The sequence below is a fragment of the Pyrgilauda ruficollis genome, unplaced genomic scaffold, assembly GCF_017590135.1.
Source record: "Pyrgilauda ruficollis isolate IOZ18807 unplaced genomic scaffold, ASM1759013v1 scaffold20, whole genome shotgun sequence".
In the NCBI taxonomy this organism is placed as follows: domain Eukaryota; kingdom Metazoa; phylum Chordata; class Aves; order Passeriformes; family Passeridae; genus Pyrgilauda; species Pyrgilauda ruficollis.
The window spans coordinates 4783800-4927978 of record NW_024519207.1 but is presented as its reverse complement, the minus strand read 5'-3'; the positions used below and the strand labels follow the sequence as shown (position 1 = coordinate 4927978).

At 41.5% G+C, this 144179-nt stretch overlaps 1 protein-coding gene and 1 long non-coding RNA gene across 12 annotated transcripts; one reads left to right on the top strand and one right to left on the bottom strand.

Moving 5' to 3' along the window:
- The first annotated feature begins 23338 nt into the window (after nucleotides 1–23338).
- On the top strand, nucleotides 23339–36354 carry LOC121353267. Of its 5 annotated transcripts, none has more exons than XR_005955078.1 (5): nucleotides 23339–23755; nucleotides 26997–27116; nucleotides 27767–27897; nucleotides 30124–30324; nucleotides 32019–36354. It is a non-coding gene; the product is annotated as an uncharacterized LOC121353267 (long non-coding RNA). The 5 variants fall into 5 exon arrangements; XR_005955076.1 differs by having other exon boundaries at nucleotides 30088–30324; XR_005955077.1 differs by lacking the exon at nucleotides 30124–30324 and adding an exon at nucleotides 28626–30052.
- Nucleotides 36355–42170: 5816 nt separating this feature from the next.
- TSC22D1 (TSC22 domain family member 1) lies at nucleotides 42171–133607 on the bottom strand. Of its 7 annotated transcripts, XM_041466893.1 has the most exons (4): nucleotides 133165–133607; nucleotides 129688–132542; nucleotides 44582–44633; nucleotides 42171–43578 (listed from the first exon to the last, which is right to left on the bottom strand). In XM_041466893.1, the coding sequence occupies exons 2-4, from the start codon at nucleotides 132507–132509 to the stop codon at nucleotides 43321–43323; spliced, it is 3132 nt and encodes a 1043-aa protein (XP_041322827.1). In that variant the 5' UTR covers nucleotides 132510–132542; nucleotides 133165–133607; the 3' UTR covers nucleotides 42171–43320. The 7 variants fall into 7 exon arrangements, with proteins under 7 accessions (XP_041322827.1, XP_041322826.1, XP_041322833.1 ...); XM_041466892.1 differs by lacking the exon at nucleotides 133165–133607 and having other exon boundaries at nucleotides 129688–132551; XM_041466899.1 differs by lacking the exons at nucleotides 129688–132542; nucleotides 133165–133607 and adding an exon at nucleotides 77953–77972.
- Nucleotides 133608–144179: the final 10572 nt, after the last annotated feature.

Here is a 144179-nt window from a genome sequence, read left to right as displayed (position 1 = left end):
CACTGTGAGGACAAAGTATATACAGTGTGAATTTCTGGACTTATTCAATTAATGCCTTGCCTAAACAGGCTCCAGAGCTATGTTTTCCTGCATATTTGAGGGTTTCAGTCAAGCAGCTGAATTGTGTAATCCACCATCTCAGACATGACATATAACTTGCCAGTTCTGACTGTCCCTGACAAGTTGGTTCATCTTATAAATCATTTGGGGCTTCCATATGAAATATAGATTGATTTTATTTTGCTTACTTCATTTTAGGAGCAAGCAGCCCAGAGGTGGGTGTGTCAAAGTTCCTTCGCAATACTGCTCCTAGGAGCAATAAAGTCCTTGCACAAACATTAGTGGAAAGTAAAAGGCAAGTTGTGCAATTGCAATTGAAATCAGACTGCCCTGAGAAGCTGTTAAAATATCTATGAATGCATCATCCCCATTAGCAGTGTTATACTAGCTGCTGAATTTTGTGGGAAACACATATACGTATCTCCTTCTAGCTTAGAGCACCCACTTTCCCACCTTAGAACATCCCATTGTGACTTTTGTTCAATATTAAACATCACCAGGGACAATGTGAGCACGATGGCAAGGACCACGGATCTTCTCCTCAGAGGCTTCATTTAGTTCATGCTGATGTTAAGGTGATGAAAAAGAGGTACCAGATGTGGTGTTTGACAGTGCAAGGGGCACTGCAAGACTGGCATGGGGCAGCTTACTGTGGCCCAGGTCCTTGAGAAGATGGCCAAGCTTTGAAGACACTGTGTCTTCATCCTGAGGACTCCACAGAATCCCAGTGTGAAAAAGATGGACGCCATGGAGTGGCCCTGTCCTGGTCTGACTAGAGAGAGAACATAAATTTTCTAACATGGTTTTGACTCCAGAGAGGAGTCAACCAGCCCAGCGTGGCAAAGACAAGGTTTCAACACCTTGAAGCAATTAATTGTAGCATTCCCAAGGGGCAGGAGACTGCCTTCAACTTACTTCTAATTAATTTACAAATTAGCCTGCTGGCCCATAAAGAGCATCATGCACTAATTAAGCCCAGCTGCTTTATGGGAAGAGCTACAAGGAAATCTGTAGATTTCGGGTACCTAAAATAAATGTCCTATCTGCAATTTATTCAACTAGCACTCATTGCTCCTGGAGGCTGTAAAAGCTGACAACACGTTCAGTCACAAAGAGTTAAGCATTTGTATTAAATCCTGGGGATGTCCACAGTTATAAGCAAAAGGAGAAAGAGATAGCACCATTAGTGCCAGTGGCTACCTAGGATTTGCATCTCACGTTGATGGAGAGCCATGGTTGAAACTTTTCCCACAGAGGGAACACTTACAAGATGCTCTCCTGTGTGCTTTCTCTGGTTTCTAATGAGGCGTAAGCTCACCTTGAGCTGGCACGATTACCTGTCTCTGCTCGCTAGGGAGCAGGTTATATTCATGAAACCTGAAGGAAATTAACTGTTTGTGAGACCTGCTCCTCTCTGCTCCGTGTGGCAGAGTTTGGACGTGTTCAGAGGTTGCTGGAGATGGGGGAGTAGACAGAGAGGGAGGGAGTCGGAGATTTGCACAGCCAGGCAGCTCACTGGTTGCATAAGCCCTGTGTCTGTGGGAAATCAGACTAAACCTTTTCAGAAGCAATACAAACATGTAGCCTTTTAGGTCTAAAGTCATTTATGCAGAAATTTCCCCTATGGCCAGACTATTTCATAATTATCCACACTGGGATGTCTTGCATTTTGCTTTGAAGCATCTGGTTCTCAGCATGTCACCATTAGTTTGATCTAGCAGTTCCTATCCTTATATAATAGCAAACCACTTCATGGCTATTTCACACAAAATGTCTCTCTTTTTGCCCACTAAATGACCTGGAACTAGAACACAAACATTCTGTTTGCACAGTTTTACATAACATTCACCAGAGTTTTCACACAACACTATTAAAGACTAATTTGTTTCTGTTCCCAGGCTGATGGAAAGCAGTTCTTTTGGTAGCTTGATTGCGTCAGTGTTCTTTGAATATGTAAATAAAGATACTGAGATAAGACCTGTCCAACTGCAGAGCTCTTTTTCTCTTTATGTTTACCAGAAACTTCAAGCTAAATAAAATTACTCTTTGCATTTGTTCTGCCTAAGAACATGCTCAACAAATAGGTAATCAAATTTTCTTGGCTCTCACAAGCCCTCCCCAACATATTGTGGTCACAAGTAGCATCTAAGAGGATTTACAATCCCACTTTTCAAAAAGGCATTCTGAAAAATGACTCAGAGTCCCAAATACACCATTTTGAAAAGCAACTTAACTCCCAAGAAATGGGGTTTTCAGGGAGATTTAGATTCTTGAGCATTGAATGGCCAGTTTAGAAAGAGAAGCTTCTACTTCACAGACTGTGAAAAGTGTTACCTTGCCAACTCCTATTGATCTTGACAGAAATGCATTACTGGCTGGCATCTGACAATGCCACTGAGCATCCACCCTCGTCTTCATCGGTACAAAACACCCCTGCAAAGTGATTGAAAGATGCTTTTCTAACTGTCTTCAAATATCATCTGCTGGGAAAAGGGCAGAAATGTTTTCACTGCCTGGTTTCTTTAGCTGTAGTGACTTGGAGGTCCATTTCCTTGGCAAGACTTCCTGAACTGCCTGAATTGTCAATATAGACAGATGATTTTGGAGCAATATTTTGCAAAACTGGCCTTAGTCTATTTTAAAAAGATGCTGATATGTCCCACCCAACATGTGAACCACTCTCTAGAAATGCCCAGTTTTGAAAGACATGGGAGATCAGTCAGCTGCATCTCTACTTCTGATGCTCCAGGTATAGGATGAATGCAGCCCTAGACCTCAGACATGTAACCTCAAAACATGAGAACACGCCTAACAGTACAGGTTCATCAAATCAGCTCATCACATGTTGGGGATGTGGAGCAGGTGTGCTGGTAGAAGGTGCCAACAGTTAAAAGGAAAGACACTGGCTCTCTCTGTCTTCATCTGTGTCCCTGCCTTCTTTGCCAGCTTCTTCCCTCCTGTACTTTAATTCACCAGATGCTTTGCATGGATATTCTGGTGTCTGAAGCAGGGAAATCACCTCCTATTAGAATAATATGATGATATTACATTCATTTGCAGAGTTAATTTTAAACAACTGCTACAGGTTAAAGTCTTTTATGTAACATCCCCAAGAAAAAGCAATGCCAAGAATATCTTAGGGCAAAAACAAGTGAAAAGAAAACTAAGAAATTCAGAAGCAGAAAATTATTCAGATCACATTTTAGTGTTTGGGGTTTTTTAATAATAGCTGAACAGAAGGCATGTACCAGACAGTTATGGGAGTGAAGTAGAAGGGCTCATTTGCCCTTCAGAAGGGCACATGAGCTACCTCCTCTTTATGGTATGATATAAAACTGCAAACCCACATTGCAAAGAGAATATTATATAAAGCAATAGAACTTTACTTGCCCAGTCAGTCCTTCTTCTGATGTTTCTTGGGATTGTTTTTGTTTGTGTATTTTGATAAGTCAAAAGAAATGTTGTCTATTTGTAATTTCTACCTTACACCACACCCCAAGAGTTATTATTTTTAAAACAGATCAGTCAGAAAAGAAAGATTATTAATCACTGGTATTAGTCATTGATAGAGGAACAAGGTCACTTTAAAGGTCAGAATATTCATTAGCTACAGGAAGTCTGCCTAAACTACTCAGCATCCCATCCAACAGTGCATCACAAGAGGTTCTGGAGGCAGAATGGCCCAGAGAAGCATTTTGCTACCACCAGGTTTATGATGCTGCTTGAAGCAACGCAGAGCCTGATGCTATTCCATGGCATCAGCTGTTGATAGAAATGTGTTTAGAGGAGCTGAGAGCCCACCAGAGCTTTCCCAAAGTACTGCCACTACAGTATGCAAAAAACCCTCAAGCTCTTAAAAACATTTTGATGCAAAACTGCCTCTAAAATCAGTGGCCTTTATGAGGAGCTCAACACTGCCCAAGGCTGCCCAAGAGATGCTTTGCCCTCCTCCTGCTTGGGAGAGGGAAAACCCACATGTCCTATAGAGGCATGGATAGTTCAAGGAGGCAACAAAGGCTGTTCCCTTTCCACCTGTTTCCCTCCTGGGACAGCCTGGAAACGCCACCAAAGATCCAGCAGCAGAAGTTGTGCCTTGCTTAAGAAATCCCCACACCTTTTCCTCTTCTTTTCCTGCAAAGCAGCAGGAGGGAGCTGAGCCAGGATGTTCCCACCACCCTCTGGGTCTCAGGCACCTTTTCCTGAGCCCTTCTGCAGGCATCATTCCTCTTGCTGGGGAGGAAAGCACAGCGCCAGGGTCTGCAGCATCTCCTGCTGGCACAGTGCCCCAGGAAGGCTGCGTAGGCCAGTGACAGTCCCCACCACAGCCAGCTCAGCTTTATCTCCATACTGAATAAACAACCAAACATCTGCTTTAGGATATCAGCTGGAACAAAAGCACTGGACATTTTGAGTGCAATTTAACAATGTCTGTGACCTCAGACGATTTGTTGTTTCTCTAGCGCGTGCGGAGCCTGACCCCATTCACATCCTCTAAATCCTTTTGCTGTCTTCTTCTTTTCCTGCCCTCAAAAAGGCCACAGGATGAAAACAAAAGAAAAAAAAATCCTAGGGGAACCAGTATTAAACCTTAAGTAGTAACAACCGAGCACTTCATCAGTGTGAACACGGTATTCATAAATCTTTATCACCAACAATTTTTTTATATCTGGAATCTGCTCTCCTGCAAATTAGCCCCATTTGTCCACTCAGTGCTAATGTCATTAAAATCGACCTCATTTGTCAAAGCATATGAATCCAGAATTCTGTGGACTTGTTAATTTTTCAGTTTGAAAACGTAATCTTGATTCATAAGCTAAATTTTATGGAAAGAAATCTTGTTGTATTTGGAAACTACACCCTTGTTACTCCAAGGAAAATTAAGCACAGACCACCCTTTGTTTGGGTTGGCACTGGAGGACACTTTAACACCTGTGTTATTTTCTTATAGCCCAAGAGCAGCCACTCATTCCTTTCCATTTCAACCCAATATTTTTCACCTCTGTCTCTGGCTGTGGTCACCACAGATATTTCAGAATGGTTGAGGTGAGGTGACAATAAACATGATTTATCACAGCTTTCCAGAGACTATTCTGAAAAAATTGGATCCTTTTCTTTTTCACAGAAGGGTAACTTTGGGTGTGGGCAAAATATTCTGAAAAAAAACACCACCGAAAACAATACCAACATTTCCCTGAAGCTCATTATTTTTATTGTTTATAATTTTTATTCCATATTTCTTTACTAATTCCACCGCCTCTTAATGCAACCAGTTCTTTTGCAATGAAATCTAATTTCTAATTTCACTTTCCATTTCTGAAGTAACATCAAAATTGGTCTTAGCTGATTGCTAAAATATTCGGGTCTTCACTAATGGGCTGCTACAAGAAGAGATGGATACAAATCCTACTTTGGCATGAAGAGAGAATGTGAGTGAGTATCAGGAGTAGTGCATAAGTATGAATGTGTATTTGTTTTTTGAATTTGATATAAAAACAGGGAAAGCAAAAGCAGAGAATCATAGACTCATTCACCTGCCAGGCCCACCACTAAACCACGTCCCTAACCACATCTTTTGTCTATACACACTGGAACTAAAGGATAAAAAAACCAAAACAATGCACCAATTTCCTATCTACTCTGTGTCCTGTTTGGTGAAGAAGACTCTGCAGTGTCATGCAAGAAGCCTTAAAATGGGTACTGATGACAGGTGTAGTACAGCCAAAAGACAGAGCTTTGATAACAAAGTATTTCAGAGCCTGCTGTTGAGTTTAAAGAGTGTGTGCAGCCCTCACAGATTGCTGAGGATGCAGCCAGGTGGGTGAGATGCATACAGTGCATGAGAACAGGCACAGACAGTGCAGGACGAAAACAACTCTTGACAAACAAGCTCTTTTTCCCAGAGGCTTTGGCAAGAACCCCCAGAAAGGGTGAGGACCCCACTGACCTTGGTAAGGCCAAACTTTCTTCCATCTTTTGGGCATCTCTGAAACAGTGACTTAGGTTTAGGTGGTCACCAGCACTGTCCTGTTGCAGATTCATGCTGTAAACAGTGCTGTCCTCCTACAGCTTCAAGCCAAATGCCTACAAAAGTATTAGGCATCCCACTGAAGTGCTATTTGTCTTGATCAGAAATAGATTTTGACTTGCTGGTTGGAGACTACCAGGTGCTGTGGAAGAGGGGAGGAAGACCCCAAGGACCATAGCTCGCAGGTACGGCTCCAAAAATCTGCAAAATGCTGCATGGGTGGCACATCACCCATTCCCGCTGCGGGCAGCTCACCATCCCACCAAACCTGAGCCTCAGCATCGCTCCTGTTCCGCCTCCCGCCCATGCTGCCTGTGTGGGCAGCTGCAGCATGGAGAGCAGCTGGCAGGCAGACAGGGCAGGAGGCTTCAAAGGAGCTGCCAGCCACTTCCTGGTACAGCAGCACAGCCACAGCCCCCCACAAGCGTCAAAAACCGATGGGCTTTCCTGGCCTCACCAGCGTGTCCTCCTCCAGGTCCTGGCTTCTCTTCCTGCTCCCCACCGGCATGTATTCCTCTGGGCAATGTCATGCAAAATGCAGAACAGCAGCAGAACCAGCTGGCCCCAGACTGGGACATGGTGGTGGGATGCAGAAGGCATCTTCCTATGTGGAATTGCTCTTTGATGCACACATGCTAGGGAGCATGGAAATGAGGCCAGGACTGTGGGGATGTGAAGAGGAGAGAGACAGGTCCCGTGTGAAAGCAGTCTGTTGGAGCTGGAGATATGTGCCCACTAATGTCCAGGCGAGATGGAGGAGAGTTGCCCATCTGGAGAGCAAAATATGATGGATGGATGGATGGATGGATGGATGGATGGATGGATGGATGGATGGATGAAGGCTCAGCATGGTCCCATCCCCTGAGCTGTGATCCAGGGCAGCCTGAACCATGCATCATTGGTGTTTTCCCCATAAGAACCCTGGCCCATGTACTGCTCAGCCCACCTACAAGCAGCTCCCATGCTGCTGAGCCCCTGGCAGCCAGGTCAGCAGGGCTGGGAGTCTCTGGGACAGCCTTGATCTGGCTGCTGTGCTCAGCCCCTGTGCCTGTCACTCCGAAGCTGCCTGCTTCACGTCATGTTTCCCTGCTGTGCTCCAAGGGCCATGTCTTTGGGAAGTATTTTTGCAGCAATAAAGCAGCATTTTCACTGAGCAAAGCTGCATTTTAATAGTAAGAGGAGAGGAATGTTAAAGGCTGCAGCAGGCCCTGTTTGGCGCCAGGCACTGCATTTTTTTCTCTCTTCCATATGTACCCCATATGCAAGTACAGCTGAGAAGCTGACATGGAATTATTTTGAAAAGGAGACAAATATCTGAAACTGCCCTGGAAGGAGGTTCGGGCCTTCTGAACTCTGCTTTTCCAAGAGCTGTGAAGACCCCAGAGATCTCTTACCTCTGTACTTTTTAATTCCCTCCTTGCAGGAATTAATGACACAGGTAACTGTGATGTGGGTGTAGGGGTGAAAACTTTTCACTCTTTATGCCCTCCCCGCAGCGCAGCTGCTATTCAGTGTTTTGGTTCTGTGCCGTAAGAACACCTCTATGGCTGACACGGCACAGACAGGGGCTGTTTTAGTAATGGTAGCCCACTACTTTGCCCACATTTGGATGGCTGTGATGGGTCTCAGAGAGCAGGGGTAGGTCTGTGATGGATGTTCTATCCCAGCCTCTCCTACTGGCCCTCCACGGTCACGAATCTAGGCTATCCAGCACTGCCTAATGCATCCATTTACTCTCACCTCTAGAGTTCCTCCTAGCACAGACCACCAGGTCAACCAGAACCAAAGCCCTCTCCAGGCTGTGTTTTCAGCCACAGAAGAGGCATGGCAGTGCCCTGCTGTCAACCAGGAAGCCATGCTCACAAGCTCTTTCTTCATTTCAGCTGAGAAATTCACTGCCCATAGATTCATGTGGATGGGTTTGCCTGTGTCCCTTGCTCCCATGTGAGAGACAGAACTGTTAAGGGATAACGACTCAAAACATTCCCCCTTTTGTGGAGATGCCGGGGTGCTTTGTTGAAATGGAGGAGGTGTGCTTTTGGGTGTGTAATGGCCAGCCTCTGATCTGGTAAGATTTCAGAGAGTAAGTGATGGGCTGTGAGTGAGACAGGAGGCAGGTCCTGTGGAGACATTGTGGTGCCTCTCCTCAAGCTGAGCTGTCCTCTCATGAACCCGGTTGCACAAACCTCTGGGTTGTGGGGATCCCCCTCCTCCCACCGGGAACATACCGGGACATTGGCACGTGGCTGATGGGCCATAATGGGCCATAGTGGACTCAGCTGCGCTGGTGTCACGGGCAGCTGTGTGATTTAGAAGGTGTCAAGAACCCGCGAAGTGTACCGTGATCCACAACATTGCATCATCCAGTGTGATGCTCGTGCCTCAGGGGCGGTATGTGGGCTCCAACCTGAACCTGAGTGACTATAAACCCAATAGATGTTGTGTTCTGTGGGTTTTCCCAAGGCTTTTCCCCCATCACTACGTTGGATATCCCCCAGCACCTGATGGATCAGGTCTTCAACCACCACTTCAATGGAGACTGCACGGCAGCCCAGTCTCATCGCAGGGCCTACAGGTGGTGGGACCTTCACACTCTTGTCCTTTCTCTTTCTTTCTTTTCCCTCCTGCATGTCCTGGGGTGATGTTGTTGCGCATTCATATTGCAAACATTTTGTAGTTTTATATTGCAATAAACAATAATAACCAAGATGGTTACATACCTGTTTTCTTCTGCAACCAAAGTGTTCTGTAATAACCCCTACATGTATGTATTTACAAACCCTGATCATCCAGTGTTGTTTCATTCTGATCCACCTCAAGGATTTAACAAGAACCTGGTTACCCTTGTCTTCTGCAGTATTGTAACACCCTGCTGCTCACTGCAACATTCAATAGCTGTCCCGTTCATATAAACCTGTGAAATGTATCTTTTTTTTTTTTTTTTTTTTTTTTTAATGGCATAATCTCTCCACTAGAACATACATTCCTTGGACTTCTTTCTTTCAGACCTTGAAGCACTCCCAGGATTCACTTTGGTGTCTAAGCAAAAATATGATCTTTAATCAGGTAGCATGAGAAATACATAGATCTGGGGTTGGGGGGGAATAAAACCAACATCATTACATTTCTTTGTTGTGCTTTTCTCATCGCCCTGGAGAACACTTTGGCATTAGATGAGCATTCCTCCAAGTATCCAGAACTCTACTTTTGAAGCATCTGGCTTATTCATCACATCTCCAAATCTGACTCAGCCTAAGACATCCTCATACTTGCTGTAAAAGGGGTTCCTCCCTTCATGCCTCCTCTCCCTTAGTTTCTAAATTTCATTGTGCATCCTCCACTGAGCAGACACATCAATGTCATGTGGTGGCTGGCCGTGGACTCAACGACCTTTTGCTCCCCAAAGGCTGCCCTGTGTCAAAGCTTCTGATCAAATGTCCTTCCATGAAAGCAGTTGGAGATTGGTTCTTGCATGCATTTGAAGAAATGGAGGTTACATCCCAAAACTAAATATATCAAGCTTGTCAGGAGCATTTAACATGTGGACAGATTCTATGATGCCATCAAAAAATTTTTTTAAATATTTGTCAAATGTATGTTAGCATAGAGGTCTGCAGATAAGGCAGTCACAGTATTTCCCTGCCCCATGTCCTAGACCCAGATTCCCACCCTTGTTTGCTGCATCCTTGAGCTTCTACAACTCCTCTAGGAAGTTATTTGGTATTGCTTGTATTTCAGCTGTGTTCATCACAGCCCTATCATCATGCCAGACAGACACTGTCGAACTAGGCAAATCAGATAAAGCAAGGGCAGACATACAATTTCTACCTCCCATTTTATACCTAGGTCAAGAGACATTATGGGGAGATCTTAGCATGCCACTTAAAAGGACCCAAACTGCAGTATGGAAAGTTCTTTGTAAGTTGCTCAGGCTCCTGGGTGGCCACAGTGCCTCTGTTTCCCCCAGCAAACATCTGCTTTTTTGAAGTTCTGGTCCTTGTTCTCACAAGGACCGCAGGGTTTGTGGCCCTTTCAACACCATGCACATGAAGAAGCAGGCATCCCCAGACTCCCTGCCACCCCTCTCAGCTCGTTCCTAAGCAGGAAGGATGTCTGCTTCCCCAGGCTCCCATTTCCAATGCTCTGTGTCAGCAGCTCCCAACAACGTCCTTGATGGGGCCACCTGAGGAACCCTTTCCCTCCTCACAACAGCCATGCAGAACAACAACCACTGCTGCCTGCTCTCTCCTGCAGTGCATTTTAAAACATTTAAAACATCCCTTTTCATGGACCATCAGGTCCCCTAAATCCCTCCCTCCTTGTTAAAATGTACCAGGAGGATGGAGATGAAGATGTGAGTCCTCTTGGCTTGCTTCTCAGATAAGAGAAACTGGAGGCTGCTGCTCCCATGCTTCTCAGCCCATGGGAAGAGGAGGAGGGCTGCCAGGGACAGGCAAGAAGACCTTTTCTAGGAGCAGCTCACTGGGGAGCATCACCCTCTCTCTGCAGTAAGATGGCGAAGAGGAGCAGACAAGAAAGGAATGGCATGACAGGGAGCCAAGCTGATGAGTAATGGACTTGGGAAGTGGACTGTGGCAAGGAAAGGTACTTTTTACAGGTTTCTGTATTACCTCCTGCAATATTACCTACTGAAAAAGATCATTTTGCTCCTACTTTAACTGGTTTTTACACTTCAGTAGAGCAGACAATGATGCAGTATATGATTCTCTTACAAAGACTGAGTTTTCTGCACTGTAATAAACACTACATTGATGGTACTTGGGTCACTTTTCTATATGGAAAATCAGAAAAAAATATCAAAAAACCTACGGCAATATCTTTTCTGTAGCTTTGGGGAATCAGCCTTGAACAGAGACACAATTCAGTGGAATATCCTGCAGGGTAGAAATGGTAAAAATTGTTATTTTCCATTAAAATCTTTAGGGTATTTTCTGTAAAAACTCTATAAAGCTATTAGTCTTTGGGAGATCTGAATGACTCTGAGTTTTGTTCTACCACTTGAAGTGTTGTTTTAGAACTACTTCAGCCCTTTAAATGTGTGTCTGCCAGACAATACAGCTGATAAGAATTTGCCATTAATTGGAGAGTGGGGCATGTACCAGACTAAGTGATTTACTTTCCAAGTGCTGTTATTATGGTTGTAGACTGCATTTGGTTGCTTAGAAACCATCCTTATCGATGATTCAAGTTTTCTCCTGATAGCGTGGTGAACAGATAGCACTTTTCTTTTTCACTCAGCGGTTGTCAGGGGGAACAATTTTATAAAAACCTCTGCAAAAGGCAGTATCCCTCCATGGACAGGCAACAGATAGCTGGTGTGTTGCTTTTGGCCAATTTGATCCTTATTCCAAAGGATCAAATAAGATTTTTAGAAAACAGCATTTGGCAACACAGTGCTTAGAGACCTATTGTTCAACTGGGGGGAGAGGGAGAAAAAACTTGCACATCAAGTGGGAAGACTTATCTGACAAACTGCATATCTAACAAGCAAAAGATACTGAGAAAAAGGTCTCTGTAATGTTTCATTAAAACCACAGACACATTACCAATGTGGACTTTTAGGCTGGAACTCATTAGTAAATGAATTCTCTCTGTGACAGCCTTGTCAAACCCAAGCTTTAGTGATTACATTTGGCTTTCAGGGAGTAATCCCCAGGGAAAATGATTTATTTCAGCACTTGATGAGTTACTTCATCGATGGCAGTGATAATGACATTATCTTGACTTAGGTTAGCATTTATAGGCCTCTTGGAAGGACTGAGTGTTCAAGGGGGATTTGAATGAAGACAGGTGGGAAGTCAAGCATGATGGTGCACGAATAGTTAGAAATGTTTGGAAAGCGCAGCCCACCCGTAATAGCAAAGGCATTCACCAAACTGGGCTGAAGCAGGGAATGCTAAGAGGAAATGACCCCCAGCTTAGGCAGCAAGGCCACAGTGGAGAGGGAGTTCAGGCTGCCTGCCTCCCTTGCCCAGCCCAGTGCCCTGCTGGCATGCACGGGCTGAGCAATGCTGGCCTTGACTCCTGTCAGCTCACAGCTAAACCTGGAGCTGCAGCAGGGAATGGAACCCCTCTGACAGCAAAGATGTCAGATTTCCCAGAGGTAATGAGAAAATGAAGCTGCATGGGTGATGACCAGCAGGTAATGATGTGCAAAATCGGAGAGGTAACAGACACAGGCAGAGCTGAGCTGGGAGGCTGTGAGGAGGAGAAATAGCCTGTTAATGGATCAGGGCAATACGGACAGTGCTTTCTCAGCAGTCAAAAAAGAGAGAAAGGGAAAAGGGATGGATCAGAGCAGCAGCAACTCTGACTCCTCTTTAGACAATCCTTTTTTCCTTCCCCTGCCCTTGGGTCAATAGAGATACACTGGGATCCTTAAGGGAATATCTCCTTGAACTCCAGGCATTAATGCTACCAAAGGAATTAATGTTTTACCTTCACACATCTGCCATGACAATTCATACAATACAGATCTGGTGGCCCAAAACACCTGTCTTAACAGGCCAGACATGGAACAGGAGCTCCAGGAGAAATCAGAGCTACCTTTGAGATATGTCTGATGCAGATACCACAGGTGAGATTGCACCACAAGATCCCAAGCTTTGCCAGTTGGAGCTATGAAGATATTTTCTGAAATGCAGGGACAAAACCTGAACCCAAGAACCAAGGCTATTCCAACAACAGCTGTTTGGAAACTCCTTCCTGTGGGAAATATTTTCCAGTTTAGAGAACATCAAACAGGTATCTAAGGTTGCTTGACAGTCCTTTAGCATGTCCAAAAGATGCCTGTTAAGGGTTCTGTTGTCATCCAGCTGGCCTAGGAAGGCTCCTTCTCCATGAGGAAATGCACAGCAAACTGCCCTGGGTGTGCAAGGGACATGAAATGAAAGCAGGAACACATTTGAGGACTCATAACTTCTAAGAGAACATCACTGCTCTCCTGATCTGTCTGTATGGAAACTTATTCTGTGGCAGGAGCATCTGTGGGCCTTGTGCAAATTCAGGAGGTTTTATGTCTGCTGAAATTGTTCTGTCAATTCTCACTGGAGAATATGTCTTTCAAAGTGCAATGAGCATGTACCAAGTCATTTTGATCCAGTATCACCCCAGCTGTAACAATGAAAGAAAGAGCAGCTTATCTTTCCCAGTAATTAACTCTAATCTGACAAGACATAGGTGAATAATTGCAAGAATAAAGGCTATTACATCTCCAAGAAATGAAATTTGATCTGCTTTTTTTTTCAGCTCCAGTCTTCAGCTGGACCACAAAATTATTTCTGTTGCAAATCAGAAGTGTGATATGATCAAACAGCAAATCTACTATTACTGCTTTTAAGGCAATACTAACTTTTAATAGCCTAAGCAAGTAAGCTTGAGAGAGAGGCTGCAATTCAATTACAATTTCTGGCACAGACTCTAAGCCATAGGGAGCAAATGGCTCGACTTTAGAAAAACTTACTTTCTTATTTAGGGAAAAGGGGGCTGGGTGTTAGGCTAGTACATAGTCCTAAGATGCTGCTTCAAAACAAAAAATCTGCATATTAAGTCTTTCACTCAGTATCATGCATGTATTTGAAGGGAAAGGAGTGGACTTCAATTTGCTAGATGACCATGACCATCATAAATTGTAATTAAACTTTCTCTCAGGGAGTTTGTCAGTGAAGAGGAATTCTGCAAAAACTGCAGGAGGAGAACAAAAAATGAAGAGATGTTTCCTCTGGCACACCTGGTTCTAACTGGTATCGAGGACACTCTATGAATAAAACCCTGAGGGGCACCACCTCCTAAATTCCCAGAAAAATAGTCTAGAGAACAGCTGAGCTTATAAAGTACTTGGAAGTGCTGTGTGCAATTTAAAATAAAAACTATAAGGCTAAATGAAATTAATTGTTTAGCCATAAGCCTAAATTAACAAATAATGCAGAGGATAATACTTTTCACCATGTACCCATATTAATTTCTATACACAACAGTATATTTTGAAAGCACCATGGTTCAGAGCCACCAATAATACGTGGCTGCTGTGCTATTTCAAATGGCCTGTCTGTGCTGAGGACAATGCAAAATATGATTTTATTAATCTTTCATTCTAATTTCATGGCACTCAGCAGTGTTTGTTACTGTGCACAATGGCAGGCACCAGTCCAGAGGCTGTACTGGCACAAGCTGGGCTTGTTCCATTGACCCCAGCAGAGCCATGCTGATTTACACCAGCTGAAATCTGGCCCATGATTTCTGCCTCAGAAGGAATAAACTTAATTAGTTCTTTATGTTTGACCCCCAGTGTGGGGATATCCCAGCATCACAGACCAAGGGTGTCCATCTCTGCCCTCGGCTGTAGTAAACATTCCCATTTAAACCAACATCATGACAGCTGCCTGGCAAGAAGCAGACACTGCTGGGGCACCAGGCCCACTGACTGGTTGGGATGGCCATGAGGGGGTCACACAACAGGTTTTCCAGAGGTGGGAGGGTTCTGTGGGGATCCCAATTCCTGCCGTGACAGAGGCAGCTTTCAAGACCAGCCTACAGGACAGCAGCCCCTGAAACCCATCTCCTGAGACTTTCTCCACAAGGAAGAGGGGTTTGACCCTTCCAAGGGATCCTCCTTATGCTTGGTCTGGATGTGCTCTTGGTCTGGTGGTGCTGGAGAAAGGTGAGTGTGGGGTCCTTGTCTGCCTCACACCACGGCACGTGTTGTGGCACTCCATCACATCACCCTCCTGCTGGCTGACTCTGCCTCCTTGTTTTTCTACTGCTAAATTGCCCTCCTTGAAAGCTAATATGGGGTGGGCAGACTCGCACAACTGCTAGCTTTGCAGTATGCTCTGAAGGTTTCCAAATCTCTGACCAACAGGGAAGCAGAGAGCACTTTGCAGGGGACGATTTAACACCCAGGTCCTGCCACCCAGACAGTGTCCCTGCTGCTTTCACCAAGACACTCACTGCCAACTCTCTGAGGATATCAGAAGCCAAATAATTTGGGATTTGAGAGGTTAAAACACAAGCACCTTATCTTGCTGTGCCAGAACCCAGCAGCAGTCTGCTTGGTTCCCAGCATGATCCATGGCCCATGGGAACCACTGCTGAATGAGGACACATTGCCACACTGTCCTGTGCCCACTGCAGTTTGACAAACGCTTCTAAGGAGCAGCTTACATAGAAACCATTGTAATGATCATGCCTTGGGGCTGTGTCCTTTCTTTCCAAGAAGAAGGAGCTGAAAGCATGTATGGAAACTATTTCTCACTGGGCACACTGGTGCAGAGAAATCCAAAGGCCTTTTTCCCTGTGCTTCTCAGCCTGCACACCCTCACTCTCACTCCTCACAGCCTTGTGGTTTATCAATCACAGAATCATTAAGGTTGGAGAAGATGTCTGAGATCATCAAATCCAACCATTAACCAGCACCACTGTGCTCAATATGCAACTATTATGCATAGGACATCTTAGGGCACCTGCTGCTGAGCAATTTGCAGTTGAGGGATTATTTTCTGGTCCCCAGTTGAACAGGTTCCCTGTGATGGGGCTACAGAGTGAACCGGAAGAATAATAAATGCAAAACTCATGGCATTCACACTGTGCAACCCAAGATGAGGCAACACACAAGGGACATCCTAACTCTGACAAAGTCAATGGTCACCTTCTCCTACTGCATTAGGATTTAGCCTTTTTTTTTTTTTTTTTTTTTTTTTTTTTTTTTTTTTTTTTTCTCCTGTTTGGAACTGAGCAGTCTGTTACACCAGGAATGGTGCCTGGGTTCCTTTTGCAAAACATAGCTAGGAATGTCACAATGCCTGCCTTCCATGTAGGCACAAACAGCTTCAGTGTAATCATGTAAAAATCCCCTGCTGCTAAACTGTACCTATATGGAGTTGATTTCACTGTGTCCCTTCACTTGAAGACTTGCTGAAATGCAGCTGTTAACCCTAAGGTATATCTCCTTACAGATCTGAAGAGTATACACTGGTTCAGTAATTTTGTCATTTCATCTGGGAAAGATCAAGTCTGGAAACTTTTTTTTTTCCCTCTGTTCTCTTTAGCTTGGTAATTACACTGTCTGTGAGAAAACAGAGCAGAAAGGAAATTGCTTCTAAAGGACATGGTAATAAACGTGTCACGTATATCACTTAGCTGGGTTGTGTTTATTATTAACTCAGAATGGAAGAAGACTCGAGCTGTGGTGCGGGAGCATGATGGAAAAATAAAAAGTTTTATTTTTTAATAAATAAATTAAAATTTATTTATTAAATAAGACTGGTTCTCCCGAGAGTGCAATTCCAGACTGCGCTGATTATCCCACATTTGCACCAAGGGGACCCAGCCCATGCCGTACACCTCATTAGCTGAGTGAGGGACATGGGAATCCTATTTCTGTATACATTTCTCCACAGTTCAGCAGCAGAGAATTCCCTAACATTTCCCTCTTTGATAATTTCCACTGACTGAGGATACGACTAATTTTAATTAAACCAATATGTACTGAGGATTACTGCTCTGACTTCACACTAATGCCAGCCAACAGAGGTGAAAATCCTCCTTGTGGGGACTCCTCCTTGGGAGTTGTCAGCTCAGTGAACTTCAGCTGTGAGGTTCATCTGTAGAGATGAACCTAAAGATGTTGGCTTGATGGTGAATCTCAGACAGAACTCACAGGGTAGTGAATACAAATGCTCATAAATTTCCCTGTAACCAAGATTTCCCCTTTATGTCTTATAATGTATGTTCTCAGGATAGGTATGATTTGCTACTGCTTTAGATCAATCCCAAGCTGTAAAATAAAGATAAATGTGTTGAACAAGTAACTGCTTTACTTGTGTTTCCTGCTACTTTGCATAAATGAAATAGCAAAAAGCAGCTTGGACGTGTAGTTGAATCTGGCCAAAGGTTGTCTGGAATTTCCCGTTGGAATATATATGTTCCTATATAGACAGACCATGGATGGGCAACCAAGCAGCTGGGCTTTTGGCTAACACTGGAGCTAGAGAATTGTATTGTGGACATCCTTAATTTTTAGCAAAACCTGAAGTAGTCCTGCTCAGAGGTGTAAAAGTCAGCCAGCTGCACCAGGGCATGCAGATATGCCTGGGCTTTGAAAATGGGGGGACCCATCCCAAGACACTGAAATATCTCTCAGATTTAGGGAGGACTTTCAGGTCAGCTGGGTTTGGGTCACTTCGGGGGGTTGAGTGCAGACCCACTGCTAAGTGAGGAAACATGCAAGACACACATATATCTGTAGCTCCTCCCTGGTCACATGAAGCACATCTCTCAGGACACATCTTTTGAAAGCTGTATATTGGCCTTTTTATTTTTCCAGGAAATTACAAAGGTGGCATCCATTCACAAAATCTCTTTCTGCCTGATTTAAGTCAATAAGCTCCACCAAGACAGCAATTATTGTCCTGTTTGGCTGCTGCCTGTATCCATTATATGTGTGCATATTATTGTTATTTATCAGCAATCTCCTTGGAGCTATACAGTGACACAGGATTATTATATTCGCTGCTCCCAGAGCTGCTATACCAATTACAAACAAATGATTAGCAACAACCATAACTACAGACCCTCTGATACAAGTCAGCCAATTTTTGAGCTGTGGTTGGGATTCAAAGAATCAAACTGTGGCTTGTCAGATTATCAGGACCTTGAGTTTTTATAAGATCCATCAGAAAAAGCCAGTGCTTTGGCTAGAGCACATTTGATGCACATTCCTTTGAGGATGGTAGGACTTTTTCCTTGTTTGGTTGGAGCTTTTTTTCCCCACACATGGCATTGGTTTTAAAGCATTTAAGTGGTGATTATCCCTTATTTTCCTACTTTATTGGCAACAATGAATTGTGGGGATAAACAGACTATATGAAATGGTTAAAAAAAAAAAATAAAAGCCCATTTCTGAGCTAAGAAAATGAACTGTGGAGCAAAGACCACGCCGCAATTACACAATCTTATTCACTGATAGAAGTAAGTGCTGTGGCAGACAATTATTTCCAGATTCTACCATACAAGAAAGGCAAACTGTTTGCTGGAGAGCATTCATGAGGGTCAGATGATGGAGGGAAAGGCCAGGAAGACAAGAAGGAAAGCTTTCACATCCCTTTTTAAAGCTGTCACATGAAAGAAATGCCTGTAGTAACATTCAGTGAATGTGAACAGGGGGATGTTTGCAAACTGCCAAAATGTCCCTCAGTGGGGCAGAGAAAGGAGGGAGAATAAAATGATCATGAAATAAAACAATAGGAGAATTGTCACCATTTTGTGCTATTTTTGTCTGGAGCTGTGGGAAGAGAAGCAAGCTGTGACTACCCAGCATGTTCTACCCTCGTGCTGCAGCTACTGCACAGACTCCTCAGGTGCTGCTGGGGAAGGACATCCCAGTGCTGGTGATAAACCTTGAGTGCTTGATGGCAACAAGGAGAAATGGAAAGAGCAGAGTTAACAAAGGTCTTAGACCTGACTCACCACCACGTGAGCTAAACAGCAGTGTTAAAAACATGTGCCCTGAGCCCCATCCCAGCTGCAAAATCACCTGGCCTTGTTCAGAAACCACAATGGTTTTGATAGCACGTCTGCATACACCAAGTTAGCCACACGTTCTTCCAGACTTCTGCTGAGCTGAGACTGTTGCTGGTTTCTGTTCAGCCCTGAGCTGGTGGCTGCAGGACCCCCAGATGACAGCATCTGCCCTGGATGATGGGCAGCAACCAGCCCCTGGGAGAGTCTGGAGTTGTTGCCCCCCAGTGACTGCAGGGGGGACCCAAAACACTCACGTTTCTACCAAAGACACCAAGACAGTGGGGTGGCTCCTAACCTGCTGGCACATATGCCACCATCCCAAGGCTCAGGCAAGCTGGGACCAGTGCACCACTCCTGTGGGCACAACAGCTCCATTAGCCCAGGAAGCTGCTCAGGATTAAATGAGGCTGCAGAGAAAGCTCCTCAGGAAATGCAGCCACTCAAGCATAAGAAAGCAAGTCCTGCTATCTACAAATAACGGGCTGAAAAACAGGAAATGGAGGTCAGGAGAAGACAGCCAGTTCTCATATGGCAGCATGATAGCAGTGACCTTCCACCAGGGTCTGGCTCTGTGCAGTGACCTCAGCTGCTCAGTCCTTCATAAACGGCCTGGAAAAGGGGTGAGGAGGGAGGGAGAGAGCTGGCCACTGATAAGGAGCTGTCTGAGGACGAGGACAGGCTGTGAGAACTGCAGACAGTGAGGGGTAAAAGGGCAGAATGAATTCAACACATACAACTGCAAAACTAGATATTTTGAGGGGGAAAAAAGGGTCCTGGACTCACATGGGCTCTGCACAGACCACTGCTGGTCCAGAGCCGGATTCTGTGTTTAGTGTCCACCAAACCACGAGCTCAGCCCTTGGCAGCAGTGAAGAAAGCAGGTCAAGCACTAAGAACTTGCAGAAAGTGAACAAAGATCTCAGAGCCTGGCAGGGAAAGAATTACAAACCCTGCCCTCCCTCCTCCCAAAACAACTGGCCACATCTGGAGATGGATGCTGGGCTGGATGTGAAACCAGTCTAACCCACACAACATGGCCTTCTCCATCAGCCATGCTGTCACCTCAGTGCCCATCCAGGGTGGGAGGTCTGTGCACCACACAGCATGATGGACACAGCCTTTCTCTTTCCACACCCAGTAAATGAGAAGGCATGCAAACAATATGAAAAGGAGGCCTCTACGCCTTTCCACAAAGATAGCTCTGTCCCAATCAATAACTGACTTTTTTTTCCCAGCCTTTAACAATGGGATATAAAATGTCAATACCCTAAGCAAACACCAGAATACCAGCCTTGGGAAGGTCCATCACATTCCTTGTTTGCCAGCCAAAAGTTGGCCTAAAAAGCAGGTTGCAATAGGTTTATTGCTTTTCGGTTGTCAATACCAATCTACATTATTTACAGTAGAAGTCACCTGGCCATGGAGCTATGCCAGGGGGCACCCTCTCTCTCCTGCCATCTTTAGTCATACTTTCACAATACAGATCTTGTTGCAGGGCTACTGCAAGCAGCTGGACAGAGTTTGCCAAGTGTTTTCTTGCTACAGCTTGAAATAATTCCTGGGGACGTGTTATATCCTGAAAGCTGAGACAGCCCCAGACCAAAGCAGCCAGTGAGCCCGCTGCACTCTTTCAGGAACTGGTTTGTGTGTCACAAGCAGGCAATTTGCACCAAAACACTCAAGACTCTGCTCACATGGGCTTGAAACAAGTAGTGCTTGTCGTGAGAGGAAAGGGGTTTTTGCTTTCATCTTAGATGGTAACTTTGCTTCTCCCAAAATCAGAAACTGACACCGCAGGGTTTGGTAGCACAGTGTGCCAAGATGTCAGCAGACTCTACTGCCCAGGGACAGTAAGGAATGGGTCAGCTGGGAGAGCTGGTAGGGAACACACAAGGAGGGTGCAAGGGACTGGCATGGAGCCATAGTGGGACAAGCTTTGGGGACCACTGGGGACATGCAGGGGGTTTGGTGAGATGTGGGAAGGGTGTGGGAAGCATGCGTGGCACACAGAGACACTTAAGAAGGTGCAAAGGGACAAGGGGATGCAGGGGAGATGTATGTGGGGCACAGGGGATCATGGCAAGACATGTAGGCAAACATGGAAGGGCAGGTGTGGAAAGACAGCAGGACACGTGGAGAAGTAGTGAGACACATGGGAGAGCATGTGGAAACATGGGGGAGACATAGGGATTTGGGGTCCAGGCACAGCATGACACAGGTGGCAGCAGGAATGGGGGTCACAGAGTGGGGACACACTAGGCATTGAGGGGACCCGCTAGGCTTCTCTAGACAAGTGTTCTCAGCTCCCATGGGGCCCCCCTTGTGTTCCAGTGCCACAGCCTGTGGTGGGCAAGGGGACCCGGGGAGATGTGCACACTTCAAGGGCCAGAGAAATGAGCACCAGCGGCCCCTTCTGCACCAGCCCTCCATGGAAAAGAGAGAACTGTGTGACAGAATTATACCCAACACACAGAGGTAACACAAATATATGTATGTATTTGTGTATACGTACTTACAATTAATTAATATAGACATGAAATAAGAAAGCAATGATGGCCAAACCGTGGATCTGGAAGGCAAGCGTGAAGCAGAGTGAAACCCCCACGCACCAGGGAGGAAAGGTAGCCCAGCCCTGATAAGGAGAAGCTGAGGTGGTGTGGGGGTGGTGGGGGGCATTAGGGGGCTCTCTGAGGGTCACTCAAGTATGCTTCCCTGGGGCCTGGAGAAGGCAGGGCTTCTTTTTCCCAGACTTCCTCTTCAAAAGGGAGGAAAACCTCCTGCCTGTTCATTGCAAAGTGTATCTCTGACCCAGTGAAACCAGTAGAGGAAGTGTCAAGCCACACCCTGCAAGAAAAACAAACCCGTGTGAATGTGTGCGTCTGTCTCTATACACAGATGGCTCAGGAGAAGGGAGGCTTTGTGGCCCAAGGGATCCAAAATCTCCCCTGTGGCTGTGGCAGCTGTGCCCAGGCTCAGCTCTGGCCCTGCTCCTTGGGCTGAGAGCCCATCCAGCCACAAAGGCCCACCAGCTCACCGGCACTTGGGCTGCCAATAGCCAAAACCTGGCTTATGGAGGAGAGCTTTTAATTCCAGCCTTGTGTGCCTCGACTCAAAACTAATTTACTGTTCTTCCTTGGTCTAAACCCATCAAGAAAAGGAGATAGGTGGAAAGTGCACGGATGTGCTCCTTTCCCTTCCCTGCATCCCAGTGGTGAAGTTTTTTCCCAGGAAGGCAGGAAGGAGATTTTCTGGTGTCCCAAGGGGGTGGAGGGAGACCCACAGCCAGAATTTTTGTGTGGCCAGGCAGAATGACCCACTGCACCATGGTAAATGGGACTCTTCCTCAGATATGTCTGGCCACAATCCAGCTTTACTGTTGAATTGTCCTCACATCTCTGAAGACAAATTTTAAAAGAAGTATGTTACAGCTCTTGGCATTTTTCAGTCCTTATGAAAAATTTGTTGATTTGCTTTTCTTACAAAAAAATGCAACTCAAAATCAGCTATTACAAGCTAATTTAACCCACAGCATTCCTGCAGCCTGGTACCTTTCTGATAACACGGCGTGAGGGTTTGGGTGGATTTGTTTTTCTCATGTTTACTTTAAATCAAGTCAGTCTGTTTTTCTCTTTCGCTTCTGCTGCTCGTTGATGTGTGAGGCAGCATTTTAGCTCAAAGTGGCCACGACTAACAGCAGGAGCTACCACTCACAGCATAAACAGCGTGGGATTCTCCTTTGCTGCCCCTGTGTCTCCTCTGCTCACAGCCCCTCGCAGCCCCAGGTCTCACCCCTTGGGGTTAAGGTGATGTTCCTGCTGAGTTGCCTTGTGCTGGTTAGTGGGACTTTACATTTCCTGCACCAAGATTGTGTTTGAAGCTCAATTTCCGTGCTTGGCATCAGCCAGACACGTTGCCCTCAGTGGGAGAGGGATCAGTGTGGGTGACACCCCTCAGGTTGATCGCTCTCAACCTCCTTCCCTGCTCTGCCTTGGGGACGGGGTGGCTTTGGCAGCTGCCAGCAGGGACCTGCCGCAGGACCTGCATCCGTGGGATGGGTACCCAGGGCGGGGGGACAGGAAACAGAGGCCCTTGGAAGGCTGAAATTGAAAGGCAAGGAAAAGGAAGAAAGGGAAGCCAAAGTAGAAATTCAGATACTCTCTGGAGCTGGGGAAAGGAGTCAGTCTGTTACTCTGCCTTTACTCTGTCACTGTTAAGCTCTACTGACTGGATGAGTCCAATTAGTAATTATCAGTATATGCCAGCTGTTATTTCAGAACTGGCAACATCTGCATTTAGAGAACATCTGTTTTTTCTGTGAAGCGGCAAGTGCTATAGTTAACATATTGGTATTTAATGTTTTTTGGTTTGGTTTTTTTCTTTTAAATCTTCAACCTGTTCTGTAGTGCCATGCTAGCAGTACACATGAAAACGAAACTCAGCAGTTCAAAATTACTATAAATTAATGAACTTCTCCTTTCCACATTTGTCCCCAGCCTCAGAGCCCTGCCTTATGCCTCTTCATCGTACTCACTCAAAATAAACCAAATAGAAAATAAACCAAATAGAAGTTGCAACATCTTAGCATATTTCACATAAGGCTATTCCTGGCACATGCTGAAAAGCATCTATTTTAATGGGACTTGGGGGGGTGGGGGGGTGGATAAACTATTTAGCCAGTTTTTGGGAGGAGGTGCCTGTATCAATAGCAACTGAAGCTTCTCTCTACAAGAGAAAAAGAAGAAGAAACCTTCTGAGAGAGAGATGCTATTGAGCTGTTGAGGCTTTCAAATCTCAGGGCATGTTCTATTTTATTTATAGCTTTATTTTTCAATTACTATATTGTGTTTTTTTCAGTTGGGCTTCTTATCCTTTCTTCGAAGCAATGTGACCACATAGTAAACTGTTTTTGAGGAGTGTTTGCTGTTTGAGGTTACAAGATGAAACCACAGAGTTCCTTATCTTGTCTTTCTGCATCTGTTTTCACATGAGCTAGCAGAGCAAAAGAGCAAAGAAGTAACAACCGAAAACTCCTTTTTCTCCTCTCCCCACCCATGTTTTTGAAGCCACAGGAGAAGTCCCTGTAGGATCCAGCTGCTGGCTCTCTCTGGCTTTTTTTTGTCTCCAGACCAGGTAGGAACATACTTCCAAAGGGTGGGCAGTGAGGGAAAGCAGGAAAATGGAAAGTAGTCACCAGTCTGACATGGTTCCCCCTGAAACTTGTGTTTGTGCCTTAGGAAGCAGCTCTGGAAATAGCAATAAAGTTTGATTTGCTACCTTTCCTCCCCAAACTTTCAGCGTTCAGTATTTAATGGCTACTAAGTCTTGACAGAAAACATGTCTGGACATGAAAGCTGGTGGGAGTTTGCTCGGTACTTGGGATCCTGGGCAGCAGTGCAGGGGGTTTGTTGGGCTGTTCTCCTGAGGGTTCTTATCTGGTGTTGGGAGGGCAGCGAATGTCACTGCTGCCATCTGCAATAGCTTTAATCATTCTCAAGGGAAGACTTTTGGGTTGAACTCTGGTGACAAAATCTGCTCCTATATTTATAGTTTTAGGTTATAAGCTCGTTAGAGACTTCTAATAGGGATGAACTGGGCCACCTTTTCAGGCAGGGATGTGGGATACAGGGGACTGGAACATCTGGTCCCTGCGCTGTGCTGTGCTCTGCTGGTACCTAGAGACCTTTCCAACCCACTCAAGCTTCCACAAACCTTGAATTGCTTTCAAAGGCATGTTTTACATGTTCCAGTGATCACGCTGGATGTATCTCGACATGTTTATACACAAGTGTGCTGGTACAAATCACTGTGTAAGGCTATCTCATTGCAAGGGCTCAGCAAAGTCTGGCCAAGCTGGGATTGGTGCTTAAGAACAGCCATACCTGGACTGCTGTGGCTTTTTGACCTTGTGACCTTTCACTAAGAGGGAAATTATTTAAGAAAACATTATGAACAGCTTCTTAGATGTATGTCTTAAGTTATCATTATTTCCAAACTATTGCTCCATGTCACAACGAGGTGCCCAGCCATTTCAAGGATCCTTGGGCAGACAGCACAAAGCTGCCTCTTGTGCTCTCTTCCCGCATTATCACCACACTGAACCAGCCCTGTAGGAAAACAAAGTCTGCCACGGAGCACCTGGAGCACCTGGGATGCCAAGGAGGAGGAGGAGGCAGTGGAGGAGGCAGTGGAGAAAGCAGAGCACAGGAGCTCAAGCATGTTCTGGTGGAGACCAAGTCAACAGCTCACATCTGACTAGGTAGCCTCCTCTCCCTAAGCTCATGCCTGGATTTCAGAGACAACACAATTTTTCTAGCATGAAATTACCTCCTCAATCAACAGATTGATTTCTGAGCAAAAATATTTGTAGTATCAGACTCTGAGGGACATTCATTTTTTGTGCACAGCCTCCATCAAATCACATGGAAATTTTGCCTGAGAAACAGAATTAGTGTCATTATCTAGAGACCCAACTTGAAAAGACAGCACTAATAATGACATAGGTTTAGTGCAGTCTCTCGGAAACTCCAACTTTAATAAGGTGGCCAGGGGAGCTGTGTTTAGGCAAACATTTCCTGCTGGCAGAAGCCATTTCACAATCACTTGCCAAGATCTATGTAAGTCCAGGAAGCTTCATCCCAGTGGGTGATTTCTCACTGCTCAGCCCTTATCCCAAAGTCTAACCTGAACCCTGCTCCTCCTTCAGCTTCAGGCCATTGCTACTAACCTGCCACCTTCAAGAGCAGAGCAACAGCTTGCTTTTGTTTCTGTTGGTATATGCCACTGAAAGCTCTTTCCATCCTCTTCCTGCTCACTTCTTCCCAGGCTGAACCCTAAGTGACCCCAGAGGTTATATGCACAGGCCTGTATCTTTTATGTATTAGCATGGTTCTTATAGGCCTTTTCTAAATACCAAAGGTGAAAAGCACACACTGCATCTCAGGTTGGCTGCTACAGATTAATGAACCTCGTGGCTTTTACCCATAAACCCTTTTTCATAGAATGTTAGTGTGGTTGGGGTTGGAAGGGGCTTTTAAAGATCACCTCCTTCTAAACTCCCTGCCGTAGGCAGGGACACCTTTCACTAGATCAGGCTGCTCAGAGCTCCATCCAGCCTGGCCTTGAACACTTTCAGGGATGGGGCATCCACAGTTTCTCTGAGCAACCTGTGTCAGTGCCTCACCACCCTCAAAGAAGATAATTTCTTCCTAATACCTAAAATAAACCCACCCTCTTTCAGTTTGAAGCCTCCGCCCTTTGTCCTATCACTACCTTTCCTTGTGAAACATTCCTCTCCAACTTTCTCGTATCTTTCTTTTCCTGTGGGACCAGAAATCAATTCTCTTTCCAGTGCTTCTTTCCACATCACCATAGCATGTCATCTAACATCCTCTTCACTGGTAACTGCTCCCCATCCCATTCCATTCCATCCCATCCCCCCGGAGCTGGGCTCACAGCCCCAGGGTCCCATCCAAGCAGGGGTTTGTCACGCCCAGCCCCAAATGTGAGGGCAACTCAGGTTCTTGTTAACAGATCCCTTGGGGTGGATTAGAGTGAAAGGACATTGGATGATCAGTGTTTGTAAAGATATGTATATACGTAGGGTTTATTTTAGAACAATTTGGTTGCAAAGGAAAGCAGGCATGTAGCCGTTTTGCTTACTGTTATCTACAGCAATATGTCAACATGAAAACATAAAAATATCACTCAAAAATGTGCAAGGGAAAAGAAACAGAAAGAAACGGTAAGAGTAGAAACATATCATCACCCATGGATCTCACGGCAAGACTTGATTGTTGCCATTTAGTGTCCCTGGGTCAAAGTGATGATCACAGTCTTGATCTGTTCAGGGTGGGAAAAAAAGCCCGTCAAACACCAAGTCCGAAGGGTTCAAATACATTCGGACTCCAAGCACCTCACCTGGGCGTGAGTTTTCAGTCCTCGGGTGGAAAGCCTCAGAAATGGGTCTGGGGGCACTTTGGGGGTCTTTGATGGTTTGTGACACCTTCTGAGACATGACAGCTGCCTCTCACATCAGCGCAGTTGAGCCAGGAATGCCCCATCAGGAGGGATGAAAACCCTCAGGACCTTTCCCAGGAGAAGGTGTGGGGGGAGTTTTACAGCTGATTTATGTCAGGGAGGGCAGCTGGCATGATGAAAAGCACCATTCCACCTCACAGGATCAGCCTCTTATCGGCCTCAAAGCCCGTTTGTAGCCCACGGTGGTGATTGTTCAGCCCCTCTGGCTAATGCAGCCCGGAGGTTTGCCATCGCACACCCAAAAACTCACCTCCTCCCCCTCTGGGGGTGCAAAGCACCCTGCCGCCTCCACAAATGGGCCATTGTTTTGAGTCATTAACCATTAACATTTCAGTCTCTCGCAGGGCTGGCTGATTGCAGGACCTGATGCCTTCTCACCAGGCATGAGTGGTAACCTTCCCCCGTGGACACTGTTGACACACCACGTCACACCTGAAAGGCATCTTCTTCATAAGTACTTCATCTCCTACACTGAGTGGCTTCTCGCTTTCCCTTTTTTTTTTTTTTTTTTTTTAAGTGTGTTCCCCTGGTTCACCTGTTGCATGAAGGGAGGGATGACAGGCCTTGCAGGAGGCAGACCGAGCAGCCAGTGCTCGCTCTTCTCCCTGGCTGGCTGGGGACACAGCTGACACAGTTGCTTTTGCCAGTCCCAGGGGACATTTCCCCATCTAGCCCCATCCACATCTCTGCTGTGCCTCTCCAAGGGCACCAAAAATCCGGTGCCGGTCACAGGCCCACAAGCAGAGGTGAGCTCAGTGCTCTGGCCTTACCAGAGGTAGAAAGCATCCCTCCGTGTGCCCTCTTTGCCTTGACCCATTTCACTCCCTTTCTCTGCTTTACTTCCTGTGACAAATTTGCTGTGCCGGGTCTGTGGAAAGCAGCTGGAAGAGTTTCATGCCGGCACTGTTTTTCTCCTTTATACCGCACAGCAGGCTTGGATCCATTCAAATCTCCCTTTCTTTGCTTTATTTTTTTTCATCTTTTCAGTGCAGCTTCCTACAATTTCAGCTTTTTGGCTGACTCAAGGCTTGAAATCTGTCTTTCCTCTACCCTGAGTTTCCTCCTGCAGTAACCCTTCATGTGCCATGGCCTTGCTTTCCACAGGCATGTGGAGGTCTGATATGAATACCAGAGTGGAAAGCTGCTGACACCCGACAGAGCCACATATAAGGACTGCCACGGTGAAGAGTTTTCAGGACACTCTGCGAGCTGGGCTGGCTCCGTCCTGCAGACAGGTACGGCAGGTAGATGCCCAGCATCTTAGCACTCAGGAGGACTGCAGGCTCAGGCAGGCCCTCAGGGACAGGCAGGAAACAGAGCCATTCCAAAACCCCACTGCCACATCTCCTGACGACACAGCTGTGCCTCGGGCTTGGACACTCCCAGTTCTGATGGCACATTTCTGGCCACCTCATGTCTTCTGAGGGCTTGCCACAGCCTGATGCAGGAAGGCCAGCAGTCAGCTGCTCTTCCATTTGGCAGATGCCTGTGCAGCTGGGAGCCTGTGGTGGACACCAGTGGGATGTCCCAGCACCAGCCAGCCATGCTGCTGGCAGCTGCAAGCTCAGCTGTCGCTCTACGGTTGGACTAGATGAGCTTTACCAACCCAAATGATCCTACAATGCAGTGAAGGTTTCACATTATTGGGTAACAGTTAAAGCAGGGCAGGATGAGTTATCAGAGGGGAATAGGAACCCTCACTGGGCTTATACCAACCTACCTAACTGCAAGGACCTGCAACAGAAAAGGACATTTGTCCTTTGGACATTTGCTTTGTCCTGATTTAAACCATGTTAGTAAGCCAGCCTGAAGCTGGTCTAACCTCCCTCTGCTCTCACCGGGAAGCATTTTGTGTGTCTATTTATTTCTGGATGCTATAATATGATTCTGTTTGATGCTGGACTAATAATAATAATAATAATAATAATAATAATAATGGCTATTGTTATATGTTTACACATAGAGTGTGACACTGGCACCCTGTTCCCAAATAGCTGGAGTCAGACATGGAGCTCAGCACACTGTTTCCTGGAACAGATCCCCAAGTACCACAGATAACTGTCTCAAGTTAATGCTCCAGATTGGGCAGCTCTTTAGGGTTTTATTTTTAAGAAATGTATTTGCCAAGCATAGGCATATTTGCTGATCTGGAATTTTCCTTGGACATTAAACGAGCCAATGGCAACAACGCAGGAGTCATCCTTGTCATATGGGTCAACCACATCTCTCTTTTTAAACAAGTCAGGCATTTCCAGCCTCACAGCCCTGCCAGCTCCATGCACACATCCCAGCAGCGAGTGCAGGGCAGACTCAATGCCTGGCAAACCCAGCCTGGTCAAAAGCAAATGACAAAGGAAAATACCCTTACCAAAAAAAGGTTATTTTCTCTTAAGAAATGCTCTTTCCTGCTTTTTATCTCTGGTTTAAGGTTTTTTCATATGATTTCATGGCATTTCATCAGTCCTGCATATTATATGGGAAAACCTTATTTTTTTTTATTCTGTTTCATTTAAAAACTATTAAAACCATCTGCCACTTAGTAAACACTAACATACTTTCTTTTCTAGATCAAAGTGTCTCCTGTCTGTGTTGTAATGGAAGTTTGACGTTATTTTTTTTACAAGACAGGCAGGAGACACTTTGATCAGGTGCCAAACTGTTTCACTACAACAAACAGGCAACACTCTGAGCTAGAAATGATAAGATGTTATTATGCGCCGTGATGATTTCATGACATGTCAGCCATGATGTTAAAAAACCCTACACAACATATAACTTTAAAAATATCACTGTGAAATTCCAGATTTTTTTTTAAATGAACAACCTATGAATTGAAAGCATTCCTATTATATTTTTCGCCTACAGATTTATGACCTTTTTGTAGCATAATTGGCCACTTTTTTGATTTATTTTAATTTGATCACTATCTCCTGTCAAAAACATTTAATTGAAAAAATTCTGGTGGATTCAACTTAAAAAGCATTTTTAAAAAGCCTATTTATAGACGGAATATTATTGTCCCTGTCAGAGAACAAAGAAATCACCTGCTAGCTCTTTTGTCATTTCTAAATAAGTTAATTGCTTCAGGGTTATTTCATCCATATTTCTCAAATGCACTGCTCCGACCAGCCCCCCATACATGTTTGCCTTTTGTCCTGGGATGCAGGATATGAGAGCCCATGGCTTTCCAATAACATAAATACTGCAGCTACACAGTGTGGAAAAAACAAACAAGCAAACAAAACCATGCACATTGTAATTTCTATCTTAATTTGCATTCTGAAGAGAAGATGAGCTCTTCCATAGTCACCTATGCCAAGCACATGGACACCGCAGACAGGCTGGGTGTGAGTGTGCAGCCCCTGACCACGGGAGCTGCAGGTGGAGCAGGTAAAGTCAACCAGCCTCTCATCCTCTCCCTAAAGGTTTTCAAAGCAGGTTTTCTCCTGCTTTGTCAGCAGCAGTTATTCCAGCTTTCCATGTGGACAGTCACAGCTGAGGAAGGGTTGGTTATCTCTGATGGACACGGCAGCTGGAGGAGGTGTCTGCAACCCGGGATAACTGGTAGCAGAAGCAAAGCAGCATGCACAATGTCTTGCCAGTGGGAAAAGACGGGCACTCCTCCTCATCTGCAATTTGCAAATTATTTTACCCCAAATGAGGTGAGAAACTTCATGGGCCAAGACAAAAGTTGCATCAAAGAAAAGTCTGATTGGGTATTAGGAAAAAAAAAACCAAAAAACATTGAAAGAGGTTTCCCAGAAGGGGTGAATTTTTTGTCCTTGGAGGTTTCCAAACTCAGGTGGATACATCCTGAGTGATCTGCCCTCATGCTGAGATTAGCCCTGCTCTGAGTGAGAAGTTGGAGCACATGACCTCCCCAGGTCCCTTAAAGGTTCAGTCATTCTACATCTATGCTGTTTTGTCCTTGCAATCATGTGATGAATCCCAGGCCAGTAGATAACAAGTCTCAGGTTTTCCCAAGCGTGATCTTGTATCCTCACCCACAGCAGCAATGGCATCTGCTGTGCTGGTGATCCCAGTCATCAACTCCCATTCCAGGCACGTGCCATCGGAGGCACAGCACCCAACCCTGCTAGGAAAAAGTCTTTGGCTTCTCAAATAACTGCATTTCAAGCATGCATTTGAACCAGTCTGGGGTTGAAGGACTCGTATCACACCATCCAGGGTCAGGCAGAGACCCAAGGCAGCACCAGTCCAGGGACACCGCGAGTTGTTTGTCCAACACAACCACATTCTGGTGCGGCATCAGCACACGGAGCATGTCTGAGCACAGCCCAGGCTGCTGCACACCGGGGTTCTGTGTCAGTATGTGCAGCACAAACAGCACCAAGCACAGATCACTTCATGTTTGGTTCTGCTTTCATTCCCTGATACTTTGGGTCAGCAGGTGTCACAGCCTGGAAAATGACTTTCCAGCATCAGTGGAACAGAGGCTGCTCAAGAAACAGTTAAGCCTTAGATCAGCCTCTCATCTTTTAAAAGCAAGTTGTTCAAAACCAAAAGCAATAGGATTGTGTACATTTGTCATTTTAACCCAGCAGTAAGTATTGTAATGTGCAATAAATCATTATTCACAGAATATGCTGATTTGGAAGGGACCTCCAGGGATCATTGAGTCCAACTCCTGGCCCTGCACAGCACCATCCCTGACAGAACCCAGGACATCCCTCTGGGTGCTCTGGATGGCTCAAAATCCTGGCAGGGGCTCGGAGACCCTGGAAGCCAAAGACACTTGGCAATTCTATCTCAACCCATGGAGCAAATTACCAACTTTATATGAAGAATTGCAAGTCACAAAAGTTTAAGTAGCATAATAGTAGTAGTTATAGGGTGAAAAGAAAAATTTTGGGGGTTTTACTATAGGGGTCTAGGAGGCAAGATGGAGGGGTTTGGGCATTGTCCTGTTCTTCCTTCTTCTTCCTAGCCTCCATCTTCTTGGTGATGGTGGCACTGTGGGATTGGTGTAAAGTAGAAAGTCACTGTCTAACATAGGTGATAGGTATGGAACATAACTGTAAGTATCGAATACGTAGGTTATAGTATAAAAGACAATGCTGGCCCTGTGGGAGGGCAGTGTGTCTCGGACTGACCTGCTGAACAGAGCTGAACAGACCTCGGCAGGCCAGACAGAAAACGTTTTAGATAATAAATAATAAACAACCTTGAGAACATGAGCCAAAGACTTCTGACTCCTTCTTCAACAGCTGGGTTGGGGAAAAGAGACTTTAAATACATCTCAGGGTCATCTTGACCAGAGGAGATCCTGAGACATCCCCAAGAACCACACCATGTGCCTGACAGCATTGTCCAAATGCTTCTTGGTCTCTTTCAGGCTGGTGATGTGACCACTTCCCTGCGGAGCTGTTCCAGTGCCCAACCATCCTCTGGGTGAAGAACCTTTTCCTGATATCCAACCTGAACCTCCCCTGACACAGCTCCAGGCTATTCCCTCAGATCCTGTCACCGGTCACCACAGAGCACAGATCAGTGCCTGCCCCTGCTCTTCCCCTCACAAGGAACTTGAAGACTGCAAGGTCTCATCCCCTCAGTCTCCTACACGAAGAACAGACCAAGAGATTTCAGCCGCTCTCATATGGCTTCCCCTCCAGGCCCTTAAATCCAGGGCCTGGGAGGCTAGAGGTTTGGGTTGGGCATTGCCAACCAACCAGAAGCAATGCTATTATTCTATGATTCCAGTTTTTCAAACAACTCTCCTGTCCTTTGCTGTGCTCCTGATGAAGTTCTGATGCAGTAGACTGGAGATGGGACCATTACTGCCACTGGTTATTTTTGCTGGAAATGGCTGTTGCTGTTTTTCATTCTCATTAACTTAGCCAGCAGTTTCTGGGAAACAGAAAAGTCAGTACTCTCTGCTGACCCTTCAAAACACAACCTAAGCTTTAGGAAACCTGTTGTTGGAGAGTTCTGGATCCACAGACCTGCTCCCACTGTTGGGGCCACTGAGAAAGCACCGCTGGCTGTAGGGTGGCCGTGCCCCTGGGCACTGAAGGGCATTAGCCCTGGTGCCTGGGCACAGTCTGCAAGAGCCCCAGGGAAGCAAGCTTCTGCAAAGCAGCTGGTGCCAAACACTGCCCAGGCTTGCAGAGCTATAATACAATAATAAAATCCCTCCAGATTCTTTTGGGGTGAGTGAATGAAGACCGCTGCCTCTGAACTAAATGCTACTTTTAAGAGGCTCAGTGGAGCTGGAGCATTCTATAACCCCAGTCTGAACACTGAAATCCTCACCCATCTGCACAGCTGAAAGAGAGCAGCCCCTTGCCTTCCCCATTTTTGTAAACAAGGCTGCAACCTTTATTCCTGCCTTGAGGAACAGATTGAATTGCTTTTGATGATGCAGAACAATGTCATCCTTTATTCCCTCTTCAAAAGCAATTAGTATTTCAGCTTGATTATTTGCAGATAATATGAGTCACCAGATAAAACACACTGAATACAAAATGCTCCTTGGGAGGGAAAGAGATAAATGGTATTTAAGGTTAAAAATTCAGCATATGCTTAAATATCACAAAACTGTCACACATCAAGGAAAAAAATTCAGTCCTACTTCATGAAACAGAAAGATTGGCCCTGTGTTTGTTCAACCCCAAACCCTTAATTAATTTGTTGCAGGATCAGGGCACCATGACACCAAAGGCAGATTGTGTCACTGTCACAGCACAAGAACAAATTTGGTTCAACACGATTTCAGAGTTGTCAAACTATCCAAAATTTCAGGTGAAATATGTAATTTAATCTTAAAAAACAATTTCGGAATATTTTTTTTCTGTTATTTCTTTTCTGATTTCTAGCTTGGTGTATTGCAGCTCGTTGATATTTTCAGCTCTTTTACCCAGAAACCCAAGGCTAGAAGCTGACTCATTCTTAATAGAAGGTACAAATCTCACAGGAGCAGCGTAATTTCAGGAACTCACATTTTAATGGGAACATCAAATCTATCTGGCATTATGATAAGGTCATCAGAAATTAGCAATACTGAAGGTTTCTCCTGGGTTTGCTTCTAACATAGATGATAGCTGATAAATCCTTTCTCCGTACTGATGTTGCCAAGTAGCTTCATTGGCAAACTTTGAAGTATATATAGAAATGGAGTTTTGTGAAAATTTAGACCAAAAATAAAGTTTGCTTTTCTCTTTTTCTGAAAAGAAAATTAATGTCTGAGAGTTTTCATATGCAACATCTCAAAAGGGTGTATGTGTTTTCATTTCAACCTTTCCCTAGATTAGAAATGAAATTCCCTAGATTCCATGGCTGGAACAGCCATGAACTGCCAGGCTTTGCTGGAAGGATTCTTCCTTCCCCCTGGGATGTACATCACTGCATGCAAAACTGCTGTGGCCTTCTACAGAGTGTTTCACATTTATTTACATTAGATTTTAAGCATTGATACAAGAATTTTTTCCTCTCTAAATTACTAACAACTGATACCTGTACTTTCCCATCCCCAGAAGGAAAATTTTTTAAATAAAGGGGTGCTTGCCACTGAAGCAGTATGGTGAAATGTAAAACGAATTGTGGTACAAGTTAATTTTACCTCCAGATTGCCTATGAATAGCCATGCTGAGACAAAATTAGAAAATCCATGGAAAGTGGAAGTGTTTTCCTCCGGGCTATAGGGTGCAGAGGGGCAGCCCTCTCCTTGCCCTACATGCCTCACCAGGGACATAGCCCCCACAAGGAGCTCCTCGAGGGAAGGGTGGGTGGGCAGTGGCCAGCTGAAAGCTCCTGTATCACCTGTCTTACAGGCCTTCCACCTCCTGGTCCCGCAGGCTCAGTATGCATGGCCTGGGGGGTCTAGGCACACGCATGTGCTCTGCCAAAACCCAGATTGTCCAGGAGCAAGTTAAAACACTGCAGGCTTTGAGGATGCTCCAGTAGAAAAGCAGCCCCAAACCTCCTCACTGTCAACTCTTTAAAACAGAAAGGGACCCCTGCTAGACTAATTCCTTCCCCTGTAAGATTTCACTTGATTTATTACAAGCAAATTAAGAGCAGCAATATTGTGAAAGGCAGATGGAGAAAGCCCACGGCTGCAGGCTTCTCAGCAAGGCTTTGCTAAGCCCTGTACTCAGGGGCACAGACAGGTACAGTGCTCCAACCCATCTGCTACACTCAGCTGCGTTATTCTGATCCCCATTCGGTTTTCTCCCATCCCAGGTAAGTATTTGGTTTTCCCCTCTGTCAACTGGGGGCCACTTCTTCCTGAAGACAGAGCAGCTTGCAGTGAGCTGCAAACCAAATCCACTCTTCAGATCTGGGGTTTTCATCAACTATATCTTCTGGCTTCTTTCACTTGTGATTTTGCAAGTCTTTATAATCAGTTCTTACAAATGCTTTAAGCAAGACCACTGAAGCACTTTGCAACATCCTTCGGGAGCATTTATAAACAAGGTTGTGGTTCATGTCAGGGACCAGCCTAACATCACTTAGAGACAAACATTTACCTCTAGGGTCATGGAAATATTTCCAAATAACTGTTCCTTACAGGGGTTCAGTGCTGTGGCCTGTCCAGATGTTTGGTGCTCACCTCAGTCACCTCATAGGGTCAGTGCAAGCAGGAATGGTGGCCCTGGAGTAGCTGGCACCAGGGAAAATGCCACTTACAGCACCAGAGACTGAATTAAGTCAGCAAAAAAGCCCAGCTTCTTTTAGTATGGACATTCCTATAAATTCATCATGCTTTCATGTCTATGCAAAAGATGCAATAAGTTACCCCTGGAGCACCTTTGGAACTCCTTAACATCTTACCTCCCGTGGCAGAAAGATTCTACTCTGCAAAGTAGAGAAGTAACCACTTTCAGTACATTATAAAGCAGGTTTCACAGCTCCTCAGTGGTGCCAAGTTTCCAGCTTCTCTCGGGCTATGCAAGGAAGAGAAAATGAGCTCCCACAGGCCGCCTGTGAGGAATGGATCCTCATTTCAAGCACCTGTAAGCGGGGTGGCAGGGCAGGAGGGGGATGAAGCGCAAAGCAGGGCAGGCTGCAGCCCCAGGTGAGCCCACGGAGGGCACTCTGTTCTGGCAGCGGCCGGTTTCACAGAGATCATGAGTTTAAGCACAGATCTAATTGAATTGCAGATGTCTTTTCTGATGGCTATCTGCTAGCAAAGCTTCAATTAAAGCAGGAGCAAAGGCAGAACGGGGAGGTTCTCGGTAATAAAACTAATGGAAGGAAGAGTGGCCATTTACAGCAGCCTCCACAGAGAGCATAATGCAGGTAGTTTCTTTTAGCAAGATTTTTTTTTGTTTTTGGGGTATGGAGTGAGAGATCTGAAACCTCAACATAAATACCCAGCTTCCAAATCCTAGAGATACTGAGTGTATGGTGGACTGGAAAGCAGCTAACAGTAATTTAAATAATACACAAATAAACTCATCTCCATTGCTTCCAGTACTCCCTGATGAACAACTTCATCTGCTTTCCATTCTGAAGGCCATTGAGGTTTGTTCTTGACTTTGGTTTTAAAGGCTGAAAGGTTTTATTCACTCCCCTTTTGTTGCTTCCAAGATTAAGGTGGATTTGCCCTGAGCTTGCACTTGCCAGATCAGAACCTCTCATCATTTTACAGTGCCTTTAGAGCTCCAAAGAGGGAGAACTTTAACAGAGCTCTCAGTGCACCCAAACTACAAGACTGTAAATTGGAGCATTATGACTTTTCTTTTTTTTTTTTTTTTTTTTTTTTTTTGCCTGTAGCTACTTTCTCATGGTGGCTTGAGCTGCATCCCGTGTGTACCACATACACATCACTGAAAAGCCACCCCCACCCAACGCAGCTGAAGAATCAAAATTAAGCTTCAAGATGGCCTGAGAACCTGGTTTAGCTCAGGAATAAGGTTTTTGAGAACTGTTTTCCCTTTCCTCAGCCGATTGTTACGCTGTACCCAAATTCCTGTTGTGCAACAGTTTGGAGGCCTCTTGGCCATGTCCTACCCAAACCCTCTTGCTTCTTGGCGCAGCACAACTCTCCTGGGGGCATCTCAATGGACAATCACCCCCTGGGATTCAGTTTCAAGGAAAATAATCAGAGTTTGGCTCATTTTCTCTTTTGAACTGCTGCCCTTTTCCGATGTATTTACAATGTAAGGAAGTCAGTTTATTCATGGTTTGGCTTTTAACTTTGTTGTTGAGCTTGGCTTTGCTCCTGTTGGAAATTGGACCCCAGTTGAGGAGGGCAGTTGCCAGTGTCTGCTGGAAGCTCCTTGCCTGGGATTCTCAAGCAGGCCGTTTGTTGACCTAGCTCAGCACATACTAAATAAATGCAGTCAGAAGAGTCTGCTTACTCATCGCAGGAAAAGGACTGGCCCAGTGGCAGGAGTTTTTCAGAATATCCCCAAACATTTCAAATGCCTAAGTTCACTCCAGACTTCTCAGGAGGTCCCTCCAGCAACCATTCTCGGTTTAATTTCAAACATCTGAAGTAAACACTGAACAGCAAAGGTTGGAATTGGTTGATTTCCTTGAATTTCTAACTTATTTTAGGTTTACTCCAGCAGAAAATTCACCAGGAAGTTAAAAAACATAATCCTAAAGAGAGAGGAGAAAAGTGACAAATAATGCATCATCTGTAAGATGTGACCTGTTACTAACATGCTCAGGATGCTTATCGGGAGGTTTTTCAAATGGCACGTATTAAATAAACAAGTATGCCTTCAGCCAGCAAGCTGCTATTTCTCCCTGCAAGGAATAAACAATACTTAAAATTTGTATTCTTTGTATTGAGATTTGTAGCTACAAAAAATCATGGGTGGTAATTCCCAAATAGCCTTATGGAGTTCTTTCTGCAGCTGAACCACAGGCAGCTGCCTCCCAGGCATTGATTTATGCCGTAAGAATTAGGGAGAGGCATCTCTAAGGCACTGCATTTACTCCCCTCTGCTGAGAGGTTTTGTCTGGGTGCTCTCTGGACAGTTTCCAGGCATGCGATTGAAGAGTATTTCTCTTTCCTTCCACAACAGTCACTTGCTCACTCCCCCTGACCGGGATGGGGGAGAGATTTGGAGAAGTGAGAAGGCTTATGGGTTGATATCAAGACTGTTTAACAGGCAAAGCAAAAGCCATGCACACAAGCAAAGCCCAACAGGAAACCCATTCATCACCTCCCATGGGCAGGCAGGTGTTCAGCCATCCCCACGAAAGCAGGGCTCACATGTAATGGTGACTTGGGAAGACAAACCCCATAATTCCAAACATTCCTTCTTCTTCCCCCAGCTTTATATGCTGAACATGATGCCATATGGTCTGGGATATCCCTTTGGGGTCAGCTGTCCCAGCTGTGTCCCCTCCCAGCGCTCTCACTGGTGGGGTGAGAGGCAGAAAGGGCCCTGACTGCATCAGCCCTGCTCAGCTGTAACAAACACATCCCTGTGTTACCAACACTCTTCTCTGCACAAAACCAAACTGTAGCCCCACACTAGCTCCTATGATGAATCCTAGCTCTATCCCAGCCCAAACCAGCATATTCTCCGTTCCTGATTCCATACCATTTGCATCGTGCTCAAGTTCCACACTATCCAGTACATCCTCATTACCCACCACCACTGTCACCATCCTTTGATATAATCAAACACAGGTTCACCCGTGTGAAATGTCTGTCAAGCATCCACAAACATCCACAAACTGTCCTTTTAGTTCATTTAGTCCATGACTTTGGTCAGGACAGGAGATGTGGTGTGCTGTGTGGAGTTACTGGACACCAAAGGCAGGTCATGTCAGGTCACTGCTGCACTTGCACTGCTTCCTGTAAGGCTTGTCCTCCACTGGTTTGGGTAATTCCTGCTGCAGTAATTCCTACAACACGCAAGCCAAATTCCACATTACAACAATTTCAAGATGTTTCCATTACAATCTCCACCTCTGGTTCATTTGGAGCAGACCATGGGGTATAAAATTGCAGTTAACTCTTCTGCTTGCCCTGCTCTGGCTTGGACTTTTCCACGGTCCTGTAGGAGTGTGCCTGCTCCAAGTGAAGCCTTATCTACTAACCACAGACTCTTCAGGGGTCTACCTGCTGTGGCATGGACTTACCCACAGCCACAGTTGCTTTGAGGTAGACCAGTTTTAGCATGGTCTTTTCCATGGGCCACAATGCCTTCAGAGATGTTCCTGCTCCAGCATGGCCTCACCCACAGGCAGTCCCTTGGAAAGTAAACCTGCTCCAGTATGGCTTTACCTATGACTGTAGCTCCTCCAGGGCTGTATTTGCTCTCTCCTGGGCTTATCCACAGCCACACACTTTGGGGTAGTCTTGCATGACCTCAAGCACAGCCACCGATGTTTCAAGGTGTGCCTTCTCCAGCAACCATTCTCATGGACTTACCCTTGGGCCACAATTCCTTCGGAGGTCCAGCTGCTGTGGCACAGACATGACCATGGCCACAGATGCTGTGAGATGTACCTGCTCTGGCATGGCTTATCCAGGGCCACAGATGCCTCAGGGTGTCCAGCTCCCACATGGACTCACCCACAGATCACAGGCCCTTCCACTCAAGTTCACGCTGGAGTTCCAGCCTGCCCAGCAGTGCAGCACAGCAGCAGCAGCAGCTCTGGCTATCTGCCAGCCCGACACATTGCCATGGCTGTTATCGAAATGTTCCCAGGCACCGCACAGTAAGGTGATAAGCAGCACAGCAGTGCAGTGAGCAGCCACTAATGAGCACTAGACTCAGGCAAGCAAGCCCTGTGACAAACAGGAGCCTGTCAATTAATAGCAAAACAGCAATAATAGTGATAGAATTGATCCAGCACATTCCAGTCACATCTGGTGGTACTTCGAGCCCCACAGCAGGCAGCAGAAAGGACTGTTGTGGTTTAACCTGGCAGCTGCTAAGTGCCACAACAGCCACTTGCTCTTATTTCTCTTTCCTTCCACAACAGTCACTTCCTTACTCGCCCACAGTGGGATAGGGGAGAGAATCAGAAAAGTGAGAAAACTCGTGTGTTAAGATAAAGGCAGTTTAACAGAGAGGCAACAGGGAATCCATTCACCACTCCCCATGGGCAGGCAGGTGTTCAGCCATCTCCAGGAAAGCAGGGTTCCACCACATGTAACAGTGATTTGGGAAGACAAACACCATCATTCTGAACTTCCTCCCCTTCTTCCCCCAGCTCTATACACTGCACACAACACCATATATTATAGGACACCCCCATGGTCAGTTGGGGTCAGCTGTCCAGGCTGTGTCCCCTCCCAGCGCCTTGTGCACCCCCAGCCCTCTCTCTGGTGGGGTGGGAGGCAGAAGAGGCCGTGACTCAGTGTCAGCCCTGCCCAGCTGTAACAAACACATCCCCGAGTTATCTGTTTTGGTCACAAATCCAACCCATGACCCCGTAGCCAGATACTCTGAGGAAAAGTAGCTCTACCCCAGCTACAGCCAGCACTTTCAAGTGTTTATGGAGATCCCAGAATCTGAACCACCTAGACTTGCCTCAGAATTATTTGCCAAAAAAGTTTTGGATTAAAAAAAAAAAAGCCATAAGAAGAAAAAAGACCAGCAACCTGGTTTCGGTGATAATTTGCTTTGATCAGTTTATGATATTGCTGTAAAAAATAAAGCCACTGTGCAGCTAATTGACAGCAAGAAATTAAATGACAACCAGCTTGGATACAGCCTGAAGAGTTACTGAAGCAGAAAATAAAAAGCTTGACATAAAAAAGATAAGTTACATTTCATATGACTCTCAATGTGGGTGAAAACATGAGCATCTCAGAGTCTGTAAAAAGAAGAATTTTGATGGAAAAAGACAACACTCTTGACCACTGATAACATTTGATTTAAAGTTCTCTGAAAAATTATTTGTTCTAGAACAAAAGGAAAAATCAAAACAATTCATTCCAGAAGTATTACAACATAACTGACAAACATCTACTCTTTGTCTGGGTTTCAAGCACAATTTTAGTCAATTTGAACCCGTTTCATGAAGAGACTGCAGCTTTGACAGAGCTATTGCTAAAATCATCTTGGCAACAAAATATTGCTTGGCCTCATGTTAGTAATTAATAAACAGCTCCAAGAACCAGCTCCAGTTTAGAACTACTCAGTACATAAATAATCAGATTTGCCAGCATTGATTTGCCACTGTTTAGTACAGTGTACTAAAATTAAGGTATTACCTAACCAAAATCCTGAAGGCTTCCAAATCATTTATTAAAAATAACAGTTCCTTGAATTTAGAATACGATGATGCTGTTCTTCAAATAAATAAACCCAGAGGTCCATTTCATTAAAAAAAAATTTTAAAAAATTGCACATTTTGATAGCTGAAGCGAGTGAAAAAGCTGATCTGTGTAAGAGTATAAAAAAGTCAATTTTCACAATGCTACAGCCTGGAAGCACTGAAGAGACAGTCAGAATATAAAGGCAACTGCAGACAATTAAGCCCTTTAAAAAGCACCAAAATTAGCATTCCTTTTGTCGGATCCAAATAATTCAAATGTTGTTCTGCCACAAAGGCCATCAACAAATTCTAATTTTAGCTTAATCCATTAGAAAGAAAAACCCTGCATTTCTCAGTGGTGTTTCCTCATTAAGAGCACTCCCAAACTGTACACTGAAATCTCAAGAACACAAGCTATGAATTCAAGTTCACACTCCCATGAAGACACACAAGCACTTTAATATGGCAATCCCAATAAAGGCAATTCAACTACTTGTGATTCAGCTAAGCAGTGCCTTAACTGCTACAGGGTGAGTATCCACCAAAAGCAAAAATTTAGCCATGAATTACACAAGTGACCTGTCCTACCTTGAACCTTCAGCTGTATCATTTCCTCTGCTACACTTGATTACTCTCAGTAACAAGAAGCTCCACAAAAATAGTATCCCCTGATTTTCATTACAAGTAAGCAGTCACACGACCCTATAAAAAACCCTTTGTAAATAACCCTCATATTTTAAGTCAAATTAGTTTCTTTTCCACTGCTGTAAAATTGCAAATTCCTTTGCTCCCCGGGTTGCAGTGTATCGATCACACCTTCACTATTCATTCACCTAGAAATTCATAAGCTCAGATTCAGTTTGAATCAGTATTACTAAAGAAGCATTTTTCCAAACTTACACGCACAAAACTGGAAACTATTCTCAACATTTTTCAGAAGGCACCATTAATACTGTGATACAGGCTGACCTGCTGGGATAGCTGCAGTGCTCACTGCCCTTGACAGCCCGAGTTAAGGGTGGGAACTGTGCCAGCATGGGATGACCAGCGCACAGGCAAGGGCAGTTTGCCACTAGGAAACATTTTATATATTGTTATATACAACACATATCTGTGGCCCTACAGCCCTGACCATATAGGACCTGACCATATAGTTTTTGCTTAGTCAGGTGCCCTACTCCCTCCTCCTCCTCCATTTAACTTCAGTATCTGCCTCTTTTCAAGAGCTGACCCCACCACCCATGTAAAACTGCATTGCAACATCTCAGAAGTGGCTGTGGTTAACACCAGTACAATATACAAACAGTGATTTATCAACATTGTATGCTTTATTGAAAGTTGACAAGTGCAACAGTTAAATACATTGACGTGTTACAACTGTAGAGAACATGCACAAAAACATATGCATACTACTATACAGATCATATGCAAAAAATCCATACTGGGAAATCCGATTTTTTTTCTTTAATTCTTTCCTATTAGGGCTTGATAATTTTTGGAGTGGTTTTCCCCATCTTGAACCAAACTACAATGCACAATGATTTACTTCAAGATAATCAGCAGCCAGGGAACTTCAGAAGTTACACAAACAGCATTAATTTGCCAAATTCTGAACAGTTGCGTAGGTGCATTCTTATTTATGTAGCATAAAAAAAAACTTTTCAAACTTCTTCAGATCAGCCAATGAAACAACTAAACTTCAATCTGTACAACCTAAATAGTTACAGTTTTCTATTTTACAAAGTAATTACACTAAATACACAAATATACAGTAGGCAAATAACCTTCATGGTAATTATCCTATGACCCAACAACTGTATTGTCACCTACCTGTTTTCTATATATAATACAGCTTTATGCACCTGTCCACTGGTTCAGAAAACGGTGCAAATATTTGCACTTAAGGTTTCAGGTGACAATTAAGTGTTAAACACTGAGATTACCTTTTGCCCTCTTCCTCTTAGATCCTATGGACCAGTCCACACTTTGGAACCCCAATGCACTACAGGGGGTTGAGCCATCACTTTTTACTCCAGTCCATTTCTTCACGTTTCCAAGTTTGAAAAGCACTTGTATCAGCTGTAGCACTGGATGAGTGGAAGATGTAAAAACAAACCAATAAAATTCAGGCATGCAGCTTCGTTTCTCAGCCATTTGCAGAAGCTGCTCGAGTCCCCAGTGTACTTGTGCTAATTCTCTGGAAGAAGTTTATTTTATTCAACCAACCTAAGGACATAGACTCCTTCAAGCCAAAGGGGTAAGGGAGGTAAGAGAGAGACAGATGAGCGTGTAATACAAGGGGGAGAAGCCTCTCCTGATGTGTGCAAGGCATGGAGTCCTCAGTCTGGGTTGCAATTTGCATTGAAATGGTTGAAGGGCGGCTGTGGCGGATTCCCGCTAGTCCTCCTCGCTCTGGACAGTCCAGAAGCCAGCAATCATGATGGCAACGACATCCTGAGCTATGCTGAAGGCCCTGAGCCCTGTGATGCTGGCTGAGCAGGCTGCTGTGCTGTCCCTTGTGACTGGGAAGAGGAAGGTGGAGAACCAGTCTGCAGCTGTGCTTGGAACTGGGCAAGCTGCTCTGGGCTGGCAAGTGTTTTTAGCAGAGTGTTTTCTTGCTCCAGCTGCGAGTTCTTCTCTATCAGCTCTTTGATTTGCTCTTTGAGGACCTCCACTTCCTCCCTTACTGCATACATCAAGTGACTCTTTACCAGATCCTGGAAGGCAGAAGAGTGCGTGCGTTAGGAAAGCAGCATCCCGGCCCGGGCTGCCAGCCTGCCCGGCGGGAGCGCGGCAGAGCCCGCTATGCAGAGCGGGCCCCGGCCCCGGGCAGCGCTGTCCCGGGCCGGGCCGGGCCGGGCCGTCACCGCCGGCACTCACGTGCGGCCCGGCCTGCACAGCGGCCCCGCCCCCGCCCAGGCCCCGCCCCCGCGCGCGCCGGCTGCAGCCAGTTCTGGGCGCAGGTTGCCGCATTTCCCTCCCTCCCGCCGTCCGCGCGCGGCCGCGGGTGACGTCAGAGCGCAGCGCGGCCAATGGGCGACCGAGTTATTTATAGCCGGGAGTTAAAGGCTCGGAGTTTGCCTAGCAACAGCCGGAGAGGCTCCCGGGAGAGCGGCTCCAGGCACCGCTCCAGTAACAAAGGGCGGCCGGGCCCCCGGCTCCGCGCCGGGCGGGGGCCGGGGCAGCGGCCGCGGCGGCCCCCGAGGTGCAGCCGCCGGCTCCGGGCAGCGCAGCGCCCGAGCCGCCCGCGGGGAGAAGGGCGCAGCGGCGGGGGATGCCCCGGCTGCAGCCCGCGGGAGATGCGCTCGCCTGCGCTGTATGGGGGGGGCGGGGGGAAAGTTAAAAAGGCAAAATGAAAAGTACCCCAAAATGCCCTCTCTTTGGGACTGTAAAACCCCACAAATACGCTCCGCTTTCTGCCCAGCAGCGCCCCTCCGCCGCCGCACGGAGCCGGGATCAATCGTTTGGGGAGGCAGTAGCCAAGAGCAATGCCGTCATTCCCTCCCCGGCATCAATACACAAACGTGCGCATTCCTCCCCGCGGGAAGACTTTGATCAATTAAAAATAACAAAAAAAGGTCCCGAAGCCGACACCGTGCCTCCCCTTCCGTCCCCGGCTCCGCTACCGAAACGCGTCCCAGCACGGGTATCGCCGCTGTATCCCCATATTGTTTACTGCTTCAAGCACGAACAAGGTTTTATGCCCCCATCGGTACGTACCATCGCTTGCTCGATTTTGTTGTCGATAGCTACTACGCTTGCACCAGAGGAGCTGCAAAAGAGAAAGAAAGAAAAAACATACAACATTAGAGCCGGCTGAATTATTTAAGAGACAAGAGACGCGAGCATTGGTAGCCAGTTGGCTGAGAAAGTCATCCTCACGCTGCCCTGCCGCCGCCTCACCAGGATGCTCTAATGCAGCAAAGCAACCTGTAAAGCCGCGCCGAGTCCCCGAGCCCGCAGCCCCGACCAAATATCCCGACATTTTGCCCCCCCGACGGACCATAAAGATGGAGCTCAATCCCAGGCTGCGGCAAAAGCGCTGGGCGCCGGGGAGGGCAGCACCTCCGGGGGGAGAGGCGGGCGCCGGAGCCGCCGCTGCGGCTCCCCCGGACAAAGGAGCCAGCCCGGAGCTCACCTGCCCGCGACCGCCGCGCCAGCAGAGCCGCTCGGACACAACACTTATTTACCTACTGTCGAGCCTCAGAGACGAGGTGTCGGTGCCCAGCAGTGACGATAAGAACGAAATCGAGAAGTGTCTTAGTTGATAAACTCCTAGATCCATTGCCACCGGTCTACAACATTGGGCATTCATGCAACCGCGGCCAGAAACGCTCCCCGAGAAAAAAAAATAAATCAGGTCTCGCTCCTCTCGGAGGCGTGTGTGCGTGCGGGGCCGCTCCGCCGGGCGAGGCGGGGCCGGGACCCTGCGGGACCCTGCGGGGCTGCGCTCGGCCGGCTCCGAGCGGGGTCAGCGCTCCGCCGCGCAGCACAAAACCCGGGCATCCCGGCCCCCCCCATCATTTATGCGCCGGCGCCGCCTCCCATTGGCTGCGCTGCCCGGGGCCCGCCCCGCGCCGTGCATCTCATTAGCGCGCCCCCTCGCCGCGCGCGGCCCGGACCGGCGGCGCCCACGCGGAGCGGTCCCGCTCGCGCGGGGGAAGGCGGGAGGGGAGCGTGGGGGGGAAGGCTCGGTCCCGCCGCCTCCGCGAGCCCCGGCACGCGCGGGGCCGCAGCGCCGGCTCGCGCTGCCGGCCCCAGCCCGCAGCAACGCAGGGGGTCTAAAATTTAAAAAAAAAAAAAAAAAAGAGAGAAAAAGAAAAAAAATAAAAAAGAAAAATAAAGGAGAAAATAATAGTAATTAGCGGGCCCGAGGAGCCCGGGGAAACCCCGCAGGGCTCGGCGGGAGCGCGGGACGCGCCGAGGGGCCGCCCGTGGCCGCGCCGACACCGCCACCTATCGGCGCGCGGCAGCGGGAGGTGCCGGTCCGGCCCCGCGGCGCGGCCAGCCGGCCGAACCTCCGCCGCCGCCCAAAGCCGAGCCCGTGCCCGGCAGCTCTGCTCGCTTCGCCCGTGCCAAGCAGGAAAAGCAGGATACCCACGCACTGCAGATACAACTCCTTCAGACAGCCACGAGCCCCCTTCATCCCTTACACACAACTTACGAGCCCATAAAGCCATTTATGAAAAACATATTTAGCCACCGATCGTCCACAAAAGCACGTACGGCACAAACCTGTGGATTTCCAGCAAGCCGGCTGCTGACACTACTCTGCAGTAACAGGGAAAATGCATATTCACTCATTTTTAGGCTGCACCATAAGGCATTTAGTCTTAAAAGTTGCAGTACATGCATTAATAATTTAGGATAAGATCCTTCTCCCACCTAACTGTGGTGTTTTTCTCAACAAATGTTACACTCGCATGTCATGGAACACAGCAACTAAATTCAGTGCCCATCCAAGTGATCTTCTCTACCAGCAACAGGTTAGAAAGAGACCCAAGGCTGAACTAGACCGCCATCAAATACTGTCACAAGAAACAGCCGCTCTTTTCTAGACCTGCACTTTCGGCATGTGTTACATTACTTAAAGGCGGAAAAAAAAAAAAAAAAAAAAAAAAAAAAAAAGTCAAAAACCTCTTCTATTCTCTACAGCAAACTTCTCCAAGAGCTACAAGTCACATACATCACAGGTGCTGCTCCCAGAGAAGCAGGAAAGCCAGGAGGCACAGAATAATCATCTTAAAGCTAAATTTAGCATTTGCGTATCTGCATCATCCTTCTTAGTTTATTTATGTTGTCCTAGACTACTATTCTTTCATTCAATAATGCCAGCAGAGTAGTGCAAACTAATCCTGTTCACAGGGAGGTCACATTTAAGAATAATAATTCCTCACAGCCACTTTCCCGCTGCTAGAGAAGGTTCACATCCCACAAGGGCACAGCTCTCATCCCACCCTTGGATATGTGGGGAATTTGCACAGGATGGCAGCTAACAGGCTGAAAATTAAAGGAAGTGTTTTAGAAAAACCCTTCCCTGTCCCTGCCTTGCAAACTCGTGACAGCAAGTAAACCGGAGCAATGGATTTGAACACGTGCATCAGGCTCCAGCTCCCCCCGAGGGACAAGCACCAGGCACCACGAGCTGCAGGGACACTTTCTCTGCAGAGGTTACTCACTGCACACCAGCCATCAAGTGAGCCCTTGGACAGACAGTGCCAGCAGCACGTCATCTGAACTGGAATCTCTATCAACTCCTGTCCTTGACTTCATCTAAATTCATGTTTTATGACGGGTTGGGCTTCAAAATCAGTAATGTCTCAAATGACTCCTCCCCATGGCAGTTACTCAGCACAATTAACAAAACTGCAGTTGGACAAAAGCTCTGGGACAACCTCCATGCCTTGTAGTTCTTTATCAGAAAAAGGGCAGAGCAGGTGCAAAACCAGCTAAGTCCTATCACTGCTAATCAGGCTCTTATAAAAGAACTTGAAGATAGCAAGCTCACAGGCCTGGACAGACATATCCTGAAAACTTCTGCTTTGCTATTGCAGGACAGACAGCAGAAAAATGTTATTTGGTTTCATTCATACATGTAGAAATAAACTCATGGAGTCATTCCAAGATGGTTGTTGGTTCTGCCATAACGACTGATAATTATCAAATGCAATGGCATTTGATAATTTCTGATTACAACAGAAAAATTATACCATTCTTAAACTAAATTAACAACACTACCACCTTTAATCTATATGAATCTTCACAAAGAAGAGATAACACCTATGATCCTAAATCAAATTCCCACTAAACTCATTAATCATCTTCCATTAACTTCAGTGGGCTTTTAACAAAAATCTGTCATTTATTTTTAGATGCCTACAAGCAGAGTTGTGATTCAACAGAAAGCTGTCAGCTGTGTAAGTAGGACTGCATATTAATATGCAAGTTCTGCTTCGCCCACTCTAAAAAAAAGCAAACCGTAAGTGTCCCTTTATGGCTGAGAAAGTGGAACATCTAGAAAATTAAAAAAAAACCAAAAAAAACAAAACCATTATATAAATGATTTTAATCTCCAGAACTGGAGTGATTTTTTTTGGGAGGAGGGGACAGCACCACTGTTCTCTGATGTTCTCAGTTCAATACCCCATCATCTGCCTGACAAGGACAGACACTGAACTCTAAGGACTGGGTTTTTGCTGTTGTTTTTAACAAATGTCTCATTTATGAAAGAAGAAAGTATATGGAAGATTTAAGAAAGATAGTTCTCCAAACTCAGTTTTCCTGTAGAAGGGCGTCAAGATTACCACTGCCTTACTCAAAATATTATAACCACCTCTTTTAACACTTCATTAACAGATAATACATACTATTCGGCTCCTGGAAAAGCCTCAGTTCCTGGGAGTAGAGTTGAAAAAATCTGCAGAATTCCTCAGTTTGGTTAAGACAATCTAGGTCTGCACTGGGTTGGACAAATTCATGTTGTTAGCACATGCTTTGGAAGTCTGTATCTACAGAGCACCCCAGGTGTTCACAAACTGCATAAAGTAACAGAAAAAGACTCGAGATGGGCTCCTGAGAAATCAGCAGGGTAGAGTACAATACAGCAAACGAGTAGCTCACCAGCATCTTTGATCCTCAAGTAAACTGACTTCTTAAATTGAACATATAAACAGTAGTCAAAGACTTTTTAGCACGTGTCACCTTTTGTAATATTTCACCTCTTAAACACTATTCCTCCCACTAAATAATTTCCTCTTGTCTCAATTTATTCATGCTAAGCACTTGAAGAAAGTGCTTTTCATCTTAAGCACATAATGAGGTAAACTACAGCACAGAATCATTTTGTCTCTATGCAAGTCTGGTTTGTCATATTTCTCCATGTGTGTTAAAAAGTTCTTTAACTTACAACATTTATCTGTTAAGTACCTTGTCAGTGTATGCTCCCTTCAGATGACAACCTTAAAAGCCCTCGATAAGCATCTTCTGAACATAAAATAAATCTCATCTTTTGATGATGTTACAAAGATGCCACACCAGAAACCATATTAGAAAAACAGCAATTGCTGTCACAGCACACTTTCATCTTACGCTCAGACAGGCTCAGATCTTGTGAACTTCAACTACAGCTTTCAACTGCAGAATGCAAGTACTGAAGAGGTTAAAAATAAAATCTGCTATTTACTCAAGAAAAGGCTACAGTAATTAGATTCTACCTGACATCTGACTGTGCATTCCACTTGGCATCTAAAAATGGAGAATAAATGGCAGAGTACTATTCTGCCTTAAAATTCATAGATTGAAAATTCTTTGTGTACTGACAGCAACCCTCCCAGCATCCAATTTATGCAAAATTGTGCCAAGCTAATAACAGAGAGAAAGCTCTGGCTGTACTTGACATCAAGGACTAAAGGTTTATTTATTTCAAGAGGCTATGCTTTTTTTTTGCTTCATCTCAGTAAAGGTACATAACTGGAGAAACTGTCAACGAACTTTCTTTCCCACAGTAAATCATAAATATTTTTAACAGACTAAGGACGAAAAAAAACCCCAAACAAAATAACCCCACCCACACAAGCCCCATCTTCAGATAGCCTAAATAAAGATCACAAAATCTCAGCCAACTTCCTTTTCCAGCTCCAAACCTTTAGTTAAGATCTTGATTTAAAGAAACCAAGCCACTAAGAAGTTACTGCTCAGCTCCAAAAGACATATATTTTATTTCTAGATTGAATTCCGCAATTTCAATTTATGTACTTCTGCTAAATTGAAAAAGCTCTTTCTACAAGCCAGTTTTCCTAAATGTGAGCTTTACCTCCCCCATAGTAATCTCATTTGCATCTATAATTTAGTTTATTTGTTTGCTAGAAGTTGGGGTTTAGTTCCAGGAAAAACAGATAAAAGGAAAAGCTGTGCAATATGCTAGTGAAATGAAGTGCTGTATTTATAAATGCTTTTTTTTTTCTTACTTTTTTTCTTTTTTTCCAGATGTGCAAGCATAACTAAATAAATATTTAGTGGAAAAAATACACACACCCTACTGGGGCTCTGGAAATAACCTGACAGTATCTCTGATCATAGTGCATACACACAAGTATCATGCTGTGAGAGAAGAGAGAGAAGGCTGCATTTAAAGCAAGAAGATAACCATGTAAGATCAAAAGGAAAACAAAGAGGTTCTCACTGGTTCCTCTGAGGATATCCTCTTTCTCTTTGACAGGCAACTAATTACTGAGTCAATCCTAGTTATTTTTAATGAGAATTATAATGATTCTACCAATTTTAATGCTGACAAAACAAAACATACTGTCTATAATCAAGTATCTGGATACAGTCAAACAAAGAGATGACCCACTTGTTACCCATCAGACAGAACTCTGCAGGGAAATATGAGCCATCTTAAAACAATTTTGATGCTTGGAGAGGGATGTAGGGCATCCCCTTTCCCGACATCATCCATAGATAACCATCTAGCAATGCAGTTGAGATGAAGGTCTGTGCTCTGTACATATCCAATGAGTTTCAAAGTCCCCTCAAAGAGCCAGCTGAGGTCTATCATAACTCAAAACCTGAAATTACATCCAGATGCTACTCCACTTTAAAGAAATTATGCATTTGCAGTAACATGCAGCTTGGGAATCACAGGCTTTGCTGATTTCAGAAACCTTTAAATAAGTAGGTGTGAAATATTTGACTTTACTACGGGTGAAAGCCCTCCTCCTCAGCATCCTATAAAGTGCCCTTGGACCAAGGGCTGCAAAGGAAAGAATCCACCAACATGTTAGCATCCTGAAAGTTTTAAGGGAGACATCTGAGCCAGGAATATTTTCTTTCCTCCAGAAAGCCGCACACAATGTCACACTGCATGCTGACATTGTCCCCGGGATGGATGTGGGAAAGAAGTTTTGTGTCATAAAGGAGCATATATAGAAGAGTGATAAAATGTTACAACCTTTAAGTTTCACAACCCAAATTTATTTTTCCTTTACGTGAAATTTGGCTTCAATGATTTAAGATGTAATGCATAGGAAGAGTGTTCAATTCCCTGATCTTCTGTGTACTTTTCATGCTTTTCTCAAAGGCAAGAACACCCTGAAGTAAAAACCACTTACACAAATATTTAATCCCACTTATTCTAACTGTTCAACAGATTTTCAACCACATACTCCAAAATTAAATGAAGAAGGAAGGAAAAAGTCACTGGAGCATTTTAAGTTACATTTAACATAATATAACAAACATGGCAAGTATAGGGAGTGTTTTGGCACACTGACGTGATAAGCATTTGGAAAGATGAAATTCTCTGTATTAAAAAGCATCTCTGACCCAGGAGACAAACAGCCCAGGAAGGACTACAAGAAAATGGCTGACACCCACCCACCCCAGGTTACCTTCAATAGTACACAGTGGGTTTAGTAATCAAATTAAAAACCAGCCAAATTAACCTGTAACTAAGAAGGGTCATCTTCTATTATTTTTGAACTTGTATTATTTTCTGTTTCCTTAAGGCTGCTGGAAAGCCACACCAGGTCTCATGAAATGGGAAAACTATGTCTTAATGAGTACTGCTAATTGTGGAACAGGGAGATGGAGGATTATGAGGCTCTTCATTTCCCCTGTCCCCAGCTCCTTGTAAAGTTTACACCCATTATGCCTTTTTTTTTTTAACTCCTTAATCCATTCCTTCCTCTTTTCCCACCTCCTCCCCTGTTTCTAATTGTTACCCTTGAAACTATTTTGAAAACCTTGGATCAGCTAATAATTTAGTCATGCTTATTTAAAAAGTATTTATATAGCATTAACAGCTAGTCTACACTTCCCACTGAATATTATTTGCCCTTTGATGGCCATTTTTTGGTGTGACACTTGAAATTAAGCCTGTGTTTCCTACAGAAGTCGATCACACTAGAAACCAACTTAGGGTTGCTAGGAAAAAAGCCAAAACCTCTGCAATTAACTACAGTTGTCCTATGGTCTTCAGGAAGCTGGAAATGAAGTTCTCTACCCCAGCTTTTACAGAAATTATTAAGAAGAGCTGATGAAAAGTACAGAAAGAAAATGTAAGTCCTCAGTGTGGGAAAGGAGCACCCGGGATGCGGAATCCGATCTGCCCTGAACGAGGATGAAAATCGGCCACTTCTCAAGCTTTTGTGGCAGGTCCCTCGTTACCACCCTGCTGTGCAGAACCATTTTAAGGTCATTCTGTTAAATAATAATAAACTTCCAACACTGCAACTTGTTTACACGTATAGAAAAAGAAAGACAATAAGCTCAAAGTTCAATGCCACTTTTCTTCCTCAGCAAGGATGTTAATTAAGACAACAGACCTCTATCCAGTTGTCCATTTACACTCCCACAGTTTCAGTCTCTGCAATCACCAGCAAATGGTTTCACATGTATCAGCAGTATCAATGTACAAGTAGGTAAATGACTTTAGGACTAACTCCCCTGGCTCCAATGCATGCATATTACACAAATTCGAAATGCTGTATTTCCTAATGTATGAGTGGTCAAACTACCCTGCTCTAGTAATGCCACAACCCACAGGTTATCATAATTTGGTGACTTCCTAAGAAAATATAGGAAAAATTCAAGACCTTCTGTACCATCCAAGAAGAACTGTACTTGAACAGGCTGAATTTACTGTAGCCTATTTAAAGGTATTTTTCTACCTGAATGGAAATTTTAATTTCTAGAAATCAAATCCCATGTACCTCCATTACCATTCAGGAAGCATGGGGAGAATTTCCACAAACAAATAAGAATATGACCTGATTTACTGCACAGTGCAGTGTATACCCCAAAATGTTACTTTCCTTTAACAGCCACGGACTTGAGCATTTGTGGGATCATTTCCTGCCTAACTTGTACGTTCCCCCTGTGACCTTCTCCCCATCTGTGAAAATAAGCATATGAGAGGAATCTGATGAATGCCCATGCTTCAAACTCAGTACAGCACTGAGAAACAGATACTGCTCAGCTCTGGAGTGGGAAAGCACTCCCAGGCTTCTTAATCCAGGCACAGCTTCAGTGATTTAAGAGACACAAATCCTGCTGACTCACAATCACAGAAATCCCAACAGAGTATCTCCATTTACACTCTCCTTGCTGAAGGAATAAATTGTAAAGTGGTACTGATTTGAAATAGAATACAAGATACCTGGGAAAGTAGGTAAGACTGTGAAATGAGTGTGCTTCAAAACTTAAAAATTACTTAAAGAACAGATTGATCAAAATTATAATTTGACCTGACTGCCTGGTGGCTTTAGGGGTGTGTTACCTACTTTAGCACAACACTTCATTCTTGAAACCCTGCCACACTGCAAAGCAAAGAGAACAGAACACAGGTGTGCTGGCTCAGCATATTTTGAACATGTCCCTGGAGCACCTTCTAGGGTAGAGGCTCAAACAGCTGGCATGGGTCCAGGTCATCTACAAAAGGCTGTATATCCTGAAGTCCTGGTTCTCCTTTAAATGGGATCCAGCCTTCCTCAGTACCCTACTGATCCTGTAAAGGAACCTCAGGCAGTAGGAAGCTCTAATTTTCCACAGGACAGCATCTTCTAGCTTAAAGGCAGCAAGCACCTCGAGACTGTTGGATCCACGGTGGCCATGCAGGGCACACACCACTGACATGTAGCTGCCCTTGAGCCAGACATTCTGAAACAGCAGAAGATGTTCTCTTTGTCTTTTAATACACAACTTGCAAAGGAAAGATTGCAGCCTATCATTTCGTACCTAATCAGTATCTGGGTAATCTTCTTTATGCAGTGAAGGCTACATTTAAAAGTGGCACCCTGTTTATGAAGCTTTCCTGTCCTCTCCCTAACACTGCTGATGCATGTTTTTTGCTGGATATCCCCCTGAACCATTTAATTAGATGTCCAAGGGTCTTTTGTATATATAAGGTCCAAGGCTCGTGTATATACTACGTCAGGCACTTAACACTTCTGAAAAACAATTACTTCATCCTCCAGAAACTACTATCATTATAATGACACCCCGAACCTCTGTGGCTTAAAACAATTCAAAACAATCCCCCCAAAAAAAAAAAAAAAAAAAAAAAAAAAAAAAAAAAAAAGTAACTGTAATATTAGAAGCCTGAGTAACATGGTTAGAAAATGCATGGAGTCCAAAACAGCTCCCAGGAATTGTTTCCTCATTCTTACACAGGGTGTTAGCCCAGTAGCCACTCTTCTACAACATCAACACAAGGAGCTGCCACACAACTCTCAAGATATGGGAAGGAGAGAAAATCCCTACTGCAACACAGGATTTAAATTCCCTCTTCCAGCTTCATTGACAGAGCCAAGGAACCACTGCTGTCCACCAAGCAGAGGACAGGATCTTTTCTAAAACCCACACTAGGCAACCTCCCATCCAGGGAGGCATGCCTCCTCCCACACAAGGTACAGAACAGGGGAATTCCTCTCTGACTGTTCCCAGCTACTACTAATTCATAGAGGCCCTCACCAGGTGGACAGTAACATCAATCAGCAGCTCAGGTACAAGCAATCATGACAACTACAAACAAAAATATTTGTAAGTGAATGTTTGAGTCACAGGGTAGCACTGCTGCCACTCAGATAGGCTCCTGACTTGCCCAAACCTGTTTTTCAGCCCTATTTCTGAAGAACTCTGCAGTTTAAAACAAGCTGTCAATAAACTGATGCAGGTAGAACAGAAACATTAAACTGATTCTGAGGCTGGGGGAATTTACTTTTACTGATAGACTGAAAGATGTCAAGGTACTTGAAAGGATCCTTGAAATCCTTGGGAGGACTGAGATGTGACGTGAGTGAAAAAAATACCTTCAAATAGAGAAAACACTAGGTTTAAAAGGGGCTATTAGACTTTTGTTTTACTTTTTCATATTAGAGTACAACTACCTAATGTTTGCCTAATAATGAAGTAAAGCCTCTTTTTAAAAAAAAAAAGAGTAAGAACATTAGCTCATGAATAGTGAGTTTTCTATACCTTGATATCACAGTACTATAGGATCATTTAGGTTGGAAAAGACCTTTAAGATCATTGAGTTCAACTGTAAAACCTAACACTGCCAAGTCTACCTGTCAGAGACTAGATGCCCATCACTCAGGTATGCTTTTAATAAATTTACATTACTGATGTTCTGATAGGGATGATCTAAATAAAACAGCAAGACAGATGTGTTCATGTCTGCCTTCACTATTCATGTATTTTAACCAACTACAGCCACCCATCCTAAGTGTTAGCAGATGTACCCAATGCTCTCTCGTTCGAGTTTATGCCATAACCAAAGGCTGAAGTATCTTCTGATCTGTGTTTATCTCCCCTTACCCTCCCGTCTTCTGCACTTCCAAGTTTCAAAAAGAAATATGGAGGATGCCACACCACTGTTCTTTCTGTATGAATATGGAAAGATGGTGGTGTACATCCAAAGTGGACACAGGCACCTGTCTGCAGACTGCACTTCACAAGAGGCTGCAGCTCCTGCACACCCATACAATCACCATTTCCAGCTGTCTAGTGCTAGACAGCTCCCCAACAGCACACAGACATTAGGGATTGCTTTTCCAAAACAACTTGGTGGAGCTCCAGAGCATAAACTCTTAATCTTGGACTTCATTCTGGCAGCCAAACTTAAAATGCAACATATGCATAAAGTATTTAATTTTATTAAGAGTACAAGTCCTTCTCAGTACACTGCAAACTGCCCTTGACCAAGGACTGCAAGAAGGAAAAGATTCTCCAACTGTATCCATATTCTCTAAGTGAGATGCCTGACCTCAGAATTGCTTCTCTTTCCTCCAGAAAGCCACACACAGCTGCACCCACTCTCAAATTCTGCATCTACACTAGAAAAAGCTAAATGCTTCTTTGTATTTGACTCATACATCCTGCAGGGTCAGTTTTGAGAAATAAAACATATAGTCAAATGCAATATTAGCCAAGAAGGGCTGCCATTTGCAATTGCCATTTAGCATTTGCTATTTATGGTGACAGGACAACCAGCCAACTTGAATTCACTGAACAATAACCAGGAGAAAACCAGCATCTCTGCAAGAGAAACTAGAGGAAACAAAGGCAAATGAAAACTAAAGAGAAAGTAGCTTGCAGAATAAGATTACAGGAGAAATTGTCCACATTTTCTGTATAATGCTAACAGATGCAGACTTTGGTTTATTAGTAGAGGCTCTACATCATGCTCCTGTGTGTATCAGTAAAAGTCAGTCACAACAAAACCTTCTAATAACACAAAAAGGTTAAAGAAAATTACACGTTTACTCCACCACACCTTGTTCATTACACATTCTGAGGAATAGCTTGGTTGATGGTAGGAAACAACCTCCTCAGTAGTACCTCCCTTGTTCAGTAATACATGATACCAATCACTGCTCTATACATGTGCTGCTCATGCATAACATAACTGTTCCCATTACATATCAATTGCTGTTATAGACTATTATACTTATCCTTAAGCATTCAGATTAATTTACTACAATTTTACTGTTCATTTAAAAGTTCAACATGTTTTCAGAAACTATAAATTACTGAAAAAAATTAAAGTTGAGCTTTTAGAAGAAGTTTTCCAATTTTATATTCTTTAAAGCAACACCATTCACAGAGGAAAGCTGTTCTCCACAGGCAATACCACAAACACAACGTGACAAAAATATGAAGTTGAACGTATTAGTTGATATACGTAAACATTTATATAAGATCAAGGGGTTTAGATTTTAAGGGTGTGGCATAACAAAAGCCCCAGTTCAGAGATCAGAAGTTAGGAACAAATTCCATGCTCCCTCCCACAGATGGGTATTTTCCTTCTGCACACAGAAAAACAACTCTGCAACATGAAGAGTCAGGGCATTTTTTCCCTTCACTGTCATGAATTTTTAACTCAGTAAAATAATTCTTCCAATTCACCAAGTCACTTGGTATTTATTTTAAACACAAGAAAGAGCCACATAAAAAACATGCAGTTCATATTTCACTGTAAATATGGAAAAGGAGGTTGCAGAAAACTAAGCTGTATTTCAGTTCTCTCCAAACATCTAACAAGACGGATTAACTAAACTTTTCTTTAATCATGTGACAGTACAGAGACAGTGCATATTATATATTAAAAGTATTTGAATGAATACAAACTTACTTGATAATGAGTTTCAAATCCTGGTTTTTTCAAATTTTCTTTTTTTGGTTTAATATTTCATTACTTAAGATTTGTAATAACTAGAATAACATTTTTTGAAAAAAGAAATAAAAGCACTGTAAGAGCAAATGTTTTTTAATACGGGTTACTTTAAATACTGCAGTAAAGATATTTCAAGGCATGTTGATTTCCACTGAATAAGTAATCAACTCTGCATGACAGTACTCTCAATGTTCCTAGCCTGAAATAGTTTTAACACGTGCCAAACACCTTGGTTTAGAAGTATTAAATACTTGCACAAACAAAATAAAGGAACCTCCCCCAAAAATTAAAACAAATAAATCAAACATCTACATATTAAAAACTTTACAAATACCTCTTCAGATGCTGTTCCAGTTCAAAGAATAACACTTTCATGATTATTTGGTCAGACACTTGTTTCTGGAGAAGTCCCACTTTCATTGATGTATCTATTTAATACCTGCTGGTTAGTTTACCCCAGATGGAGGGTCAGAAGAAATGCCTCCCAGTCCTTGGTGGCTGTAAGATTAGCATTAGCATTCCACTATTGACTAAGAGTCCTGAATTCTGCAGCACTTTAAGAATTGCAAAGCCTTGCCCGTTAAAGATTATCCACTTGATTCAATTCAAAGTTTGCTGAGTTTAATACTGGTTGGTCATGATCAAGAAAAACAAGAAGGGCAAACAGTGACACCACAGATCCTGAGGTCACATGGTGTTCTGTTACATAAAGCATCAAAAGAGATTAAAATCTTCATGATTACGTTTTCAAATCTCAAACAAATGCATCTTCTCTCAGCAGTGCCAAATTCATCAACTCTGAAGCTGACTCAACTTGCTCCCACTTTTTGTGAAGCATGTATTAATCACTACAGGTAGCTAATTCTGCTTAGAGAAAGGCAGCACAAGTTGTACTGTTTCTCAAATCAAAGTTCTGAGGCTTAATGACAATTCTAATTAACACAAAAGTGACAGTAGCTTGTTTGCCAGAAAATATTTTACACAGACAAATCCTGTCCGTCACTGCTACTTTAAAAAGAACCAGTGATGAGAGTTGGAGACATGTATCTAGTTAAGTCAGATAAAGATAGCAACTCATCATGTATCAAGCCAAAATTCAGTCAAACACTGCATATTCTTCCTCACAGAAACAGATTGCCATGAGGGGGTTCTGGTGCACTGTAGTAACTCTTTGCCATGGAACTAAGCCTATATGCACAGATACCATTATCCAACATTGCTTCAATGTAAGCATTTTCCTTCCTTGACCCTGTTGAATGCTTTTCAGTGGGAAGAGAAGTTGACTGCTCACAGTACATTGTAGAGAAGCAAAGATTAATTTCCTTACTCCACAGGTAAGCTGCAGAGTGAGAGAGAACCCTCACCATGGAAACAGCCAGCCACTTGCAGTATGTGTGCAGGAACTCCCACCACACCAGAAAGCACGGGCATTGACTACAATGGTTACACCCTTCCATCAGACCAAGACCACACAAATGCAGAGACAAAACCAAAACCCAACCTAGCACATGTAACTTGGGTTTACTGCTGACTGCTAGTGATGTCAGATGTGTCTCCTCAAGAATATTTGCCTTGCAAGAATACATTGGAAAGAAACCAAATGGAAGGGTTGAACAAGTTCTTAGAATCACAGAATGATTTGGGTTGGAAGGGACCTTAAAGACCATCTAGTTCCTACTCGCTGCCATGGGCAAGGACACCTCCCACTAGACCAGGATGCTCAAAACCCCATCCAACCTGACCTTGAACACTGCCAGGGACAGGGCATCCACAGCTTCTCACCACTCTCACAGTAAAGAATTGCTTCCTGTTATCTGATCTAAACCTGCCCTCTGTCAGCTGGCGCAGAGCATGGCCATATATTATTTACCTGCACTTCTGCTGTACCTTGCCAAGGCGATGAAGAGGTGATATACGGCCAGAGAAGTGGGTATTACACAATCAAACAGAAAGGGGTCTGGCTTGGGTGAGGAAGGGAGTGTTAAAACCAACTCCATTTAGAACTAAGAAGTCTACCATCACACACAAGGAATATTTTCTTCAGGAGGTAGTGAGGAAGTAAGAAAAGAAAAAATGCAAATTGTTTTCCCTTGGAAATGAGGGGTGCAGTGGGATTAGTTCCTCATTTCCAAAGCCTAGAGGGAGTTCAGAAAATTTAAATAGAGCTTCAGATGTACTAACTGTGAAAGAGGGCAGAATATTTCTAAACAGTCTCCCAGATCCTTGTACCCCTGCCTTACAAGGACAGAGCATAATGTTCCTTTTAAGGAACACCAAGGAGTTGAAGCTGACAAGTTACACTTTACAATAAATGTTTCTCTTATTATATCAAGTCCATCTCTCTCAGCACAGCATAGGAATGGGTAACAGTCAAGGCTGACTTTAGCTTTCTCCTCACTCCCACTGAAAAGGCACAGATGGGTGGGCCCACTCAGATGGTGGAGCAATTGTATTCCACGATCTTGGTCCTTGGAGTAGAGGCAGACTGATTTAACAGCCCTAAAAGAGGGATGTTTACTCTGAAAGCAGAGCTACTCTTGAAAGCTTCAAGTGGATACAATCACTTATAAGAGGGAGGTGAATCAAAGTCAACAGGCTTCAATGGAAAATAAACAAGGAACAAAGGAAACAGCAATCACACCAACAAACAACTACTGAGAAAGTCTGACCCAATATTATTGAGTAACTTCAGTATTCAAAATTAATATTACTTATAGCATGGAATCTTGCATATTTTAAAGAGCTGAAGCATCAAGCTGACTAGAAGAATGCTCAAAACCAATTCTAAAAAGCTGAACCAAAACAGAAATTTTTCTTTAAGCAGCATACTTATATATCCTTCCAGAGTTAGAGACTTGGTACAGCAATAACTCCTAATGATTCCTGCTGGTTACACAATCCTATATATCAGATATGCTACAACCTCCATTGGACATTCTGCACAGCTGAGCTGTGGCAGTCAGGCTCAGCTAAGTCTGTGTCCCACAGAAGTGCACCAAGAGAGCTGATAGATTTTAAGATGCCATTCCCCTAACACTGTTTAACATGCTTCTTGCCATCTCTGTTGCCTGTAAAGCTGCACAGTCAACACCAGGTAGGAGAACAATCTTTCTCCATAGCTACTGTGCATTCAGTACATGCCACTGGTCACAGGTGTTTTCCAGGGTGCCTGAAACTATGAACACACACTGACATATATGCTGGGGCAGGAAAGAGATGAAAGCAGTGACATTAACCTTTCCAGTCTTTACTTTCTCCTTTCCTGTTCCAAGATGCCCTCTGAACAGGAGCTCCATCATGCTAGCAGCTGTGCCATGAGAGTTAAAAACACGGCCCAGTAAGGTGTGCACATCTCCGCTCAGCTCCAAAGCTGTTCTGACTCAAATCTAGGTTTCCCATATAGTCAGAAAGATCACTAAATGTTAGATTATAAGGGGGGGGGAGGGGGGGGGAAGGAATTTCTTAAGAGACACAAGTCTAAGCACTGAATAAAATTTATGGAAGATTAATAACTGTACTATCAACTCACATCCACACACAAATAAAAAGATACTACTGCAAATATTTTTGCAGCATCCTTCCCATGAATTTCTGCTAAAATTCCTGTAATTTGCTCTGCTTATTAGAAGAAGCCACATCAGAGTGAGTTTGAAAGTGAAAAGCAAATATATACACACCCAAGCATGTATGATGCAGGACTGCAGCATATAGCAGCTGCTTTGTTTTGCAAAGCAGCAAGTTCACTGCTCGGCCCACAAAGAAAAACCACAGCTAGCTCCATCTCTGGTAACACAAATCACCTTTCTTCATGCTTCAGCACCAGTTCTGGTGATGACTTTACAGTAAGGCAACACTCACAGACTTCATTTGATGATACCTCTTTAGTTATGTCAAGGAAAATTATTTCTATACCACTGATCTAGAAGCACCTGATTCAAATTAATCAACTTTTTATTTGGGGGATGGTTGTGTGCCAGAGAAATCTATATCAATTCCATTTCTCACCTTCTCAAAAGGCAGCAAAGAATATGCTCTGTCAGTTACCAGACTGAAAACAAATTAAAGTGAAAACACAACTGCTTCAGAGGCAGGTATTCTGACAACTACGTAATTTTTTTCATAAGCATTTCCCATAAATTTGACAAAGTTGGTTCCAGTGCATTCAAGTAATTAAAAGCATTACTCAGTTACATGTAAGTCAACAACTGACAGGTAATAGAACCCACAAAGAAATTGTAAAACAACTGGATTATCTAAGAGATTGAATATTTTTATTGCTTAAAAAAATAGCCCCTAGCTGCAAGTGAAAAATGCCTGAAGTACAAGGATCTTCGTTCTTCTCCTGTCACATTCAAGAATTCAGCATCAAGCTATGTTTTCCTTCCTTTGTCCTGAACTATCCTGGCTCTTATATAAAGTGACAGATTGCGCACAGATGAATTATCACTCTGGGTACATGAGAATGTCAGATACAGGCAAATTTTAACATTTAATGAAACAAAAAACAAGATTTCATGCATGAGAGCATCAGGGTACCTAGGTTCTCCCCCACCCATAGCTCTTATGTCCAAAGGGGAAGAGGGAGCCTATTTTAAGATTCTTGATTTTGTGGTAGTCCTTGACAGTTTTACTTAAAAAAAAAAATTATATTAAAAAATGCATCTGCCCAAGTTGAAATCTAACCTGTAAGTGAATGAATCTGGCATTCATCCAGCAGAATTTGCTGTTAATGTCAGTCTGAATAAAGTGTAGCACTTCAGCCCACATTCCTCAGCATGTTACACATCACTGATTGAGCTGCCATACCTTCACAGGGTAAACATTTAGTAGGTTCACTTTCCACGTTCTATAGAGGACTTCAGACGCTGTTTGAATAATGCAGACTTCACCATATGACAAAGCAGAAAATAAAGCCAACCTTTAGACTACAGATATAAAGCGCCCTATGGTAACAAGCATCAATTTTGACATGATGCAACAAACAAAGAATAAATTTAAAATTCAGATGTGCCCATGAGTGCTTGATAAAGTATAAAATATACCAGACATTCAAGCTTCTCTGGAGACTTAAAGTTACAAACATGCAATCATTAAGATATTTAGAAGTTAAAAAAATACTTTACAAATACAGCAAAGAAACCTTTATATGAAGTTACAGTGCTTACTGTTACAGGAGATATCCCATACATAATTACATCCTAACTTACAGGATTTTTAATGCTCTGTTACCTAGCACCCTCCTATTTAAAATCAGTTTTTATGGAGTGCTTTGGCACAGGGCTTTGCAAGGCTGCTAGTCAGCAACAGCAGCACGCAAAAACTGAAACTGACTTCAGAAAATATTAGAATTCCCGAGTAAAGCACTGCATGCCAGATTATCAAAGGAAATAGTCTTGATGACAAGAAAAGGTAAAAAGCACAAAAAAACCTGTAAAGACATCTGCACTCTAGTGAAAACCAAAGCACTGAAGTGAAAGACAAGAATATGGACAACAAACTGGGAAGTATCTCATTCCCAAATGCTAGCAGCAAAAATCACTGCTGTATTTTTGCTATCTTCGTATTTTGAATGACTATAATGAAGTGCAGTTAGAGAAGACAGCTCTTAGTCCATTATGCAATCAAAAAAAAAAGTCTTTAGCTATTAACATCCTAATTGAACATCTGAGGAATTTTCTTATACATCCCTCACAGTAATCACCAAGTGATACCAATGGTATGGGTTTCAGTTACACAGAAATAAGCACTACAATTGCACGAGTTTAGCCTGTTAGTTTACACTCAATTTTTATTTTCATCTTGGTACCCCTACAAATACTGCTGAAAAGCAAATCCTCCCTGTGTGAAAGAGCAAGAAACACATATGGGGAAGAATCCACATACTGGATTGAAACATCCATTTTGCCTGGGAGCCACTTCCAGGCATGGCCAGAGGCAGATATTTAGGTGAGAACCCCAAAAGGTAAACAGATAAATGTAACTTTCTAGAGTATCCTCCAACCTGCCAGCAACCAGCAGCTTGAGGGGTTCCTGCACAAGAAGAAATAACTTAGTGTTTAATGATGCAAGAGAACCTTTTTCCAATAACTGGTCCATTTATTTTCCTTTCAAGAAATTAGTTACATCACATAGTTCTGAAGTTCTCGTAAAATTCTGGCTGGTTAATTTGGAGTTATTTACCCAAGGATGAGACATTTTTAAAATTATCAAATAGGAAGCATCAAACACCCTGGCTTCTAAAGAGATATGATTTTGAATCTCAAGAGCAGTCCTGATTTAAGAACACATTAGAAACACCTGGAAGCCAGCACAAGCATGAAGGAGCAGCTGCAGGAGTCAGTCTCCTCCAAGAAGCACAGTGAGCCATCTGCAGGTGAGGGCTTTACATTCCACTAACTGAAAGTCACTGAACTTCTGTTATTTAATCATACAGAAGAGCAAATGTAATCAAAGCATATTCAAACTCCGCAACTCTGTTAGCATTGATACTGAACACACGCTGCCAATTAGAACAGTTACTGGTTACTGCTTTTTGTACTGTGGAGATGAGTAAAATCAGATTAAGCCTACAGGGGACAAGCCCAGTATCTCTTCCACTTCTACAAGTAAGGCAAGTCTCTACCCTGGCTATGCTTTGTTAGCCTAGTCTAAAGTGAGTGCTCCTTTCCTTTGCTGTAGTACCTCTGAAACACAAACCAGCAGAATCTCTGATTAACAAGAAGCCTGATGAACGTGAACTGGCACAGCACCTAACAACAGCTCAGCATTTTTTTGCTGCAAGGGACTGACAATTTATTTTGCATGTTACATCAGCTGAATACAGAAATAAAAATGAAGGATTTGCAGAAATTCAGCCAGACCGAAGGGGAAGGAATCCTGCCCCCCCAAAAACATGTCAGCATTTAACATAAGCATACAAGACAGAACTTGAGAATACTATGAAGTTGTAGTTGCCAGTCATATAATCCATGAAATGGAGCCTCACAGTTTCGACAGACAAATGCACCATGAGGAAAGACTCAGAGCTTCCTATTGAAAAGGTCCATCCAAAACCTCCACAGGAAAACTGCAGACTAAATCTCTGTCCTGCCTAAACCTCCAAACTGAGACTCATTACTAGGTGTGAGCTAACAGGAAGCAGTTAAAGCTATGCTTATGATCTTTTTCCTCCATAATGCTGTAGCTTTATGAAACTAAATTACAGCAGACATTCCTTGAGCATTTGGTGACATCCATATTAAAGGAGTAAATGAAAGAATTAGAATAATGTAGTTCTAACCATTATCAAGATAGGAAAATCTGGGGGAAGACAGCTGTAGAGTAAAAATTTCTTCCTTTATTTCAGGTTTCAGAGTACTGTACTCAAGCAGCAGTTCAGGCCCAATAAGCTTTGGGAGCCATAAGGATGCTGTCTTATTTTTAACAAGTCAGCCTGATTACAAAAGGAGGCAAGCAAACATCACTTCTGAGACACTACAAAAGCACCAATTCATACAGGAGTAACCAAACCCTTTTGGTATTGTGGGCACAGGATTTTTAACATGATCCTCACTTCTTTAAGCAAGCTGCAGAGATCAGACGGACTGGGGTTCTCTCTGCCACGCCAAGTATTTTCCCACAGAAGGAAAAACACTTTGTTATCCTGACTCTCTTCCTCCTATTAGGCCAGAAATTCTGCAAGGCAAGATCTAGCTAAAAAGTGATTCTCTGATGTTCAAACCAGAATAAAACCCTCTATTAACACATCGCTTCCCAAGAGAAGGCCACTCCACCAGGCCCAAGCATTTGGCTCCTGGACCAACCCAGGACCTCTCACGAGCAGCACAAGGCAAGTGCTGTGCATGCAGAAGAAAGAAAGGTGTAGCTTGCTGCTGAAACTTCATGGTCTGACAAGCGTTCTGTGTGTTACCTGTTCTTGTACAAATGACTTCCATCACGCTGAGAAACCTACTGAAGTGCTTAAAGAGATTTGACTGGAAAACAGCATGAATGAAGTAACACCATAGGTGGCAAACTAAATACCTTGCCACTTTGAGACACTGATACCACACAGGTCTTTTCTGGTAATGAATCCCATCAGTGGCCCACCAGGAATGATTAAGCTACATTAGTTCAAGTGTCAACAGCATCCTAACATTAAGCATTAGCTCCTTTAGCAGGCATTGGAAAACAGCACTAGTCCAATACTTCATTATTTTCATTATGAACATTTAACTTTTATGCTGTGTCTGTTCTGGTATACTTCTAAACTGACTGCCTTTGCCAATGTTTATTTCAGAAAAGACTGAAAGTCATCACCTTCAATTTTCTTATCTGGCTATGTAACAACAGCCAGCAATTCTGAAATTAGCTGCTTCTGACAAAGCGTTTTCTTCAGAGACCTTCTGACAATATTTTCACTTCTTCCCTTATCAGTCAGAAGCACAGTATATGACAACATTTCAGATGTGCTGAAGTGCCCCTCAAGCCAGAAACTGGGACCTTGGTTCCATAGCCATTAATTATCAGTGAATTTCTTGAACTGAATTGCTGTAATCAGGTGAGCAAAAAGCTATGAAGGTTATTTGGGAGACCAAAATAAGCACTTGGAAGAGTATCGCTGCATCTCAGAGGAAGAGAGATTATTTTTATATACACTACAATTGAGACTAAAAAAAGTATTTATAATGAAATTAAATATTAAATAACAGAACCACAGGAAAGCCATCAAACTACAGATGTGGAAACTAGAAAAACACGTCAGTGAACTAAAGAGAGCTGTAACAATAAGAAACAAAGATTCAAAATAAAAAGGCAAGTGGAAGCAGGGAAGAAAGAGGGGAAAAAAGTAATCAGGGCAAGTCAAACAGTTAGGAGGGCAAAGCATTAAAGAGAGAAGAGCCAGGAACTGCATGAGGGAGTGAAGAGGATAAAGGAATTATCAGCTAAAAATACCCAAAAGAAAGGTAACAGCAGATGTTATTTTTTTTGGCACATTTAATACAACATCTGAAAAACAGAAAGAGCATTTCTGGAAATGCCATACTTTTCAAGGGGAAAAAGAAGAAAGAAATCTATGAAGGGAAGAATCAAGAAATTAAATCTACAGCAAGCAGCTGCCAAAGCCCTGCAGTTTCTCTTGGCAGAACAGCACTTCCACTGATAAACCAATGCCATGGGATCACTGTCTTATGATGACAACTTTTAGAAAAGAAGAAGAAAAAGGAAAAAAAATTTAAAGTCTCAGACTCTCAAGCTCCCTTTTCCATGTACATGCGCAAAAACCTGTGACAGCCTGTGACAACTGTCTCTTTAGTTCATGCTCCAAATACAGTGCACTAGAGAAACGCTTTAACCTAAAGTACAACAAGTAAGCCAGTTATATTAGCCAAGACCCCCTACATGGCTCATCTTACCCCTATGGAAAGGGCTAAGGTGACAGTGCTAGGGTAGCTCCTTCCAAAATGACACATCCAGCCCTGAACTGTGCTGTCCTGCCTTTTGCAGCCATGCACCAAAGCTCTCCAGCACGCAGAATGTCCTGCCAGGGGCACTGCAGCTCAGCCATGCACCAGCAGCCCCTGTAGCCAGCACAGCAGCTGCCCTTCAGTGCAGGCTGGTTAAGCATCACCCAAAGCAAAAACGCAGCCTACATACATCTTTCCACAATCACAACTGATTCGGCCACCGCACGTGTGAGGAGTTTTTAGGAGAGCAGCATTCCCGTGTGAGCTCTGAACCATATGCTGCTGTTTTCACTCCTCTTCAGAGCACAGCCATTTTGAGTGGGCAGGACAGACGGATGGATGCAATGCCAGTTTATTGACCTATGTGCATTTCAGCTGTAGTTAATAATGGCTAACACTTCCTATTGTTCACTGAAAAATGCACCAGAAGTGGTAAGAATGATGGGTTCTAAATGTATTCCAAAAACTCTCTGTACTTCTGGCTTCTGAATATCAATTTATCAAGTTCAAAGAATGAGGAGTTTTGTTTCCAAGGCAGTTGGGGGGAGAAAAAAAAACCCCAAACCAATCAAAGTTTATTACTTTCCCCTTTGGTGAACAGTTCAGTATCCCATTAAACCTTTGCAGTGATCCTTATCAGTACATACATACTGAGCTAAGTCCAAAGATGTAACTAACCTGCTCAGCATTCATGGCAACAGGCCTTCCTTTGACAAAGGCTGAACTTTATGTGTTTTAATAAAAGGCATGAATGCAGCTAACAAGACAAGTTGAATAACATTCCTTGACTCTCACCCCATTACACATATTCCACTATTGTATTTCACAATGGGCTCCAACTAACTGCCATGAAAGGTTCACCTACTTCATCCTGCCCACGTGTTTTTGCCTCCTCCTTTTCATTGGATCTGAAGGAAAACCAAAAATTACCACCTGCTGCTCCATGTGAACAATATAAAAGTGAAGGCAGAAATGAGTGACTGGCAGAGTGGGAAGAGTGAGACTGTATAAACATTTTTCTTTCTAGGTTGCTTTCCTCCTCCTTACACACACGCCAACTCCATTATGAGCATAAGGTCTCCCAGGAAACACCAGGCAGGATATACTACCACCAAAAAGCAAATACAAAATTTTGTTATTTTCTATCTGGATATCTATATAAAAGTGAGGGAGGAATAAGAAAGAGCAGATAAGGAAATAAATATTCGTGGCTAATTATCTTTTCTAAAGATGCACATCGTGGCTGTAGCATTTCCCTTTCTCAGTCTACAGCTGTGTAGCGTATCTGATTCAAGATCATTACACACTGCCAAGCAAAAGGCATACTCAGTAAATACAAACAGACTGGTATTTACCTGTGTCAGAAGTTTATCAGAACAGTTGAAGAACCGCATTCCAATGAAGATAAGCAGGCAGGCAGAAATGACAGGAGAAAAAAGAAAAAAAAAATCTCAGTTATAATCAAAGTTATCACATTAAAAGACACACAACAGAAAGTACAATTAATATTAAACCTGTTATTTCAGGGTCACCCAAGAAGTGACTGAATCGCTTGTGCCTAGAAAGAGAGAGGTATTGACACAGATACAACATTATCCAATTATTTTATTCCAAAGCATTATTAGAGTCATTTTCACGTGTAACTGTGTGGACCATTCAAAGGCATCCTGCAAGGTAAGTGCACAGTTAAAAAAAGGTCTGCTCGCAAGCTTAGAAGTAGTAATTCACGTACTGGATATCAAGTGGTGCTTCTAAAGCTCGCTTTAGACAAGGTTAGATGTCCAGAGGATAGCACCCAGGGTCACTGCCTTTTCTCCACTAATCACAGAAACAGCAGAATGAATATCCTGAACTAAGGTTAGCTTCTATAAATATCCTTCCCTCCTATACAGCAGACTTTTCCGTGACCAGCATAAGCCAAAATGAAAGCTCACAAAACAAAGCACAAGCACACAAACCCCCCAAAATTATAAAAGAATTCTGGTAGCTAAAATCTACTATGCACAGCAACTACAGATACTATGACTTTACAAGGCTGCTCATACTGAGACCCTTAGTGGAAAGCATTTTAGTAGCACCTTTTGTGTTCCTGTGCTTTGTGCTGGCTTCTGTGCCCATCCATTTCTCCGTTCCCACCTCTCCTGTATTCTTTCCTCTGTTCTTTCAGGTACTTTTCCCTTTGGTTTACCAAACTGGCACATAGTAAACCTTCCAGATGTTCTCCTTTCCCCTATCCCCAGAAGACACAGTTGGCAACGAAGTTCCAAGCATGAGGGAAGCATAAAAAGATGGGCAGAAGGTGAAAGCAATGGATACCAAGCATACAGAATTTCTGCAGATGTCTCAGTAGAGAATGCAGTCTTCTAGCACACCATACTGTAAGGAAAGCTGAGATCTACAGCACACACAAAAAGGTCAACCTGGCATCTTTAGGAAAGCCAGAGATAACAAGATTTAAAGAAAAAAATAACTCCAAGGAGAAATCATTATATATTATCCTAAGCTGCACGGACTAACCTTAAAATAATTTTAGCTTTAGATACTTATACATTTATTTCAACAACTCAAAAAGAGTGCTCAATATCTAGCAACTCCCACTGAAGATTAAAAAAAGTCTTTTCTTAAGATCTGAACCTTTGCTCAATTACACAGCAGAAGGGGCTTTAAGAAACTGGAACATTATCATCTTATTGCTGTTTCAGCATTCATCCAAATTATTTTCTTTTCACCCTGAATTAAGAGAAAATTAGACAGTTTTCAGTCTCAAAGTGCCACTTGTCCATAAAAGAAAGTTTTTACTAGGATTAAAAGGTGTTCAAGATTTTGTTTTTAAAGCACGTGGTTACTCAGAGTGATTTGAAACTCCCTTCACCAGTTAGGTGCCTATTTTTTTGTTCAAAGCCCCTGTTGTATAATAGTTCAACTGCCTACAAAACACTCATTTCCATACAACAGGCATAAAAGACAAATAATCCATTTTTTCAACAAACACTTCTCTTTTGCACCGACTTAGAACAAGATCGAGCTGCCACTAATATCAGCACTGCAAGTAGGTATCTAAAATACAAATGCAGCATTAAAAAAGAAAAAAAAAATCACAGACCAAACAAAATCCTCCAAAACAATGAGAAACCATCCTGTGACCACATGCATAATGTAATGCTTGGAGAAAAGCAAAGAAGTCACACAGATTCTTAAACTTCCCATACAGCACAGTGTGCCCAAAAATAGGAATTAAAAATACATAATGCTTGCATAACGAGAAATTCCTCACTCTCAGTGCAGAAAGGCTCAATGTTATCAGCACCAACCTTACCCCCAGAAGACTCTTTATATGTGCAATTATCTGTAACAGTCATGCTATGACAGAAAAGCCTCCCTTGTTTATTACTGGGAACTCAAGCAAGAAAGCTATAAAGTGTAAATACAGGTCTAGACCATTCAATGTTTTTCTCACAAGCTTCATCCCATTTGAGAGTTATTCAACCACTGCAATAATTAAGGATACCTTGAGAATATCCTACCTGAGCAAAATTTATTCTAATACACCACACTGCTGATACTGCAGACTCAGCTGAACACCATCCTGCCCCGGCAGCTTTAAAGCTTTTTCTGTCTTTCCTTCCCTTGATGCTTCCCTCCTTTTGGGGTCCGTGGGTTTGGAGAGGCAGATGCTTCTCTGGTCAGACACACAGGTCAGGCAAGCCCCTAATGACAACTTTGCCCCAGAAGTCTAGCTCTAAACATCTTTTAAGTTAAAAGCTGAATCAAGGTGAAATTTAAATAGGAAATACTAGATTAGGCCTCTGCAAAATCAGTCTGGAAGAAAGTGGAATAGTCACCATGATACCTACAAGCAAAAGCAGCCTTAATGCTATTAATACTTCCATCAACCCTGTCCTCCCAAGAAACCCATATATAAGGTCAGTATAAAGCTCTGCCTAACTTACTGAGTTCATTTCACAACTGTCACGTACAAACAGAATCTGCATTCTTGTGGGGCATCACTGTCCCTTGCTGGACCCACTCCCCGCTAATCTTCACTACCTCTAGTTTGGCCAGTTGCGGATTCAGCTTCCCTTCCAACTCACACACTGGAGTCGTTTCCCCTGTGCACATTAACTCGGCACAATGCGGCGCAGCAGAGGCTGCTCCCCGCAGGTGCCCGTGCCGCTGGGATCGGTTATTTCAGGAATTAGCTGGACACAGCTCGGAGCAGCAGAGGCTGCTCCCCGCAGGTGCCCGTGCCGCTGGGATCGGTTATTTCAGGACACCGCGCTGGGCAGGGATGGAGAGGAGGCGGCGGTGGCTCAGCCGCGCCACCTGCCGGCTGCGCCCGCGCTGCCGCTGCGAGCGGAACACGCCGCCGCATCCGCTCTGTCGCCGCCTCGCTCCGCCGTGTCCTGCGGGACGGCCCTCCCGCCCACCCCGCACAGGGAGGAGGCTGGGGAGGGAAGCATCCCATCCCATCCCATCCCTCCCGGAGCCGCCGAGCCGCGGGTGGAGCCCGCACGGCCGCCTGGAAGGCGGCACCGCCCTGCTGCGGCCGCCAGGGAGCGCTGCGGGCCCGGGCGCCGCCGCCGCAGGGCCCTGGCCCAGGGACCCTCCCCGTGCGGGCCCCGAGCCGCGCTCGGCGCCACCGCACACCTGCTGCAGATAAATAACTACACACATCAACCGTGAGACACGCACACACAACTGCACGCAGCGCTCCAGGCTCCCCCTCCTTCCTCCCTACAGAAAACGGCTTTATCTCCCGGAAAACAGCCCGAGAACGGAGGCACAACGACTCAGCTATCTGGCCTTCACCCACAGCGATAACGGCTAAGCGCGCTGGCACAGGAATATCTCGGCTTTACACAGAGACTGGGTATATAAATAAGAGCATCAGAGCAGACAAAACGCGACTGACAGTGAAAGGCAATTTTGTGGATGTTGGTGGAGCACAGCCGGATATGGGCACCACTGCTTGCTGGGCGCATCTGTCCCCATCGACTGTGCATCACCCTAGGCCTGGGCCACACGCCGGTTTATACACCCCCACCTAGCAGCCTTCTGTTACTACAGTCCCACTGCATAGACAGAGTGCCGAGGGAAAGCTCACAGGGACAGAGTCCTACCAAAATTCTGAGAAAGGCAGCCTTTACCCTGGGACATGTTCCCACCAGCAACTCATCTCTCTGACGGCCCTGAAAAGGAGGTGCCTCCAGGACGCTATACCAACCCCACCACCAGCCTCTTCCCCAGGGCATCCACCAGTCACTCACTACACTTTCAGGTCTAAAAAGACCTTGGAGCCAAAAACCTCTGTTGGTTTTTCCCTCTAACCAAATATTTAAGGCTGTGTTCGCGCAGGAGAAGCCTAGAAAAATCTTCCTAGTGTTGCACATACAGGAAGCCAGCACAGCTTTGATTGCTGGAGCCTGCTAGTGAATGGAGGCAGAAAGAGACAGTGATCTGAATCAGACTGAGCACACCATGTTTTTCTTGGGAGAGTAACCTGCAGAACACCACAGCAGACAGGCTGCAGTATACCACGCTTGCCAATTCAAATCAAGCTAAAGTAACATGCTCTCCTTCCCTCAGTCCTCTCATCAGCAAAAAAACCACAGGCAAGGGTAGCAAGATACTGGTGTCACACCAGAAAATCCACACTTCATGAGAAAGGGGAAAAATGACAATTTCAATTTATGGTGGCATAATGTATAAGAGACCTATTTTTTTTGTTTTCCTTTCCAAACACTGAATTGACATTATATTTAAGAAACCTTCTCTTTTCCCCCACTGTAAAGCCATTGTCATTTCTCAGACTGAAGCAATCCTTATCAATCAGATTACCAGACTCCCTCCTAAGTTTTCCTGAAAACTCCCCTAAATTTAGTCTTTTCTGTTGCTAGGAGGTCATTAGCCAGTTCACAAAAAATGCATGCCCACAGCATTGCAGCTTTATTGAGAAGGGACTCTTACCCTTTGGGCCAGCCTCACAGCATGTGACAGAAAATAAAAACAATCCAAAGAGTTGTTTTAGCACAAGCTGCCAAAGGGTCATCGCTCTCACCTCCAACCGAGTCCAACTTTGGTAGCTGGTGGTTACCTGTGAGCAAATACTAAATCAGTGAGATTCTGTGCACTCAAATCCTGCCACTGTTCCCAGGGATACCACAAGAAACAAGCCCTTGCTAAACCTAGCTTAAGAAAATACGCACAACTGTGGGTATGTACACAGCGCACACAAGTGAGGCTTTATTTCAGAATACAGATTTTAGAGTCTTAATTTTCAAGACTTTTTACTGCTAGAATACATTTTAAAATCAGGTTTTATGGGGGTTTTAAGCACTTCTTTATGAAAGACGTGAAGCTTAAAGAGAGTGTACTCCCCTGTGCAACCATTTTCAGTGTTGGTGAACATGCAGCTTAGGCTTTTTCCTTTTTATGAACACACAAAACACTTCAAGGTATTGTTGTTTGGTTTTTTCCTTCCTTGTTTTTTTTCTGTTTGTTTGTTTTAACAGAGCATCAGCCAACATGGCACAGACTTGTTCTTCAACTGCCAAAAGCATCACTAGTATAAAAGTGATGTCAGCACTGTTTTGTTAGTAACACTGGCCTTCCCTCTGAACAGGCAGAACATACACATTGCCAGGTCAAGCATTAATGGAAACTATTGTTAGTTTTCTTAGCCCAGCAGCGTGAAAGCTTGTAAGACAAAACAACATTATTAAAAAAAAAAAATCTGGATTCACCTCAAACAATCACTCCAACTTACATGAAGATCCATATGTTCAGAAACTCAAGTGACTGAAGAAACAGCAAAGGTAACCACAAAAAAAGGGATCAAGCTTTGATTTTTTTTGCACTCCTCCACTTCACCTTCTCCCTCACTGACTTAACTACACCTGCACTGGAACATAGTACTTCACAGAAAAAGATGTGCCTGCAATATTGTGAACTCAATGAAAAACAGCTACTTTATGCAACCTACTCTTCCAAATTTAGTATTGAATCAACTGTCATAACAGGATTTGATACAAGAGTCTGAATCTTTTGTTACTGTGCCAACCTGGAGTTTTGTCTACTATGGTAGTTTCAATACAGCACGTAGACTCCACAAGTTATCTGATCAAACCCAAACGTATACTTTTAAATTATCAAAGTAATGTTTTATTCAATTGTTTTACTGAATCATCTTAGCTGTCTTGAAGTAGTTGAGTTCTTTTTACTCTCTACTTCACAAAAAAGTGAAGCAGGCAGTGAGTTTTCTTCATGATAAAAATCTCTGAAAATGGACCTTTGCCAGGATGCACAGGGAAGAATACTGATGGGCAAATGACCAAATGTCTCTTGCTATAGGTTTTACAAGTTAGAGAACTGAAAGTTTCTGCCTTCAACATATAGGAACAAATAATAACATGGCAGGTCAAGTAAAATGAAAGAAAGGAAGGAAAATAAGTAGGTAAAATATAAGTCTTCAAAACCAGTTAGTTAAGTATAATACAGGTGTTACCAACCACAAAATAACAGGGGAAAAAATTAGACTGGAAGGGTCGTTTGGCTTCCACCTAGTCCAACCTCCTGCTCAAATGAAGGTGAGCTTCAAAACTACATGAGGCTGCCTTCTGAAGCAATGGTACCAGAAGAGACAGAGCCCAAAGCTCATGAGCACTACTACCCTGACAGACCACCACAGGTTGGAAGGTGCCATCCAAAAGACTCAGCTTTAGGAATGCTGAAGAGTACTGAACAGAAATGGTGCAAACTTCATATGGACCTTGCAATCCAGACCAGCAAAAGCCACACATTTGTGATCCCCTCCCTCAACTAAAACAGCACAAGTTATTTTCTGGAACAGCAGAAAGGAAAAGAATAGAGTATCCAAAGAACCAGTAATCAATTTCCAAAATATTACAGCTCTAGGATATGAGAGCCAGGAAAAACTGTATGGCTCATCAAAAGTTACAAAAGTACAGGAGGCAATTCATCAGAACATACTGTATATTAAGCTGTGTTCAAAACATTACTTCAGCTATTTGGTTTCTGCACTCCTGGTAGGAGAGCAAACCAGAATCTCAGCTCTCCACAAGCAGTAACCTTTAGTAAATGTCATATTTATTTTCTTGTGACAGTTTAAGGTAAGACACCACTCTAGCTTGAAAAATAAAAAGTGTAACTCTCCTCCCTCATGGACGTTTTTAAGGAGGAAGGTCTCATGCCCTCAGACTTCTACTGGCAGAGGTGATCAAGGCAACAGCCAAAGACAGCAAGAAACTCAGTATATGAAACCTTTTCATAAATGCCCAAATTGCATTTGAACTAGGGCAGGAGGGGTATCAGACAGTGAAAACACCACCAAATACATCACACAACAGGTTTTCTAGTAGTCACAGATGAAACCCTGCTCTCTTGCCTTGCAAATGTAAATAGGACTAGATCCTAGCTCCAAAGCACCCTGAAACCTCAAGAATTCAACACACTAACTGTATCAGTAGATTGTGCTAATTAGATCCAATTACATATTTAAAAACAACAGTCACAAACAGTTATGTTGTAATTCGGTATGATATCATGATCCGGGCTGCAGACAGCATTGAAAGAAGGCTGTATCCAAACAAGAGAGATGCTATCTAAAAAATAACCCCAGAGACTGATCCAAAACATTCATGCCAAGTAGAATTCATTTTAAAAATGCCATCTGTAATACATACATATGCATAATATCACAAAAAAACCCTTAAAATGCAGGCAAGAATTAGATACTTTGGTCTTAAGTTAAAAACATGCCTATGAATCTACACAAGCTTTATAAGCTTTGGTGCTGTTCTGTAATACTTGAATGACCACCTTCACAAAGTTCATCACCTGTGTAGCTTGGGACTGCTTTCTAATTTATCACTCTGAACCACTGTTTCAGTCCAAGTGTTCAGATGAATGCTGCCTGAATTAAACCACTATTAGCAGTTTGTTAAAGTTCAAAGATATATATTTAATTAGTAACTCAGTGAGTACAGCCCTGTACAATCAAAAGTCAAAAGCAAAATACAGCAGAAAAGGAGAACAGAAACATTAGAGATCTAGAAATCAACATTGCTATTACTACAAGAGGAAAAAAAAGCAAGCAGGTTACATGAAGACTCTAAGTGAACTGGAGATGTATCTTAGCCTTACATCATCCCATTTAACACTATTCTCAAAACATCTGTGTTACATAAGTACAATATTAAGTGGTTTTGAAGTCTATTAAGACCAGTTACTTTTTTTCTGCACTCACTGCCAATACTAAACACACCTTTCTATACTATAGATTCCAACAGTTAAAAACTGATATTTTTAATGTTCCAAAAACTTGATGGTCACAAAGTTATGATGGAATTTTCCTTTTTTTTTTTTTCTTTTTTTTTTCCCCCAGAAGTTGTACTCTAGACTGAGCTCTAACAGCAAGGTTAGACATGCTGGAAATGTTTGCAATACATATTTGCTGAGGTTAAGAATAGCCCAAAGATAAGCAGTTGCCTAAACTTGGCAGTTATGAACTGGGACTCTACACAGGCACAAAACATTCTTCTGATGCTCAGACTCATTTGTTCTCTGACTGTCCTGGCTCCAAAGCCATACAAAAGTTTAATGAGGTGACAATCCCCTGCTGTCACAAAGTTTTGAGAGATTCAGGTCACAGGAGGAGAAAAAAAAAAAAAAAAAAAAAAAAAAGAAGAAAAAAGTAACAAGCCATGGGTAATTTGACACAACAGGAACTTACTGAAGAGAATTAGATAATAGGTGCTGGGACTTGGGTTTTTCCCATCATCAAGATAAAAATCTTATTTTCTTCCCAACACTAAATGAGAAGCTCACATTTGGTATCAGAAAATGTGTGTATATTTGATCTCTGAATCCTAGGTAGAACTTAAAGAAAACCTCTGATAAAACATTCTTTTCAGGGGAGTCAGTCATTTCTTCCCCAAAGCTTTCAGAAACCTGAAACATCTTAAGGTAGTCTTACCTTTATATGCATCCATGTAAAACTAAACTTGAAGGTGAGTTTTAACAAAGCATGTAATGTTATCCATGGCAATTAAGTCTGCCTTTCATCAGCAATACTGCCATGTTAAATCTGCCTTCATTAACAGCATAGAATTTCCCATATTTGTCAGAATTATAAATTTTGCAAATTTAGCATTATTTGATCTCACATGCATTCTGTACCATTTCTCCTGAAGCCACAGTCTTATCCTGAAAAAATAAAGTCATAGCAGCAGTAATTCTCCCAGCCCCTAAAAAACATACATCTTGTCATCCATGAAACATGGTTTTAGTTTTTGGGGGTTTTTTTAACATTCCACTTTGGAAAATAAAGACTATTGAATGCCTTATTTTATACCAGTAGAGCCCATCAGACTCACTATTTCTATTTAAAATTTGATTAAATAACACTCATATACACCTTGAATTCAGACACTCTAGCAGTAACTTCAGTAAGAGTAATTATACCTGCCTGCTCTGGATTAATTTTATTTAACACCAGTTAGCATAACATGTAAGGGCCCACATAAGTTCAAATGATGCCCTATTAGGAAGCTGTACTGAATAATATTTCAGCCAATTTTAACTGAACAAAACTTTTCCCTAGAACTGGTCATCAGGTTCTGAAAGCAGATAAGGCAAAATTATGGACAGATCCTTCATCTAAATTAGTCAGACATCAAAATATTTCATATTCTTTCTTTTCGTCACAGATTCTTACTAGAAAGTACCCAGACTTCCATTCATTTTAAAAGCAAAACCAGAAACAATGGTATTTTGGTCTCTGAAAATATAAGAGACATCTACATTCAGTAAAACAGCGCTGCTTCACAACAGCATGCAAGACCATTGCAATGTCATTACATTTCACAATCACTAAGAAAATGGAATTTCCAGATTGAAAAAAGGACAGGCACAACAATCTGGATATTTCCTCATCACATGTAATGGATAAAAATTATATTATAACAATTTAGAAATTGAAAATTTATATAGTAACAATTTAGACTCAAACTTTATGTCAGTAACTGTCCCCTTGTCTGTGCACAGAAGACAGCTTTTTCATTATTTTCTAAAATAGCTTTGTCCCAAGAAGTAGCTTTCCATGAAATGTTCCCCTACCTATTAAAGCATACTACCACTATAAATACTTACTGGAAATAAAGTGTCAAATAAATTGTAATGGCTTAATGGAAGACTTGCTTTCTTCTTCAGATTGACTGTCAAACCAGCCATAATCAACAGTATAATCCTCAAATATTAGATAATAAAAATGCTAACAGAAGCCATGAAAATGAAGAAAAAACCCTTACCAATCAGGCAGAATAAATATCCAAAATATATCAAAACACAGGAAAGCATCATAAACAAACAAATAAAAAAAAACCCAAAAAACAAACAAAACCCCACATATATATAGCTTGAAAAATCTCGAAATATTTTTATTCCTTTCTTACCCTAAAAGACATGTAAAAAGAGAACTTCAGCTTCTCTCCCCTCCATATCATGGGAAAGAAGTTTTATGTTTTCATCCTCGTAATTAGTACTTTTATCTTTTGTGAACTACAGTCACCTACTTCCAACTGAAACCAATGCATTTATTATTAACATAAACAAGGAGGATTTGGACTTCAAGTCATTAAGGATTTGAAAAATATAGGCTGGATGATCTATAATTAGCATTCCTGATGATTTAAACATGGTTTGATGATTACTAAATTCATCATCTTTAAATAAACACTTCTGACTCAGCATCAGCAAAATAGAGACATTTTCATCAACTAATTTAGCCTAAGACTTTTTGGCAAACAGGAATAGGAAAGAACCAATAGCTTTGTAAGACCAGTGGAGGCAGGAATAGACATGCAACTATGTTAACAAGTAGAAGGGAAAATATTATCATGAAACTGCATCCAGAATCACTGCAGACATTTGTTCCCATACCCCAGTGTTTTGCATTTTAAAGTGACTAATCAGAAAGCAGACACTACATAGACAAGAAAAAAGTCCTTATCTAAGTATTCAGGTAAGTGACCTATCCTTTTTTAATTACAACTGAATACTAACACACGTTAGAAGTCAAGTTGTATCTTGTAGAAGCTCACAGAACATAATATGGAAAACATTTATTTCAGTATTTAGTGGTCAAAGAGGATGAAGCTAATGACTTCTGAATCAAAGTTTTAATCCTATAACAGAGCCACAGTATTCAGTTGCCAGTGACTTCTCAGGAAGTCACCTGTTAAGTGAGCCAGGAAACAAAACAAATTAAAAGCACTGTGGACCCATAGTGAAAGAATACACAAAGGCTGTGTCCATTATAATCCTCAGCAAACAAACAAAAACCAAAATCAGGCACCACAATTGTTTCATCAGCTCTCTGTTGCCCAAAACTCAGACCTTTCCTCAGCTCTCAAAGATCTGACCCATATTTAGCAGCCGGAGCCAGAACATTACAGGTCATCTGAACTGCAAAATCTTGTTTCCAATACACTGGTGTCACACAAGGCTGAATGCCAGTCTTTCTAAACTCTCACACAAGGATCTGTTCAAGATTAAATATAATCCTTTACACTAGATAATTGATAACACACATACCCCCAATAATTAATTGCAGTAGAACATGAATCATTTTGTGTATCAGGTCTTAAACTCTTGTTTTGCTTACAGACTCCTTAGAAACTTGGTTTGCATAACATGTTCTTTCCAAAATATTCTGCTGCTGAAATTAGTATCTGTTTGGCTTTTTTACTTAAAGATAAGGCACTTCTAGTTTTCAAAAATTCATCTAAATTCTTTTAAGTTCAGCAGAGGACCCTTCCTTCCATCTTCATGATGCAGGCATTCCAACCTACATATTTTGAATGAATTCATTCTTTCCAGATTCAGTAACCCCCCCAGCTTTTATATATTGCATTAACTTACTCCACATTAAGATATCAGAGACCTTTAACTCTCTTTTTTACTGTGTTACATCAGTCTTCAGCCACTGGGCTACATACCATTTCTCAAACAGCACAAGCTATTCTGATTTTTTACCGGTGTGTACTTGGTACGAAGCAAACCATTGCTCATTTTCTCCCTACATCAGTTGCTTTAAAATAGATGAGATATTAAGAATGATGCCAAATGTCTAATGTGAGCTTCTTCAGAGGTCTGAGCTCATTTTAAGAACAAAATAAATAAAAAAGGGGACAAGTGTATCAGGGCACAAGAATATGGCTGAATATACTACCAACCTATTTACACAGTGCCTGTGACATTTTGAAACAGCCTTGCAGCACAGTATCTGAAGCTTTACAGAGCACAACAGCATCAAACATTTATTCTCATGATTGCTTCAAGTAGCTTTTCAATTTTCCTGGTTTTCTGTATCAAAGTTGTTGCGTTGGCTTTTTTTTTTTTTTTTTTTTTTTTTGGGTTTTTTTTTTTTGAGTTGTTGTTGTTTTTTGGGGTTTTTTTATTTTGTTTTGGTTTTTTGGGGTTTTTTTGTGGTTTTTTTTTTACTGATAGCTATTCCCTCCAGCAAAACAGGTGGCCGAGAGAATTCACCGAAGTATTTTTTAGAAACTTGTCAACTTACATAAGTTTAGACAATATTACTAAGTAACAGTTTAAATATCTAGAGGGCTTTATAAAGGATGGCTTTCCTTCAGATGAAGCTTCTTACATCATTCCAGAGAATCTTATTGTAGACTTAATACAATTTGCAACCTCTACTAAATCAAAATAGAGAACTATCCCAGAAAAGGGAGACACTTAAATACGTGCTGCTTGCATGGATTTTGCTTTAGGGTACACATGCATAGAAAAGGTTTCAAGGTCAGATATAGGACCCATAGAAAAGGTTTCAAGGTCAGATCTGAATTTGCCTAAGCTGCCTCAAAACAAAGTGCAACAGTCATAAATAAATGATAATGTAATGCCAAAAAGATTTCATTAACAGTCTGAAAAGTAGAGATCTAGCAGGGGAACAGTGCTGTCTAACACCATATGCCATACTTAATAGCTGTATTTTAAACCAGATTTTGTATTCTAAATCATACGTATGTTCTAAATTAGTTATAAATGGTGTACACTCAGACTTCTGACTTTCTGTAAGCCCCCGTTTCTGTAAGTCTTTACACTGAAATTATTTCCCATTATACTACAATTTCTCTTACGTGTTTCACCAGCACAGTACATTTGAAAACTGGAATCAGTATCTCGTGCAGTAAATTATCTCAGGTGATCATTTTGAGTTTTGAAAAGGAGAGATTTCTCAAAGAGCCTCGGCGCCTTGAGCAGCAGCTGCCAAATCCCGCAGCCCAAGAGAGGCGCCACAGCCCCAGCTCCCCACCCCAAGGTCTGCCTGCTAGTGAGGCTGAGCACAGCTCCCCACGGGCACACACAAAACACGTGCACAGCACACACACGTCTGGCAACACAGGTCACTGCAAACTCAGCACTTCGGTAAATAGAGCCGGCAGCAACATCCTCTTCCCGCTCCCCGCTGCTGGGGGTGAAAGTCCATTAGGAGACAACGTACACATGTGCACACGTACTCACAGAATAACCGGCCCTGGAGCTGCCCTTGGGCTCGCTCACAGTTCACCCAGCAGCTGGGGTCTGCCCAGCTAGCAGCACAGGGCACACCAGCCCCCGTGGCCCCAGGTGTTGGTACTGAGACCCTCTCACAAACATGCAGACACTCATTACAGAGCCCTCTGGGATGTGGCCATGGACCCTCTCTACCCAGCAGCTGGCCCGCAGAGCCTCCTTCATGCACAAATGCACACACTAACGGGGTCTCAGCTACACCCCTGAGTCTCTGCTGCACTTGGCCCGGGCTCCCAGCTCCTGCAGCTGTATCATACAGATGCACACAGGTTTTTTTCTGGACTTCATGGCCACTCCCAAGCCTCCTCTCCTGCTTCATTGTTCTCAGTCATCACACCCCATGAACATCCCCTCACCTGACCCCACCACGTGGGCCCTTGTGACCCATGGCCAGACTCGAGCTGCTGGCACTGGGACCCCCTACAGGCACTCACACAGTACTGAGCCCCTTACACAATCAAACAATTAGAGTTTAATGAGACTGCACTGATGAGGCCAGGGCATGGCCTCACAAACATCCTGACCAGCCACCTGCTTACACACAAGCAGCTCCCTTTACTCTATTTTACCCATGATTCATTCCCCACAAAGTCACCAATCCCTCCTTACCCCAACCTTGTCCCTTCCCAAACATCCCATTCTGAGCTGCATACAATTCCAAAATGTTCTTATCTACATCTACCCCCTTCCAGTCTGCAAGCTGACCTCCGTTAAATGTCTGCCACCCAGGTCCCCAAGGGCTGGTAATCTCCAGTGACAGCCCTGGCAGGAGCCAGGTCAGGGGGCTCATTTCTCTGACGAGGTTACCGGGTTGTCCTGCCCACTGCTGTGCCTCAGGGCTTTGCTGTGCACATGGAGACAAGCCTTTTAATCACATAACCTATCACCCTTAGTATTTCGAGGCTGAACATCCAAAGCCATTACAAGAGTATTTATCAAAGCCATGAAAGTAACATTTCAAAGTTCAAAGCTAGTGTATTTGGAAAATCCTCATGTTCACCACTTGTTTCAAGTTGTGTTTTAGATTAAAAAACACAGGCACATAATTTATCAGATTTACTTATTCAAGTTGTTGCTCTTAAGTGTCAGGTGCTGGCTCATGTGTAATCCTAATAAGCGCTTTCCAACAGTTATCAGGACACTTAAGTAATACAAAATGTACCACATACCTTGTTGACAATATCGTATTATATTTGCTTTATAAACACTCATGACTGTTAATGTTATTGCTAAGCAACTGAATGATCTACCATACAGTATTTGCATAGCACTGTCTATCAGCAAATAAATGACTTTCAACTCTTTAAATTCACAATTCACAGAATTACACATCTAACTAACACTGAACAGGTTTTTAAAACTTTTGATAAATTATCCAAATCACTGGATGACAAAAACTCGTTCACCACTAGTATTTAAGAAATTTGAACTGTAAAGAGATTTAAAAATATGGGAGGTTTGGGTTGTATAGGAGATAAGAGGAAAGCTGAATTTTTAATTAGACAGCAGCTCAGCAAGGCAGAACTAGAACTGCAGACATCATCTGGAATTCATGAAACACCATTTTATGATTAGAAGGTGAGAGAACTCATCACTTCTTACCTAGTGGCTACAGTAGCTGCAAAATGAAAATCTGTTCATGTACAGAAAAAGAGAGTTAGTCAGAAGAAAAAGAATTAATTAGAAAATGGAAGAGGAACAGACAAAGAGGAAGCAGAGCTGGGTTTTTATGTTCCGAGTAAAAAGCTGTCCTCTTCCACTGCCTCCTAAATATTGTCTTCTCCAGTAAGCCTGTGCTCTCCTTCACCAGTACATGAGGTGATCCTCTTCCACTGCCTCCTAAATATTGTCTTCTCCAGTAAGCCTGTCTTCTCCAGTAAGCCTGTACTGTCACCAGTACATGATGTGACAGCTCTTTCAGACCCTTTTTCCTTTCCATTTTCTCTGAAAAGCATGTTTTATTTGAATGAAAACCTCACTACTTCCAAACTATTTGATCTCAATGACAATGTATAACCTAGCAGAAGAGCTACTATTCTTGATAACTTTTAACACACTGTTTCCCAAGTCTCGCTGTTAAATGGCTCACTGCCTTGTGCAAAACATTCTACAGAAATTCACATTCTGAGGGAGCAGTGAGCTTGGCCAGACAAGCTGAGGGAGGAAGCATGGCTGGGCAAGCCCACTAAGGGCAAGTAAAACAGGCTTTTGTACGGGAGCAAGTTTGTAAAGGCTTAACTTCAGTGAGGGGCTTTGAAAATCTGACTGAATAAACAAAACACTCTCAACACTGCAGTGATGAGCTGAAACCCTGTCTGTCACTGCTATGGAAAGGTCAAACATACAGCAAGAGTCAGCATATAACTATGCCCCATCTTTCCATGAAGAAGCATCATCTCACTTCAATGGTGTAAGCAGCCACACACCAGCTGAACAGCAGCAGGAGGAGCTCACATATTCCCATTTGTCAGGTCAAAACAGTGGGTAATTCTACAACTACTCCACAAGAGACACATTAAAATAGACAGATGAATGACAGGAATTTGGAGCGGTGGGCATGACTACAAAAATTCCGATTACCAAGTGTCTGGAATTGAATGCTCTACTAGCTAGAGAATCATCCAAATATTAGTTAGGCAGGTTTTCTAAACACGGAGCTCCGAAAAGTCTATGGCCGCCCACACAGCCATATGCTTAGGTTATACCAGACATTCCTAACTAAGTGCCTTATTTTTTGGTTTGATCTTTCCCTCATGATCATTAATTTCCCACCTGAACTATTACCAGGGAAGCTGTAGCATCACTGTTTGCAGCCTAAAGCTCAACACAGATATAAGCGCAAAAAATCTCACGCAAGAGGATAAGACAACAGATTTAAGCTGCTTTTGCAAAAATGTTAGCATGGTTTGGGAAGGTCCTAGGACAGACAATCTCCTTTCTATATTAAACATGAGAGAGGAAGTTTCAGTTTGCTTGCAAAGTCAACAATACAACAGCTGGGGCAGAGGGAGGAAGAAGTGACACGAACAATGTCCTACCCACCAAGTGGAAGTGGGCTGCCAAAACAGAAGAATATTGCTACCCTTTTTAAAAAGGAAAATACTTCCAGGGCAATGCTCTTAGAATTTTGGCTATCAGCAAGAATCAGAAGTAGAAAGAGTAAGGCTGAAGAGAAAGGACAGAGAAAAGAAAAACTCCCTACCTCTCCAGCCCCACAATGTCTACTTAACATGCACTGCTCATTAACAAAAACAGATTCCAAGCAGAATAATAGCTTATTCAGGTTAAACACTTTCATAAAACAATACACATTTAATATTTATATAATAGCATTACCTGGCATCAAACAGACCTAAAGTCTCTGTGGATAATGGACTATACATTAATTCTGTCTCTAGGTTAAAATGTAAGGTATTCTAGAGACGACTTCTTTGAATGTTTGAATCTTTTTCCAGGGAGAGTCAGAAGGAAGTGATACAAGACAGACAGAAGCTTTTAAGTACATTATATATGCTTACTCAGATTAACAGTCATGGGTTTTTAAATCCTATCATAAACCTACATTATACTTCAATATAACAATAAAAGAGAATGGAAACAAAACTCCCACCATCAGTGTCAGTGGAGAACTACTTACATACTGATAGACTAGGATACCTTTAGAATTTGAATGTGATAGCATCAAATTTGTACGAGTTTAATGCCATTTTCAAAATAACAAGTAGGGCCAAAATTAATGTCTAATTAATTAGACAGCTAAGTCCTGACACATCCAACTATGCTGAAACTTGAGTATCACCATGATAACATGAAGGCATGACAAGAGGCCTTCCATAAAATTATCTTTAGATAGATGCAGTAGTTATGCATGGCCTAAAATCCTCAGAGGGAAATATTACTGAAAAAAGAGAATGTTATCAATTTCTGTGATGATGATCAGAGAAACACAAACTTTAAAACTGTCAAACTGCTGAGATTTCAGCACTCAGATTACAGAGGGAATGACTGACCACCATGAGTCTGTTACATCAACATTATTTTAACTACTCTTTGCGCAGACTCTCCTTTCATGTAAAAATTATGAGTATGGTATTTGGTTCAAAGCATACATATGATGGAAGGAAAAAAAGTCTTTATGGCTCAGAGGCCATTTCCTATACTGACTTGCACTTTCAATCCTACTTTAAAAGGCCATCAGCAAGATAGCAGTAGATTTCTTCAGTAAATTGTGATTCCTTTGTTGTAACGACTAACCTGTTAAGAACTTTTAGTTGGTCTACATAACATCAAAATAAGCTTTAGGAAAAGGACTGGTCAAACCCAAGAACTCCAACCTCAGATGTGTGTTAGCACAATTTAAAAGTTACAACCAAGCTGTGTAACATTGTCGCGTAACTGCATGAGCAGAAATCATTTATTTCTGCATGTGAAGCACCACCTGCAAGCAATAAAATTCTCTATCCTATTCTGGCATCCAGAAACGTGACTAATGACCTTTCACACAAAAGATACACAGCTGGAGAGAGTGCCAAGATAAACCTGGAGTACTTGTGTTTATTGTACCAAGTCTTACACAATTGTTAAGAGTTCCCAGGAACTCTTAGCCTCTTCTGAAGTCTGCGTCTTCTCCCTACACATGCCCCAACTAAACATCTACTCTAACATACTGTAACAAATAGGTTTAGTATAATCCAAAACCTGTTAATATGCTCCAAGTGAGATGTTAGAACAGACCCAGTTAACAGCACAAGCAGGACTGCTCAACACAGCACTTGGGGGAAAAGCACTGCCCTGTGCACTGCCACCCTTCCAAGTAACAGCAACGCTAATTAAGCACACGTTTAGAGTCAGAAGGTTCTCCATCATTTGCAAGACATACAACAGGCGACTATGTCAACCAGGAATGCCAGCATGTCCTTCAAGAGTACACCAACTCACAACAGCATAAATCAAAACAAGTCCTAAGAGATTAAGATGCCACAAGTTGGTAACTGTGTTGGATAATATCCGTCTATCCATGAGCACCACAACACCTCCATGAAAATTCAGCAGCCACCTCTCAAGGAGGCTGCGCTGCAGTAACAGGTCCTCTGTTAAAGCCATACAGAATTCTTATGTCTTCCCCACAGAGCACTTGTGGGTCAATTCCTACTTGAATATTCTACAATTCCATTAAATTAAGAGTGGTATTAATTAATCCTCTTAGATTAATGTAAGATCATCTATTTTTTTTATGAGAAATCTTTTTTACAGATGGCCTCAGGACTAAAAAGCACCTTCTCAAAGCAGAAACGTTTAGTTTAATCTTCAGCATTGGAACTACTTCTAAAGCATAAGGATTTAAATTTATTTTCCCCTGCAGTGTGACTTTTGGTCTTCATCTTATGCATTGTTATGGTTGTAACTGAGAAATACTCAAAGTGCACCATATCTGAAGTTTAGATAGCATGGAAAAATTAGGTTGTAGGTCGTGTTATTTCAGTACCATCTAGAGGACATGACTCTCATCTTCCTCAAACCCTAGCCCACTTTATCTCAAGTTTCACTGAACTAGCACTCAGGTACTAAGCCACAGCAGTGGCAATGCCACTCCCTTGCCTAGTGAATCTAGCGGTTTTATAAAACAGGAAAATCCCTTCTAAAAACCACACTTACAGAGCAAGGCTTACACAAACTCACTTAAAACCTTCTTCTTTAAACAAGTTAGTAACATAACTGTTGTTCAATACTGCAACAGCTACCATGAGCAAGCAAATTCAGCATCTTAATTTCTGTGAACTCCACAGTTTAAGACTGAGGACTAAAGCCACCAAAAACTTCAAATGATTTAGAAATCCACACTGCTTAGATAAGCTATTTCTTTAACTTGTAATGCACACCAGTGACCACCAAAAGCACATTAATACTTTATTTTAAAAGGAAAGAACTAACTGGCTTAATGCCTTGTTAATCAGTCTGTGCTCAGCATTTAAACCTCACCGCCATTACAGGTCAGGAGCATTCAGGTCAAGTCAAAAAATCAGCACATAGAAGTAACAGATGGCAAAAAAAGCTTCAACAGCCCATGTAGTGACAGAGGGACACCCCTGCTGCAGAGGGTGATCACTACTCCTTGTGGGGACAAACCCTTTGACATTATCAATTATTATTATGACCTGAATCATCAAAAACTAAATAACTGCAGTATAATAACACTGTTTTGAAAAGCTGGGGGAAAGTCATTTTAAAGCCCTTAGTACTTAATTAGTAGAGGCTGGGTTTGATAGTCTTTAAAATCAAATGGAAGAAATAGAAATTCTAAATTCCCAAAGCTGTTTACAAAAATTATATTCCACACTAACTTGCTCTAACTGTAGAAACAGACATAGCTATGGATCTGTTTATATACAGACATATAATCGCATTTCCACAGACAAAACAGATTCAACACTCCAACTTACTCTTACAAGCTGCAGGAGCTTAGAGTTGACACAAGTTCATTTTTTTAATTTACTAAGCACTTAAAAAGATACCAAAAGTAATGGGGTTTGGAGCTGAAGAAAACAATATCCTCTCTCACTAAATGATCTCACTTTAAAAGTAATCATCTGCATCTTTAACCCAGCCTCCTTATGACCACTGGAATTGCTTCTCCCAGAATCCTCACAGAACTCATTATCTTAGTGTGTTTTTTTGCAGGCAGTCATGTTAGTTGCTTTAGTTTGAGCTTATTTAGGGTTTAGCTTTCATTTTAAAGGTCACTATAAATGCCTAGTGCCATGAAGCAGTTGTTTATTAAGATATCTGTGTTTAATTGACCACTTCTATAGACAAGAGCACAATGTTTATTAAAAAAAAACCACTAAAAATATATACCTAGTTCCTATATCTGTAAGAATGTTTTCATTTAGCAAAAGGCTAACAAACTCACAGGTGAAGCTGTCACTAACAGCACAGTAAAAAAAAACCACATATAAACATTCAAATATTTAACAAAAAAAAAATCTTTTTACTGTCTTAAGATGAAGAAGACACTACTACAAACACAGTCAAAAAAAAATAAGGTCAGTGTGCTAAGTAACACTAGGCAACAAGGGCAGAGGGTTTATTAAAAAATGGTGGTCTTCACTAACAAAGCTTCACACCGTTCACAGGTACAAATTATTCCTTTCTAAAACACCTCAAACTGTGAGGAAAAAACCCAACAGGGTACAGTCCCCAGTCTCTGAAGGTAATTATTTTTGTGTCATGTTAAGAAGAGATATTGTATTACACATTACACCATACTTTACACTACAGATCCCAAAACTCTACCTTAGGGGGATTTCTGCCATAGCAAAATCCTTGTATGACAGACTATGTTTAAGTCAGAATTTTGAGGGAACAATCTTTAACTTTAGGTGCAAATGAGGAAATGACATTCATTTGGGGTGTAAATAAAATTCCTTGCCTTATAAAACAAATTAGTTATGTTGGTATTGAAACACCAACCAATGGTCTCATATAATAAGCAAAGTCTCTTTCTTGGCATAGAGAGAAAAAGGAAAAAACAATTACATTCTGAATTTTATACAGACTAAGCTGAAGTTCAGGTTTGAGGGAATAGATGGGAACAGCATTTATATCACATTACAGTCACTGTAATTTTAGGGTGAAAGGTAAATTCCTATATTGTGATACAGGGTGAGGCTTTATTGATATTAATGTACTTTGTAAATTAAGTAATGGATCATACTGAAAGCAATTAATTTTCCAGGCTTATCTAACCTGCATGGATTCTCCAAATGGTGGATGGAGTTTGCTAAGTAAATAAACCTCTTAATTGTGTCAGAAATTAATGAGCAAACACAGAAGCAAAGAAGGGGGAATAAATACAGGGCTTTAGCAGATTTGTTGTATTTTCTTTTAGGTAGTGCAGAAAAAAAATCCTTCAGGCAACAAGAATACCTGCCTCACAGAAGGCCAGTCACTACATAATTTATTGCAGTGAAGTCCACATAAAAACAAAGTTCCAAAAAGTAGTGACCTGAGACTAAGTCAATGTCACAGGTCAGTCAAACTGATGAGACTATTCACTAAACCAAAGGATTACACAATGTGGTTCTCAAACATCTCAAATCTAATTCTGTCTTCTGTGCTAAGAACCAAATAGGAACAGCTAGTCAAGCCATAACATCTTGCATATACTTTGGTATTTACAGAACGGTAGAAAGGAGAATTTCTTTAGGAAAAAATGTACACAGATTCAAAAAAACAGGCCAGATTTTGAAACAGCAGGCGCTTAAGGAGGGACACAAAACAGATGGCAGTTCAGGGTGACAAAATGTGGCAATACAAACCATTCACTGCTTAAGAGCAATGGCAAGTGAAGATCCGAGATTTATCTCATCCATTCATATGTGGTGCTAAAGCCCAAAAAAAATGTTGAACCGGCAAATTTGTATAGAATGAGCAAGGAGCACAGATCGCCTTTTGTATCATTATTACACTGTCACCAAAATTACAGCTTTAAAAAAGTCTTTGAAGGAGGCAGCAAATTAATCTGAAACAGTAACTTGAGTTCAACTACAAGCAGGAATTTGGCTGTAAATGTTACCTGGAGAGACAAGCAAAATGCCCTGTAGCTTCAGTACTGCCACACTGGAAGCACTGGTTTGACTGCTAGCACTGGAGATACAGTCAGGTCTTCCAAGTAGCATGTCTTTTTGGAGAATGATGTGAAGACTGACATGGGAACAGAAGTTTTTATTCTCTGAACAAATGTAGCATTACTGTTCATTGTTCTCATTTGCAAGCTGCTTTATTAAAAAAGCCAACAGTTCTGAGCTAGTTAAAAAGGAAGTATTAAAGACCTGACTAGGGTACTCATTGAAAAGGGATAAATAGGAGAAATATCCAGAACTGATGCAAGAATAGGGAAGAATAGCTAAAAATTTACAATAAAATTTAGCACTAATACAAGAAAACAGATACTTGCTTTTGATGTATAGCATATTTTCATTTTTATCACCACTCTTAATTTATTAGGAAAGAAACTAATATAAGTTCTTCCTTTGAATATCCTTACTCCTATGTTCTTACCAATTTTTTAACCTAATTCCTAACCTGTTCCTAATTTTGAGCAGCTGCAAGTGTTGCAGCTGCCAAAGTATGACAGGTCTTAAAAAGTTACATAAGAATAAATGTATAAGTTCAGAAGCCCTTCCAACTTGCCCCTGCTTTCTTCCCCTTAATATTAACTCAGGTTTCAGACACCACTAGGTGATAAACACAACTAGTGCCCAAGGCATAATAAAGCTTCAAATCAGCACTTATACTCTATTATACACCAGAGAACCTAACCACACAAGCTATAAATCTATGAGTCCAGACTTTTCTATCATTACCTATAGCGGGGAAAAAAGACTTAGCTGCTTCAAGTGATTTTCTGTCAAGGCTATTGCCTGTTAAGGGAGAGTTCCTACATTAGCTAGCTGCTTGTAAGTCCAGTTCCTGTGCTGTTCCAGTATCCAACTAAGCTTCAATTTCACTGTAATCCTGAAGTCACCCAGGATTCCATTCCATCTGTACGTAGCAGCTGTGCTGATGTCAGCTGTTCTTCATTTACTCTTACAGATTTCCGTCTGATTTCATCTCTCCATTGTTTATATATGCACACAAAGATTTTGCAAATCAATTTTTCATGCTTTCTCATCTAATACAAAGCACTACCAGAGACCAGGAAACCATTTTCAAAAACAGTTCAAATTTTACTGTTCTGAAAAGCTCTAAACACATCAGCAGCAGGTATGTGGAAATTCCTCTGAAACATTCAAATGGATAAGGATGCTTTAATGTGAGCTCTAAAGTAATTCCATCCAATGATGGAACTTCAGTTTAAGTCAGGACAAAATTATAGTTTGAGAAAATCTATGTAAATCACATTTCTATCTTCGAAGGCCAATTATGATCTCATTAAATCCATTTATAACCATACAAGTTATTTATTTAAAAGTTATTTTCTTCAGAATTACAGGTGATATCTTAACCTGAATCTGGCAAGAGGAGGTCAGATACTGGTATGGTTACAATGGTTGAAGAAAACCACCAAAGGCCATACACCTCCTTTACTGTGCAACCTCCTACAACCCTCTCTCAAGATAATATTTTATCTTACCCCCAGGAAAGTGACACCCATCTGTGCAAGGTGCAATTTCTTCACTTACTGTTTAACACCAGACTAAAACCCATACATTTGCCTGACCTCCACTTCTTCAGTACATGGAAAAAACAAGAAACATCACTTTCTACCAGGGAGAAAGCAAAGCCACTCATGTGAGAGCAACCAGGGAAACAAAACAATACAATACAGAAGAGTTCAGGAGAACAGTACATTTATATTCTTAAAAAATTAGCAAGTGATCAGGGAAGTGTCACTGTCATCAGCAAAACAACCACAAACTTAATATGGTATTTAAACTGACAACTCAAGTTAAATAGTAAAACAGAGCAATTCCTGCAACAACCCACCAACTCACCTCACGTTGCTGACATCAACTTACGGACCTGTCCTAGGAGCCGTGCAGCCGCCAATTCTTCTCAAAGTCCATGCAACAAACAAACTGGAATGGTTCAACCATTAGTCACCACTGCTTTCAGAAAATGCCTTTTTCCAGCTTTCAGTTAAAAACACATTTTCTAAACTTACCCCTAAATCACATTCATTCTTTCAAAACTCAGGGATGCTTTCATGTCTGATAAACCAAGGTATAAGCCTACTTTCCTCAATTAAAAAAAGATCTGAAAAATATTTTTGACACTGTTACCTGCTCAAATCCCTATATCCTGCAAACTGGACTGAAAGAATGAAATCCAACTTAACACCACTGCTGAAGGAACAAGTCTGGCTTTCAGAAAATCACATAAAATTGTTCATGTTTTGTTACCCACCTCCTCAGTGTAAAGCAAAGGGATACAAACACCCAAGGACCTATGCTCTTTAGTCCCACTTTCTTGTTTATAAAATCAAAATAATTTTCTGGTTTACAAAAATAACACTTTTTTATACATCTCCCTTCCTGAAACCAAACTGACAAAGCATCTCTAGCACAAATGACCAGTTTAGCTCTGGTTGAAGTAGCAACATCAGCAAGAATTTCCCCCAAATTTGCTGATCTTTACAGGGTATTTCCTCAAAGCATCCTGTAATAGAGAAAGAGCTGCAGCATAAGCCACAAAGGGTGGACAGAAGGTGAAAAGGAGAAAGCAAAACTTTCAAGTTAAACAAGACAGCTCTTCTGGGACAGGCAAAACAGTGTCAAAAGCCATGATTTTATTAACTGGCTATGAAACAATTAGGAGGAGCTGGTATCTGGTCAAGAAGACAGAAAGGATTACGTGAAGTGAGTTAGGCAGCTCAAATGCTCAAAGAAATCTTTAAGAGAGTAGAAAGAGAAAAAATAGGACCATCATATGCCTGTTTTCCGAAATTGTTAGTACCAGGCATTAAAAACCTCTGAAATAATAAAGTGTTTTTCCACATTTCCTGGCATTCCATAGTTTGTCAGAATACACTCAATACATACACTCATGGCAAGTACAATATAAACAAGAATAAATTTTTTTCAGGTATTTTTATTATTTAGTAACACAAAGGCATGAGTTATTGTTCTAAGGATGTATCAAGAACCCAGGAGTCCAACTGTAAAACTCAGAGCACGACAGAAACATGCTAACACTACGGAGATAGACAAATATCAAAATAACTGTAGAACTGCAACAGGCTTTTTAGTTTGGTTTTTGCTTTTGTTTTGGTGGTTTGGTTTCCTAATTGTGATGGGGAGGAGTAAAGCCATTTTAAGAACTGAGACAGTAACATAAACAGTTCTCAGTGCCTGTTTCAAAAGTATTTGACAGTCCTAAATTTACCTACTACAGAACAAAATGACCAAAAACTGTGGCTGAGGCAAGTGTAAGTATACCTATTAAGGCACAAAGGATATCAGACCTTAAATGGACTAGAAATTTGAAAACCAGGTATATTTTCAACTAAAAGCACTGCTGGCACAAAACTCTAGTCACAGATGTTAGAATTAATTTCTGAGACCCACAGATCTTCAGCTGTTAAGGTCTAGATTACTTCTGTTCAGTACACAATTCATGTCTATATCTGTAACAACTACTCAATTTTAAGTTCACCACATATTTCCACATATTATAATAGGACCGAATTTGATACAAACTGATTTATTTTTAAACTTCAAAGTTAACAAATGTTACTGTGCTTGCATAGTTTAACACAGGCACATGACTATCAGTTCTCTAAAAATACTAGGTTATAAATTCAGCACTTTACTCAATAACCACAGAAGCATCAAGACAAACAAGTTTGATAATCACAGCAAAATAAGATATTAAAAAGCCATCCAACAGAAAGTCAATTTCAGAAAGTCCAGTGAAAATGGCTCACTACATAAGTATGTACTTAAACAGCACCATCTGAACAATTATTTTTAGAATGTACTAGGACTGCAGTGCATTCCAGAATAGTAAGAAGTGACAACTGCCATGAAGCAGTAGCCTCAGGGCTATGTTAAGACTATTGAGTAATTTAAATAAGCTGGTGAATTTAACAAAAGATCTAAGTATCAGTTAAAAAACAATATTTTGTGGCAACTTATTTAAGAAATTAATTGGATTCAAGTATAAGCATCTGGCTAGTTTACTTCAACTGCCAGAAGTAGAAAACAGAAAAATGAAAGTGCTCTTCACCTACTGCCAGTCTGTACACCCTCCTGCCTCCTATTCTCACACTCCGCTTCAGAACAAAACTTTCCCCTTTCCTAATCCGAACATTAGAACTAAGTCCTATTCTTCAAAACTAATTTCCTATAGTGAGAACAACACAAGTGCACAGACATGTGTGTGCTGTTCGCTACTGCCAAGCAGAAGGTTTTTATTTGAGATCTTGCTAGACATTCAATTAAGTTTGACTACAGAATCCCTTAGGGGGAACGATTAAAAGCTTTCTGCTTTCTAACAAACAACTCCTCATTCTTAAAGAAAAATCTAAGATTTCCACTTTTATAGCTCTCAACAGTTCCAACACACTTCTTTGTGACACAAAGCCACAGGAAACCTCAAAAGGTACACTACTTCCCATATTATCCATTGTGACATTTTGGCTCAAATTTATTTTTAAGTAAATCCAGCAAGGTAGAAGTCTAAATACCATTTTCACAAGAACCTTTATTAATATTGTTTCTAATAATTTTAATATAAGTGGAAAAGGCTTTACAAATATAACAGTCTGAACCACAGCAGAACCCTGTTTCACAGATTCACATGGCATCTCTCCTATGCAAGGGACAGCAAGACCCAACCACATTATTAGACCTGTAAACTCTTAATCTTGGATTTATTGACTTGATCTTCAGATAGGAAGATGCCAGGTTTAGATTTAATAAAGGATATCTATATGACATTGTAACAAAAGGACCGTGGGAGGCCAAACACATTTCCTAAAGAACAATGCATTACAAGTACTTTTCTGCCTAGGCCTCCATTTCTAGGGTGGTTCTGTGTGATGGAAAAAGGAGCCATTTCTTTCCCAATCCCATTTTTTTGCCAGGAGATCCTGCTTAGGGAAGGCCAAGATCCAAACCCAGTCATCTTCCAGCAACATAAGATCTTCTGCTGAAGGCTTGTGATGCAGTATAAAGGTTAGAAGGTGTCCTGAAGCAATTTGGAGGGAATGAAGAGGGAGAGAGAGTCACAAGATGCACCAAAGTAATAATGCATGTAACATAGTTCCAAATGACTTCAACTCAGCATGAAAGAGGAACTAGTAAAATCTCCTTAGAATTTCATTGCCAGTTTTCAAGTGATTTCTTTTGCTAAAAATCAAAAAGGAATTTAGAATAAACTTCCTGTGCCAGCAATGACATAGCTGGAAAAAGAAAGGTCTGACTGTGGGCTACCGATGTTTGCAAGGAAGAGGTTGTTGCTCTGCACAGCATGAAGCGAGAAAGGCAGAATTTACCTGAGCTGATTCCCTTTCTCTGGGCCTGAGGGATTGCTGATATTGTGGGTTAGCAGCACATCCCCTTAATCAGAGTATTCCAGTCTATTTCCTTCACATGGACAAAAGAACAGGACTTTACAAACCCAGCAGCCACAGGCTCCTCTAAAGGAAGAAACATATTTATGTGTTTAGAACGGGGGAACTTTTTCAGTGCTGGGAATCACGTCAGATTTCAAACCCATTTGATGATCTCTGCCTTACTGCACATTCAAACCTAGCAGGAGTGCAAAGAGACAGGGAGGAGATGAAAACTGTGTGGCTATGGACCATACACAATCACTGGCCTTATCTTGGCTCCAGCCACCAGTTTCTGCTCTTGACTTGGTTTCCCATCTAGAGAAGGGTCACACCAAGAACACCATAAGTGCTTCACAGAACTGAAGTACAAATATGACCCATGGACAGGAAGCTTACACAGAAGCATTCTTTCCAAGTGCCCAGAACATTTTTCTCCTCTCTCTCTCCCCAACACTTTTTCTTTACAATGTTCACACTCTTTCCCTCTCTCAGCTTAGAGAGGTGGAAGACAACATCAACCAAAAAAATGCATAAACAGCATAAAGTCATCCTTCACACCTCAGCAGATGGCAGTTCAAAGGGGCCCTACCTACCTGCAACCCTGTTGTTTGCTTCAAGAACTGTTTGCCCAAGGAAAAAGAGACGAGCAAATCCTGGAAGCAGATCCTTCCCCAAAGGAAGTTTCTTTCTGAGTCTGCAACCTGGAGCTTTTGCTTGAGACTCAGTCCTCTGAGCGGATTCTTTCTTCAAACTCTCACACTGGTTCTTTACTTTTGTGGGCAGCTGGAAAAAGAATGAAGCCGTAGGCTGAGGCAGGGACTCCATACTTCCAGGATAGGGAGGCAGAAAGACTGGAGGGGAAGGAAAAGTGCTAGTTGGTAACTTCTTGAATAATGATCTGTATTCCCTCATTTTCTGCCACACAGAGACATACACATAGTCACTGCAATAGGGGAGGATGACAAGAGATGAGTACTAGTACATGCAGTTTTTTCATGCTCTGATGCCAAAAAAAACCAACCCCAAAGTGTTGAACTGTGAACTTTCAAGACTATTAAGACATCTAGCAACAGATGAGATCAATCATAAGATGTTTTGTCCAGAAAGTTCTCTCAGTTTGTTACAAGTAGATGTAAGTGGGGGGGAGGGGGAAATTTAAGTGCTCATTTCTTGGAAAAATAATCCAAATCTCTCCTCTGTTCACTTTTTCTCAAGTGAATTAAAAATGGCATCTATTGCAATGCAGTGAACAACTCCCCATAATTTCTTTTAAGAAGAAATGGTCATACTTACCTGAATGTTTCCCTCACCAATGACTTCCTAACACCTCCCCCAACTCCTCTGTAAAGGTCTTAGTCCAATCTCAAGTCTTCTACTTTATTTGCCAAAATCAGACTGATTGAACACTAATAGCAGCTTAATGCTGTTGTGACAGCCTTTGATCTAACCTAGGCAGATCATGATTGCTGTGGAAGATAAGAACCTACTCAAATTCCTGCATCATATTTCTGGATTTCTAAAATACTCCTCTTATTCCTGAAAACCCAAATTCCCTAGGAGTTGTGAATTATGAGCAATAAACAAAAGTAATGTGTAAGAGAGCTGAAATTTTCTTCTTCACAAATCCTGAAAGCTGGTTAAGTCTCCTGTGAAATTTTATAAGTAGCATGGAGCCCACATACAACAAAACAGAACCAGAAACCACTGGACTTCCAACAGCTACAGGGACAGCTGCTCACATATGCATTTACTGGTTATTATCCACTGCAATACCTTCTGCACAACAGCAGTGCCAGGCATTTGCCTGTGGGGCAGTCATTGTGCTGAGGCACTTGAGGCACCATCACTTTACCAGACAGGCTCTTCTTTGCTCTTAAGACATCAGGTAGAGCATGATCCAACAGTTAACCAAGGAGGTACATTACTAATCATGTTGAAGAATTTCACTTAATTCATTTTGGGGCAATTGGTGGTGTTTCTTCATCCTCTCCTCTAGAGCACACACCTAAACAAAATAGCTTCATATGGTTAGATACCTCACATGCTCTTCAATTACAAGCTTTCTGCTGCTCAAAAAAGCTTGCTTTCATTCGTTGTGCTCAAAATAATACAAGAAAATTGGGTGGGGGGGAAAGGTTTTATAATTAAAACCACAGCAATTTTGCAGTTAGAGTAGCATACAGGAAACATTTTTGTTTTTTAAACAAGGGACAGAAAGCCATCAAGGACAAACCCTGATACTCTAAAGTAATTAAAACAGAAAAATCAGCAAGTTCTTTCTAGGGAAAGTGCTTGAGCATGCAGAAGGATACTCTGCTTCTTTGTTCCTGAATATAGTTACAGTATCTCAAGCTACGATAAGAGTTGGTAGTCTAAATAGAAAGAGTGGCTCACAAAACTAGGGTTCTCTTTTACTGTAATTTCATTACTTTTCATCAGCTTGAGATCAAGATATGTTCCTATACCTTTCAACTGGACAAAACAATGTCTCATTATTTCAGACCAACTTTCAAAGATTAGAGAGTGAGGCTCAGTCTTTTCATCCCACATGCATTTTCTTGTTTCTTCCTATTCAGAAAGAGTAAGTGATGAACACAAATATAAATGCACTTGGCCAAGAGATGTCTCCAGGCTGATGTTTGTACTCTCCTCTTCCAGTAAAGGAGACAGAAGAAAGATGAAAGAAGATAAAATACAATAAACAGAATGTGTTCAGTGCAAGTGTCTACTGCTCTGTATCTGCTGGCTAAGAAAAATATAAAAGGACAGTAGCAGTAAAAGAATTCTTTCTTCTTAAAGACTCCCTTGTGAATAGAAGGGGTTTTTTAACCAGATAATTTGATAAGTTCCTGAGATTCAAGGCATTGCAAGTTGCTCTAATACTAGTTATCATTCAAAACTACAACGCCATACACAGCACTACAAGCTTCATGTCAGGACATGCATTGAAGCCTACAAACACTACTGACTTTCTAAGTCAATATTCTTTTCCAGCAACAGAAGGTATCAAAATATTCAAAACAACAGAAGGTATCAAAGCAGATCAGCCCAGACAAAGCAGCATGACCCAGCTTATTGCAGGGTCCTTTCAAACAGGAATCTGTCTAGGGCCTCTATAAGAAATGGTCTTTCACATGAAAGACCCTATTCAATGGAAAAAACTCCAGATCACCTTCAATGACTACACAGTCTGACATCACCTATTGCAGCTTCAAGAGCATAGGAGAGAGGAATATTTGGTCTTAATTTGATTCATGTCTCTTCTTCAGCAGAAGACACAAAGATCCAAAGTGAAATTTAAGGGGAAAATAAAAGGCATTCTGAGGATTTTGTCCATTTGGTGTTCTCACAGAAACAGCTGAACAATTTCTGGAAGATCAATCTGAAACAAGCTGTTAGGAATGACTTGATGTTAAATTCTTTTTCTTTCATCAAGGTATCTCGCCTTTTACAACCAAGGAAGAACTATTTTTTATTTTTATCCTTTCATATAGAATTCTTCCCTTGAGAAGACTTGTCTTGAACTGTAAAGTATAAATGAGGTTGGTAATTTTTGTGTTCTAGCTATCAAAAACCCTAGCCTGATCGATTCCTACACAGAGATATGTATTTCAGGCTGAAGCAACAAAATCTTTCTGCATTTTGAGATGAGAAGTGTTAATGAGTACTCCACTGCCCTTACAAAGATTCTACAGAATGAAAAAGAAGTCCAGAAAAAACCATCCAAAGTACCCGAATCCTTCTTATAGGAATTTTGGGGTAAGTTCTTTTGCTGCCTCATATCCATCACCAGAAGTGATTTGTACTACCTAGAAGGGATGTTAAGTCAGCTTAAGCAGCTCAATAACCAACAGCTCTTCTCAGTCACTGTACTGTAGTTTGTTGATTTACCTCAAGGGCAGGCTCTGATGGGATCCTTTGGGCTGCAGCGGAAAGAAATTATGGCCATGATGACATGAGAAAAACACGCTGGTGATCTACAGATACAGATGAAGCCAGGAAAGCACCAGCAGTTCTGTTTGTGAGCATATGGAAGATGGTAAGGAATCCTATAATCAATACCCTCATCTTCTTTGGGCAAAGAGAGGAATCTCTGCAATGTGTTTCCATAGTGGCCTGACTGTTAATAAATACACCTGGAGGAAAACTCCCTTTATTGCTTTCTTCCTTCTCTATAGGGCACATTCCACAGCCAGTTCATGAGTCACTGAGGAGAGGTCTCCATTTTTCTGCATCAGTGACCAGAAGCTCAATAGCCAAGAAATTTAAAGTTCAAACAATTATGAGTAAATTGTACAGGACACCATCTGCAAAACAAGCAAAAAATTGAATCTCCATATTTGGTTAATGGTACAGAATATAAGCAACAATACTTTTCATATTTCTTATACTGCAGCTCCAACAACTGCAGGATCCAAATGAAAGAACATAGAAAACAGGACAAATTGCCATACCTAATTCAAGTTACCTGCAGTCAGGTCTAGTACTTCTCAACACTCAAACTGAAATTTTAAAGCATTATGCAAGTATTTTAGATCTAAGGTGCAACTACGCCTGCAGAACATTTGCAGCTCTTATAGTTGTTGTCTCCTGCTGCCATTAATTACACCTCTAGACATATGTGCAGGCTGCAAACCCACCATGGGATCCACACACCAGCATCCAGTTGAACTGTTTTTCAAAATAAACATTACAAGAACAACGAATTTTAATAAAACATAATTTTCCCAGAAACTAGCCCCAACATGACTCACGTATTAAGTATCAAAATGAGTGATATAAGCTGTTTAAATTCCAAGCTATTGAAACTACAAAAAAAAAAAATAGTAGTTTTCAAAAACTTTCTGGTTCAGGGCTTTTTGGGGGGGGCGGGGGGGGCGGGGAGGAAACAGGGGAAGGAGACTTGATTGAAGAGAAGGGCAGAAGTCATTGAACATTATAATAGCTATATCAGATAATGTTATTTAGTCCCAAGATGGAGAGAAAAGGCAGCAAAAACCTTGGTCAAAGTGTTATTTTAAGATTATCATGCAACCTGTCATTAAAAGATAAATATGCCAACAAACAGAATGGCAACAATCTTGACTTTCTAAATTCCAGGAGGTGTTTTAAAAGCATTTGGCCTCTCTCCAGAAATGTTTTGTGCTCAACTTTAAAGGCCTACTAAAACCCAGAGGGTCATAGCATTGTCTACACTATCAGACAATACGTAGTTAAGACTGCATAGGTACCAATCCCTGAGAGACCCTCCATAAACTCCTAGTCTAGGAGTGGCAAAAAGCCCTGCCTTTTCTGAACTCAGCATGACACAGAATTCCAAAATTATATATAGCTATCACAACACCACACATTTGAGAAACACAGCCAATATTTCTTGGCACATATACAACCACAGGAAAACACTAGAGGTATAAAATTGAATGATTGGTTGATTATAGAAAATACTACCTTTTAAAAACAATTCCCATTAATAGGAGCATCAATTTTGTACAGTTAAAGAAATGAGTATTTGCTAAACAATATTATAATTATTTTTCCTTTTTAAAACTGTTTACATTGCAAGAATATTTTTAAACGTCTTCATTAACATGCTTTTTATTTCTTTTCAGCTTTTATGCCAAGTACAGTTGAAAGCAAACCTTTTTTGGCCTAACTAAACCACATTATAATCAGATTAACAGACTTTATTGGCACTAGCATACATTTCTGTCATAAAAACAGACCTTCTTTCAGTCTTAGGGAAATTCTATGCTTCTGGGCAGAGTGCATGAGCCAATATTTAAAAAAAAAAAAACCTGTTGTTTTTTTTTTTTTTTTTTAAGACATCATATGATGGCTATTTGTTTGCTTTATTCTACTTAAGAAAGCCAAGTAGAGAAATAAAGGTTACAGCATTTCTGTATACCTTGAACTTCTTTGAAAAAATTAAATAAAACCTATAGTTTCTTAATGTTAACAGTGGTTTTTGTATTTTCCTTTGTACCTCTTGGTACATGGCTTGCTCAAAATAATTTGATTCTATTTAAATACAAGTAGGTAACAGAAATTTCTTATGCAATTTTTTTAAAGCACTATTTGTCTTACTAAGTTTTCAATCTTCACTCAATTCCTACACTTCTCTGGTCAGAGTCTTCTAGACTGGCTATCTGTAGAACCTGGAAGCTGAAATACCGCACACAAGGAATGTTAGGAGGAATGATTTCAGTGCTGTTCCAACAGCCACATCAGACTGGATGCTTGATTTTGTGGGGCTCTGGTTTTCTGGTTTTTTTTGGTGGGTTTTTTGGAGGTAGGGTGAGGTCCTATCTGAATTTCCAGATGAGAACAGCTCAAGGCTTTTCTCTAAGTTTTGACACTTCATGACTTCCCTCTGGTGTCTGCCATTTCTGGAGAATTCAAACACAGCAGAGAAATGCCCCTTTCATGCCATATTTACTCCAACATAAATATTTAATAGATTAATGTTAGGAAAAGGCAATATGGATGCACTGATAAATAAAAGCTAAACAAATAACCTGGGTTTAAGTCATCAGCTTCACAAAGTTTTGTTTTGGAAAGCGCTCAAAAGTTGTATTTCATATTTGAGCACTTATGTTACTTTCCATACCAAGCCTTGATTTCTACAAAGGGCTTCCTTACTCTTAGAGCTAATAAATTTAGAATGTGCTCAGAGCAACAGGCTTGATTCCTTCTTCATTTTCAGAAGCATTAAGAACTCTACAACCAAAACTGAGTTATCTAGTAACTGTTACTGCTCAGGCACAAAGTGATGTCAAATGCTATTGTAAGCTGTCTTAGTTCTTCAGCATTAATAGGTCTGTGATGCAACAGAGGCTTATTATTGTCTAACGTGAGCAGTTGACAGGGAAGACAAACTGATTTAGTCATGACTTGCAAATGATGTGCAAGCACACCATGATACACCTCTGTAATACAGTCTGACTCTCAGCTTCAAGATACAAGTTTAAGAAGTCTCATGTGCAGCCAGTGATGTTTTAGATCAGAATTACATTTTTATATTTTTACCTAGTATGTGCTAACAGTACATGAAAAAAGCATTCTAAATTGTCTTGTACTGCTACCACCATACTGTGGTATACTGTCTTTAATTAGCTTATTAAATGTTTTCTGAAGATTTGCTGACTTAACTTTCCTTATTGGACTAGTGCCTCAATTCACCCACATTTCAGTATTAAATTAAAATTGCGTCATTTTTTCCAAACCGCTTGGAATAAGACCATCACAAGTTTTATTATAAAAATGTTTCAGTCAGCTGAAGTAAAGGCCATTTGAAATGTCTAATTTTGTTCTGCTTATGTAAAACTATTTGCATTGAGTTATCCCCTTATCTTCTCTCCATGCAAGCACCTTCATACCTACCTGCTTTGATCAGCCAGAACTCCAAGCTTTTGCACTAGACACAATTAACTTTGGCAGTGCCTCTTCACAGGCATACCAGTGTGTAGTGTTTGACTGTCATTCTGTATCTGTTGAAATATTAGCACTTGATTTAGGTTGTACGCAAGAAAAAAAACAGTATCAAGTCACAAATAAAAGAATACATACAAAACCACTGATTTCTAGGCTAGGCATACTGTCTTCACAAAAATTATTCAGAACAGGGAAAAAGACAGACATCAAATAACCGTACCAAAATAGCAACTTACCCCACTGACTGATCTGGGCTGGAGAGTGTTTAGCCATACACTGAATCTCACAGGACCCTCTTTCCTTCATTTGAGTCGAGATTTCATTGATAAAAATAACCACAACCCAGGGCAGATAGAAAAGAGCTTCCCACGCACCCAGGCAAACATGCAAGACGGTATCACAGAATCATTATGGTTGGAAAACTTAGGAACCCTCTTGCAAACAACACTGCCTTTTGAATCATTACCTAACATTTCTGTATATAATGAATACCTACAACATGCAGAGTTTATTTTGAAGCAAGTCTAACAATAACATACAATGAAGGCGTTCTTGACATGACTCTTTTGGCATGAAATTAGTTGCCTCATCTGTGATTTCTGTACCAAACACATGTAAAGGTCAGCGTTTCCTCAGAAAGAGTTGTTACATTTAATAAAATGCTTCTGCCTAATACCAAGTCGCTGACAACCACAATCAAGTAATAATTTGCTTTCATATTTACTGCAGTTCATGACAATAATATGCAATAAAAGATATTCTGCATTAAAAAAGTTACTTGGAAGATGCTTCCCATCTCCAAAGCTGAGACATAGAGCACTGGGGCAGGGGAGGAGATGGAGAAAGGTATAATTCCACAACTCCAGTGGAATCACTTGATCACCTGTTAGAAGCATGTGGCAAACTGTTCTCAAAGAGCTAATAATTTCACCATGATAACCTTGGCCTTTAAGGAAATGAATCATTAACTGGATAGCACAGATTTTTGAACTCTACTATATCTAGAGTTCTTTAACTGTAGCAAAACAATACTGAGTACAGACAAAAAAATGTATGCAAATATATGACAGGCATTGGAACTATATTATGTTTAAGGTCCCTTGCAACACAAACCATTCTACGGTTCTATTAATCTAGATGCAATTTAATAACAGTGGTAAAAGACATTATTGACAAAGCTTAAGTATTTCAAAGGGAAAGTTAAGAGAGAAAATGTGACCATTAACATTCTTCTCACACCTACCAATCCATCTTTTTTCCCCACTCCATTCCCCAGTATGCATTAATACATCTTCCTTTCCTCTTTTTCATCACTAACATCTGAGCAAACTGTTACTCTGAGCAGTGTCCTAAATAATAATGTAAAAAAATTTATGTCTGTGCAGCAGCTTGCAATCAGAAAAGCCAATATAATCTGATCACCCTGTTCTCCAGTTATCATAAGGCAGATTCAAACAACCACTACGCATTCATTTGCAGCATGAATATGTAACGAATCCAAAGCTGATGTAAAAACATGATACTATGGACAAGGACATCGGTAATCCACCTGCCCACAGCCCAGGCAAAGTACACAATTCAAAGGGAGGAACCAGAGTTACTATGAGGAAGCCAAATTCAAACAAGCTTAACAATCTGTCTCAGAGCTGGAGCTAGCATTAAACACAGAAACGTACAAGTTACAGGAAAAGGAGACTCACAGCTAGTGTAGCATGTTTGATTAGAATCATCAATTTTGTTCAGAAATTGACAAAGTTAATAGAAATTTATTTAGTTCACACACATGGTTTGTAACTCCATGGACTTGCAAATTTCTAGTTATTACATTTAAATTGTTTGCAAACATAAACCTCTCATACTCAACAAGATTACTGCCGACTGCATAATTCTTACTGGGTCTTCAAAAGCAAAACAAAACCAAAATAACAAAAGAAAACAAGTACTTCTATGCACATTCCACACAAAACCACTTTTGAAGCCACTGTTAATTTTATATCCAGTGTCTGACCTCGAAGAACAGAAGAAGGGACCAATGAAGTAGATGAGCATGGTCCTTTTTTTGCCTCCACAAGTACAAGGTGAGGAACATCAAGAGGCATCCCAAACATTACCCATTCTGATGGACAACCACCAGCTATCCAGACAGTACACCCCAAGCGGAGAGAGCAGCAGCAGCCCAGCCAGGGTTTCTTTTCAGACAGTCAGCAAGCCAAAATACACAAAACAAAAGGGAAGTTACAATGGGGAACATGGGAAAGAGATACGAGAAGAACTAAAATACTAGGGGCAAATTGAAGAGCAGCAAGGCAATAGAAAAGGGGCAACTGTAGTGCCACAGTCAGTGAGACTTTTGACAGAAACCGCCGAAAGTCATGCACACACTTTTTTTTAAACTCCAGTACTCATGGATCTTTTTGTTTCTTTCTCAAATATTAAACAAAAATACCCAGGGGGGCAAACATACTTGAAAATAAAATCTTTCAAGGCTGGTTCCCACATCCTGTGTTAACCCTGTAGCAGAACCACTGACTGGATTGAACTCCACCAAATTCAATGCTCCTGAAGGATTAACTTTATTCATTTATGAAGCCACTGGCAGGACTAGAGTCAATGTTATGGGTATAATATTTAGGCTTCGACATTAGCCTGACTATTGCATCAGCCATGCTATTTTTAAGTACAATTCAGCTTCTTTCATGATCTGATGCAAGTCTATATGGTTTTTATTTGGTTTTTCAACACTGTTCCAATGCAAGTTGCTCAATGCCATCTTATTTGCCAATTATTGAAGAACCATTCTAATATCACACAACAGTATCTACTGGTGAGAATATTTATTCATAGAAGTGACTGCTGTGCTTGACAAGCGAACTAATATTAAAATCTATCCTTCTAAGTAACACATAAACCTGGCAAAACATTTTTTGCTCTTACTTCCATGTTACTACTTTAGGCTGAATGAAGGATAGTGTAAAAACATCTGGCATCACTGTGCAAAAAAATTTAAAAAGCATCATAGGTACCCTGCAACCAAAACTTCTCTAACAGAGGCTCAAGAATTTACAGCGGACACTTGAAAAATCAGATTGTATCAAGGTTTAAACAATCAAAGCAGGGGGATTTTCAGGAAGACAGCTTTCAGTCTTGAAAATTTCCATCAGTACACATCTATTTGTGTTGTATTTCAAAGAGCCTGATCAGCTGAATTTACAGCTCATAATTTTAACATATTTTTAATTCTGAATTTCCACACACAATTTTTTTGGATGATCAGTGAACACATTAGCACTTACCAGAGTTGGCAATCAAGTACTTGAAGAAATTAGGCCCTGTCAAGAATATTTTGCAATAGATATAATTGTTCTTTCCCACACTTGTTTTAATTGCTCATATTGGGAGAGAAGAACATTAAGTTCCCAGTTTTTATGTACCCAACATTTTAGAAATCTCTTCCTCCACTAACCAAATCAGGGACAAATGTTTTGAATGTCTTCTCCAATTGCAAATGGCCTTGAGTGAAGAATCCTTGTCCCAGTTTCAGGAGCATTCTTCTGAGACCACCAGTGCAAGTGCATTTTAGAAAAATATTAAGTGAGACTAGTTTGTGCTAGAATAAGTATCATCCAAGAGACAGCATGAAATTGAGAATCAACTATAACTCAAGCAGTTTTATTAGAAAAACAAACCTGTAACAAAAAAAAAAAAAAAAAAGGAATGCAATAGTTAAGTCAAAAGTATAATAGAACTACACGTGACCATATTTTTGTTTCACCTAACACAAACCAAAGTTCCAAGTATTTCCAAAGAAGCAAAACCACAATTATGAAACATTTATGAAAGGTAGTGCCATACCCTCTCAGAAAGAGCTCAACATTAAAAAATGCTCACCTAAGAGGCTAACTGAAAAGAAGAATTTGGGAATTCTCAATCTAAGACTGTAGCAGAAAGGTAACAGAATCCTTTAGCCAGTTTTGCTGAGCCTTCCCCAGTTCCTATGCTGTGTACCTAAAGAAGTGCCTTCCTGCAATTTTTAGATAATCTACAACCTCGGAAAACATTTCTAAGTCTGATTTGTCAGGTAATTTAACTCAATTAGAAAGCTAGAATCATTGGTTTGTTTCTCATGCTGACTTGATCCTTAGACTTGCTTTCCTTTTCATCAAGACATTCAGGATGACATTTGCACCACTAGCAGTTTGTCAGCCATAACACAAATGTATCTTAAAAACACACCATGGGAAAACCCATTCGGCATTTGTAAAACTACCATTGTCATGATGAAATTATTGGTCCCCATAATATGGAACCTGGCAAAGGGAAGACAGACTTCTAGATACCTCCCTCCCCTGTTTATTTTAATTTTCAACATCCAAGATTTTTGAAGAAGTTTCACAGAAGTTCACGAAAAGGTAATCAACAGGCTCACAACAGGGTGTTTGAAGAGATACATGCAGTTGCCAATTCCTCCATCTTTGTTTTCCCTCAAGTTACCTACCAAAGCCATTTAACAATTCAGCAAACAGGAGAAAGAATAGTTGGAATGAACCTGAACAATGGTTCAAAAGCATATTCCATTTCCTTGGCTCCAATACACTCACTCTGGTCTGCTCACTGGCCAAAGTAAACCCACACAAAGACCTAACAAGTTCTGAATTACTGGTCTAATGATAGTCTGAGCATGTTATTCTCACTCCCATCAGGCATTTATACCACATTCTCTACCAGATCAGAAGACACAAAATGAGAAAGTGATGAACAGAAACGTTCCAGTTCTAGAATATCCAGAAACAGTAAGTCTGAAGTACCAGGCCTAGTGAACCCTTGAGAATTAGAGATGCATACAACAAGTACAATGGATGTCTCTCCCCTTGTGTGACAATCCTGCCTATCCAGCTGCTGTTTCCTCTGGAAGGACTATTGGACCTGCACAGGTTGTCAGCTGTCCAGAAGTTTGTAGGCTGCTGCCCAAGCAATAGGTTAACAGTGCACCACAAAAAGTGGAACTGCTGACAGACAACAGCAAATTCTCTGCTATACTCTGTCAAACTTTACAATTCTTTACTTCAAGTTTCTGTTCCCTTCTACAAACACCAGTGAAAAGGAATTCAAACACAGGAACAAAACCAAGACAGTCATTCCTTAGGTATCTCCCCAGAAAAATGCGTTACAAAATTTTAAATCCTTCTGTCCCAAAAGTTTGAGCTCATAGCAGCTTTGGCAATAGCACTGTAGATTCCAAGACTGTAGGAGCCAGAAAAGGGGACATGATATGGCTATAACCAAACAAAAGAGTAAAACAGGCAAGCACTCATTACAGACTGCAGAAGGAACAGTAAGTTTTTTCATGGTCCTTCCAGAAACTTTAAAGAAAGTCAGATGTTCTCTCTCTCAAAGTACAGTGTAGTAAGTTAAATTCATTGAAAATGTATGTTCACCATCATAACACAGTTTTATATACTGATGGCAAATACTTATTTTTATGATTTGTGTTATATAAAACAGAAATTTTATCACTTCCTAAAACTTGCTACTTTTAAGTTAAACTTACAATTGTATAATGTATTAGAATAAACCAAATATGGATAATAAACACTGCCACAACCATGGGCTTAAGAGAGACAAAATACTACAGTGAATTCACCACATCTTTCCTTTCATCTTCCCAAAACATCCCATCTGAAGCCTTTCAATAAAACAAATCAGCAGGTCGGGGAGAAAGGCAAAGGCACAGACAGCAAGCAGAGAAAGGTAAAGGGACCCTGGGAAGGATGCAACCTCTCTGAAACAAGGCAGCCACTGGAATTTACAGCAGTATGTATATAAAGTCTCAAGAAAAATGTTCCTAGGGAAAAAAAAAATCTAAATAAAATACAGGTGTGTATCAGGTGCAAGTTAAAGGTGTTCTAGAGAATCAATAATAACTGCAAGCTTAAGAGAATTAATAAAACTCTGGCTTGCAGTCCATACATCATCCTAAGATACTTAGGGTTTCTGGTTTCAGTTCTGTGATTAAGGAAGAACATTATTTGTTTTAGTGAAGCACCACCTTCAGTTCTGGTTTTACAATCATGGGTCCCAATTTCTATGTTCATTTCTCAAAAAAAAAAAAAAAAAAAAAAATTACCAAGCAAGTATGTCATCTCCTTGCTTCGTAAGAAATAGAGCTTAAAATAAAAATTTATGGAATTGTACTGAATTTCTCACAGGATCACCACCCAGCTGAGGCTGGAAGGGATCTCTGGAAACCACCTAGTCCAAACACCACTGCTCACGGCAGGGTCAGCTGGCAGAAAGCAGTAAGAAGCTACAAAAGAAGAATACGCTGCAAGACATCCCAGTGTGCCAACTTTTGAGATGCAGAAACAAATAGGGCTAGCAACTAACAGACCACCTTCCTCTCTTCCTGCCCATTCTTTTAGACTGAGTAACAATGGTACTTCCCTATAAGAAAGAGACACTTCATTTTAGAGTCCTGTGTACTACTTTTTGGGAAAACAGGCTTTTTCTTTACAGGAACTATCAAACATTCAGTGATGCACAATGTGCCACCAGCCCACGAGGTAACTATATTTAACATATCATTTTGACACCTGATTATCAAATCAGTAAACCTTCTTGTTTACACATGTGTCACAATTTGATATTTCCCAATTTAGGGGAAGCCCTTCTCTATTTGTCAGCAATTTCTTCCAGGCCATATACCATGTCTTCACTGTCACTGTTCACTGTCAGGAACTGTCTATAATTGATTTGTTACTAAAGACTTCTATACAGCAGAATTAGGGTATCACATAAAAAGCCTGCCATCTTAAAGTCTTAATTTCAAGAGTGTAAAACATTTAGTGAAGATGTTAAATTCTTTTCCAACTGATACATTCAATAACTGTATTTTTTATTTATAACTGAAACTGAAGAGCAAAGAGACAGCTACAGGAAATGTGTGAACTTTTTTCTATCTATCTGCAAGACCTAGGAAACACCAAAAGACATGAAAAAACAAAGTGTGAATAGACACAGAAGCTTCAAAGAGCAAGTTCCAAAAAGTGCAAAGGCAGCAAGTAATGTTCAGGGACACTATTTTGATTGACTTCAAGAAATTTTCATCAGGATGCTCTGGGACACATGGGTTTGAAAAGAGTACATGGCAAGACTATAAAATAAACCAAAAGAGCAAGAAAGCAAGTAACATAACCACTCTGGAAGCATGAATATTAGCATGAGGGATTTTTTTGGTTGGTTGAGTTTGTTTGTTATTGCAGCATTTAAGTATTGAGTTACATTAAATTCATAAGAAGAATTAAGGAGACAAAATTGCTCTTCCCTAGTTGTCAAGTAAACATTGACAGTTATTTGGGACCTACCAAAAACAGCGATTTATTTAAAGTGGACCAAAGACTGAAATTGTCATGGCATTCCATATTACACTTCTTTGTTATGTATAGTAAAATAAGGTTTTAAAAATTAAAGACTTCTCTTAAGCCAAGACATCTCTTCTCGTATTCATAAACTAATGGCCACATTAATGATAAAGAGCACACTATACTGCAAACACACTAGGAGAGATATAACACAACATGTGCAATCTCAGTGACTTCAATAAAATCTCTTGAAGTACATACATATTTTCAACTGAAGTTATATTATTTAAAATCTTAAAAATATAAATACCTTCAAAAACTACTCAAATGTCAAAGTTATGAGAAATCAAAATCTTCAAGGAACGTATCTAGATTCCTATTGTTGAGTTTCATTGTTACAAGAGACAGATGAATTTCAAAGAACTAATATAATCAACTCTGTGTCAAAACCATGGCAATTCACATTTCCCTCTGTCTTGCTAATGTTCCTTAAAGAGCCATTCTGACAAAAAACCCCAAAACATGGATAAGCAGTTGTAATACGAATTTTTAGACAGCTATGAGTAAATTCCAATAGAAAATTCTTCCCTAGATACATCACTCTTCCTCCAGGGAAAAATGGGCTCCAAATATCTAGAAATAATAGGCATTTGTCAAAGGCTTTGAAATTCTTTCTGCCTAGATACAAGACAGAAATAACTAATCACATACAAACATCTTAAGAATGCTTTTCCTAGATCTATCTAGGACTGCAAGAACTATTAAGTATCAATTAAAAAGTTAAGGAAAGTATTTGTTCATCTCCCTTCAGCTGGACTTCCATGCATTAAACCTGAGGTTTAATGGGATTTTATTAATTACTAAGTATGCTTTTTAATATATAGCTAATTATCTGAACTGATTACATTAACTTTTAAAAGACAAAAACTATTAGCACAAATAAAACAATATAACATTTTGTTTTGATGCTGAAATGCAATGTAAGGTTCATTTGTGCAACATCTGAAAACCTTAAATTACATGAGGGATCATCCAAACCAGAACAGAAAACCAGCATTACACAAATACCTCAATCAGGTCCCACAGCGCTTACAACTGGCCACATTTACCATGTGAATTTCAAACAATGCAAAAGTGTTTGCTTTTCAGTTTCATATTTCAACAAATAATATATTTATTGATAAACACAGTCACTGAATTTCTACATCTATTCCACTCCATCTGATAACTCCTTAAGCTTCTGGATTTTAGCAGTTTATATTTTTTCCAAGTAAGAGAATTGTCTAGAATGAGTAACAACCTTTACAGTTGAGATCTACATAATATGCAAGCTTTTCTATTCCCTTTTGCAATTTTTAAGGGCAATGACATCAGGGGTCACTAATTTCAAAGCAATTTGCATAACATAAATTATGCACTGAGCTGTTTTGGCTCATTTTTTCTTCTGAGTTTTGTGTTCAGCCTTACTCTACTTACATTTCTTTTTTTAGCTAGAAGAACTTCAGTACCATCTTGGTACACAGTTTTTAAAACTATTTAATCCACATCAATTTATCCATTAACCAAACCTAACTATCTAAACTTGGCAATACTAAAAACTCAGCAATCCCCTTGATAATTTTCTTCCATTAGTCTCAAACCCCTAATTACAAGAGCATGAATGTTTCCAAAGCACAAATAGCAGTGACAATTCTTTTCAAAGGCAAAACAGAGTCAATACAATTCTTGGTTCTAAGTAATTAAAAAGAAGAGTATCAGGAGCACCTTAGCTTAAAGTCCTCATCCAGGAAAAATAAAATTCCATCCATCTCCAAAGCCTATTAACCAATGTTGCGTACTTCAAACACTTATGCTGAAATCCAAACTGATTGCATAATAGAAGGTTTTGCAAAAGGCACCTATTAAAATTTCTGGCACCAAGTTATTAGACTAATTAGATTTATAAACTTATCCAACCCAATAGCCACTGTTCTACAGAATCACATGGCTAGTTCAGAGGAGTTTAGTTTCTTATGCTTTTGAGCTGTTCATCACAAGCATATCTGGTTGCATCCAGGAAGCAGCACGTACACAGACATTTCTTACATACGCATCTTAAACATCATACAGTGCCATAAATATGGAAGACAAAAAGACAAGATTAACACTTGTAAGTTGAGCACAATGCTCTAGTCAATGACAATATGGAAAACGTTTCTGAAATGTGCCAGCCAGTCTAATTACATGTACCTAAACATACTCAGTACAGTGGCTTAAAATAACAGGCTAAAACAGCACCTACTGTTAGAGAGCAATATCTGGAGGAAGAGGATATGCTTACAGCCTTGGCTTTATCTTCCTACCTGCCCCTTCTCACCCACCAGTGTTTATAAACCTTCCCCACATGAAGATTTCTTGCTCAAGAACATACTCCTTTTAGTCTTGATTATCAGCATCCCTTCTCTATCTTCTACATTGGGTACTTAACCACCTTCATGAGCACAGTCTTCCCCTGCAGTCAAGCTTCTACTCCTGATCTTCAGAGGCCATTTATTGCTTAGCCATATACAAATTGCTGTCTCTTTCATAATACAGAACAAGTCCAAAAATCACAGATCAAAGCCCCAACTCTCTCAGACCCCTTTCTCCTAGGATGTTTTACAGAGCATATCAACAAAGCTACATTAGAGAGGATCACATACATTTTCTTAAGAGTAAAGCTACACAAGTAGTTTACACACATAATTGTACCACCTTCTTCAATCTTCAGCAGTTTTTCTTCCGAGAATGTAAAATGTTCATGTGTCTGTTCCTCTTCCAGTAGACATGAGCAAGATGTGGCACATGGTAAGTACTAGCGTAATAAGAATTTTAGTCATTATTCCTTTATGTGTATTTTATTCCACTTTCAGTAATTCTGCACCGATTTTCAGAGAAGTTTAAGATATTCAAAGCCTACTGAAAAAGTAATCCATCACCTTAGTGTTCTCAACAAACAGCATATTACAGTATCACCCAGACAATAATATGATATAAATGACTATCCAGCATCAGGGAAAAAAATTTCCAGAATAATACTTCAAGTATAAATAGAACACTTGGCTAATCCTTATTTTAGGCACAAGTAATTTAGCATATTCTAATTTCATATTCAAGATGCTTCTCTAAGGCTAGAGAAAGAGACTATAGATCAACTCACTACATAAAATAGTTTATAGACAGAAAAAATGGATGAAGAATAGAAATTCACACCAGGACTAACACTAAGCCAAACCACATTTGCTAACTGGCTTCATATATTAGCTATATGCCATGCGAAGCCTTGGAGTATACTACACTGGATTTTGAATTTCGTATTTTCAGAGTAATTCTCTCCAATGCTACCTCATGTAGCAGCAAATAATATTTGAAGTAACATTTTCTATACAGTAAATATAAACTAGGGTTATTGATTGACTTTCATAACTGCAATTAATTTTTGCAACAAAAGCCTAAGTTTTGCCAAACCTTTTATAGTTAAAAAAAGATCAACAGGCTTCCTGCATTTCTAAATTTATTACTCTTTTTTACTGTTGACGTGCAACATTATGCATTATTTCTGTATAAGCCACAGTACACTCCACTTTAAAACCTAACCAAACATCCTCTTCAAACACTAAGTATAACCCCTGAAAAGTTTGCAGACTCCTCCAGCCTCTGAAGCAGGGGTCTGGAACAGGTGCTGTAGATCAAACACAATATAATATTTAGCTGCAGAGAAACAGCAGATCCAGTACCTGGGCCTTGTCTTAACCCAGGTTTTGACCCAAGTCCTTCCCACAATTGTACCCTTTGGGGGATCACATTCAGGTCTTCTCTAAGCACACTTGTTTCCACACACTGGACAAGATACAAACACCCTTCTCCGCTGTTGGATGGATTAAAACAAAAATACAGCACAATGAAAATAAAGCTATTTTCAATGTATTTCAAACTAGAAGTTATAAATAAAGTCAGAAAAAAAACCCTAAATGCCTAAGTAGATTACTTGTCTCCTTTAGGGTTTAGTGATCTGTGACGTGCTTCCTGATCTGCAGAGAATCAGATATGCCAGCAACTCTGAAGTCCTGGAAAATGGGCTCCAGTATTTATTAGCAGCATAAAGTCAAATTCCTCCTCTATGATAATTTCCTAAAACATTTGAAAAAGGAGCACTGTGATGAGGGCATATTTTTAAAACTTATGCCAGATGTCAGAGCCCTGGTAACTAATTTTAAAAAAGTAACTCCTAGTCTCCTGGTTGCAAACAGGACCACATGGAGATTAATCAATCTAAAACATTCATTTCTCTTTTTTTTTGGGTTTTGGGGTTTTTTTGGGTTTTTTTGGTTTTTTTCTTTGTTTGTTTGTTTGTTTTTTTGTTTTTTTGTTTTTTTTTTTGAAGGGGCGGGGGCATTGGTTGGTTGGTTTTTTGTTTGTTTTGGGGTTTGTTTGGTTTTTTACTGTGAAGACAGTTCACAGCAACTTTGGTAACAGCATTTACCAAACACAATTACACATAGAAGCACAGGAAGTCTTTACCACCCTTTATTCCAAGTCCTGCTTTACACAGCAGTAAAATTGAGATCCTGGTAATATTAAATGCTTGCTATTTGCCTATTTATTCATTAGCAACAGCTACGAGTTATCCACAGACACTCTAAGAGGGGTTTTTACAGCAGGGGGCATCTCTCCTGCCCTGAGGCAGGATGTAACTACCAAGAGTAGGCAAAAGCAGAGAAGGAGGCTGCTAAGGGCCACCCTTCCCTCTGGCACCAGCAGTGTCCTGCAAAAGGACAAACACACCTCAGTGCATCAGGTAACCACTAAACCTACTTGTACGTTTAGAAAGAAGAACTGACCTAGAAAGGCCTACACTGTAACCTGACATGCAACTAAAAATTTGAAAAATACATGAGCAGGGAGAACAGATAAATCCAGCTAATGAAATTATTTCTTTTTATCTCACTGGTACAGTGACCACTTGATTCTGTACGCAAAAAGTTTGAGTAATTCTTTGCAGCTACCTACCTACATGCACTCCTATAATCCATATAACTATTTGTGCTGCAAATAAGAATTCTTGCCATCTAGTGTGTTTTCACATTATTTTAAGCTCACTCTCAAATATTTGACCAAATAGGTATATAATTGGAAAATACTAGCAAATTTAAATTTAAATAGAAATAAAATTTTAAATTAAATTTAAACAGAACCTTTTGAAACTTTAGCATTTAAGGCATTTTCTTCTTTTACAGGCCTCTTGAATGTTTGCCAATGACGCTGTAATGCCAGTGCTATAACATCCAAAATGCTATTTTGAGCCACTGCTGTGCTGACCATTACATTTTTCAAGCATAAGAACAGCTTCCCAAAAAATAATTGTGAATAAGTGTTTTTGTTCTTAATGAAACCACAAATATCTTGCTTCTACTTACACAATATCTTAATTTCTGGTTTATGCTTTGACAGGGTAGAGCAGTTGTTACATTTTCCCCTACTTTAAAGGTGCAACAACCTCTAAACTTTTTTTTCCTGTAGGTCTCCACAGGATCTTGGGCCAATGAGCTCCACAGACAAAACCTTTCTTAATATTAGCCCAGGCAATTCTACCTATGGCCGCTTGTTCCCAAATTGTCTGAGGGCACATAGAGTCTAACTTCATGATCTAAGCTAGGCCTCATTGATAATTTAAAGCACAAGAAAGTGACTATGCTATCATAGCTTTAAGGCTCCTTATGAGTCAATGTCTCAATCAGAAGTCTGATGTAGGTTTATCATTCAGCTTTAGAGATTTACTTCTTGGTTTAGGTATTACTTGGTCGTTTCATTTTGAATTCCTTCTAATCCCTGTAGATTATCTTTTGTCATTCAAGAAAAATACAACACCACAACTCAATTTTGAGATGTTGTAGGCCTCAGCAACAGCAGCTTTTTGTTTTCAAACAACCAAGTTAAAATACCATCTTAATTTACAAGATGGACATTCTGTGCTTTTTACCTGTCCACTAAAACCAAGTGACCCTTCTGGCACATTTGGCAAGAGATTTGAACTCTTCAACATATTAATTCACCGTAGTAATAGCGGGTGAGAGTGAAAAATCCTCAGGTGGGCAAAAATGACCAGGGTACAATTCTCCATTGTACTTGGAGAATATAGGAGTGACGTAAGAGAAAAGGAAAGCCAGTGACCCTGACATTGGCTCCACTTCCTATAGACACCAAATATTTGGAGCAAGCAGACCTACAAGGACAACACAAAGGCCTTCTGGTTCAGTAAGAATGACTTTCTGAGAATACAAAGAAGGGAAAATAATATAAATGGAGGTCTTCTCACAATCTCACAAGGAATTAGCAGCACACCAACTTCAGTTAAACTGCTCATACCATTTTTTTCCTTACTTCCTTTTATTGCTTCTACTCTTCAGACTCACCAACAGAAGCCTCACTTTCCTGAACCCATGTATTTACCATTCATCAGGAGTTCTCAAGCAAAGAACAGCAGACACTGAAACAAACTGGACAAATGGAAAAAGCACAGGACACAAAGCTGAAGCAGAAAAACTCTAAGACATCGTTCTAGGCTTAGAAACAGGATGCATTAGTTCATGCAGCATAACCTAGCTTGGCAAGTGCTGTATTTTGCCAACATTATCAGGAAAGAAGCAGAACAAAGTTCTGAAGCCTGTCCTTCAACATACAAGCAGAGCAGCATAATGAAGCTAAATACAAACAGTTCACACCAAGCAAAGAAAACACACTATGAAATCTTGAAATGCAATTCATACACACATAAAGCATGCTAATCTGTAAACCTACAATTCACATCAAACAATTGCTTCTATTGTATATAAAATCTGGATGGTCTTGGCCTCAACAGTTAAGCATTGACTAGAACAGTCACTTTCAAGGACATATGGCATCGCCACAACACTCAGTCATACCAGCCAGACTCCACAAAAGCCACTCCAGCTGGCCAAATGCTTCTCCATTAGCCACTTCTCCCAATGGCAGTGGGCCTCCAGCCATGAACCATTAAGAGAATAACTCTTCTACCCCCTCCCAAGAAGTTATACTGAAGGTATAATAGGACAGAAATACATTTCTAGATGCCTTTCTTCTAAGTAAAGGTTCAAAAGGTTCTAGTAGGTAAAGGTTGGGAATTCAAAACCAAAGTGGCAAACCAAATCCAAAAGGCAAACCTCAATCCAGGATTTCCAAGTTCTTCACCTCATAGAGCTCTTATTGAGCCTTCTCTTCAGCATCTCTTTTTAATATTACTGTTATCATCAGTTGCTCAGTTAGGTGAATTAACTTGATCATCCTTCAAGAAAATTAATCTGCCAAGTCAACAGCAGCCACACTGAAATTTCAGGTGTTCATTGCCATTTTTCAAACACACCTTTGATTCAGTTTTAATTTTCAAAACAGCCAGAAGCAAAAAGTTCTAATTTTCCTACTTCCTATCTGTGCCATCTTCATAAAATCCACCACTCCATACTTAAGAGAAAAAATTGCTTACTTCACCAGAAAAAATTGCACATCTCTTCAAACACAGTATTTCAAACCATTTCTTACCAGTTTGAGATTAAAAACAACCCTTGTTTACCACTTAAGAGCAATCTCACAGAAACTAGTCACATTCACTGACAGACACTATAATTAAATAGTATTCAGACATGGCTGGACCTTTTTTCATGAAGAAAAAAGCCTACTTTTCCCAGCAATTATTTTTGGTACATTTTTCTTGTGGTCACATTAGGAAGATGAGACTACCAATGACAGCTACTTCTTTAACTCTTATTTCTGAAACAAAATGCAAATCTTTCCAGCAATCCCATGATTTCTGAAATGGCTTTGTTTCTAAAGCTTGCCTTTTCATCAGCAGCAGACAATATAAATCAGTGGTGAAAAACATGAAACAGATGAGGAAAAAAAAATTAAATAAAGGGTTACCCATATGCTTGAACAATTCTGCAACGGAACAAACCATTTTAGTATCATAACTTTAAATGCATACCTTGGGTTAGAGTATATATATAATTTAGGATATAAAATACTAAAGAAAATATTTGTTTCATTTAATATGATTTCTAATATTGTAATTACATTTTTTAAGACTGGTATCCAAGATACCATTTTTAGTAGAACATGCATTGCTTAAGAACTTCTAGCATATAATTTACAGAAACTCTACATACACATATTACAATCTGCTACAGACAACCAAAACTTATACTTGACCAATTGTGAGCACAGACCTCACACTGCCAAGCTGCCGATGCCAAGCTGAGCACAGTTACTTGGCAGTATCATTTAATGAATCCAATATGTGTGACTCTAGTCATCACAGTAATAAAAGCATGAGAAGATTTGTCTGCATTCACAAAGGCTAAAGACATAATCCAGAGCAATCTGACAGCAACTTCAAGCATGTATTTTTAAAGAGTACCTGTAAATGCACAAAATCATAGGATTTTACAGCCAAACTAGAAGAATAGATGTCTGGGATTTAGGTAACTGCATGGCTGCTATATGACTTATTGTCTGGCTAACATATTATACAGCCAAACTAGAAGGATAGATGTCTGGGATTTAGGTAACTGCATGGCTGCTATATTGATCTGACTTATCATCTGGCTAACATATTAGGTAAACTTCGTTATTTAACAAAAAGATATCCCAGGGTTTGGATGCTTTTTTGTTCTTTATTGTTGTTCTTGGAATATAAAAACAACTAGAACATTTTAGATAGTTATAAAATACACATGTTTCTGAAACACTAAGAATGGTTTAGTCCATCATGTTCAGAGGTTGGAACAAGAGACACTTTTAAAAATAAAATTGTAAGAAAACAAACCCTGAACAACTTTGCTTAAACATCTCCCCAGACAAAAAGTATTAAGAGGGAGGATTACATGGCTTGCTTAAATACTTAAATATCTAAGTATCAAGACGAGCCTCCATTTGAAAATATATATGAACACTTCATAAAATTTCACTGTCCTTTATAAAATTCTTTGGAGAACTTTTTCAGAGAAAATACTTTTATTCAATAACTTCACAGGAATTAAAAAAAAAAGTTTTTCTAAATATTTTAAGAATTGTGACAGTAAACATACATAATAAAGATTCCACATTGGATTCTAATGGTGAGACAAATGCAGGAAGTGAAGATAACTAGACCTATCTCTTATAACATGCTAGTTTTTCTTTTTCCCCTTCCACAGATCACAGTGCTCTAGAAGCTGGAGGTATCTTGATGCAAATCATCATCTTCCATTTACATGTTAAATTCCAGTGAAATAACGGGACTGCTCAGTTTCTTCCCCATCTCCAACACTAAGCAGCACTAGAGATCTACACACCCCAAGGACAGTCGGTGAGACCTCCTGAAGAGGCTGACCCCAGCCTGCATGGCAAAACGGCAGCTCCAACAATTGTCAGTGCAGGGCTATTCCGGAGATGATGCACTCCATTATTAGCACGGTGCAGCTCCACAAGAACACAGAGATTACTAATCCTGCTTTGCTGCTCTGTTTTTCCATAAACTACTAAAAACATTTAGAATTTTGCCTGCTTTAAACCATCACTGTCTTAAAATCACTTCAGAAGTTGTATGGACATCAGACACCAAGTTCTTCATCATTATCTTTTCTGCTCTCTGTTATAAAGCAGCCAGCAAAGCAGGGCACCAATTCATAACAAGGCCTTTCAGCTACTATCCCATAAATAGGAAGGGGCTGTAATGCCAACAACTGCATCTACTCGACTGACACACTGCATGCCTGACAGTATTTAAAAAAATAAAATCCCTTTCCCCACCAAAAATAAAGAAGAAAACCAAAACCAGCATCATGAACATTTCTTTCACACCTTCTACCCTCCCTCCTCTCTCTCCAATCAAATGGAGGCTCAGCAACTCCTCTTTTTCACAAGCAATTACAGAACTGGAAGGAATTTCATACACTTGGAAAGAAAAAAAAATAACATGGAGGTACATGCACATCCTAACCAATCCCTGAACATTTATGAGCAATTCGACATTTCACCCAATTTGGGATATTAGGCCCACTAAAGAAACACTTGGCAGTGCAATATGTTGATCCATTCTTAACATAATAACCTCATTCAGCAGATTAAAGAGGTACATTTATACCTTGAATTCATTTGGGTGCTACAGTAAATTATTTAACAAGTACTTAAAGTACGTAGTCATTAATTCATGGTTCTTTTTATTTTCGCTTGGTCTTATTTTGTAAGACTGCAAGAAATGAGAGTGTAAAAGCAGTATTGCTCATTCTTTCACCAGTAGGTTTGTTTTGGGTTGTTTTATTTTAAAAAATAATAAAAAAAAAGCTTTATATACTCTCATATGTGTACATACAGGTAAGGAACATTAAGAATTTCAGACTGAAGGATTCCAAAAGCAAATTAATCAAGATGTTCAGGAGACATTTCAAATTGAGGTCAGGTCAAGATTCTTCACTGAGCAGCTTAGAACATAAACAATAATGCTAAATATAAACTAATTATTACTATAAAATCCTTCCTTGACAGATTTCAGAGATGCTTATAGTCTGAGAATCCTCTACTGAAAGTGACATCAAGGGAAAATGACAATTAATACCATGCACAAGTTGACACACACACACAATCATGAAACATCCTAAGCTGTTCTCCTTCCCCTTACATTCATTTCTATATGGCAGGCATTACAGCATGAACCCTCACGAAATCCTAAAGGGAAAGAAAAGCATTCCACTTCTGTCAGGCTCAATCTGGAAGTACAAATTAAAACGCTGTTTATAGTCCACAGACAGACTTCCTCAGAAAAATATGGAATCTTTCATATGGTACAAAAACACATTATGATATTTCAACACACATACATCCAGTAAAATTATGAAGCTTAAAATAAACCTCCAGGAAATCTACAGAAGCCTTTTTTTCCCTTTGCTTATCCCAGCTCAGTGGCAATATATGCCAAACAAGTCACTCATTATTTAGATTCTGAGAAATTTTTGCTTGCTTTTCTTTAAAAAGAGAAGTATTTCAAAATTGCAGTCACAACAGACATCAAAGCAATCATACATGAATTACTGGGTTAATTTTTAATCACTGTCTTCCTTAATAGCTATAAGAGCACTAAATATATAGAAACAAATGTAGTATGGTTACATTCTAACATTTTTGATTTCTACAGTTTCTTATCTATAAAAGTCAACCGCCAGTCATCATCTCTGTCATCTATCCATGACTGTCATGGAATTGAGTGAAATGAAGGTCAGAGGAAGCTTAAGAGGCATTTAAGTTTTCTCTCATCTTGACAGGGATTTCATCACTCTACACTGCACAGACTTCAAAGTTACTGGAGAAACATTAAGAGCTATTTCTATAACTTTTATTTGTTTACAAGGATTTAGAGGAAAACACCATTTATAAATCAGCATAAGCAACACTTAATGGTTACCAAATTCAGAATTCAACACTTTATGTAACTAAAAGGACTACTGACTAGATATGTAAGAACCAAAGACAATTAACATACTGATAAGTGAGTTATCAATAACTAGGACCCACAAGACAGTGGATTACAAAAAAAGACTAACAATATCTGCAAAAAAGATGGCGTAACTTACATTTGATCCACACCTTGAGATCTTACAGGGGGAATGAACCAAGTGTAACACTGAGGATAAAGAAACAGCCATACAGTAATAGCACTGCATGCTGAAATTCCATTACCTGTGTAAGTCATCATTAAGAGCTATACTGCAGTACTGAAGTAAAAAAGAACCCTATTATTAAATGCATTAAGATGCTAAAACTATTGTTGAATGTGTATCCACATTTTCAGCAGCTTTCAGTACTATCCCTAGTACTTAGCACAGTACTTTGACACTGTTGCTTAAACAGCTGCTGGAGAGGTTCAAAACTCAGTAACATACCAAGAAATCAGAGTCCTGAAAACTTCCTGCTGATATCCATGCTAATTAAAACAACCAAACACACACAAACAAAAAAAACCCAAACAAAACCAAAAACAAAACAAGACCAAAAGAATAAAAAAAGACAAGACATACAAACAAGAAGGTTAGAAAAATACTTAAATCACACAGAAGCTCAAACAATACGCCTGACCGAGTCATTTCACAAACTTAAGCAGAAGGTTATAAAACACTCTGTGACCAACTACCAGTTGCTATCAAATGTACACCTTACTAGAAGTACTGCCTGTCTTTTTTAAGACTGTTGTCCCATTCACCTAGTAGCAAGTTCATCTCTAAATCTAAACTTAGAGAAGATCCTCTGCTGCCTGTTTTAGCAATTTATAAAATGGTACTTCACATCTACACTCAAAAAAATAGATTATTCAGAAGTATGTAAACAGATGAACAAGATACCCCTTAAATTTAATTAAAACAACTACAAAACCATTTTCTTAAGGAAAAAAAAAAATAGCATCAGTGGTAGCTGCATTTCTTGCTCTTTGAGGACCATAGTAAATTCCAAAACTGTGTTAAATTTCCAAGCCATAATGATAAACAAAATCCTCAACTACTTTACTTCCTACTCTGTTCTTCTAGTGTATTTTCAAAATGCTATACCCATTCCAGACTGTACAATACCTACAAGCCCCAGCAAGAAAGGCTACTTTTAAAGAGTAGTTTGCTTTAGGAGCCATTCTCTGTTGAAAGAAGCAAAGTTACTTTTACTGTTCTGGACCATCACTAACCCTGCACTGCAAGAAGAAACAGAAATTGGAACAAGAACTTCAAACCCGAATGCCTACGAGTCTTAAATTTACATCCTGAGTGTCAAAGGTCACCAACATAGGAAGCCTCACCAACACCTTAAAACAGCATAATAAACTATTAAACATGAGGGACAAACATCTAACAAAACCCAGTGGAGAAGAGAAGAAAAAAACTCAGGAGTAATTTTTGGCACACAATAATACCAAAATCATTTAAAGGAAGCATAATCAAAGTAACTGTTTGCTCAAAGAAAATAGTGAAAAACTTTTCTGTGACTTTTCTGTTTTACCATAACACGTTAAAGATCTTACTTTTGCAAGTATAAAAAAAATTCATAAAATTGAACAAGTTCCCATTATTAAAGCATAATGATGAGTTTGAACATGATGAATATCATTCTTCATCTCTGCACAGCACCAAAATCAGAAGCCCTCATTCAGTAGGTACCAGCAAGTCACTTAGTCCATAAGGCAACCAACAATGACAGAACACCTGAACTACCACAGGCTCTACGACTTGCATGTATGGCATCATTACAACCCCTGTCTGCCAGACATTTATAACCTCTAAATATCTCTCTCAGGCAAGTCAATTCAGCTTCAGTGAAAGATGGAGATTTTTGCATATAATTGCAGCCACAAACCAAATCCTGCTTCCAACACTGACAAGGCACAATAGGTGTTCAGAGGCTTGCACAAAATGAGCTGATAAGGATTTCTACACCACGGACCATAACACAATTACTATCTTTGTTTAGCAAATTCCAAAGGCAGAAAAAGAGTTAAAGTGTTTCCAGATATTAAAGCCAGAAGGATGATCAGGTGCTCCAATTTGATACCATAATTATGCTGCACTTCCATCATGCAATTCCTAAGTCTGAATGCTTTAGAACATAAATAAAATGAAGTGCTATATCTCCAGTCACTCAGGAACTCTTTCTGTCTTAGCTTTAGGCTATGGTTTCCTGTACAACCATGCTGAGAATAAACTAGTTTCTTATTTACAGTGATCACCACCATGAAATCATTTACTGAATAATCTTACCCTTAGTCCATCTTAATAGCACTGCTTTTGGTGGCACAAATGCAGTAAATGAAAGGTATAGGCCCACTTTAAGAAGTGTTCAGTCATTTGTTAAAGTATAATATGTATTACACACAGTACATTTTAGTCTCATAAATTAATCAAAAGAATAGAAAAAGAACCAGTGCATTAAATCAATGAGAACAAAGACACACTATTCTTTTCTAGTCATTTTTATGTTTCACCTACATCACACTGCAAACCCAGATCACAAATTATTCCCAGAAAGGTCATACCAAGAATCACTCGCTATAATTGCACTGATATTCACGCGTGTGCAGTTTCTTGTTTAAAAACCCATACTAGCAATACTGCTGTTTACAATTTGATGCACTTCCCAGGCTGTTAAGAGACAGGTCTGAAAAGGCTTATTTACTTTATTACCATCTGTAAGATGAACAGGTTATAGGGGGCCTTCTTGTAGCATAGGTATGCTAACATACACCTTTTTATTTACGCCTAAGCAAGATACATTAACATATTGGGGGTGGCTAGGGTTAGGGTTTTTTGGAGGGGATGGTGGTGTTTGTTTTTCAATTATTTTCCCTTCCCACTCTGCTATCTTTGCTAGTTTACCACTGACTGATACAGTCATTACTCTGTTCCCCATTATCTAGATCACAGTAACTTGTAAAGGCTGAAACACTTCAGTACCAATCCATTTGTCAGTGGGTTTAATTATAATTTTCAGATTAGCCTGTAAAGAATGCAAATCCTGAGACAGTAACAAAGATTGTTTTTCAACATTAAATAGTTTAAAATCTTGTTTGTTCATTTTCTCATACACATACATAGATGGTTTCATATTTATGCACTGCTCCAAAGAGCAACCAAAACTGCAGTGCTAAGGAATGGTTTCTGGAAATCACTAGAAGATATTAATTTCTCAGCATCTGCCTTAAGTGCTAAATTACTGCTTTTACAACTCCCTGGTATCTGTTGGTTCTTCCTGTCTTGAAAGACAACATAATACCAAGCACTGTAGCAACCCTTAGTTCAAAGTGTGTCATGGCATGCAGAAAACGCATCTATAAAAGATGCCAGGAAAAGCTCCATCAAAAAAGGTATTGCCACCTACAGCTGGTCAGGAAACATACAAGGTGCAGACCCTAAATTCTTCATTGTTCTTTACTTAGAGCAGAACTAACAAAGTCAATTCAACCAATAATACGTCTTTTACTCCACCAAAGTGAGAAACTGGACTTGTCAGCATGACACAACAGCAAGCACACTTTCTTCATCAAAGTTCTCTCTTTCTGCTCAATTAACTAGACATTAGTAAGGTTAATCATTTTTTTCAAGTTCCAAAGAAAGCTCAATTGAAGATATGAACAGATTTTTGTAACAGCTCATCTCCTACAACTCAAATCATGGTTTTCAAAATGGTGGCAAGATTCTGAAGCAAGTTTAAAATCTGCAAGACAGAAAGTAACACCACTGCCCCTAAGATGCAACTAAAAAAAAAGCCACTATAAATCTATGCTAATCCACCAGAAATCCTTTGTTGTAAAGTATCCATTCCCTTTCTCACCACACACAGAGCAGCAGAACCTCCAGCAAACAAAGAAGCCCATATAAACTCTAAACACTTACACAAGTAAGTACGCAAAATAGTTACTGCACCAAAAATATAATTGAAGTTTCCAGTTCTACTACCTTACTTACTTACTTCATTCACTACTGCTTCCTAAAATCTTCAAAAAGTATTGAATTACATCTGTAAAAATCTCACTTGTAGCTGGTCAGCCTTTCCACTACATAGCTGCATACATGATGAACACTAATCCACCTTCCTGACTGTACTTCACTTTACAATCTAGCACTAGTTACTACTGCTGGAGATCTCTCAAAAGTTGCTCACAAGTCTTGATTCTCATGTTCAGCTTTAATCTTCCAGCCCCTCTACAAACTTAGTAACAAGCCAAAACACACGTCTTATGCAAAAAACATTTCTAAAGGGATCTTTTAATAAAAATTTCTCTTAATAATGAGATTGTCAGATAATAAAATATATTTTAAATCTCTATGCCTGTTTTGCATTTGCCACCATCTTTTCCTCCTTCTTCTCTTCAGCTTCGTTGGATGACACGCACAAACAGGTGAACACAACTTGCACCAGCCTAAAGAATGCAAACCATTCTGCAGGAAATGTTGTCAAGGACAGGGAGGCAGTTACTAGTTCTCTATCCTTCATTCACAAAAATCTGCTTTTGAGGAATGACAAACAATGTTTCAGATTAAGTTATTTTTAAATTCACTTATAGCAGCCTTCATAGATGGTAAAATACATACATACATAGATGCTGTAAAATACATTAACTTTTGAAGTCTTCACTTCACAGGTAACTTAAAAATAATGTAAGTCCATACAAAATCTTACTGCAAGCATGTACAGCAAAACATTGTCTACAGGGATGTAACTGATTTTGCAACACTAAGTATAAATACACAAAAATATTCACTGTGATACAAACATTCATTCTTCCATGCTTAAATATCAAACACATGAAAATAAAAGCAATCCTGTTCACAGTTCTAAAGATGAAATACTAAACTCAAAAGACCATGCCTAAAATTAGCAAGATTTAGTAGTTATAGTGAATAAATCAAGGTAACCACTCTAAATCCAAGAAACTAATTAAGAACTATGCACTGAGTCCATACCATGGCTCAAACTAAGGAGCAGGGAAAAAAAAAGTATTTAACAACGAAAAAACTGGCCTGCATTTTTGTAGACCAAAAAATTAAGAGATGATAAATCTACCAACACACAAACATCTATGGCATACCCAACAGGCTTAAGAAGACTCGTCAGAACTACAGGCATTTGGTGATTTTGTTGGGGTTTGGGGTTTTTTGTTCAGCAGTTTGATTATTTTTTTTTTAAGACAGAAAGAACAGGGAGTATTATTTGTATCCTTTATTTATTCATATTTGCAAATTAATTTTCCATATGGCATTCTGCCAAGCAGCTAATTTTTAATATGTAATATTCACTATGACTTGAAATAAAAGTTATTCATACTGGGGAAATAAAGGTTATGGTTCTCAAAGCAGATACACTCCACGCTGTCTATATTTAAAAGGCCATGCCCTGATAACAGGCATAGAAAGAGCTGCAAATGGCATTCTAAAAACTGAACAGAGTTAAAGATACTGGCACAGCCTTAAATGCAGTTATATACAGCTTTAAAGAAAGCTGGGAGTTAATCTATACAAGGTATTACATGGGTCAGATGTTTTTTCAAAGGCACGCTAAATGGAATTTTACAGCTTCTTCACTGGCCCAATTATGTCACCACTCACTTCTTTTCTCCTACCTTTTCCTTTGCCAGGTTTAGAATCACTTGGGATGTATTGATAGAAATCTTCAGTGATATATGTGTGTGCAGATAAGAGTAAGAGAAATGGGGATTTCAAACACACATAATTACACCTGCTTCTGAAATGGTTATGTCCTTTTACAATACACTACCCTTTAGCTCCTGTAAAAGAGGGGATAATCTAACAAACCAGCAAAAAAAAAAAAAAAAAAAAAAAAAAAAAAAAAAAAAAAAGGAACCAGAGAGATCCCATGGCCAGAAAAGTGTGGAGCCAAGCAGAGTAACAATGTATCTTGCACTGCCTCCAGTGAGTAACAAACTCTCAGCTCCAGCCCAAAATTCCGGTGAGGATGACAACAGAAGTACTCTGCCCTGAGACCCCCTGGAAGCAGAAACAGAAGCAATCTCACCAGGTTTTTAAGGTCACATACAAATACACAGGGAGACGTGCTGCTGTAAATGGTCTGATTGTACACAAAAGTAACCTGGCCACTACTGCCATGCAAAAAAACCCAAATTATTTTTGGTCTCCATTTAATAGAGTCACATCCTGCTTTGTGTAAAGAATATAAATGGTTTTCCAACTGCAGCTAAACAAAAGTGTAGCCTACCTGGAGATGACAGATTGAACAAAGACACAACGTGCATGGGAGAAGAAAGGATATGATCTTTGGCTAGCCAAACAACAGAGGAAGAAGGTATTTCTGGCTATTGTTACCCTGAGAGATTTAAACATTCTGGAAAAACTGCCAATCATGTTGAACTGTTAACATATGCTCTTAAAATCAGGGTACAGACATATTCTAGATGTCATTCTCCAAAACCCTATCTTTAAGCTTACGATTTTTCTACTTGGCTAGGATCCCCTGAAAGCTTAGGGGGATTTTTTTGGTTGAAAAAAGAAAACAAAGCCAAAAAACAACAACCACACTACAACAAAAACACACAACACCACCAAACACCAGTGGGACTTGTGAAGAGAAGGATTAGTGTCTTGGCTTACAAAATTCAAACAAAAGAAAACCAAAAAATATTTCTGAAAAACTGCTAACAGCATAATGGTGACACTGTTGGCTTTAACACCTCAATCTGTCTTCTATCACCTTCATGTACTTATTGACTAAAAAAACATAATCAGAATGCAACAGTGTTGGAACTTGTCTTCTAGCACTCCTGGAAGACAAGCTGCTACTCATTACAGGTCTCTGGCATCTCACAAAGATGTGATGAAAGCCACTACAGCAGTCAACACCTTATGATCAACATAATCAGAGACTGCTGATAGAGTTAGGATTTTCAATATTAAGAAAAGAATCCAGCCTCTCCCAGCAACCCATTTTATTAAAAAAAAAAAAAATTAATAAAATCTGGTCACTGGTATTACTCCTGATTTAAGTTATGGCACCAAGAAGGTATTTAAAAAGTGCTTCACCTCCCATTGCTACAGCATTTTTCCCACCTTGTGTTTAGTGCCTTATTTTGTCTCCTCACCCTAGTCTCAGTTTTTCTAGTGTTTTCTGTCCTGCTCCACATTCCCAGGGAGGGTTATTTATCTTCAAAGTTACTCCTCCATTAATGTAGCTTCTTAGACAGGAAATTCTTTGGAAGAAGCACCAGTTTTCCTGGCCACTCACAAACCCATATCACAAGAGGCCCTCAACACATTGAGGACTTTCCACACATAATTAATATCAAACCATCACACTTTAAAATTGATGTTTCAATCAATTCAGCCTGCACACACAATGGTCTCAACTTCTCTGCACACACTGTCAAAGAAATAGGAATGTTCACATGCACGTACTATTAAGACTAGGCAGTGGTCATTTACTTGAAAAGGTGAAGGTGAGAGAATACATGTAGTTTGAACTGGTGAAAATAGGGGAAAAAAGTGCATTTTTCTTACTCGAACTGAACAAAATTGGTCCACCAGATGCAAAGGTTCACCACCCTTCGGCAGGCCTGAGCAGATCTCACCATGCATTAACATTTTGAAGCAGCACCATCAAGACCAAAAGTAGCCCAGGTTCAATTCAAAGAGCCACAACAATGCTGCTGAACATCCCTTATCCCACCATACTCCTTTGCCTAAAGCACCTCTTGGCTGTAAAAGAGGTTTTGAATACACTACAGAATTGCAATTGGTTCAACCTTAGTAAAGCAATACTTTAAAAAGAGAAGTTAAGGAAGGATGAAGTCTAGTCTTGTGAAAAAAAATATAATAAATATTAATTATTTCCATATAATAAATAATCTAAACTGCAATCACCACTAGTATACCCACACTCTACAGTATTCTTGTCTTCCTCAACAGTGGGAATATACACACTGAACAGACTGTTAAGCACAATTTACCCACACAGTAGTTTCAAAGCATAATCAATACAACCCACTCCCTCAAGTGGAAAACAAGTTCTTTAATACAACATCTGCATGTACTGAGACCTGAGAAATAGTATTTTAATTAGACAGAAACATCACACTGCTTCATGTCACAGAATGGCTGTAACAAGACCTGCAAGTTAGTGCAAATCAAACTATCAGAGAGTCCATCTTTTAATAAAGTTACAGGCAGTCTTACCTCTCATCCTCACCATCTACAAGAGGCGTTGTCAACGGCAGCACCTTCAGCGGGAAGAGGGATGCCGAGGATGGCACGTTGCTGCTACCGCCATCTGAAGCGGCCGATGCTCCACCACCGCTCTCAACGCTGGCAGCTTGAGGTAAACCCGCCAAGGAAGGCTCTGTAGGGCGTCTGCCGTCTTCGATTTGGCTTACAATGGACTGAGCTAGTGATTGTGCAGGGAACTGGGTAGAGCTTAATGGCATCTGCTGTGGCACACTCTGTGCCACTGGCATACCTATACTTGTTGATATCAAGGGAGGCTGACTAACACTTTGAGCCAAACTGCCATTCTGCACAGCCGAAGCCTGTGCTATGTTCTGTGGCTGTCCCAAACCTACAGAAGCAGAAGGTATGCCAGGAGGCACAGCTGAACCAGCTTGACTTGGTGCAGGAACAGTACTAGCAGAGGGTATAGGGCTTACCGCAGGCAGCTGCTGGCCAGTCATCCCTTGGACTACAGATTCCACTCCTTGTGCCTGTGGCTGTACAGGTAACAAGGTGTTTTGCTGAGCAATGACCATTTGTTGAGGAAGGCCTGTAGCGCTAGCCTGTAATCCTTGCTGCATTATTCCTGTCTGCACAGACTGCACTACTTGGGAAGATGGAGCAGCAGCCGTTGATGGCATAACTGGAGGTGGAATTTGGTTTGCAGCAGATGGTGGTTGCACCACAGCAGCTACGCTTCCTTGCTGCCCAACATTTAGCATTTGACCACTGGCAGCTACACCTGGTATTGCTGCTGGAGCATGTGCAACAGGCTGAGCTGGGGCAGCAGCTGGATGTGCTTGCACTGTAGGCTGCATGCCCTGTGCCTGGGCAACAGGAACCGGTTGCCCAGCTCCTACTCCTGTAGAACTTGGCTGCATGGCAGGGGCTGGAGTCTGAAGGATCTGCTGATGTTGAATGTAGTCTGGCATAGCCCCTGTGACAGAGTTTTGGTTCACCGGCTTAACGTGACCCGCGGCCATCTGCGTAGGAACTGGCTGCTGCTGCTGTTGCTGTCCGTACTGCAACTGCTGCTGCACCACTGGCAAAGTCTGCACAGGCTGCGCCGGCTGTGAATACGGCAGCTGCTGTTGAGCCATACTCTGAAGGGCAGGTTGCTGGTGGCCCAGAGATGGGGATACACCTAGTATATTAACTGGGGCTGGCTGAACCCCAGTAACAGTGGTTAGACTGGCCTGTGCAGGAGGTTGGACCCCTGGCTTCTGCTGTGGATAGTTTACTTCTTGAGAATGCAGCTGGACTTGTGCAAGCTGTGATTGAGAAACACTCTGTGGTATACTAGATGCTGGAATTGCTGGAGGAGCAGCACTGCTAAAATCCATCTGCTGCGGACCCACACCTTGAAATGCTTGCTGCTGTACCACAGTAGGTGCTCCCATTTCTCCACTTCCCACACTTTCTGTATAGTGACTCAGTGTGCTTACATTGCTGCTAACAGAACTCCCACTGGTGCTCTCCCTTTCAGAAGTCACTTCAAGCGGGTTTTGTTTTATCGTCTCTACTGCTTTGTTTACTGCTACTCCCTCCGAAACTGCAACAGTGTTTTCTTTATCATAGAATTCAGTACATGTCCATCTACCTTTTTTGAAAGGTTCAGAACTAGAATCTAATTTTACAACCCTAAACCTTGACGTGCCAGATGCAGGCTGCTGCTGGCTTGATCCCACTGCCATTCCTGCAGTTGGATTAGTAACATTGTTAATGACACTAGAGGAAGCACTCGTACCATTGCCAACACCACTCAAGATATTCACATTAGCATTGCTGCTAGTTCCAGACAAAGCATTTACATTACCAGTACTCATGATGTTGCTTAAATTTATAGTACCAAGCACATTGCTTGCCACACTAGAACTACCACCACCAATATTACTTAAGGTACTAGTTCCAGCAGCAGGACTTATACCTAAATTGCCAGGACTACTTGTAGTGCGGATATTAGACACGGCAGATGCCGGGGAACCAGTGGATGATGCAGCAGAAACTGGTGCAGTTGATATAACATTGTCAGAGCTTCCAGTTGTTGATAGTTTTCTAAACGATGGACTGGGCGGTGGTCCTCCAGAAACTGGGGCGCTACCCACCCCAGGATGCGATGGATGATGGTGTCCATGATGGTGATGGTGAAGATGGTGGTGATGATGAACATGATGAGGATGAACACTTCCATTGATCACAACACTCTGCTGTGGGTGATGAGGCAGAGGAGCATGCTGCTGAGGGAGATGAGGCTGGTTTGGAGAAACAGCCCCAGGAGTCTCTGCCTCTTGGAAGTTATTTAGAGTCTCTTCAGAAGAACTCCTCTCAGGTTCTCCCATATCAGTGGCTCTGGATAAAGACACATCCAAGATTTCTGAAGATGACAGGTCTTCAGTGTGAGACTCATCCAAATCATCGTAGCTTTCTGTATCCTCGGCTATGCTGTTATTAGAGCTCATACTAGCTGATATTTGAGCAGGGGTCACACTGGTAATTTGAAAGCCACTTTTCTTTTTCATTTGAGCTCCAGTCTGTGCAAGGGGCTGTGGCTGGAGCTGAGACTGCGAGAGGAGGTTCAGGCTTTGTGGATGAGGGGGTGTCGGCTGTGGACCCGCTGTTGAAGCTGCTGCAGGAGATGGAGGCGGCGGCTGGACCAGCAAAGGCGGCTGATAATCCTCGGCGGAGAGGGCAGCGCTCCCAACGCCGGTACCTGGTGCAGTGGGAGCAGTAACGCAGCTGCTGCCGCTGCTACTGCTGCTGCCCCTTCTAGGAAACATCGCCGGGTGCGCCATCTTCCTAGCACTAATGTCTGCGGCTGAGTCAGGCTGGTGCATTGTATCGAGTGTATTTTAAGAGTGCAATCCCCCGGTATGGAAAGAGACAGACAGACACACACACACACACAGTTAGCTGTGTGCTCAGGGCAGGGCAGACACCACCACGCACAACCCCCCCGGCTCCCGCAGCGCACGGGCTGAGGCGGCTCGGCACCGCCGCTCACCACCACCCCTCTCCCCTCCCCTCCTCCTCCCCTCCGAGACAGGGAGGGGGCGAGCACCGGTCCTCCGCCGCCTCTGAATGTGACACTTTCAATCCTCCGCCATTCACTTTCTTTCTCCCTACCACCCTCCCCCCCGCCTCCCTTTGATTTCTACCACCACCTCCCTGCTCGGCCGCCCCCCCCTTCCCCAGCCCCCCGACTGCGCCTCACCCGGGAGGGCAGCCAGCCGGCCGACCCGGGGGCGAGCCCCTTCCTCCTCCCCGCGGAGGCTCCGCCGGGCGCCGCGGCTCGCCGGCAGCCGGCAGCACCGCCCTCCCTCCCTCCCTCCCCGCCTCGGCCGGGCGAGTGTAGCCGGCGGGCCCGCAGGGCAGCCCGGCGAGGCGGCCGGCGCCCCTCGCCATCACCGCTCTTAGTAGTAGGAGGAGGAGGAAGGCGCGGATACGTACAGGACTGGCGCACAGCAGGGCGGCAGCGGCAGGCTGAGCCGGGCAGGGACATCCCCGTCAGTGGCAGCCATGGAGCTGAATCATTTTGGGTATTAGAGAGACGGAATAAGGACGGAAGAAAAGCAGCAGCAGCAACCCGACAAAAGAGTCCATGAAAAGGAGAGAGGGAGGGAGGGAGGAAGGGGGAGCCAGCCAGGCAGCCTCTCTCTCCTCCCTGTGTCTGGCTGTCTCTGGAGGAGGCTCCGCTCCGCACGCTCTTCCTTCCCCCTCCGCCGCCTCCTCCCCCTTTATAACAGGCGGCACCCGCTCGTCCTCCGCAGAACCGCGCCTGGAATCCGTCCTCCTCCTCCCGCGTGTGCGTCCGCCCCGTCCTTTCTTCCCTCAGGGTCTACTCCCGGCTTCCCCGCCGCCGCGGGTCTCTCCCTCCCCGTGCCGGCCCCGTCTCCTCACGGAGCGCCGGAGGAGGCGCCGCGGGGGGGAGGAGGGGAGAGCTCGCCAAAGGGGAGGGCGGGCGAGAGACAACGTAAGATGGCGGCGGCCGTCGCGCACGCGCGGCCCGCCGGCAGACATAAAGCCCGTCTGGCCGGGGCCGGCGGAAATAGGGCTCGGCTCGCGTGGCGGAAATGGCCGAGCGGCGCCGAGCCCGCGGCGGGTGGGGGTGTCCCGGCTGAGGAGGGGGCGAGGCCGGGCCATGGCGGGCGGTAGCCGGCCCCCTCGCCGGCCGCGTCGTGTACCCGCCAGGTGCCCCCTCTCTGCCCGCAGCATGACTGTGCCTCACATGACCTGCCACCGCCGCCTCCCTCCCCCTCTCCTCAGCTCCGCTGCAGATTTATTCAAGTTATTCATCACCTTCTCTCCTTCCTCCCCTCCCTCGGTCCAGAATATTCCTGCCCGCTCCTTCCCCCGCGCATGGGGAGGAAAGCGGAGTGTGCGCCATCCCCCTCGCTCGCGGCCGCCTTTCCCTTTGTGCCCGGGGCGGGCGGCTCGCCCCGGTGCCCCGCTGCATCGCAGCCCCGGCGGGGCCGCCGCCCAGCCCGCCGCTGCCGGGCAGGGATGCCCGGCGGTCAGGTGCAATCGCTCGTCCGCATCCACGTGCGGTGTGTCAGTGTGCCTGTGTGTACGTGTGGAGGAGCTTCTCAGGAAAGCTCCAGACGAACCGTACCGAAGCACTGATTTTAAAAAAAAATAAAAAAAAATTACAAAACTTATTAAACGGGATCGGGGTGAAATCAGCCGACCTTCCTTCACTGTTCCAGTGCCGGCATCGCCAGAGCCAGGCGGCAAAGCTCAACACACCCACCACTGTGAGGCTGCTCCCATCCCAAACGGAGCTAGCTTCGCCCCTTCGGCGAGCAACAGCCACCTGATCTCCAGAGACACTCGATGCACACATATCTGCCCAGAGATTCTCCTTCACGTCCTTGTGCCTGTAGCTGCCTGGCAGGTATCTCATGGCCTCACCATGATCAATGGATCCAGCCCAATGGATCCCTGCCACTGGCACTGCTCTGCTTCTCCAGGCAGCAGAACCCTCTCCAGCCAGACTTCCCGAGCTCCATAGGTGGGGTGTCCTGCATTCCTAGACAGATGGGGACGTTCACACCCTCTGCCCTGTTTCTCCAGCAGCTTGCTGCTACATACGGTGTGCACCATGCCTGGAGAGCTGCTCGTATTCCCAACCCCTGGCGGCATGGCTTTGTCTCCCAAGGCATCCATGAGCAGGCAGGAGGTGTCTCAAATCACTGCTTTGAGATTGGTGTGGTTTGCCTGGAATGGTGAAGTGTTTGCAGGACTTGAAGGGCTCAGGCTAATGTTGTAACCTGACTGTGGAGCCCACTGGTCAGGACAATCAACAGGGCATGGAGAAAAAACAGGGCTTGGCTCTTGCTGCAGTGAATATTTAAGCACATAAGGAAGAGTAGTGGGAAAAAAAGTTGTGAGAGTCCAAGGTATTATATCATATAGCTGAGTCATTAGAGAGTTCTTATGGGAGATGTAAATGATAGTTCCTTCAGGCAGAGAGGAGATTTGAGTCTCCCATGTTTAGTGTGTGGCGTTTAATCACTGAGGAACTAACAAGCTGCTTTTCTTGCTGCATTTTGTGAAAAGGGCAAGGATTCAAGGTCACATACAGTGAGAGCTTTTGCTGCCTGTTCCTGAATTTCACACTTCCATCTTGCCTCTCCCTGCTAATCTGGCTTATCTAGCTCTCATTTGGTGCGGGGATAGGGGTGGCTATTGCAAAAACCCTGCCTTTTGCAGTTTAATTCCTTTTATGTGGAATGCAGGCACTCAGCTCAGGTCTCCAGGTATCTGAAAGGTAGACTTGCAACCCTTGCTCCTTCCATGGCTGTACTGCCTTTATACAGAAACTAAAGAACAATTGACACATAGTTAAATAAGATCCTTCTTTTCCTGAGGGCAAGCCAATATTATTTTTTAAAAAATTATAATCAGATGGAAGCCTATACTTAAAGACAATACTACCTGTAAGTGAGCTGCCTACACGTAACCTTTGCAGATTTCAGGTGCAAAGGTTACGTCATTGCATCACAAAGGTGCCCACAATCTGTCTACATCTTGATCCTTGGTGCAACACTGAAATCTTAGATTGTCTTTGATGAGATACTTACATGTGTAAACATTTTTGAGATGAGAGCTCAACACTGCAAGTTGGCTGCAACTAAAAATCCCTGTTCTGTCTCCTTATAACTTTCCCAGAACAATTTCCTTTGAGGAATTGAGTCTTCTATGATGAGTTGCAGCTCGAAGATGATTTTTTGAGTGTTTGAACAAAGTCCAACTACTTTTAAAGCACAGAGGCTATGAATACAGATGAGTTGGTTTCTAGACTTAAAAATTTGTGCAAAAGCAACCTAAAAAGGATTGAGCTGTAAAGTTTGTATGCATCTAATCAATATCAGCAAGGCTGAAAAAGAATTAGAAGAGTAGTACAGTTAGTAATTAAATGTTTGCTTTGCATATGCTAATTATATGAATTTTGCGTAGTTGGGCTGCTTCATAGTACAGTGTGTGAAATGGGTTTTTCATTAATTGAGTTCATATTGTTCTCGTCTTATAAAGAGAAACTGAAGAAAAGATGAAATTTAGATAACAGTGTTAACTTATCTGCATAATGTGGTCGCTGATCTGTTAACAATCAAAATAATGGTCTAGACTAGACAAAGCTCATGGGAAGTAGCACATTTGAAATGAATTTTTTAATGCTGTTTGTAAATATGAACTTTTTATGTTACACCCTTTTTCTATCCTTACCTATTTTCTTCGTGTATAAGCTTAGTTCTCTTTCTTTCATTTTTTTGTAAGCATTAGTCTAAGCATAAAAATGGGATTCTCAGATTAACGATTTTAATTCCTTTTCATACCCATTAAACTATATGAAATTAAAATTAAACCACTGAAATTTATAATTGTTATGAATTGTGTTCTTTGGTTGTTCAAGGTGGGAAAAGAAATTTCATCATATACCCAGTTTACAAAACACCAGATATTTCAAAATTCAGCCACCACACAACTGACCATGCATAGAAGTAAGTGAAATTACCCAGTAGTTATTCCAAACAGGTCTACCTGCTATTTTTTAATTAACTGTATTGATCAGCCAGCTGGAACCAGAGTTACTTGTGTCATCACTGGATGGATTCAGCAGCTTGTTGACCATGGTCACTGCTCATGACTACAAGGCAGACAGTCCTGCAGTCCCATCATTACCTCAGCTGCAGACCAAAGAGTGCTGGAGGGTTGCCAGGACAGAGGAATCCCTTTGGATTGCATCTCTTACATACATGCTTCCCAAATGAGCTTGATGCAGTCCTCGCTGCCAGGCAGGGAGAGTCAGTGTCTGGAATAACCCTTATTTCAACTTTAAAGTCTTATGATTCGGGCTAGTGCAAGAGAACAAGATCTTCACAGTGTAAATATTTAGAAATCTGTCTCCTGTATATGTAATATTTCTTCAGACAGGAAACAACAAGCCTTGTTACCAGCACAGATTCTCCAAGGATACCAAAAGAAGCAGTATTTTAATATTTTCTTTCTTTGGCTCCTCTACTGTTTGACACAGTTGTGTGCATTCATCCTAGCATATGCAGTAGTTTATGTCTTTGTACCAAGTAATTATAAAGCCAACAATCAGGAATACTATGGGGTTTTTACTCAAAACAGTCAGAATTATGACAAATCAGTCTGATGCATGCTTTAAATCCTGTGTGACTGCTTCATAAATAATTTTTAAAAAAATTTAATGAAAAGAATTTTTTTCCCATGAAGCTGCCATTGTTGGTTTAGACAGAAAGCTTCTCTCTGTTCATTAATATTGCTGACTGTAGTCTCTCAGTTGATTTGCAAAGATGTATGCATTTTTTTTCTTCCTTCTAAGAGAAGTAGTCATAAGAAAATTCTCACCTTTCAGCCCTGAAAAAGTGGTAATTCTGCTTCTGCATTTTCTTAGAAAGTTCAAGTCAAGTCTTGATCTTCCTTTCTTGTTTTGTTTTTAGTTGGCTGGTTAGTTGGTTGATTGAGTTTACTGATTCCAAAACGCCTACTGAGACATTTTTCATCCCTTATTTTAATTCTTATTAAATAATGTTGAACATTTGGGAAAGGGAAGTTTTCTCACAAGATTTTATTAAATAAATGCTTGCAGAAATCAACAATTCAAGACTGCAATGTAGCAGTCTTGAAAAAAAAAATCAGTTCTCTTTAGACTAGTAAGGTGTATTCCAATGCCAATATACACAAAATCATATCTTTCTAGATCATCTGGAAAGTTGTTTTAAAATATTAATTATACCTGTACTTGGGGAATGTGGCCAAGTAGGCAGTCTTTTTTTAATGGGGTTTGTATTCAAATTCAGATTTAATGAAAGATGTTTAGAAGCTTTATCATCACTTTAAACTTTATAGGTGTGTAGACTACATGCAGGACTCTATTTACTGTATTGTGGGAGCAAGGGTTAAAAGTAAATCCTCCACCAGCCCATGAATAATGAATTAACAGCCAAAAGATCACCATGATTTTATCACTGTATTCATCTTGCTCTCCTTTATTCCTCCATTTTCTCTTGAATTTGTAGTCAACTGATGAATTTGCATCTTACAGAAGTACCAAGTTATGGAAAATATTTCCCAGATACCTCAACGTGCAACTGTAATGAATGCAGTACCACTATAGTGTGAGATCATTTATTTAATTAAGTGTTTGTAGAGTACAGGTCTTAGATTGCTAACTGTTTGATCTTTGATTAGTCAGCCAAATGGTATATATAATTAAGCTGAAGATTAAATAAAATAGATGATCAAATCAATGGAAAATGGTCATACAGTTAAATACAGCCTCCCCCCCTCCTTTTTTTTTTTTTTTGGGTCAGGTAAATCAATGAGCAAAGTAATGGGTCAACCATTTTTTTTTAGATTAGTTTTAGGTTTTATGAATTAATCATAAACCTTTACGTAGGACTGTTTAAAAATGCTGAAAATGTGAGCTCTTGGTTTGTAATTCTCACTTGTAAAGATTGTGTGGAATTGTTTTCTTCTGACTGATTCTAACCGTGATAGAGAAAAGCACTTAGGAAAATGCTTTGTTTGGGAATGTACTTTGTGTTCCCTCACTACACTGGGAATTTTGTGATGTCTAAAAGTTCTGTGATTTATGTGTGGTTTTCTTGAATGGTCAGGGGTGAATGTGTCTGTTGCGATAAGGCACAACTCTTTAAAATCTCAGTCTAGAATTAAATTTTGTTTTTACCCTCAAGAGATGGATTTCTTCGATGCTGAATTCTTTGGAAAAGTAGAATGTATAGTTAGTTAGTACAGCCACGCAATTTTTGTCATATTATCACACAGTAACTGGAGGCAGATAGGATCTCCTGATTGTGGAGGGTACAGAGAAATTCTTCTTGAACTCATTTAATTGTCTGAAGCTTGTGTATCTAGCCTTTTGGCTGTGTCAACAGTATTTCTGGCCATTTAAATCATATTCTGTGGAAGCAAGTGTTTGTTTGCAGAAATCTAGAATTTTCTATGGGGCAGTACTTGAGCAAACTTCAGCTTTGTTTTTTATATGCATTAGTTGTAATGTAACTGAACTGCTTACTGAAAGTAAGCACAGGCTGGTCATGAGCATAGCAGAAGTAAACACAATTTTTATCAATAATCACTTGATATGTTTCCTGATAACTCCAATAATAGAAGTTATATATACAGCACTATATCTCTGCTAAAGGACTTACAAACTCATTCACAATAGGAGTAAATTTAATTCTTCTACATCTGTGAGGTCTTTGGTTTGTTTCCCTATATTATGATTTTTCATGCATCTTGTCTCCGATTATCTCTGCATTTTAAATACTGTACTTGTCACTTTTGCTTCTGCACACATACACTGACAAGCCTTGAAAGTTATATTAAAAATGCCCTTGTGACAAAATTCAGTGGGAAACAGGTTTAGGATTTCCAACTCAAGCACAAGAAAAAAATTTGTCTTTATCACTTTCAGCAGAACAAAAGATGTGCCAAGTCCTGACAATTCAAACACAAAGTCAGAGGCTTAACTTCAGTCATGTGAATAGTCCCTTTGATTAACGTTTGGTCACCAAACCCCTAAAAACTTAACATTAAATCTGTAAATATTTGTAGGCTTAGAGGACAAAAAGATGAGGTATGTGCTAAGGTGTGGCCTTATGGAGACTTAGGATTTTGTTTACCTTCAGTTGGTAACACTGTTGAGTCCTTATCAAGAAGGAACTTACTCCTCATGCTGCCAATATTTTTTGAAAGATGCTGACATTATGTCTGATGGAGCTTTGTGTCAGCTTACAAGCCAGCCCTGCAATATTTCATGGCTTTAGGATCAAGCTACATTACCTCGTTTCCAGTTTTACCTGTTATTAAGGCATTTTAACTGTTGTTCAGAAGAAATCAGAAAATTCCCTATTTTAAATAGGCCATCTTACAAAAATGCATGCTGCTATTGGTTGGAAAGTGCTTTATTCCTCCTCAGTCTTAATACCTTTATTAGTAGTTTCAGCATGGAAGCACTGATGAGAGTTTAAAACCCGCTGGGGTTACTTGCCACATCTCACTGCTGAATGAATTCTTAGATAACACATGAGGAAAGGCAGAAATAGTGTCAAAACACACCTCACACTGTGCCGATGGAGCCCATCCTACTTGAATGAAGGGCAGTATGTCAGTGTGTCTGTCCTGTGATACAAAATATGGTGACATTGTAAGTGAGGGAATTGCTTCCTGCAGCAAACACCCGCTGCCCTGTGTTTCCCAGTTGTCTCTTTGAAACCATCTGTGGGAAGCAAAAGACAAACCCTGGTCAGCATGCATGCTAAATCGAGCTCAGTAACATGCAGAACACTTGCTCTCCAACTGACAGGTGCCTCCTCAGCAACCTGGTGAGGATGGGCAAAGGGGAATCCTTGGTGAGAGGACTTCTAACGACTCCCTCTTGGCGTGGGCTGCAGGAGATGGTACTTTTTTCTTGGTGCATAAAGCAGGAAGTTAATGGGATACAAATGAAGTTCATTGACATGAAGATGAGAGGTGGTGTGCCAATCACACAGGTCCAGGAAATAACATGCAGGCTTAGTATTTCCAGAAGTGTGTTTGCTTAGTTCACATGCTTAGTAAACACAAAATTAAACCCAATTTTGGAATATAAAATGGATGCAAAGTAACATTTTTAATGTTTGGTGGCATTTGTGAAGATGGTGTTGTTGATATGCCCTGTGAATTGTAATAATTTTAGAGCATTGTGGTACTAAAAATATATTGGAGAACAGGAAATAGCTAGGAAAAATGCAGCAAAAAAAGTGATATTGAAAAAAGCAGGAGTTTCAGTCATAATGTGTGTTTGTTTGTGAGTGTCCTCAGGTTGAGGCATTAAATCACAAGATAATCATCTGTGACTATTTAAAGGGGAGGGGTAGTATTTCAAAATCCAAATTCAGCTCACCCCCAGTGAGGTACCTGAATTAGAAGTGTTGCTGTAACATTTCTCATACAGAGCAGGAACATTCACCTACAAGCTCTGCATCCTCTGGAGCTGTCTCCACTAACTGCTAGGAGAGTCCAGGGTAATTAGATGTTTAGTGTGTGTCTATCAAAAGGAACCTTGGGTAAGGTGGGAGGTATGTGAGCCCATGGCATCAGAAGAAGAATATTTAGACTGAACATCAGAACAAACAGTTTGGAAGGTACACTGGGCACCAACAGTGAAAGACAGCCCATGAGGAAAGGGTAGAAAATCAATTACAGCAACATTCGAATTTAGCCAAGATAAATTACTAAAGAACTGCCTGTACAGAGTAATCCTATGCTTACCAAGAGAGGGTTCATATAATCTGTAAGATTATTCCTACCATTAATATATACAATACTCTTATCTGGCAAAGAACAACAATCAATAATTGAAGACTTTTACCTGATACCAGGATTAAAGTGACAAGTGATTATCCAGAGCAGAAAGGAGTGTGATTTTGTTCTTTAACATTATGCTGGGGAATAAAATCACATTCTTTAGATAGATAAATTTATGCATGTATATAAATATGTGCATACATAAGTAAATATTTTTATCTGTGGTTTTCTGTTTGAAAATATACATTGTATTGTTTTATATGTATAATATTTATATATATTTCCTAACATATATGCTAATATATGTTAGGAAATAATAATCTCAATGATGTTTCCTAACTTGGTGGTGTTCTCATTGTCTGCTGATTGACAATTCCACCTCCTCCTGCTGTCAGATGCTGTTAGCCAAGGGTTGGTTTAGCCTGGCCTGTGCAGCTGAGAGCTCCTTCCCATGTTCCTTGTCTTCCTTCTTCCCACATTGGACATCTCTCTATAGTCCATGTGAACATGACCTCCCAAAGCTAATACTGGCAGGTAGATGAAAGCAGATTTTTGGGTTCAGCCCTGGCTTCATGTTACTGATGTCGTCTTTTCCCTGCTCTGGTATCCTCTGTGTTTGGAGGCAGTGATGCTTCAAAAAGTGTTTAGGAACACCAAATCTGTGTTGTACAAATTTCTTAACTGTATAGCTTCTAACAACTATCCAAACATACCTTTAATCTGCCATTTTCATTATATGCCATGTTCCTTATCCCATTAAATGCATTTGTTAATGTGCTGATCCTGGGGTTTTTTCTTTGCTTGTCTTCAATCCTACTTTTCACTTACTTTCTGTGACTCTTTCTCTTTCTGATGCTTAGAGTATTTTCGTTCTCTGCAAAACTTCCTCTTAGTTTCAGTCCTAGAACAGCTACACATAGCTGCCACCACTTTCAAAATGCTGCTTTCAGGCTTCCAGTTAGACCAGCTTCTTCTCGGGTAGGGTCACACAGAGGTTATGCTGCTTCTCAACTAATCCTCTGAGGCCTAGAAACAGGTTTTTCAAGCAGAATAAATAACTCTGCTGAGCCATTACACTCATTGCAAAGTGTTAAATAGCTGATTTCAGTGTTTTTGTAGACAATGATGAGTGAATACTGCATTTTGTTTCTTTTTTTAGCCTGCTTTCCTAAGGAAACAAAGCTTACACAACTGTTCTGCCTGGGTGTCTGTCTGCTTGTCTGTCAGCCCCTCTTTAATAACTCTGAACCTGTTTGTTCATTTCAGGCAGGAATAGAGATCCCAAAGGTATGCTGGCACTGAAGATCCTGCACTTCTGCAGCCTAGGAAAGGATGAGGTCCTAACACAGGCTCCAGGGAACAACAGGTGACCCCGCAGCCATTTGGGGCGGCAGTGGCCACAGCACTGCGGTTCAGCCGGCAAGGTCTGGCCAGGCACCACAGCCCTCTCTGGGGGCAAAAAGAGCTTGAGGAGGGGCAGTGTTCTGGTGAGGAGAAAAATGTTGATGAATTGGGAAGGATGGAGGCGTGCTCTGTACACAGCAAAAGTCTGTAGGCAAGCGTTGTTATTGCTGTTATTCATGGAACAAGTGTATTTATGACAAAGAAAGATGCATGCAAAAAAAGTTACCTTCTCTGGAGTCTTTCTCTTCATGTGTATGCATATCATGGACCCATGGTGCTTGTGTATTCATTTTTCAGTTGGTTGGCTTAGTCTTGGATTTGGGTCACTAGGTGCCAGTGAAATACAAACAGATGTTAATAATATTGCAGCAGGAATATGAGATTTCGTTCTCTGGTACCCAAGAGATAGAGCCTACAGCTTGCAATTTTCAGAGTCCTCATGGGCATTCAAGTTTCCAGCTCCTCCAAGTCTTAAATCTTCTCAGCATTGCTACAATTTTCAGCTGTTTATCCTTGCAGGAGGCTGTTCTTCAGATATCCAGTGTGCAGATACTTGGTATTTGTCCTCTGTCTCTCTTTGTGCTGTGGAAGATGAGACTTTGCAGCTGCTGGTTAGCAGACTTCATACTCTAAGATTTTAACATCTTCATGCTTTAGCCATGGAGGTCACAATCTGAATTCTCAGTTGCCTCTACAGATAGCAAATAAGATAAATCATCTGACTCACATGTTAAGCAATAAAGGTGCATATAATTACAATGTCTTAAAAAAAACAATCACAGTGGCAGCTACTACAAACAAACTAGAGAACAAAATCTGAACAGCTAAATAAATATTAAAAAATACGTAACTCATGCATCTGGCATCCAGGGCTGAGAGTTTCTGTATCATATCTGAAATGGGTTGCTAGTGGGAGTGAATTCTAAATAAGGTGCCATCAGCTAAACAAGTCATTCTGTCAGAAACAGATTTAAGGAGGCCTATTCCCTGAAGGTTTGTACTTCATTCTTGGATTCTCCGTTGTCTAACATGGTAGTGACCTTGATCCAGCTTTTCCTATGGATGGGACATTCTTAAACCCTTCCCTTTTGAGTTTCTGTACTACATCAAACAGTCACAGGGAGCAGTTCTGGCCACTGAAATTCAATGCTCTGTACTGCCAAATTATCAACACGGTGCTTGGCGTGGTGCTGACCTGTGTCCGTAACAGTCTCCCAAAT

Coding starts and splice junctions, on each gene's coding strand:
- TSC22D1 (XM_041466892.1), bottom strand. CDS start 132,551: ATGCACCAGCCTGACTCAGCCGCAGACATTAGTGCTAGGAAGATGGCG. Junction 44,634..129,687: donor GTAGATGGTGAGGATGAGAG/GTAAGACTGCCT, acceptor TCTCTTTTGCAG/CTCCTCTGGTGCAAGCGTAG. Junction 43,579..44,581: donor ACAAAATCGAGCAAGCGATG/GTACGTACCGAT, acceptor TCTGCCTTCCAG/GATCTGGTAAAGAGTCACTT.